Source organism: Sorex fumeus, unplaced genomic scaffold (assembly GCF_029834395.1).
Source record: "Sorex fumeus unplaced genomic scaffold, SorFum_2.1 ptg000036l, whole genome shotgun sequence".
NCBI classification, from domain to species: domain Eukaryota; kingdom Metazoa; phylum Chordata; class Mammalia; order Eulipotyphla; family Soricidae; genus Sorex; species Sorex fumeus.
The window spans coordinates 15,213,786-15,357,964 of NW_026606093.1; the positions used below are offsets into that span (position 1 = coordinate 15,213,786).

At 37.7% G+C, this 144,179-nt stretch overlaps 1 protein-coding gene and 1 non-coding gene across 3 annotated transcripts; one reads left to right on the forward strand and one right to left on the reverse strand.

Annotated features, from left to right (window-relative positions):
• Positions 1 to 12,649: 12,649 nt before the first annotated feature.
• LOC130027254 (myosin-1) lies at positions 12,650 to 80,622 on the reverse strand. Of its 2 annotated transcripts, none has more exons than XM_056117926.1 (38): positions 35,817 to 36,059; positions 35,578 to 35,721; positions 35,313 to 35,469; positions 33,893 to 33,920; positions 33,120 to 33,234; positions 32,937 to 33,029; positions 32,743 to 32,806; positions 32,028 to 32,126; positions 31,528 to 31,631; positions 31,238 to 31,376; positions 30,910 to 31,028; positions 30,670 to 30,819; positions 29,523 to 29,693; positions 28,742 to 29,059; positions 28,578 to 28,652; positions 26,795 to 26,882; positions 26,596 to 26,713; positions 26,265 to 26,388; positions 26,041 to 26,177; positions 25,690 to 25,945; positions 22,881 to 23,123; positions 22,621 to 22,797; positions 21,125 to 21,270; positions 20,956 to 21,046; positions 20,295 to 20,684; positions 19,491 to 19,617; positions 19,115 to 19,233; positions 18,745 to 18,941; positions 16,703 to 16,886; positions 16,290 to 16,455; positions 16,073 to 16,197; positions 15,379 to 15,687; positions 15,080 to 15,283; positions 14,603 to 14,728; positions 14,344 to 14,514; positions 13,963 to 14,067; positions 13,753 to 13,848; positions 12,650 to 12,864 (listed from the first exon to the last, which is right to left on the reverse strand). In XM_056117926.1, exons 1-38 carry the CDS (start codon positions 36,018 to 36,020, stop codon positions 12,712 to 12,714), a joined length of 5,832 nt encoding a protein of 1,943 aa, XP_055973901.1. In that variant the 5' UTR covers positions 36,021 to 36,059; the 3' UTR covers positions 12,650 to 12,711. The 2 variants fall into 2 exon arrangements, with proteins under 2 accessions (XP_055973901.1, XP_055973902.1); XM_056117927.1 differs by lacking the exons at positions 12,650 to 12,864; positions 13,753 to 13,848; positions 13,963 to 14,067; ... (33 more) ...; positions 35,578 to 35,721; positions 35,817 to 36,059 and adding exons at positions 43,359 to 43,552; positions 46,686 to 46,781; positions 46,899 to 47,003; ... (33 more) ...; positions 80,184 to 80,327; positions 80,419 to 80,622.
• A 12,411-nt stretch (positions 80,623 to 93,033) lies between these two features.
• Positions 93,034 to 93,293, forward strand: LOC130027293 (small Cajal body-specific RNA 13). Its single transcript, XR_008793031.1, has one exon. It is a non-coding gene; the product is annotated as a small Cajal body-specific RNA 13 (non-coding RNA).
• Positions 93,294 to 144,179: the final 50,886 nt, after the last annotated feature.

Below are 144,179 nucleotides of genomic sequence, written 5' to 3' on the forward strand. Positions count from 1 at the left end.
ATCTCTCCAGCCTCATACAATGAAATTTTGATTTAACAACTATGTTGACATTGTAATAATATGGCTTATACCCAAAAAAACTATCTAATGACTATTACTACTTGTTTCTCAACTTGTGGCTCACAATTCCCCAGGAATACTCGGGATTACTGTAAGTGATCTTTAAATCACCTACATAGAGATAATTACTTCAAGTTCCAACAAATTCTTTTTTTGAATGTAGATGCTGTATTAAATATAAACTCACTTAAAATAATTATTGTGTGATAGGTTTTTTTACCATCTAAGTTATTTCCAACTACTAATTGTACACATCCTAATATGTGAAGTTGAGATATGGCTTATTAAATGTTTAATTTTTATGGAGGGGTACTTGGAAATACTAACTTAAATCATATATGGCAATAACTGGAGTATCTTTTACAGTCAACCAGGCTCAAGCTTATTGATTTTACCAATAAGGAAAATAAAGCCCAGGAAGATCATTCAGTGTAATAGAAGTAAAAGAGGTGGTGTTGTTATCCACCTATGGTTTTCGCTGCTAATTCTACAGTGTGTGTGTGTATATATATATATATATATATATATATATATATATATATATTTGAACTGACTTGAACCAGGCAAATAGAGCCAGTGGAAAGCTTTAATTGGCACCTAGACATTTTGACCTCTATATAGACATTGATAATCTAGATTGATTTGCCATTGTTAGATGTATTAGTTGTTCTCTAATACATTCTTTTTTGTTTAAATTGAAATAGTTGGCCACATTACATGTTATACATGTTAGATGTGATCATGGTGTTCTTTCTGACATTTTAACAAGATGTGAAAGGATGCAATATTTAACTTTGATCAAATTATTTTAAAGTCAAAATTGTATTAGAAGACATTTTTACCCTAATTGTATCCTATTCTGAATATAAATACAAAATGAAAGGGAAAGTCTTAAAAACTACCAACATAGAGACCCTTTTATTCTTTAGAGTATAATATTAAATTGTTCTTACCTCTGATTACCAGATGAAGAAGGTGGCCGGCTCAAATAAGAAACTACTGTTGAAAGAAAAAAAACCAAGATAACAATTTTTTAATCAATTAATAACAAAATACTAGTATCTATGTTACGTATTTCATCCTTTGGAATGTCGGAAATAAAAATTGGCAAATACAATCATCTTCCTTAGGAGAATAGCAATTACAATAAGGAATGCAGAATTGACCAAACTATCTTCCACATATACATACCTCAATGAATTTGAGGAAGGGCAGGACAGAGGCATCTCAGCTCCACTTTTATAGCGACCATTCTGCAAACACAGCAGCCACCTCAGCTGTCCTAGTTGGGAACCTACTTGGCAAAACCTTTTTTGGCAATCTCTTTGCACAATATTCACTGACTGTAGCTGTGAATGGATATAATTAGAAATATTTTTGCCACCTATAAATAATTTGACGGAGGATGATCTAGGGTTATCTGTAGGCATTTGATAGGGATGGGGATTCAGGGCTTCTTAGGCTATTTCTTCAGCTTCGCTATTGCATCATTCATCACAGAATTCAAAGCCAGGTTCCTATTTACTCTCCTGATTACAAAACTCGTTCAACACATTAAACCTGAAGCAAAGAGTTTAAGACTGATTGATTTGTTAGCACTTAGAGTCATTAAGGAGCTGGAATAAATATCTGATCTGACACTGTTAAATGCAGTGAGTGATGGTTATTAAGGAAGAAATTCCTAGTCCAGGTATTGATGGATTGATAAATTCCTTTAAAATCTGAAAATCTAAATAAACTTGAAGAAGAAAATAGGCTCTCACTAAATTGTTGTGATGGACCAATAGGAGAGTCATCAGGGACTTAGAATAGGTATAAATCCTTCTGTTTCTTTTCTAGAGGAATTACTATGGATATATCCAGTCATATTTATTTTCACTGAGGTGGTGAAAGAGTGTTTTGTGATGGTTCATGCATGTTCTACTGCATCGTGGAAGGAGAAATAAACATGCATTCTTAATCCACGGGTAAATTCTTATCAATAGTTATATCTCTAATGAGGTGGGTGCTTCATTATTTTTATTTAATGTGTGTGAAAAGACATGGCATTCACAATATTCTCTGTGAAATGATGAGTGGAACTCATATTCCAATAGTTTTTGTAATTTTTTTCTCATGGTTTGCCATATAGCCAGTGCTGCTGAGTATGACAGGAAATCTCTTTCAGATGTGTCTCAGAGAACTGTGGTAACACTCTTATGTTATTTTAAATAAAAACACTTTATTTACTTTAAATTATAATTTTTAAAAGTATGTTTTTTTAACCTATGATTAATGTGAATGCTGATTTTATACATCCTATTGGTTTAGAAGTTATTACCATATTAACAGATTGAATATTTGGGGGTTAAATTTTCTTTTTGAACAACTGTGGAAGAAGGTCAGGATTTTCATTAAATTTGTATGAAATTTATTCACACAAGAGTAGTGACTTACCAAAATATGTTAGGCAAAAATTTCTTATTTTTTTCTAAATTAATATTTTTATCAAGTAATTTTAATTTTGAAATTTAATATCTAATATTATAAACAAAATATGTGCACTACTGTTGGGATTGAAAGATAAAAGAAGTTGTATACAAAACCATGATACATAGGCTAAATAAAATCATCATTAGTTAACAAGGATTCTGTCTAAAAGTCAGAACTCTTGTTTGTTTGCATACACATATATGTAAAAATTATATGTATTTCTTTCTTCATGTGAAGTATTATACTAAACAAAATGTCCATCTACTTTGTTAAAAACTCATATATTTTTTTCTTTTTAACAGAGAGGTACATTATGTATGTATCACAGTCTATCTATTCATCTGTTAACAGACACATACGGTTTCCAGTGTTCTTTTTTTGGGGGGGGGAGTAAATAATGTTTCAGTAAGACAGAGTTTCATTTATTGTTTTAAATTAGCATTTTCATATATTTTGGTAAACAGAGAAGTGGATTGTATTGGATTTTCATATATATCCTTTTATATTTAATTTTTTTTCTAACCACTGTGATATGTAGTTACTGGTAGGGCTTCATGGGGCCTACCCTACTGGTAGGGTTCTAACATCACACCATCTACCCAAGTGTCCACTCTCCAACCCCTCCAGGTTCTTAGTTTCCTCCATCCATCTTACCCCTATCCCTACCCATGCTGAGTCTGTGAATCAGTACTCAGATCTGTTGACAAATTCTCAGGTTTGTTGCCTTTGAGATTTTATTATTTTCTTTCCTTTTCTTTTCCTTATCTTATATTCCACAAATTAGAGAGGTTATTCTGTCTCTGACCATCTTCTTTTAGGTAGTTTCACTCAGCAGGATTTCATCCACATGGGAGAAAATTTCATGATTTTGTCTTTTCTTGTACCAAATAGTAGTCCAATGTGCATATTTACATAAATTCTTGGACACTTAAATCGTTTCCAGATTTTGGCAATTGTGAATAGTGTCACAATGAACCTAGGAGCACAGATGTCTTTTTTAAAATAGTTTCTGGGCCATTGAGGTATATACAAAGAAACAGAATTGCTGTGTCATATGGAAGCTGAATTCTTATTTTTTTCAGAAATGTATATATTGTTTTCCAAAGCAGAGGATGAGGGTTTCTTTTTACCAAATCACCTCCAACATGTGTTTTTTTAAATTTTTTCTTTTTGATGTATGACAGTCTCAGTGATATGAAGTGCTATGGCATCATTGTTTTAATTTGCATTTTCCTGATGATAAATGGTACAGAGCATTTTTAATAGACCAACTTGCCATTTTCAGACCTTCATTTTCATCTCTTCTCCCCAGTTTTTTGATGGGGTTGGGTTTTTGTTGTTATTGCTCAGTTTTACAAGTGTTTTATGTATCTTGAATAATAGTTTCACTAATTTGCAATCTCACAAGAGTGAGCAAGAGATCCCTTCTCTCCATGTCCTCTACAACACATATTTTGTTTTTTACATAATTGTCATTATCAAAGGTGTGAGGTTATATATCATTGTTGATTTTATTTGAATTTCCCTAATACTGAAAGATAATGAATGTCTTTTATATGTTCTTATTGACCTTTGGAGATACACTTGATTATCTTGATAATATGTAAATGGAAGAACGTCATTTTTGTTGAGAACCTTTGCAAAACTGTTGAACAAATACATTTAGTTTTTAATTTTTCAGTAGTTTCTTTGCTTTTCTTATTAGAGTAATTTTGGTTTCATAAAATCCCTTAGGAAGAATTCCCATTTCTTCAATATTTTGGAAGAATACTATGGGCATTACAATCTCTTTAAAAGTTCTTGTAAAACTAACTGGTGAAACCATCTGATCTAGAGATCTTCTTATAGGGGAGATTTTTAATTTGCATTTCAATTTTCTTACTTATAATCCATCTGTTCATGTTTTCTGCTTCCTATTAGTTCAGTCTTGGGAGGCAGTATGAACCTAAGATTCATTTATTTTAGCTTTTCTAAGCTTGGTGGCATAAAGTTGTTCATAGAAGTCTCTTAAAATCTTTTTTTTATTTCTGAAGGGACTATTGTAATTTTCCTCTAATCTGATTTATTTGGGTTTTCTATTTTATTTGTGAATCAATTTTCTATTTATTTGTGAATCAATTGTTTATAATATTGTTGTTTCAGGCATTCAATGTGCTAAAAACTATTCCACCACCAGTGTGACCTTCCCTCCACCAATATCTCCAGTTTCCTACTCACAGTCTTCACCCCAAGCCTATTCCCTTAGCAGGCACAAACAAATATACTTCATGTTGCTTATTATTACAAAAATAGCTAACGGAATTATAAGAAAATGCATCATTAAAAATAAATTCGTGGTAATTGATATATATCACAATGGGGTAACTAAAGTTGTTGTCTGAGGACTTACTAAGCTGGTTGGTATTGGCTGAGCCTTCAGTGTCATTGTTTTCTCTTACTGATCTTGGTGGGCTTTTACACAACTTTCCCATCAAATTTGCTGTGTCCCTATTGGACTGCCAGTATTATGAAATTTGAAGGTGTTGCATAGCTGTATAGCTGTATGTACAGCTGTATACTTCAGGAGCTGTGGAGCTGGAGGATGTTGTGTGTGGATGAGGGCTACTAGAACTATTTGGTAGGGTATACTTGTGCAGCCCCATCTGCACAAAGGGCTACAGAATTTTCAGCCCAGAGATTAATTCACCTGAGGAGATTTCGTGGCTTGATGGTTCAGTTGTAAAGCTGGGCCATATATATGTCTGAGAATGTCAGGGATGGGTGGGGGCTACAGAGCCTATTAGGAAGTGTGGAAAATAAGCCAGCTCTCATTCCCAGAAGGCCACAGAGCTTTCAACATGGAGATCATTCTACTTGGGATGATTTGATGGCTTCGTCTTATTTATTAAAAAGAAAAAATGACCTAGTTCCTGGTTTTATTGACGCTTGGTCTTGTTTTCTTGGTTTCTGTATCATTGATTTAGGCTATTTGTTGATATCTGATATTTTATTATTTCCTTTCTTCAACTCATTTTGGGATTCATTTTTTTTTCTAGTTTCTGAAGTTGTGAGTTTAGGTAATTGATTTGAGTATTTCCTTTGTTATGATGTTAACCTGTGCTGTTATGTAACTAATACTTTTGAAGGTATAGATTATTTTTTGTCACACAGGTCAGGGCTCAGAGGTTACTTCTGGCTCTGTGGTCAGGAATTACTACTAGTAGACTCTGGTGACCATGTAGGATGCTGAGAACTGAACCTGGGTCAACAGTGTGCAATGTAAATGCCCTACCCTCTGAACTATTGCTCTGGACCCTGAGGGTAGAGAGTTTGGTAATAACAAACTTCATAATTCCTCTATATTAACTATCCCAAACTAATCCCAGGGACTTATTTTCTATTTGTACAAGCATATTTATATGCACACATGTGGGAAATATATACACAAATATTTTTGTATATGCACACACATATATATGAATATGTATATACTTATACAAATGGAATCAAATTACAGCATTAGCCCAACCTTTGTCATAGTTTTATATATATATATATATATATATATATATTTGGCGGGCACACTCAGGGCTTACTCTTGGCTCTGTGGTTAGGGATCACTCCTTACATGCTTGGAGGACCATAGGTAGTGAAGGAATTGAGCCTGGATTGGCCAGCTGCAAAGCAAGCAGCCTACCTGCTACTATCACTCAGGGCCCATATATATTTTAACATCTCCTTATGTTAATATTCAATTAACTAAATATTATTTATTTATGAGATATACAATACTGAAATCCCCTGATTACATGAAATTAAAATTTTGATAACAGGGGAAGTGAAGATGATAAACTCAGTTTTTTTAAAGTAAAGTAACATTTCTTATTGTAAGTAATATGCTATGCAAAGTATTAATTAGAGCATTGAGGTAAACAGTGGTATATATTCGGTTCCATGTTTGGTATAGTAAACATAAATAGAATGACTTATAAAATTTTGAATAAAGAAACATTTGTAGAGTGATAGCACAGCGGGTAAGGCGTTTGCCTTGCATGTGACTGACCCGGGTTCGATTCCCCCACCCCTCTCAGAAAGCCCGGCAAGCTACCAGAGTATCTTGCCCGCACAGCAAAGCCTGGCAAGCTACTCATGACGTATTCAATATGCCAAAAACAGTAACAAGAAGTCTCACAATTTGTTGTGAGACATTACCCGTGCCCGCTAGAGCAAATCAATGAATAATGGGAGGACAGTGCTACAGTTGTTTATAGAAAATTGTGGGGAGTAATTAAGAGTTAAATGTGTATTTTAATTTCTACTATGATTCATGTGTATATCCTAAACTTTTCATGTATATTGCTTTATTTTTTCTCATGAAAACCAAAATTAGAATATATTATTGCTGCCATATATTGAAAAGATATACTAAAGGCTTTGTTGAATAAATTGCCCAGAATCATGTTTCTGGTTTGTGATAGAGCAAAATCTCAGCTCAGTCAGAAATACCCTCAGAGACTAGTTGTATACCTTTAATGTCTTTCAACATGGAGACTTTGTATTTAAATTATGATTTTACTCATACAATAAAAAAATAGAATTAAAAACCCTCCATCAAATTACTTACACTTTATGAAAGCTATTTTTATAGGAACATCATGTGATATTATGCAATGTTCTATTGTTAAACATGCTTACTCACCAAAAGACAGTGTCTTCAAAACCAGGAGGCCATAAATAAACTATTCCCATGACACACAGGCGGTAGGAAGTACATGATGCTAAAAGGACATATCTATGAGGAGACATATTTTCCGTGCAATGGAATATAACTATAGGTGCAAAAAGATTTTTCAGAAATTCTATATTGGCCGCATATGCATAATTTGCCCTTACACGTATTTAATAGTTTTAAGCACTCACCACTTTACCTTTCTAGGTGTGCACACTTTTCCTCTTGCTTGAATAGAGTGAATATATAACGATAAACTAAAGGTTATAATTAACTCAGAGGCACAACATTTCCTGATAAAGGTAAGTGGAAAAATAATGAGTACAGAATAATTCAAATTTTCAGTTATTCTGTGTTTTTTTTTTAGGGCTTCCCTCTAACATATATACTGATGTTTTGTAAAGCTTATCCTCTTTCCTCTCCAGTTGCTATGTGACATTTTCACTCTAAATAAAGAGTGAGAAATTGTGTTTCCTATCCATTATAATAATTAAACAATTTTAATATTAACTTTCCCTCAGTTTTGTCCCTCTTGGTCCCACTAAGCCAGTAAATGTCTGGAACAACTGCTCCGAAGGGAAGACTTTTAGGTTAAATATCATGTCTACTTAAAATTTTTGAGTTTCAGGTATAGCTCTGATGCTTTTGTTTTGTTTTTTGTTTTGGGGTCTCACCCTGTGATGTTCAGGGGTTACTCCTGGCTCTGCACTCAGGAATAACTCCGCGGGGTGCTTAGGGGACCATATGTAATGCCAAGGATAGAGCCCAGGTCAGCTGCATGCTAGGCAATTGTCCTACCTGGTTGGCCAAGCATGTACTATCTCTGCAGTCCAGCTCAGATGTTTTTTGTTGTTTGGCTTCTTTGTTTTGTTCAGGGTAATAGAGGGGAAAAAACCACTTTTATTAAAAATGGGTGAATGAAGGACAGGTATGTTTCAAAATTCTTTCATAAATACTTTGCTCAAACAACCTGGTGATTACTGTTGCCATGGTAAGGAATAGTACAGAAATACAAGAGATGCATACAGAGAGCAATTTATGCTCATTAATTCATTGAGTATTTTTAAAGCACTTTTTAGTAGAAATATCATATCTAGTTCAGAGCATAGAACTAGAATTATTATATAAATTTGGAGTCACTAGGTTCTGATGATTATGGAAGCTAAATGGATGAACTCATACATAAGAAAATGTAAAGTGAAATCAGAAGAGTCTTAAAACAAAAACTTCAGTTACATTACATTGATACTACAAAAATTCCATTGTCAGACAGAGAAATATGAGTTATTTCTTTAAAAAAAAATGGAGAAAGAAAGTTTAGAAAAAGATCTTAGGAAAATCATGAGAGGGCAGAATTTTGTAAACTACAGGGAGAAACTTATTTTTAAAAAGACAGGATTTTAGTTATATATCAGTCACATAACTGAAGGAGTAGAGAGTGTGTAATTGCAGAAAAAGTGAGAAGTATAGTGATATAATTTATAGATCAAAACCCAGATTGGACTGAATTGAAGTAAGGGAATGGAGACAGAACATTTATAAGAAATTAGTTGCAAATAAAAGATATGAGACATCAACTATAGAAAAAAACACAAAGGAGAGTTTAAGAGATGATCCAATAGACTAAATTCAATCTGTGCATCACATATGGTCCCCCAAGCCCACCAGGAGTGACCCCTGAGCATAGGATTTGGAGTAAGCACTGAGTATCACTGAGTGTGGCTGAGAAATCCCCCCCCCAAACAAAAGATCAGTATTATAGAAGAAAATGTAAATGAAATGAAAGAAAAGGAGAGTGTGCTGAATAAAATTCTAATGAGGTTTAGAGTCAGTCAGGCAGAGCCAGTAACCCTAACTTAAAGAAGAGATGTCTCCTTATTTGAAGGATACAGATGAGCTGATACTAGAAATGTGACAGTCGGGCCAGGGAGATAGCTCAAGGGGCTGGAGAGCATACTTTGCATTTAGGAGACCCTGGTTCGATCCCTGGTACTGCATGGTTCCCTGAGCACACCAAGGGATGTCTCCTGAGCAATGACAGGAAGTAATCTATGATCACTGTTAGGTGTAAAGTAAAGTAAGTAAAGTAAAGTAAAGTAAAGGCCCTCCCGTTGATCATCGATTTACTCGAGCGGGCCAAGTAACGTCTCCATTGGAGACTTTGTTGTTACTGTGTTTGGCATATCGAATACATCACGGTTTGCTTGCCAGGCTCTGCCGTGCGGGCGAGATACTCTCGGTAGCTTGCCGGGATCTCCGAGAGGGGCGGAGGAATCGAACTCGGGTCGGCCCTGTTGGCTGTGTGCAAGGCAAACGCCCTACCGCTGTGTTATCGCTCCAGCCCACTCCACTCCAGTTAGGTGTGGACAAAAAGGGAAGTGATAATAAAATAAATATGACACTATTTTCATCTGATGGAATCTGTTGTTTCTTAAAAATAAATATGAAGTCATTTTTATATGGCCAGATAGGGAAATAGATATTTGAGGATAATGGAATTTAAAGTAGAGATTATGAAGAGTGTGGACAAAAATAATATGAGTTTGTGCTTAGTTGAAAAATAAAGGTAAAATAGGAATTAAGAAATATGGAAGAAATTAAAGATAGGAATACTAGAGGTACCAAAGGACTAAAGAATTGCTATTTTGGGAACTAAGTAAGCTACAAAAAATAAGATACCTGATTTGGTGATTTTGAAGTTGTCACAGCTTCAGTGTTTTCAGTGTGATATTTTAGAAGAGGTAGTAAGGGGTGGAAGGTGACTATCAATATAATGATCATTCATCCAGTGGACACTTTAGTCTCCCAGAAATGTGGGGAAAAGTAAGAATTATGTGACAGTGTAAGAATCTTCATTGAATAAAAATTTGATAAGTAGTAATGATAAGTATGCAGTGCATCAGAATAGCAGGCATTTGCATGAAAAAAGAGACTTCTACAAGAAAATTAAGAGATGTTAGAATTGATAATTTCTAGATCAGGTCTTCTTTGACATTAATGGTCACCGCTTAAGAGAGTTTTTAAGGAAGCACTGTTTTCAGTGAAAGGCAGATTTCAACTTAATTCAAGATGTATATCAACTATTCCCAGGAACAAAATAAATCTCAAATTTTTCAGGAAGGTCAATATCAAGTGAGGCATAACTAATATCAGATCACCTATTATTTCTCTATGTTTAATGTTTGTCCATTTATCTATCCATTGCTTTCAATAAGTCAATTACTAAATAAAGTATCAATGTGAAAGAAAATAACTAAATTATATTCTTATAGAAAGCTGGTTAACATATTAAGGTCTATTAAAACTAAGTTACTTTAAATGATCACTAAAGATTTGGTATTATTAAACTGCTGATTCCAATGATCAATAGAAAGTAAGTGGAGCTGCATAATTATACAGAAGCCATCTTCCCTGGAAATTAAGACAAAGATATATGTACCTAGATGATTCAATCTGCTAAATAATGCAATTTAAATCATTTTCATTATGAATTGAATGCAATATATGAAATATTTGCTATTTTGACTTGTATCAGTCATTTAAAATGAAGATGCTGGAGCCAAAAAGATAATACAGGGCTAAGGCACGTGTCTTAAGTGCAATTTATCTTAGTGCCACCCCAGTAGTACACATAATTCCTGGAGCACCGTCCTGAGTGATCTCTGAGCACAGAGCCAGTAGTAAACCCTGGACACACCCAGGTGTGGCCAGAAAACCTAACAAACAAAAAATGAAGATGCTAGTGCTGGATAAAGAAACTCTGGTATATATACGCAATGAAATATTACTCAGCCATAAGAAAGGATAAAATCATGCAGTTTGCTGGTACATGGAGAGACCTGGAAAGTATCATGCTGAGTAAAATTAGAGGGAGAAAGACTGACACAGAATAATCTCTCTCATGTTTGTAGTTTAGAAAACATAATAGGGAAATAATGAATGCTTACAGGCAGTAAAAACACAGAACATGATAGCTGGTACTCAGTATCAAACATACCACCTGGGAGATAGGAAAGAGAAGGGTAACAACTATGTTGGAGGGAAGATGAATCAGATTGTGCTAAAAGGTGGTAAAGTATTATGTATGAACCCTATCTGCAACCACAACACAAAAACTTACGTATTTTTTTAAAAAGTGCCCATTGTAGGGGACAACTGGTGGGTGGGAGGCAAATGGGGGAGAAAGGGATTTAGGTAGACAGAAGTGGGCACCGGAGAAGGGATTGGTACTAAAACAATGTATACCTGAAACCCAATCATGAGTAACTTTGCAATTTCAGGGTGACTAATAAAATAAATAAACTGTAAAAATAAAGATGCTATTCTCAGCACATAAAAATCTGTATTAGTAATGCCAATTAAAATGATATAGTAGTTGCTATAGAAATAGATAAACAAATTAATAATGTAGTAATCAAAAGAAGAAATGAGAATGCAGCTGACTTTAAATATATTAATTTCTAATTATGTTCACCAATAATTCTATTAGAAACACTTGGAGCAAAACTTATAAAAGATATAGAAGTTTCAAAAATTATAGACATTCTATCTAATACCTGTTAACTGTTCTCATGTAAAGCAAACACTAAATGCATTGTCAATTAAAAAACTAAAAATATCATAGTCCATAGAACACAACGGATTCTAATCTCAGTGAAGTAATTCATGTAGTTATACTGGAGACTTTATATTTTTACTTTTTAGTGTCTAATCCAATTTTTAAGTATTTTTGTTTAGGTAGGTAATTAGTGCATAATTTTTTTAAAATTTAATTGTATTTATTTTTTAATTTTTTTTATTAGTGAAACACCATGAGGTACAGCTGTAGACTTACAAACTTTCATGCTTGGGTTTTCAGTTATACGATGATCGAGTACCCATCCCTCCACCGTTGCCCATTCTCCACCACCAATGATCCCAGTAGCCCTCCCACCCCCACACCCCCCTGCCTCTGTGGCAGGGCATTCCCTTTTGCTCTCTCTTTCCTTTAGGGGTGTTGTAGTTTGCAATAGAGGTATTTAGTAGCCATTGTGTTTGGTCTATATGCTTTTAATTTTAAAGAATTATTTTTACTTAGTATGGGGAGCAAGAATTTCCTATGAGGAAAATTAATTTATTAACATTAACCTGTTTTTCTAAAATCTATCTCACATTTTTCCAAATGAAGCTTACCAAATGACCTTCCCTTGCTCTTTCTCTAGATTACACCTGCATCACAAACATAAGATTGAACCTACTTATCCTATCATATCTATTCACTAACACCTTTTCCATAAATTAAATTAAAATGATAATTTCTCATTTTCTTTATGCATAAATATATAAATGGACAAAGTGGAAAGAAAAAAGGAGACTCACAAATTCTTTGCAGATAAATTTTTTATCTGCAAAAATCATTTAGTACAAAACAGAGTGACAAAGATGTTCACATTTTGTGCATTTCTTTGATCACTTTTCACCATCTGGGTGAATTACTCTTCACTTATGATTTTTGTGTGAACTTCCCGGCTCTTCACCCGTAATTTGTTGACCTGGGACTCAGCAATGTCAGCCCGTTCCTCAGCTTCCTCCAGTTCATGTTGAATCTTGCGGAACTTGGCAAGATTGACATTGGATTGTTCCTCCTGAGAATGAAGATACACATTTGAGAACAAAAGTTTCAAAATTTCTGTTTCTTAGATTGATGTCTTTTGATATCTTTTTGTTTAAAAAATTCTTGGTCCATTATCATTGCACTTAGTAAAATTGCCAATACATGAAAACATCCCAAATGATCAGCTACAGATGAATGGATCAAGAAGTTGTGGTGTATGTATACCATGAGATACTATGCAGCTCTACAAAAGAACAAATTCATGAAATTCATGGCATCATGGATGGAACTAGAGGATATCATGCTGAGTGAAGTCAGTCAGAAGGAAAGGAACATGTATAGAATTATCAATTTCTCTTGTGGGATTTAAAGAGACACACAGAGGGAGCACCAAAAGTGCATTGGCAACAAAATGGGAAAACTGACCCACACAGTTGAGTTGTGTGTGGGGGGGGAGGATGAGAGGATAGTATATAGGGGCCCTTGGTGGAGTGAAATTGGGGAAAATTGGAGGCATAGTGTATTTCATATATTTCAGACATTTGAGCCATTTTCTTGGCTCTATAATTCAAACTTCCTGCCATAATCAAGACCAATTTCTCTCTCTCTCTCTCTTTCTCTCTGTCTTTCTTGTTCTTTCTGCTTCATGGACCACATCCCCCCCTTTTTTAAATTAAAGTCCTGTGATTTACAAAGTTATTGATACTTTTATTCAAAATCTCTCCCTCTTCCTAGAGAATTCCTAGAAAATTACTACTCACCAACTTTTTGGGTTCTTCTTAATCTTAAGACATTTAATGAATTATTTTCTTTTGAACCCTCTCCATTTCACCTGTTTTTCCTTAATCCCATTACCCAAATTTACTTGGAAATACCTGCTCTGGAGGTTACCCATCCCACCCAGGTATTCTGCACTTACCGCTTCTTCAGCTTGTCTCTTGTAAGCTTTCACCTTTGCCTGTAGTTTATCCACAAGATCCTGGAGCCTGAGCACATTCTTGCGGTCTTCCTCGGTCTGAAATAATATTTTAAAGAACAAGTTTCTAGAACGTAAAGATTTCATTACATTTTGTTATATAAATATCCCTTTTCATTTTGAGGTAAATTACAAGACAGGCCATTTCCTTACTTGGTAAGTGAGTTCCTTGACTCTTCTCTCATGTTTGCGCAAAGCCTTGACAGTTTCAACATTACGCTTCTGTTCATTTTCAACCTCTCCTTCCAGTTCACGCACCTGCAGAAAGATGGACATTTTACAGATCCTAATAGTGATCAATTCTTTTAATTTATATATATATTACATTGAAAAATCATATACAAGCATCATATACTTATGTATAATATGTATGATATATATGGAATTCTTCAACATAATGCTTCTTTCACTATGTATTATAAGCAATAAAGAGCTCTTATTAATCCCAGTGTGCCCCACAACAACTAACAGTATAGGTACTCAGTGGCCAATAGGTTGGAGTAACATGAGAAACATATTAATCAAAATACTCACCCTGGCCTCCAGTTTCTGGATCTGCTTCTTCCCACCCTTCAGGGCCAGCTGCTCAGCCTCATCCAGACGGTGCTGCAGGTCCTTCACTGTCTGTTCCAGGTTCTTCTTCATACGCTCCAGGTGGGCGCTGGTGTCCTGCTCCTTCTTCAGCTCCTCAGCCATCATGGCTGCCTATTCAGCAACAATAAAGTCAGATGAGACACAGGAGATAGCATATCTAGATCCGAGTTTGAATGAGCCTGTGTTTCCCTCTGCTCACATCAGTGATGGCCTTCTTGGCTTTCTCCTCTGCATTGCGGGCTTCCTGGACAATGTCCTCCATTTCTCCCTGGATTTGGGAAATGTCTGTCTCCAGCTTCTTTTTGGTGTTGATCAGACTGGTGTTCTGGTGAAATAGAAAATTTAAAATATAAAGCAAATGAAAGCAAAACTAGGATGCTGATGTTCTAATACATTTACAAACTACTAAATTAGTTTATTGGAATCTCTATTCTGTAAAATATATGAACTGGTTCTACTTCTAAAAAATAATTAACTCAATATTATTCTTAAGCAATATAGAGTTAATTAGAAGTTACAATTCAGATAAATTAAAATTCTGTTAGTCCAAAAATATTAAATATTTAAAATTTCATCCCCCTGAAATAGTAGGAATAAATGTTCAGAAAGTACAAGATCTAGGCGAGACTTCATTTTTGTTCCTTTACATCTCCTACTATTCTGTTATTATAGTTACCTGAGTGTGCAGAAGCTGGACCCGCTCACTAGCATCCAGGAGTTCTTGTTCTGCGATTTTCCTGCTCCTTTCTGTCTGCTCCAGAGTGGCCCGCAACTCCTCAATCTCAGCCTGGAGCAGGTTGGCTCTGCGCTCTACCATGGCCAGTTGTTCCTTTAGGTCCTCCTGGCCCCGAAGAGCATCATCTAGGTGGATTTGGGTGTCCTGTGAAATAAATGGTCATTGAGACATCTTGTTCTCAGGACTGCAGTAGTACCCCCCCACCCCCACCCCCCAGACGATCTCTTGAACCCATTGACCTTGAGGATGCCCTGGGTGTTTCTGTAGTTCCTCAGGGCCTCTGCAGCCATGCGGTTCGAGTGGTTCAACTGAATTTCCATCTCATTGAGGTCTCCCTCCATTTTCTTCTTAATCCTGATGGCATCATTCCTGCTCCTGATCTCAGCATCCAGTGTGCTCTGCATAGACTCCACGACTCTGATATGATTTCTCTTCAACTGATCAATTTCCTCATCCTTCTCTGCAATTTTCCTATCAATTTCTGACTTGACTTGGTTCAGCTCAAGCTGGATGCGCAGGATCTTTCCCTCTTCGTGTTCAAGAGAGGCCTTAATCATAGCAACAATGACATTAATGAGAATTGAAGTACATTATAGGAATAGGAGCAAGCTAAGAATTAGCTATGAACTTTGTGCTACTATAACATGTAATATTCTAGGGTTACAAAAATTTCTAAAAGAAAATATTTCTACTTTTATTTCCTCAACTAGATCATGTCCTTTAGTTGAAGGCTCATATTTGCCTTTCTCTGTTGTACCGGAACTGTTCCTGACTTAAGAAATATGTCAATTTAGTGTACATTCAGTTTTCTATTTTCATCTTTAAGAAAAAACACAGAAAAATTACTTTTATTTTCTCTTAATTCAAAATTTTTTTGCATGTAGTAAACCCTAGTTTCTGGTAATTGTGTTTGATTTTACAACATAAAGTTACCTCTGCTTCTTCTAAAGCAGATTGAAGTTCCGATTTTTCTTGCTCAATTTGCTTCTTTATTTTTTCCAGCTCGTGGATACGTTTCCCTCCTTCTGCAATCTGCTCTGTGAGATCAGAAATCTCCTCTATTGGTGAAAAATATGTAAAAATTATTTTAGGGAGGGAAGACATTCATTCTGTCAGAATTTTTACTAAAGAAAAGGTAATCCAATCTCACGTTGTAAATTCTTATTTTCCCGCTTCAAGGTTTCAAGATGGTCTAAGGATTCCTCATAAGCATTCTTGATCTTGAACAGCTCTGTGCTGAGAGAGCGGGACTCCTTTTGGGAAGCTTCAAGTTCAGCATGTGTTTCTTCATATTTCTGTTTCCATTCTGCTAAGACCTAAAAGAAAGAAATTAGTGGAGAAAGTTTAGGGAGAGAAGCCATCCATAGCAACAACTATCAAACAAAGTTGATGTGATCCAGTATTGAAATAATTGCCCAGGGGAAGAGTTAGAAGCTACAAATGTCTCCTCCTACTTCCTAAAACAACTCATGGATCAGGAGCCCCTGATACCAGCTTTCATATGTTTGGAATATGCACAATGGAGATTTCAGGCTATCTTCAAATCAAATGGGCATAGATTACCTTATCAAAGTTCCTTTGTTTTTTGTCCAGGGCTGCACAAGCTGCATTTGTTCTCTCCACATCAATCATAAGATCCTCCACTTCATTCTGGAGTCGTTGCTTGGTCTTTTCCAGTGAAGCACATTTGGCATTTACAGCCTCAACGTGTTCCTCAGCATCCTGTAGACGCTGGGCTAACTTCTTCCTATAAAATTCAATAGTAACAATAGAAATATAGATGGATATCAGTAAAGGCCCTCCCGTTGATCGTCGATTTGCTCGAGCGGGCCCAGTAACGTCCCCATTGGAGACTTTGTTGTTACTGTGTTTGGCATATCGAATACTCTCGGTAGCTTACCAGGCTCTCCGAGAGGGGCGGAGGAATCGAACTCGGGTTGGCCATGTTGGCTGCTTGTAAGGCGAACGCCCTACCGCTATGCTATCGCATCAGTAGAATTTATTATTTTAAAGTGGACTTAAGAAAGTGATTTCATAGATTTCTTAATATTTTTTTTTGCTATTTAAGCTTCTTTGTTGATTGTTCTATATTAGCTCAGTCTCAGCTGACTACCAACCATATACTGAAAAGAACCCAACTTCAATATTGCTATGCCTTATTGTCTTGAAAGAAAAAAAGATAGAAAAAGAGAAAGAAAGGATTATATGTATTTATAGATTATACATACTTATTCAAGTAATTATATCCAAGATGGGTTGGAGCGATAGCACAGCGGTAGGGCATTTGCCTTGCACGCAGCCAACATGGCCGACCCGAGTTCGATTCCTCCGCCCCTCTCGGAGAGCCCGGCAAGCTACCGAGAGTATTCGATATGCCAGACACAGTAACAACAAAGTCTCCAATGGAGACGTTACTGGGCCCACTCGAGCAAATCGATGATCAACGGGAGGGGCCATTCTTCTTCTTCTTCTTCTTCTTCTTCATATCCAAGATAAATTATGCATACTTATCCAAGACAACTGTGGTTGAAATATCTGATTTATTTCTCTTTTACAAATATTAGTTTTATCAGATATTTTGTCTGGTACCCACTGAATTTTGATATCTATATGATAAAATCTGTTAACTCACTAATCTTGTATGCTATAATACCTGTTAAATACTCAAATGCTATATAACTTGCAATAAAATAAATTGTACTTGATTTTTGACTCATTTTTCCTAGATTTTTATAATCCTTTAATAAATAATGTGATTGCCTAAGACAGTATAGATTATTCTTTGAGAGATTCACCACTCAAAGTCTCTTCTAACATATTTATCAACACATTGTTATCCTTACCATATCGTGTTACATTATTCACAGAATAAATTACTTGATCTTTCTTCCTTTACTGTCTGTTAAAATACTGGGTCCCTTCCTATACTGATTTTCTTTCTTACAGTTAAGATTTGAACTTTTGATCACATTATTTCTTTAAAAAATTTTTTTTAAATTAAATCACCATGTTTTAACAGTTACGAAGTTGTTCATGATTTGGTTTCAGTCACACAATGTTCCAACAACCATCCCTTCACCAGTGTACATTTCTCACCACTGATTTTGTAGATTTCTTAATACTCAATATACTGATATCCCCAGTTTCTTTCTTAATACAGAATTCTGTTTACTTTTTAGTCTTTAACAATGTCTTTTGTTCCCCTAAGAAAGCCTCTTTTACCCCTAAAAAGAAAAAAAAAACTGACTTTAAATTAAACCTGATTATTTGTCTATTATGTCTATAACATAGGGCCAGTATTTTTCTTAGCATCTAAGAGGGAAAAAAGGGATGCAGAAGAGTATAACCTAGCTGAACTCTTCAATCAGAATGATATGTTCTCCTTTGTAAAAGTAATCATCCAGCTTACTCTTATTTACATGATTTCTCTTTTAACCTGTTAGCTTAATTTCTTTCCCTTGATACCTGGGGTTATTTGTTATTCTTGCTTAGGTTATGTTCCTACATGCCTTTTTCCTTAGTCTTTTATTGTTTGGGAAGGAATAGATACTTATTCGTCCATATATGCTCTTTGAAAGAGCATTTTTATTATGCCTAAAACATACTTGGCCTCCTCCAGCTCCTCTGTGCGCTGGATGGCATCCGTCTCATACTTGGTCCTCCACTGGGCAACCTCACTGTTGGCCTTGGACATTGCCCTCTGCAGCTCAGCCTTGGCTTCCTGCTCCTCCTCATATTGTTCCCGAAGCAGGTCACAGTCATGGCGGGAGGACTGCAGGGCATGGGCCAGGGCACTTTTGGCCTGATAGCAAAGAAATTAGCAATTTAGTTTTATATCTTTTTTAAAGTGTTATCTTTAAAATCCCTGGATATCTGTACAGGCAAGTACCCCCCCCCCCCAAAAAAAAAAAAAAGATAGTAACCTGGGGGAGGAGAGACGCAAAATAACAGCAAACAATGATCCAAAGGGATTACCTTTATCTCCTCTTCAAGCTGTCTTTTCAGTTCCTCTATTTGTTGTGTAAATGCTTGTTTTCCCCTTGAAAGCTGAGAAACTAAGGAGTCCTTTTCATCAAGCTGGCGTGAATATTCACCTATAAAAATGAAAATCCTGAACTCAACCCCACTTTGAATTAAAGTGAAATTCGCTTTAAAAATTTAAAAAGCAGAAGAACTTTGTTAATGAAAAAAGCAAAGGGAGGCAGGAAGGAAAACAAATCAGTGGTCACTAATGTGTCCATGTTACAGGTGTCTCCCAGGTAAGTAATTTGTCATTTTAAACAACTCAATTCAGAAATTTTCAGAAAACTGAGCACCAATGTAGAAATTTTCATTTAAATGGGTGACCTACCTGATTCTGTCTGCAGACGCCCTCTCTGGGCTGTCAGGTCATTGATCAACCTCTGCTGCTCCTCTTCCTTGGTCTTAAGTTCACTCACTTGGTCTTCTAGGGTGCGGCACATCTTCTCAAGGTTTCCCTGTATTCAAAATGTAATAGAGGGCTGGAGTAATAGCATAGCGGGTAGGGTGTTTGCCTTGCATGCGGCTGACCTGGAGTGCATGAGCTAGATAGGAGTAATCCCTGTACATCAACAGGTGTGACCCAAAAAGGATAAAAAAACGTGTGATAGAAGATGTCTAAAGCAAGGGTTTGTAACATAAACATTATAATGACCCATGTTTCCCATAGGAGCACAGTCATTTATTTCGAGACTAAACTATTTTTATAAGCTACTGAACTCATAGAGAGTAACAGAAAAAGTAATAAGACACCGTAAACAGGCTTCCTTTAATTTTCTTTGTGAATTTAAGTGTGTACTCAACATTTGTTTAGAAATCAATGAATTTTTTTTGCATAAGTTAAAAACAAACATCTCATCCCTCATATTTTGTATTAAAACAAATCCTCAAAAAATAAAAATAAATTAAATCCTCAAAGTATTAGAGCTTAAGTTTTGTTGGATATGGCTGTTCTCAAAAATACCTAAATATTTTGCCCTTCTCTTTTTCCTAACAGTCTCCTGATTTATAATACATAGCTTCATCTTGACAGTTACTAATGATTCTTTAAAGGGTTACTCATACTTGCATAAAATAGTACAGAGAAATAGTATAGTATATAGAAGTCTCTTAGGACTTAAAGCATGATGGGTACCTTGGCTTTGGAGACGGTCTCCATGTTGCTAGCAAGATCGTCGATTTCCATCTTCATTTCGCTCTTCTCCTTCTCCAGCTTCTGCTTGACCCTCTGCAGGTTGTCTATCTGCTCCCCGAGCTCGGCCACACTGTCTGCGTGCTTCTTCCTCAGGGTGGCTGCTGTGGCTTCATGCTGCAGGGTGGCCTCCTCCAGGTCTCTGCGCATTTTCTGGAACTCAGCCTCCCGCTTCTTGTTCATCTCAATCTGGGCTGATGTGGCCCCTCCAGCCTCTTCCAGTCGCTCGCTGATCTCCTCCAGTTCCCGGGAGAGGTCAGAGCGCTGCTTCTCTGCTTTGGCCCTGGAAGCCCTCTCTGCCTCGATTTCCTCCTCCAGCTCCTCAATGCGGGCCTAAAAATGTCAGTTCAAAGTTAATGTGAATTGGAAGCTGAAGACAGGGCAACAGGTTAAGCGCTTGTCTCCCGGCTCCCTGGAACTGGGGTTCGATCCTTGGAACCCCAAATGGTTCTCTGAGTCCCACAGAAAGTGATTCCTGAGCACAGATCCAGGAGTAAGCCCTGAATATAGTTCTGCATAGTCCCCAAATGAAACAAAAGTTAATGTGAATTTATAGAAATTCTGATTGCTGTAATGCTCAGAAAAGATAATGAATCTAGTGTACCTGTAACTCCTTGATTTTCTTTTGCAGCTGCATCCCAAGGGCCTGCTCGTCTTCAATCTTGCTTTGCAGATTGCTCATTTCAAACTCTTTCCTGTTAGAAAGAATTGTAAATAAGTCACAGAAATATGAATAGCAATTTTCCTGTGAAATTTTGACCCTTGGTACTTACTTTTTAAGCTTTTCATCAAGCTGCTGTTTGTCGTTTTCTACATCCATTGTGGATTCTTGGGCCAGTTTAAGGTCACCTTCTAGTTTCCTCTTTGCTCTTTCAAGGTCCATTCGAATTTTCTTTTCTTGTTCCAATGATCCTTCAAGCTATGTCATGAAAATAGCTTCTGTTATGTTAATACCTTTTTCCCTTATTTAATTTGTGCACATTTAATTCACATCTAATATTTCAGAATTGCTTTGATTCTCTTCACTTTTAGTTTTGTTAGAAAATTATTCTTTTTTTCCCCTGTGGATTAGACAGACTTGTCTCATCTTGTCTTTCTTGTGCATTCTTATGATATAATTGAATGCTTATATCATTTATCTAGATATTAGATAAATATCTAATTCAAGGATGTATCATTGAAAGGTGAAGTGCATATAACTTACATATATTTACATTAAATAATTCCACAGTAGGGTCCAGAGAGACAGCTCAGAGATCAAAGCACATGCCTTGCTGTAGCCATGCCTGGCTCAGTCTATAGCACCACACCTTGCACCTGGTGTTTCACCAGGAGTGATTCCTGAGTACAGAGCCAGGAGTAAATCCTGAGGACTTTCAGGTATGGCATTCGTTTATTGTAGACCAAAATACTCTAAATAGTTTATTGTAGACCAAAATACTCTACAATAAACTATTAAGATTACATTGTACCTTTTCATCTCTCTACTAAAACCCCTGTAATCTATGCCTAGCCATTATGAGATGGACACCCAACAGTTTTAAACCATGACCTCTTTCATTACTCATACATGTACAGTGAATTCTCTACAAGATATCTATCAAGTATGAAGTTAAGTCAGTATTCTACATTTCTTACTTGAAATGCCCTTTTGCCTGTAAGGTAAAGGTAAAGGTAAAGGCCCTCCCGTTGATCGTCGATTTGCTCGAGCGGGCCCAGTAACGTCTCCATTGGAGACTTTGTTGTTACTGTGTCTGGCATATCGAATACTCTCGGTAGCTTGCCGGGCTCTCCGAGAGGGGTGGAGGAATCGAACTCGGGTCGGCCATGTTGGCCGCGTGTAAGGCGAACACCCTACCGCTGTGCTATCACTCCAGCCCTTTTGCCTGTAAGTGACAACTAATGGAACATTGTTACTTCTTTGTACATATTAGGTTCCCTGCTTAAAGCATCCTTCCTCTTCTCTGTCTTCCCGTTGATTTTCACCTTACCAGCCCAACTGAAAAGTTTATCTTGGCAAACTGACTAGCCTTCCTTTCCCCTAATTCTGTTTATATATTGTGTATGTCATAACTATTGTGGGATTATTTGTTAATTTATTTTTACTTCTGGGCATTCATGTTTGTCCCTGTAGCATGGATGATAAATGATTTCCTATATGCCTTCATTGGAAGCAGTTGAAAAGCATTCAATTATATCATAAGAATGCATAGTCATTTTGCTTACTATACTACAAAGTAAAATATTATTTATGTGATATTAGACTTACGTCATCCACTTGCTGCTCCAGCTTGATTTTAGCTTTGGTCAGGGTGTTGACTTTGTCCTCTTCTGCCTGCAGGTCATCCAGGGTCTGCTGGTGGGCCTCTTGGAGGGCCTTCTTCTCCTTGGTCAGCTTTGCAATAGTCTCATCCAGACCAGCCATCTCTTCTGTAAGGTTTTTCACCTTAATAAAAAAGAAATTATCTTTTCTATAAAAGATCATATTGGATAGAACTTATGTGTTGTTTTATTGTAGCATATTTCTACCTTATTTTCTGTGGCATGTTTCTCTTTTTCCACTTTGGCCAATGTCAGCTCAAGGTCATCTATGTCTTTCTTCAGTTCTGAACATTCATCCTCCAGTTTCCTCTTCTTGGCCGTCAGTTCAGCATTGATCTCTTCCTCATCCTCAGCTCTCTCTGTCACCTCTTTGATTTTGGCCTCTAGCTGGATTTTGGTTTTGATCAGCTGGTCACATCTTTCCTCTGCATCAGCCAAGGAATCAGCTTCCTAGGCAGAGACAATAAGTCACTTTTAAATTTTAGTTCTCTGGTGATTTTTTAGATTAAATATATATTGAAATAAAACAACTAATATAGGCATATGAATCTTAAAATCTTAGGTTATTTTTGTTGGTTTTCTGTTATTTAGAAAATATTAAGGGTTACTTTTTTGTCACTAAATATTTTCCCTCACTTTGTTTAACACTGTGGTTTACAAAGCTGTTCTTGGTGATTTGTTGAAGGCATTCATATTCCAATACCACTATCACCTTTCCTTCACCATTGGCCACTATAATTTTTAAAAGAGGACTCAAAGTGTAAGATCACTATACTGTTATACTTGTCAATGGTGGAATTCAGGATACACACCTTCAAATATGGAACAATGACTATTAGAAATCGTAATCTGAAAATTTTAAGAGTTAGGAAATGTATGAAGTACTTTTCCTAGTCTCCCCCTTTTCATTATTCTCTGAAACAAGACGTTTGACTTTCGCATTAAAAGTAACTTCCCTGTTTCAGAAGAGATTAATACATTTTGTTTTTCACCAGAGACTTAGAATTTGGGACTACTAAAAGATGTGAAAGAAAATATTCTAAAAAAAATCCTTTATCTTTTTATTACTTGAATACTTATAAAAGCTCCAACAAACATGTGAAAATTCAGGAAAATATTTGTTCTTTCTTCTTGTTAATATGTATTTGACATTTTAATTTTCAGCGACATCCAGGAACCCTAATAGGCAAGAAAACTATTTTAGAAGAGTATTTACTGAAAAACAATTTAAAGGGAAGATGTGTCCTACAGTGACAGAGTAGTTGGGAACTGACAGGAGAATCTTTAAAAAATTGGGGGAATTGAACATATTAAATAAAAATCTGAGAGAAATAGTAATTGTGTTTATCATGAAAAGAAATAGGATTTCAAATATAATCTCTGTATTCATCTTATCTGGAAATATGACAGTTGGTCAAAGTCCTTGAAACTTCAAAAAATACTTAGTAATGTATAAATGAAAAAATAGTGTTGGTATATCCTGTTTTTAAGTTGACTACATTCCAACTTGGAGTGAGTAACCCTTTTGTTTTATAAGATTTCCATTTCTTTTTCCCTTTCCTTCTCTCTCTCTCTGCATATTCTCTGTCACTGTCACCGTCACTGCCCTCCCGTTGTTCATCAATTTGCTCGAGCAGGTCCAGTAACATTGTGAGACTTCTTACTGTGTTTGGCATATTGAATACATCATAGGTAGCTTGCCAGGCTTTGTCGTGCAGGCAAAATATTCTTGGTAGCTTACTGGGCTCTCCGAGAAGGGTGGAGGAATCGAACTAGGGTCGGCTGTGTTGGCCTCATGCAAGGCAAATGCCCTACCTGCTGTGCTATGGCTCCAGCCCCGCATAGTTCCTAAATAAAACATTTTGCTTTAAAAATAATGTTGAAAGAAGTCCTATAATACTGAAAGTAGGTAAGTATGCTAGGATTGAGCTCAGATACCTACTACAATTATTCCTTGATTATTGAAGGTATGATAAAGTTCTCCCAGTTTGGAAAACACTTCTAAGTAAATTACAGGGAAAGTCACAGTTCTAGCATAGGTATTTACAATGTCTATCTCTTGCGTGAAATCTATACTCCTAGTGGATTCAAGGTAGATTCCTTCCTGAATTCAAAGAACTAGAATGTAAACCTCATTGATTCTGCTGTTGAATTCAGTGATAGCAACAGATATTCTCATGTCAATAATGAGGTTACAAAAATAAATTACAGAGTTAACACTGATCAAATATTTCTTCTCAAACCTATTGATAGCCACTTGGACTTCAGAGCAATAACACCAACCATATTTCTTATTGCTTGCACATTGATATAATTACAAAAGTAATGTTCTTATACATACAATGATGTGATTTTTTCATTTAATTCATCGATTGCCTCGAGCAGGCCCCAGTAACGTCTCCTTTGTCCTAGCCCTGAGATTTTAAAAAAGGTGCCATATTCAAGGCTCTTTCAGAGTTAGGAGAATGAGACCCTTTTCATTTAATAAAGTTTTTAAAGATTACAACTAAGAGGAAAGTGGTCGGGGGTTATAGATATAGACAAAGCTTGTAACAAAGCTGGAGAGATAGCTCAAGGGTTTCCTGCATGTGAGTTTTGATCCCCTCACCCTGAGTTCCACCTAGAGCAATCCCCAAAATACGGACATAGGAGCAGCTCTCGAGAATCACTTGGTGTGCTCCCAAACAAAATAAATTGTAATATTTGTTTTATGTTGATATATTTATAACACAATATTTCCATATGTAGTATTGATAATTTCTCACTGACTACTTTTATTTGCATCCTGGCCATGTTATGCTAGGAAAAATATAGAAGAAAGGAAAAAGTGCAGTGATGTTTGTTGCTCTTATCAACAGCATGAACTTATCACAACAATTTTAAATAGTGTTGTGTATAAATAATGTTATAATTTTATACATAAATTGTGGATTAAGGAAATTAAGAATTAACCCCTTATCAAAAAGGAACATGGCACTTTGCTAGTTGATGACAATAAATGACTTCTGACACTCACAGATTGCACTTGGAGTTGCAGGTCATTTTTTTCTTGCATAAGAGCAACCATTTTTTCTTCTAGTTCTTTTCTTTTGGCTTCAGCCTTTGCAAGGTTTTCTTTGGCTTTTTCAAATTCTTCCTTCATGTTGGCCATTTCCTTTTCTGTCTCTGCACTCTTAAGGAGAGGCTTGATTTTGAAATATAATTTCATCCAGGGCCAGTGCTTCACATTCATGAAAGCACGAACATTGTACTGGATGCAGAAAATAGACTCTCTGTGATAGGAGCAGAAATAGTCAAACTCAGGTATTATTCGGGTGATAAAATGAAACATAATTAAAATTCCCAGGCAGATGGAGTTTATTTATACCTTCTCTCCACCATCTTTTGGTACTCGACTCTTGCCAAGTACCCTCTGCACATGGCCTGGGTTCGGGTGATCAGTTGGGCTAACTTTTCATCTCGCATCTCCTCTAGAAGCCCCAGAAGACCAGCTTTGAAAAAGACCTGTGTGTGGACAGAGTTGATGTTTGGAAACCTTGCATAAACTTTGAAGCACGGGGATCTTGTCAGGTAGATTTCAGGGATTATTACCTTTGTGTGTCCAAATTTATACTGGGTGTGGTCAATGTCGATGGACCCAAGGAGCTTCTCAGAAGCCTTCTTGCTGTCAATGAATTGTCCCTCAGGTATTGCACTTGCATTTAATACCTTGTATCTGTGTAAGTCAAACAAATAGAAATACCATGTGATCATAACTTTTTCTGTATATTTAAATAGTGTGAAACTTTTAGGCATGCCAATATGTAATCTGTTAGAATTGTTTCTTTTCTATTTTAGTAGAAGGTATCAAGTATTCTTCCATTGAAAAATCAAAGTAAAAAATAAGAATTTCTTAATGTGATTCACTGCAAGAAAGTCATACCTCTGCTTGAAATCTGCATAAAGGATTCTGCTTGGGAATCCTTTCCTACATATGCGAATGCCTTCCAGCACACCATTGCACCTTAGCTGGTGAAGCACAAGTTCGTGTTCCATGGCCCCTTAAAGGAAGAGTTTACATACTTTATTTCAAAATCTAAATCAAAGGCCTGGAGCTTGTAAGGACATCAAAAGCATCTTACCAGGAGTTTTGGTTTCATTGGGGATGAGACACCGTACAAAGTGGGGATGAGTGCTCCTCAGATTTGTCATCAGTTTGTTCAGATTTTCCTGTTGTGGTTCAACCATATGAATATTTGGTTTAAAATTGATATTTTAAACACGTGCATTATCATTTATATTCTCTATTCCATAATATGTGACATTAGCTTAACTCTAATGAATTGAATTAGCAAAGAGTTATTTCTTTGGAATGAGGAACTTTCACATTTCCAACAAACCCTTCTATACCTTACTTATATGCAATATAAAATTATTAGATATTAAAGTAAGCATTGAATTTCCCAGTATATGCTGAAAATGTAGTATGACATATTAAACATATAGAATTACCTCAAAAAACTAGAAATTGAGCTTCTATACAACACAGCACTATTGCTCCTGGAAATATAACCTAGAGGCTGAAAAACCCAATGCTGAACAGCCACCTGCACTTCTTTGTTCACTGTTGCACTAGTCACAATAGTAAGAATCCAGAAACAATCCAAGTGCCCAATAACAGATGACTGGAAAAATAAACTATGGTACATCTGCACAGTGGAACACTATGCTACCACTAGGAAAATAATTTATGAAATTTGTTTATGCATGGATGAATATGGAGAGTATCATGCTCAGGGAAAAGAGTCAGAGGGAGAGGAAAAGATGTAGTATGATCATACTCATTCATGGGATATAAAAAAAATCCTACAAGAACACCCAAAGACAGTAGAAATGAGGTCCAGGAAGATTGGTTCTAAAATGGAAGCCAGTCATAAGTTATGGGAGAGTACAGTTTGAATAGAGAAGATAATTTATGACAATGTTAGTTGGAAATGATCACTCTGGACAAGAACTGAGTCCTGAAAGGAGGTAAATTTATATATAATAACCTTTCAGTAACAGTATTGAAAACCATATTTTCTAAAAGGAGAAGGTAAAAACTATCTGCCATAGAAGTAGGCTAGGGGTGAGTTGGTGGGAGCAAAACTGAGGATATTGGTGGTAGGAGATATACACTAGTGAAGGGATGGCTTTGGAACATTGTATGACTGAAACCCAATCTTGAACAACTTTGTAACTGTGCATGTCACAGTAATTCTATTTTTAGAAAACGTGGAGTTTTTACTCCTACTCATTTTTCTTCTATTTGGGCCACACTGGTGATGGTCAGGGTTTCATGCTGGTTATGTGCTCAGGGATTACTCCTGGAGGAACCTGGAGATCTATATGAGATGTCAAGGACCAAATCCAGGTTGATGGCATGCAAGGCAAATGCCCTGCCCTCTGTATTATCTCTCTGACTCCTATTCATATACTTTTGCCTAAGGGTTACTAAAACAAATCAATGTGTTATTCCAGACTTCCCATTTTATTCTTTATTTGACTCTGTTTTTTCCATTTCTCTGTTATTTTTCTTTTTTGTCATAGTTACAGAATTATGATATCCTGCTGGTTCAAGAATCAAGAATATTGCTTTATCCTGTACTAATGAAAACCTCTTAATGTTATATGATATCATTCTCAGATCCCAAAAACTGAATTTTGCCCTTTGGTATTGACTTTTGTAATTCACTCTCATACGTCTTGTGTCTTTTATATACTGAAGAGTCTCTTCAAATTAACCCAAATCTAGGACTCATTGTTACCATTTCTAACTGGCCGATATCCCTGAGTTATACCTGCAAGATTATGCACCCTTTCCACACAGTAAATAAAAGTTAATATCCTGGAGTCTAATTAAAAAGAGAAAAAAGAAGTTTTTACCCTGAAAAGAGCAGACACAGTCTGGAAAGAAGAACCCTTCTTCTTAGCTCCTTTTTTCCCACCACCGCCACCAGACTCTAAGGAAAGAGAAAAGACACAGGTATGACAGTAAGACTTTCTTCATGTGTTTTTATACACAACACAAAAACTGTATTCCAACAAACTCTACCTGCTTCAGCAGCTGCTGCTGCCCCAGAGAAAAGGTAAGCCAAAGTTTTCATTGGAGACTTCTGGTACAGCCCAAGCACAGTCTCATTCAGGGGGTCCTTGTTCTTGTCCAGCCAGCCAGCAATGTTGTAGTCCACTGTGCCAGCATAGTGCACCAGGGAGAAGTGGGCCTCGGCCTTGCCTTTGGCAGGCTTGGGCTTCTGGAAGTTGTTGGACTTGCCCAGGTGCTGCTCATACAGCTTGTTCTTGAAGGAGGTGTCTGTGGCCTTGGGGAACATGCACTCCTCTTCCAGGATGGAGAAGATGCCCATTGGCTGGAAGCAGGGAAAGTAACAGATGCTATTTAAAATTTTCCTGTTTGTCAAAATAATATATAATATTACTGTTCTATCTGAGTAAATTCATCTAATATCAATAGTCAATGAAAATTATTTCTTCAGTCATTATATTAACACATATTTATCTAACACAGATATTAGCACATAGAGTACCTATCTAGATCTAGGTGTTATGACTCAGATATGATGAAAGATAAAATTAATAAAGGGTGTGCTCTTGTGGAATCAATGGAGGTGTGCTCTTGTGGAATAAATGAAGGTGTGTGCTTGTGGCATTAATAAAGGTGTGCTCTTGTGGAATTTGTGTCTGAATGTGTGTGGGTGTGTGTGTAACTGTCTAGCTGTGTGATCTGTGATCAAAAAAGAAAAAAGAGAAAGAAACAAAGAAGTGAAGGGAGGGAGAATAAAGGGAGGGATAGGGGAGGAAGGGAAAAACAACCTTCTCAATGAGCTCAATGCAGGCAGCCAGGTCCATGCCAAAGTCAATGAACTCCCACTCGATGCCTTCCTTCTTGTACTCCTCCTGCTCCAGCACGAACATGTGGTGGTTGAAAAACTGTTGCAGTTTCTCATTGGTGAAGTTGATGCACAGCTGCTCCAGGCTGTTGAACTAAATAGATAACACAAAATAATCACTATCTTATAATAAAAACTTTGAAAAGAACTTTGCTTCTATTCCACACAATTTCAAATTTTTATATGGTTAATAATATATTGATACCTTACAAGAACAAGAATAATTTAAAAATAATGAAAGAAGATTTTCTTGGGTATTAAATTAAATGCCTTCATCCTGCCGGCAGGAGATTCCCTTTTACTCTTATAGTTTTTGCCACTTCCAGTGAAGAAGCATCACCAAACTTAGAAGTAATAAGAATAAACATGCTCTGGATAATGCTTTGATATGCAGTAAAACAATTAATTCATTTTTACAATATTTATCTTTGTGGCTAGAAGTTACTTAGTGATTTATCTATGATTGTTACATCTGAACAATTGAGGTCTGTGTGTTGCCATTATCAATAGAAAAAATTAATAGCTAATATTTATTAAACATTTTACACATTATAGATGAGTTTCTATTTATTTTTAATTTTGTTTCTTTTCTCTTTATCTGGACATGTCAGGACAGTAGAAATCATAAAATATGTTTTGACTATCTTCCCAGTGTCATCTTTGCTGTCAGTGTTGTTCTCGTCACCTTTCTTATCATGAGTGTGTGTGTTGGGGGGAGGTGACTAGGTGCTTTGGAATTGTTCTTTGGGATTTAAATTTCTAAGTTTTTATGTGGAAAAAATACCCAAAGTAAGTTTGTGTAGTCTAGATGTTTTACTTATAGTTCCTAGTTGAATTAGCTTAATAATGAATTATACGCTATTCTTATTATCCAAATTTAGTTAGCTAGGAATTTTAGACAGAGGAGGAGTTTAGTCTTGGTGTGTCTCATCCCACATTTTATGCCTTTTCACAAACTTTTTCTTTATCTATGTTTCTGTTTAGTTTGCAGGGCTATTTTCATAGACTTTTACAATATCTATGGCATCATACTTTCAAATGTTTCTTCTGCAAAGTCTTTGCTAACTTACATCAAAGATCTCAAAGCCTGCGATGTCCAGGACTCCAATGAAGTACTGCCTGGGCTGCTTGGTGTCCAGCTGCTGGTTGATGCGGGTGACCATCCACAGGAACATCTTCTCATACATGGCTTTGGCCAGAGCACCCACAGAGTTGTACACCTTCAAGGACAGGATGATTTTTGATGGTCATGTATGTGTATTGGCATTAAAAGTCTGAGATGTGTGTGGTCATTGAGGTGCTGCACTTACCTGCTGCACAGTCTGGCCTTTGGTGACATACTCGTTGCCGACCTTGACCCTGGGGTAGCAGAGAGCTTTGAGCAGGTCAGCAGAGTTCAGACTCTGGAGATAGGCTGCTTTGTCAGCAACTGAAATGACATACATAATTTATATATTCACAATGACCTGCTTGGGCCACATAATTTATAAGGCAGAGTAATAACATCTAAAAACTCTACATCTGATTGGGTAATTTGTACATGTCTGTAAGAAGCTCTGCCATAGTGGAGAGTTAATCTTGGGCTGGAATCCCCCTGCATTTTATCTAATTCAGTTTGGGTGTGCTTTTATCTGGTACCTTCAGTGCCATCTGGCTCAGCCTGCTCCTCACGCTGCTTCTGCTTGAATTTCATGTTTCCATAGTGCATCACAGCCCCTGTGAGCTTATAGATGGATACTCTCTCATCAGATGTAAATCCCAGGATGTCAATGGCACTCTATTTGGAGTGATAAGAGACAAAATTTAAAATGTAACACATTAGCTCTTGAGGAGAATTTATATTATACCCTTAACCACACTTATTGTGAGTTGTTAATGTCGTTATGATATTTAAAAGAGTTTTTTAAAAAAGGCCCATTATTACTTACATCTGTGGCCATCAACTCTTCTTGGTCATCAATGCTGGGGACTGTAATCTCTCCTTGACTGACAAAGGCATAGTCATAAGGGTTGGTGGTGATCAGAAGCATTTCTGAAAACAGAATTCAGGATGCATGTTTTATATTAAATTAATTTAGTAAAATATTTAAAGCTTATAGCTTATAAGTGTAGGCTCATTTTTTAAAAAAATAGAGGCTATATCCAGAAGAGCTTGGGGAGCCCAGTTCCAGAACCAGAAATGTTTGGCCTGGCCTGGTGTTGCAGGCCTATTGGATTAGCACTAGGGCCTGGTGATGCAGTGCTGTTTAACCCAAGTGGACTTGGAATTCAACAGGGCCTCATTCAGTGGTTTTCTGGGGACTCCAGGTCTACTCTGTCAGTGCTAGGGGCTGGGCGTGTGGTGCTAGGGATCAACTCAGAACCCTGAATATGCTAGACATGTACTCCATCACTTAAATTATTCCCCCATCCTTAAACTGTGTCTTACCAATTAGATCTGGCTTCTTGTTGGACATTATCTGATAAAAGATATGATAGCTTCTTTCTGCCTTCAGCTGGAAAGTAACTCTAGACTTCTCCAGAAGATCTACAATGGAAAACGTACACTGAATTTGGTTGGCAGGAGTTTCTGAGGTGATTTTGGAATTGGAGGTCATTACTAAATCTCATTGAATCCTTGAGATTTTGACTCATTGTTCCAATGAAGTACCACAAATGTCTCTACAAACACAATTGATTTTGATCATTATTACCTTTAAAGGTAACCAATTGCCCCTGGTCCAGTACATATTCATTTTTTGAAAGAGAAGATCATTAGCATTTAAATATAATTACTTTTTATTAACCTCTCCACAAAGATCTCTTCTCTATTTAAAAGAGAGTGGTACTAAGAACAACTTTTATCAAAGCTAAAAAAATCACATATAGTCATTTTCCCAAATGATAATCTTATAAAATTTTAAAAATTCATTCTAAGACACTAAAATGTTTCATAAAGACACAATGGAAATTCCTATAGAACCATATCATGATTGAAGTCAACAAACTCCACTATGGACCATGGGTAAAACTAACACGTTTCATGGAAATACTTGGTAATAGATTGGTGTTTTATTGACTTTAGGATCAGCTGAAGTTGAAAAATTTTCCTTTAAACTATAATTCTTCATTTATAGATTCTATTTATGGGTCCTATAACTCACATGTTTCAATATCAGCAGATGCCAGTTTTCCTGTGGTACCAAAGTGGATTCGGATGAATTTACCCTTGCAAATAAAAAAAATCATGTTATACACAAAAATTGGAGCGCATAAGAAAGATAAGATTGAAATCCTAACCCAGTATGCTTTCTCTGACATGTGTGGACAAAGCCCTTGTGTTACCAAAAACACTTACAAAGCGAGAGGAGTTGTCATTCCTCACAGTCTTGGCATTGCCAAAGGCCTCCAACAGAGGGTTGGCACTGATGATTTGATCTTCCAGAGTCCCCTGCAAAGACAAGATCAATCATCACATCTGGGCTCCAGACTGCTCAAGAACTCTGATAGACATAATTCTGAATTGTGCCTCCAGACTCACCTGCATTTTGCCAGAAGGAGCCTCTTCCTTCTTCTTATCCCCAGTGACTGCAATTGTTGCAAAGTACTGGATGACACGCTTGGTGTTCACAGTCTTCCCTGCACCAGATTCTCCACTGCACGGTAATGAAAAAATATATGTGTTAAATTAAGTTACATCATAAATGAAACCACTTCTACTATCAGCACTTTTCACCTTATGCATTTATCTTTATTGATCTCTGCAGGACTTCCTAGATCTTTCTTTTTATCCTGCCGATAGCTCACATATCTCTGCTGCTTTGCACTGGCAAGAAGTACTCATTCATTGTTCATATAATATGTATATCTTGGCTGTCTAAAATATTCCAGAGTGTCTCCTAGGTGCTGAGGTCTGGCGCGGAGGGCTTCAATAAAGTCCCTACTCAAAAACCATGATAAATTCATCAGAGAAGAATAGTCTTTGGAAAAACAATTGACTTCTTTAGCTCTCTGAGACAAAAGACATACCCCAAATTCCTTTAAAGAAATGGACAGACACATCAAATTAAACTTAAAAAGATCCCCAAATGGCTCTATTGCCAGAAGACACAATATACGTCCCATTGCTCGGTCAGGGTTTTTACCACACCAGGAGGAGATGTTTTGTATCACTTAACTCCAGAATAGTTCTGTGTAACTTTAAACATTTTTTATAGTTCTGTGTAATTTTAAAATTACAATGAGAATTTCTATTTACATTTTAATTGTCATTTTCTTAGTGAGAATAAAATTCCTCAGAATAGCAATACGTACGTGATTAAGATAGACTGATTTTCCCGATCTAGAAGAAAAACAATAGATAATCAGCTTCTGAAAGAGTTATACAAACAAAACTTTCTGTAAGAAAACTGAAACCCAAGCACGAAAGTTTATAAGTCTACAACTGTACCTTACGGTGTTTCACTAATAAAAAAAAAGGACAAAAAAAGAAAACTGACAGGATATTTTATTTATTTATTTTATATCAGCCACATTGGATATGCCACCAAGATGACATGAAGTGCTTGAGATCAAACTCAAGAATTTTTATATATGCTAGGCATGTGCTATGGCACTTATAGTATCTCCCAAGTCCCCAAGTGTCATTTAAAATTGTATTTTAAAATACGTTCTTGTAAAAGTATATGTGGTACAGTGTATTTTTTAAAGCTGGAGAAGAGAAAAAACAATTTTGTCTTGTTTTAAATTCTTTAAAGATACTACAGAAGGCATGTTCTTCAAATTTAAATTAAACAACAATATTTTCTAAACAGCAATTTGTCTATGTATCTAAATAAATATTAGATACTTGTATTATATACTATATCTAGATATAATTTTCACATTATGATTTTGAGATACAAGAATAATATGACTAAAATGTATGATATGCTAAAGACTTGAAATATAGTAAAATAACAGGTCAAATGGTGCTAATAAAGCTATAATTGTTTTTTTTTTAATGTGTGTGTGGGTGGCTTCTCTTAACAATCATGTGCCATGAAAAAGCAGTAGAGCATCAGGAGTCATTTCAAAAGAAAACCTTACTTTTGAATAGAGTTTGGCTGTGAGGATTTGGCTTTTAAATAAATCAAATGGTCTGGAGAAGAAACAATTCTTTGTTCCATGTCTACAAACAGCAACCTTAACTCTAATCAATCAACCTTCTCAAAAGTGCCAATGGACCAAAGGATTTGGATGTATTCAACAAGAATAAAATCCTTTAAGAGAGCTTGGGAAGAATATTCATTGAAGATAGTCCCCAGTATCATCTTTATCAAATAAATAAAATAATTCTAGATGGTATCTTATAACTTAAAAAGAAAAGTCATTCCTAAGGGTATCCAATCAACAAAAAGACTTAGGCATTTAAAAGGACTGAACCTCCCTTTCATTTTTATCCACACATGTGGATTCAGTTGTTATTTAATCTTTACCTTGCTAGTTAAATGTGTTTTTAAATCATGTGCTTTTGTGTAGGAGACTAAATAATATTAGGGATGGAACAAACATGGTTTGGTAGAAAAGTGGGTTTTAGTTTCAGCTTTATCAATTTGTATTTCTCTGTGATTTAGTCACCTCTTCCAAACAACCAAAGTATAAGATTAAATTATTTCTTGAAGTCTTTTCAGCTTTGTTGTAAATAGAAAAAAAAATATTTGCATGTAAACAGTTGAACTGTTGAACTACTCACCAGTCAGCATGAACTGATAGGCGTTGTCAGAGATGGAGAAGATGTGGGGCGGGGCCTCCTGACGCTTTTTGCCTCTGTAGGCAGCCACCACCTCTGCATTATACACTGGCAACCACTTATAGGGGTTGACGGTGACACAGAACAAGCCTGAGTAGGTCTACACCGCAAAGAAGGAGAAAATAATATAATTGTTTCATGGGGCTTTAAAGGTCTGCTTTCCAACAATATTAACTACCCCAGGAGAAGGCCATGACAATAAACTCACGTAGATCATCCAGGCTGCATAACGCTCTTTGAGGTTGTACAGCACAGCGGGTTCATGCAAGTGAGTCATCATGGCCATGTCCTCAATCTTGTCATATTTCGGAGGGTTCATGGGATAGACTTGGTCATCTTTCACTGTCACCGTCTGTCAAGTCAAATAAAAGAGGCCATGCCAAAAGATAAGTGTCAGCTAACCTAACACAAAACAAGGCACAATTTCACTTCAGATGTTTTACTCACAGTTCCACCTTCAGTCTTGACTGTCACTTTCCCAGATTCTCTGCTCTGCACGGTAGCTTTCACAAAGGACTCCTTAGCGTCCACCACAAAGACTGATGATTTGGCATCAAAGGGCTTGTTCTGGGCCTCAATGCGCTCCTTTTCAGACTTCCGGAGGTAAGGAGCGGCCTCCCCAAAAACAGCCATCTCCGCGTCGGAACTCATGGCTGCAGGTTATTGATGGCAGCCTGGTCAAAGGTCTTGCTGAAAGAAGAGATATAATAGAAAATCAGAAATTCAAGGACCGGAGAGGTAGTGACGTTGGTAGGATGCTTGCCTTGCACATGAGCACCTGGGTTTGATCCCCGACACCACATATGTTCCCTATGCCTTGCCAGGAGTGATCTCTGAGCACCACTGGATGTGGCTCAAAAACTTTAAAATAAATTAAATAAAATGAAGGGATTCAGAAATTTGGTCATCATATTTAATAAACCAAAATGCTCTTTATTCCCTGACCAGTCAAGCACTTAGCATTGTGTTGAATATGACCACTTCCCTGGCTTGGCTGGGAGTGAAATGTCAGTCTCTCTTTCAGTGCCATTGCTGACAGATACTTAATCATGAACTTGGAAAGAGAATGTTGTCTCTGGCTCAACTACTGTGTAATATTGTAGCTGCTCTTTCATTGTTTTTTTTTTTCAGTTATTTTATATATCATTGACTTGCATAAAGTAAAAAGGTAAGCAATCAGGGTTTCTCCAAATTTTCACATGCAATTTTCGTCTTCAAACTAAATTATAAATACCTTGCAGGCAGAGACCTCTTTTCCCTCTGAAACATCCTTTACACTTTTGTGGGAGAGGGGGGCACACCTAGTAGTGCTCGGGGATCACTCCTGCCATACTCAGGAAACCATACACAGTGCCAGGGACTGAATATGCACCTTAACAATCTGTACCATCTAGAGATGGTAACTAATTCTTATTAATTAACTAATTAATAAGGAATTCTTAGGATTCATGATGGATAAAGGGAGGGGTTCAAAGATAGTTTGTGAATTAATCAGTTATAAAAATGTTGCTAAAATTCTTGAAACCATCTTGTATTTTGTCCAACTTTTTCATATAGAATTGACATCTGCAAAGATTGTAAAAGTGGAAGTGTGGACAGTTTTTTGTTGTTGTTGTTAAAAATTACTTGTCAATTTCTCTTGTTTCTACATCATGATTTTTACAAACTTGGTTTCTTCACTTGTTTTTAATATTTCTCAAGGATATATTATGAAATGTGATTTACTTATGTTTTCTTCATTAAAAGTTTTCATAAAAATTACACAGAAGTGTTCAAGACTTTTTATTTTTAATTTGATTTTATTAACCAACTCAATATTATGATATTTAATCTATTTTATTAAAGATATATTGCCAAGATACCTGTAATAAAAGTACATAAATAAACTTTTATACATTTTCCAATTCAAGTTGGAATAGAGTTCAGATAAAAGAATTAAAATTTCTTTTCCTTTAGAAAATTTTTGCAACAATATTTCATGTTAATTTTTTAATTTCTATTTTACATGATGTGAAATAGAATGTAGATTTATGCCATTTTTTAAGGTAAGAATCTAAACCATTGCATTTATCCATTCACACAGCATCTTAAGTATTTTTATATTTATAGTGTTTAGTAAAATTTGTAGCATAGGAAATTTACATTTTCTTTATCAATGAACAACACTTTGAATGGCTGTATTACATATTGTAATTCAGTTAGTTAAAAGACTTTCTGAACATTCTAAGAAAAAAAATTATGTTTGAAAGGTTATAAATTAGTGAGAACCAGTTTTACAAGTGGACTTCAGATTTTTTTCAAGGAAACATAATCATCCATGAAATTGAATTTCTTATATGTTATAACCCCTACAACTCTCTCCAGACCACTGCAGATTTCTTGAACCATGTGAGAATGAGAAAACAAAAATCAATCTTACCTTGGTGATGCAACCTCAAAGCAGATTAGAACTGTTAAAAAAAATAAGAGCAAATTTCTTTTGATTAAAATCTAACAATGCCAGTCCAGCATATTTCTTAGCTGATAACAAGGAAGTAACTAAATCATCTATAATTGCTACAGAGTAAGTTGGTGTTTCCCTGGAAAGAAGTACTCAGGGGCAGTGGGAGCCAGGATGTAGGAAGAAGTGTGGGTGGCCAGACATCCCTCACTGTCCCTCAGACAGAGCCCTGTCCCCACATACACTTACCTTGAAGCTTTATGAGGAAAGACAAGTCATACTCATTCCTAGTGTTCTTTTATAGGATCAGAGATGGAAAACACGTAGCCTCCTCCTCTTTCTTAAAACATATTTGGCAAAACATGTTTTTGGCAATGAATGTATCCAAGCATAATTCCCTTCATATTAAAGATGTTTGGATATAATTAGAAATATTTCCTCTCACATTGGGTTAAGTATATGAATCAATCTCCTATAAATAATTTGAGTTGTAGGCAATCTGAAAGTGATCTGCCTTTGGAATAATGTAAGGTGTTGTCTCAAAGACAGCTATGTTCTGGAATCCCTGGACTTTGTTGCCCTCTGTTCTTCTGTTTCACTGAGTTGCCTGTGTGAAATCTTTTCAACTGCCTGCATAATTGGAGATACTATACCAGGGAGAGAAGTTTCTGTTCTTTTAACAGAGTATTATGTTATAAAAAGATTCTTAGTTTATACCAAGATAGCATAGTTTCATTTTAGGTTTATTGTATTTTTTCAAGGATGCTTAGAAGTTTAATTTTAAAATTCATCTCATGAATATTTACCAAACATAGACTTTTGTTTTCCTCCAGTGTCAAGTCATGCTACTCACACTAAAACTTGGATTGCCTCACTGAATTGAGATGCCCTGCTTCTTTGATTAAAAGAAAATGCAAGCTGGTGTAAAATCCAGTTTGCTCTAGAAAATTAACATGGGGAAGTATAAGAAATCATAGGGAATTGGGGAGTTTTCAAAGTATACAGACCTATGATTGTTCTTGAACCAACTACCCTTAATATATATTTTACATTTCTTTACAAGCAATACTTGACTATTATTTTATACTTCAATTTTTAATTTTTTAATTTTTAAAAATTTTATTAAAACATCGTGGTTTTTAAAGTTATTAATGGTTAAGTTTCAGACAATGTTACAACATTGATCCTGTGTCCAGTGGCAATGTCCCTTCACCAGTGGCTCTAAGTTTTAAAAAAAATGTTTTCTTGACTGTGTCACCTTACATATTTTTATTAAGATATAAGTTCAATAAAATAAAAATGATTGCAAAATAGAGACATGATAAAAATTTATCCTCAGTCCCTGACCAATACTGTTATAAAAAGATTCTTAGGAAGAAACAGTATTTAAAAAATATACTCAGTATGATTGAACAAAAATTTTTTGACAATTTTTGTATGTTCTCTGCACATACTTTTAATAGGCAAAAAGTAAGTATAGCAGTCTGTCACTAATACCAAATTATGATGCATGTAAACCTTTACACTTGATTTTGGAACAAAATAAAACAGCCAGATCAAGGGAGATTCTATATCCTCTTTTACAAACATTGTGACAACAGGCATCCTAATAACCCGCTGAAATGTTTCCATTAGAGCTCTCTCCCAGTAATATTTATTTCTTATTTTTTAATTTTGTGATTGATGGCCACATCCAATTCTTACTCAGTGCTCGAGTGTTGTTTCTGGCATTCCTTAGGGACCATAACTTATTTGAGATCAAACCTGAATTTCTTACATGCAAACCACACACTCCAGTCCTTTGAGTCATCTTCCCAGCCCTCCCAGAGGCATTCAGACCAATACCCGTACTTATTATTTGACCTTTCCTTTGTACTTCCCAGGAAGGTTATATTTTTTACATTTTTGCATTTCAATAAAATTCAGTTTTAAAAATTATTAATCCTTGGTCAAAGAGATAGTAGAGATAATACAGGATGTAAACTGCTTGCCTCGTGCATGACTTACCTAAATTTGATCACTGGTACCAAGCATGGTCTCCCAAGCATCTCCAGGTGTGATCCCTTATCTGAGTGTGGCACACAGATAAGCGGAGAATAAAAAATGTCTTGATCCTCAAGAAAAGTTAAGTAATATAGCTTGCTTTATACCTGTTTTGTTTGGGGGGTGTTGAACTCATCAAAATGTTGAGTATCACACTCATCAAAGTGCTAAATGTGCATTTAACCTGCTTGGGAATGAATTATTTTACTTATGTCCTTAATAATTCACTTTAATTATTTACATGATTATAGAGGATATCATAAGTTATGAAATTAGACTGATAGTTTGTTGATATTACATTATAAAGTATAGAAAAATATTCTCTTTGCTCCAAACTTTATGGTCACCGATAGCTATCAAAGGGAGAAGGGCTACACCTTATCCTTCTTTTCTTCCTTCCTCCTTTCCCTTCCTTCCTTCCTTCCTTCCTTCCTTCCTTCCTTCCTTCCTTCCTTCCTTCCTTCCTTCTCTCCATTTGTTTATCTTTGCTTCCACTTGCTTGAGCAGTGGTGTTTTATCTTTGAAGATGCCTTTAGCTTCAATGCCATGAAGGTTTATACTCACATTTTCCTCCATGTATATTATGGATTCAGGTTTGATGTAGAGGTCTTTAATCCATTTTGATCTGACTTTCTTGGCTGGCATTAGAAAGAAGTCTGAGTTCTATTTTTCTTTTTCTTTTCTTTTCTTTTTTTTTTTTTTGCATTTAGCTGCTCAGTTTTCCCAGCACCACTTGTTGATGAAGTTTTACTTGCTCCACTTTATATTTCTTGTTTCTTCATCAAAGATTATCTAATCATATCTTTGAGGGTCGGTGTTAAAATGTTCTACTCTGTTCCATTGATATGTGAGTCTGCCTTTATTCCAGTACCATGCTGTTTTAATTACTATTGCTTTGTAGTGCAGTTTGAAGTAGGGGAAGTTGATACCTCCCACCTTCTTTCCTCCAAGGATTGCTTTAGCTATTAGCGAGATTTTGTTGTTCCATATGAATTTCAGGAGTGTTTGATCTATTCCTTTGAAAAATGTCATAGGAATCCTTATAGGGACCGCATTGAATCTATATAATACTTTGGGGACCATTGTCATTTTGACAACATTAATCTTCCTAACCCATGAGCAGGGGATGTGTTTTCATTTTCTCATATCATCTTATTTCTTGATGTAGGGTTTTGTAGTTTTATTTGTATAGCTCCTTCACCTCTTTAGTTAAACTGATTCCGAGGTACTTGACTTTTTGAGGCATAAATTGTGAAAGGAATTGTTTTTCTAAAATCTCTCTCTTTTCTTTCACTATGTGTGTACAGAAAAATCATGGACTTCTAAGTATTGATTTTGTTACTTGTCACTCTACTATACAAATATACTGTTTCTAGGAGCTTTTTTGTGAGGTCTTTGGATTGTCTAAGTGTACTGTCATATCATCTGCAAATAGTGAGAGCTTGATTTCTTTCCTATATGGATAGCCTTGATATAATTTTCTTCCCTAACTGCTATGGCAAGTACTTCCTGTACTATATTGAATAGAAGTGGTGACAGTGGGCAACCTTGTCCTGTCCCTGATCTTAGAGGGAAGGCTTTTATTTTTTTCCCCCATTGAGAATAATGCTTGCTGTGGACCTATGATAGATGGTTTTGACTATATTGAGGAAAGTTCCTTCGAATCCCATTTTGTTTTTTATCATAAATGGATTTTACAAATAATTTTATTACATCTATTGGTATAATCATATGGTTTTTTATTTTTTATTTTGATTAACATGGTGTATTATGTTGATTGACTTTTAAATATTAAATTATCCTTGCATCCTCTGGATGAATCCTACTTGGTCATGGTGTATGATCTTTTTGATAACTTGTTTGATTCTATTTACTAGCGTTTTTTGAGTATCTTTGCATCTGTGTTCATAAGGGATACTTGTCTCTATTTTTTCTTTTTTTGCATTATTTCTGTCTCTTTTGGATGTCAGGGTGATATTTTCCTCATAGAAACTATTTGGGAGTATTTGTTTCTTTAATTTCCTGTAAAAATTTGAGTAGGACTGGCAGTAGGTCCTTTTAAATGTTTGGAAGAATTCACTAGTGAATCCATCTGGACCTGTGTTTTTGTTTTTGGGAAGATTTTTAATTACCATTTCAACTTCCTCAATGGTTGATTTGATATGTCCAGGTATTCCAAAAATTCTTGGTTCAGCTTGGGGAGGTTATAGGAATCCAGGAATTCATCCATTTCTTCAAGGTTCTCTTGTGCTGCAAAGATTTTCAAGTAATCTTTGATGATCTAATGGATTTCTGTAGTTTCTGTTGTTATGCCCCCTTTGCATTTCTGAACCGGTTTATTAGAGAACTCTCTCTCTCTCTCTCTCTCTCTCTCTCTCTCTCTCTCTCTCTCTTTCTCTCTCTGTTTCTTTGTAAGTCTCACTAGTGGTTTATTGATTTTGTTTATTTTCTCAAAGAACTGGCTCTTGGTTTCATTGATATTTTGCGCTGAATTTTGGAATTTTGGCTCATTGATTTTTGCTTTAAGTTTTATTATTTGCTTCCTCCTGTCTGGTTTGAACTTCTTTTGTTGGTCACATTCCAAGATTTTGTCACATGATTTTGTCACAAGATTTTGACATGTTAGGATGTCTTTGTATATGTAGGATGAATCACAGAGTGGTTAAGAAATGCATGTCCATAGAGCGAAACAGAGTGCTGTGCTCTTCATGGCAGGTTCCGGGTTAGGAGGTACCTGTTAGACGAAAATTTCCCCCAGGGTCTATAGATGTCCTGCTTCTCACCTCACTCTTTTATGTTACATCCATATGTAACTACACAGTGTATTGTTATTAATGATAAAAGTTTTATGTGTTGATAAAAATGCATTATATTTTTTAAGCTTAATCACAGTTACACGAAAGAATTAGTGACCTAATTAAAAAGAATCACTTCAACCTGAACCCCCTGCATGAGACTCTAGTCAGTCTATATTTTGCATGTCCTAGAAAATTAGATTCCTGTAAGAGAACACAAGAACTTTACTAAACCCTCCTACATTTTGTTATTAGGGAAAAGCTGAAAGAAATAACTGCCATATTTACTGCCTGATAACCAACAACTATTAAATGGGGTTTTTTTTGGCCTTTGGAGCCACATCTGGTTAAGCTCAAGGTTTCTTCCTGGATCTCTGCTTGGGGATCACTTCTGGAAGTGCTCAGGGACCATATTGGGTATAAGGATGTAATGTAGGTCAGCTGCATGCAATGCAAGATCCTTATCCACTGTGCTATCTCTTCAGTCCCACATAGAAATATAATCTTAAAGTATTACTATGGACTTAAAATGAAAGCAAATACATTAACATTTATTAATTTGGGGTTAAATGGCATTATTTGATAGCTTTATAATTATTCAAACTTTGTCAACAATTCAGGAGAGAAATGCCAACGCTAGTCTAAAAGCATCCATACTCTTTATTTTCTTTTCAGGAAGCAAGAACAGGTGATAATTACAGATAATTTATATTCTGTGCTCTCTTCAGTCATCCCCTAGCATCAGAAGTGGATCATTATTCACTTATGATTTTCGTATGAACCTCCCGACTCTTCACTCGCAATTTGTTGACCTGGGATTCAGCAATGTCAGCCCGTTCCTCAGCCTCCTCCAGCTCATGCTGGATCTTACGGAATTTAGATAGATTTGTATTGGATTGTTCCTCCTGAGAATAAAAATGGAATTATAATGAATTAGTACTGTGTCTATTCTAGATTACACAGGCCTAATAGAATAAAAAACTTGGCATATTTGGAGAATAGAAAACTTACAGAAAAACATTATTAACTTACGTCCTCCTGCCTTGTCTTTATTATTAAAATTAGTATTTATTTGTAAATTAGTAACTTCATAAACAATTATATATAATTTTTAAACCCAAAATATTAAATTATGTGTCCACAAATTCAGAAACAAAAAAATGTAAAAGAAGGCATAAAATACTAAAGTGATGTTTATTAATGGTTGCCATAGGAGGATGATTGTTTGATTAAAAATGAATTTCTTAATAGTTGTTTTAAATTTGAATGAATTTTATCTTTTTTTTACATTTTAAAGCAAACATAATTTTTTCTCCATCGTATTGTAATGATTGTATGTAATGACTCGAGGGACAAAGTTGCTAATATTAAGTGATCCTTATATTATTGTATATAAATCTCATTAAGTCCTTGATAAAGTAAAGCATTTAGTGACTTAATATTTTATCTTTAACATAATCATGAATGAACCTATCCTTCATTTTTTCTCCTGTTTTAGTGTGAGAATTAAGATGATTTAGAAAGTTTTTCATCATTTCACATCCCTTAAAATGGTTTATAGAACCCAAGATACAATTTCTTATTTCTTGGAATTATTTATAATGCCCAAATGTTTTTTGAAATTTTAAAGCTATATATGCATCTAAGTACAAGTTAAGAAGCAATTCTGTAACAATTATTAAAACAATTTAGCAATACATATTATTCTAATAAAATTACCCATTTCTTTAGAAATTCCATTTTTTTCTAATGGTGATAGGAGATGAACAGACAGTTCCCCAACAAAGGCATAAGATGGCCAATCTACATATGAATAAGTAGCTCTCATTGTCACTTATGATTAAGAAAATGCAAATCAAAGTGATGACTAGATATCATTGTACAACAGTGACAATAAAATATATATATATATATATATATATAAGAAATAGTCAATGTTGATGGGGTTTTGTGAGAAAGATATATCATTCACTGTTGGTGGGAATGTCATCTGCTATGGACTCTGTGGAAAGTAATATGGTGCTCCTTAAAAAATATATACAACTTGAATTCCTGCTTGACCCACTTCTTAGTAAAAAATCTTACTCCAAAAAATTAAAAACATTAATTTGAAACAGTATGTGCACATCTGTGTCTACTGAAGCACTTTTTACAAAAATCAAGACATGAAAACTACCCATATGTTTAATTGCAGATGAATGGATAGAGTTTTAGTATATATACACATCGGAATATTACGCCAATATAAGAAAGAACAAAATCACAATTTTCCATGGCACGAACAGAACTAGAAAATTTAGTGCTGACTTAAATCAGTTAGAAGAAAAGGAGTTGATTCAGAGTTATCTCTCTCATGTTTGGAATTTAAAGATGCACCGTTCAGGAGCAACATAGGCCAAGGGATGCAGAAATGAAGAGTTGTGTGGAGAACCAAGTGTGTGTGTGTGTGTGTGTGTGTGTGTGTGTGTGGTGGGTGGGTGGGAAGGAGTGATTCTTGAATGGAAGGGTCTCTGCAACTCAGATAGAGAGAGATGGATGGATACTCTGCTAGTGGGCATGGTGTTATAATGATCAATAAAATTACCAATATGAGAAATCACAGAGTCTCAATTTTTTAAAATTCTTTTTTGGACATATATTTGAGTTTACATGAAAAATAGCCTCTCTGTAAATGGTTTATCTCCTTTCTCAAGTGTTTATTTTCCTTGATTAAGTTCATTCTAAGTAAATTTATTAATTCTCAAAAATATTATCAGACATAACTGAAGTAATAAAAATAAAAAAAAACAGGGGGGAGAAGAATAGCAAAGTAGGTAGAGAGCTTGCATTTGCATGCGGTCAACCCAGGTACCACATGTGGTCCTGTGAGACCCCAGAAATTATCCCTGAGCACAGAGCCAGGGGTAAATCATGGACATCAACATCTGTGATTAAGAAAAAGTATACTCTAATCTCAATTTATACCTCTATCTTTAATAGTATTTTTCACTTTATATATTTATATGTTGGCTGCATGCAAGGCAAACGCCCTACCGCTGTGCTATCGCTCTAGCCTGGCTGGAGCGATAGCACAGCGGGTAGGGTGTTCGCCTTACAAGCGGCCAACATGGCTGACCCGAGTTCGATTCCTCCGCCCCTCTCGGAGAGCCCGGCAAGCTACCGAGAGTATTCGATATGCCAGACACAGTAACAACAAAGTCTCCAATGGAGACGTTACTGGGCCCGCTCGAGCAAATCGACGATCAACGGGAGGGCCTTTTACCTTTATATTTATATGTAATGAAAATATAATTGTCCTTTAAAGACAGCTTTGACTTTATTCTATGGGTTTGTAAATTTAGCATCTTCCTGAATTGATTTTGTCATTAGTAATGATTTAGTAATAGAATTATTTTATTTCCAATTTTTAACCCAAATTTATTTATGAAATTTAGTAATATGAAAAATTTTGTTCATATTTCTTCTTCACTTTACAATTTCCTCACACAGTGGCTATAAAAATGTAGCTGTCAAAGAGATAGCCCAATGGGTGCTCCAAAATTTTTAAAAAGTGGCCTGTTTCCCCCCTCTTCTTTTCTTTCTTATTTTTGCTCTCTTTCTCTCTTTCTTTCTTTCTTTCTTTCTTTCTTTCTTTCTTTCTTTCTTTCTTTCTTTCTGTCTGTCTCTTTTTTTCTTTCTTTCCTTCTTTCTTTCCTGGGGAGGTTAGAGGGATGTGTTTTGTTTTTGTTTTATTTTGTCTTTCTTTTGTTTGATGGTGTCAGGGATTGAAACCAAGTTCTCACACTTCAGAGGCACTTGCTCTACTCCTCAGACCTGTGATTTTCTATTTTTTAAGGTTTCTTTGTGCATTAAAATTTTACTTTAAAATAAACTGATTATTATCATAAATAATAAGAAATGGGTACACACATTTACAGACAAACATTTCGGTACAGACATTTACCTATAAACTAAGAGCTCCTTACCAGAAGGAATAGTAAATATAATTAATAATTAGCTAGTCTTTCTAACAGAACTTTCAATATTACATATACTTACAGCCTCCTCAGCTTGTCTTTTGTAAGACTTCACTTTAGCCTGAAGCTTATCTACCAGATCCTGAAGTCTGAGGATATTTTTCCGGTCTTCTTCAGTCTGAAAGATCATAAAAACCATAAGCCTTATTTTGAAAGCATGTGACTATTACATTACTTCATATGAGGGATTCACATAAAGATGAAATATTTAGTCAAACAAAAATGATTTCTGTACCTGGTAAGTGAGTTCCTTCACTCTCCTCTCATGTTTTCGAAGACCTTTGACAGCTTCAGCATTACGCTTTTGCTCACTTTCAACCTCACCTTCCAGCTCACGTACCTGCAAATTAAACCACGCAGGGTCTCAGCACATCAGTGGTATAGTGATGTGGTAGACTGACACATCTGACTACAGAGTCAACAAGACTGACATATAAGATCCAAACTACAAAACCAAACTGCCTGTCAAGGTCACAACTGTGACATGGGAGGAGGGAACTTGAGAACGTTGGTGGAGGGAAGGTGACATTAGGAGTGATTTTGGTGTTCAAACATTGCCTAAAACTCAATTGTGAATCACTCTGTAAATCATAGTACCTTAATACATTGATAAAACAAAAGCAACAACAAGAGAAGAATTTTGATCTTATGAGCCATTGAGAATCAATAAAAATAGATACTGAACCACTCACTCTGGCCTCCAGTTTCTGGATCTGCTTCTTCCCACCCTTCAGGGCCAGCTGCTCAGCCTCATCCAGACGGAGTTGCAGGTCCTTCACTGTCTGCTCCATGTTCTTCTTCATCCGTTCCAGGTGGGCGCTGGTGTCCTGCTCCTTCTTCAGCTCCTCAGCCATCATGGCTGCCTAAATAGCAAAAAAAAACCAAAAACATATATATATATATATATATATATATATATAATATATATATATGTATCAAATGAGATACAGAGGATAGCACATCAAATATCAAAAATTAATTGTTTCTGTGTTTTCCTCTGCTCACATCAGTGATGGCCTTCTTGGCTTTCTCCTCTGCATTGCGGGCTTCTTGGACAATGTCCTCCATTTCTCCTTGAATTTGGGAAATGTCTGTCTCCAGCTTCTTCTTGGTGTTGATCAGGCTAGTGTTCTGTTTAAAAAGTTACAAAATTCTTAATGTTACCAAAGTATTGACTTTTTTTAAAAATTTTGCTTTTTGGGGGATCTCTGGAGTTCTGCATAGGGGCCACAAGGGAGACCATGTGATACAGGGAAATAAAATAGTGGGTTCATCCATGGTCACATTGTGCTCTGGCACTTAGACCTATCTTTTCAATCCCCATTAAAAATTTAGGTGAATATTTATAATGTAAATGTTCTTTGATGTTGTTAAGTAAAACTAAATCAAATAACAATATTATAGAAGATTGACTACTTTAAATGTATAGATCATAATAGGCCAAAGAGTTCACCTGCTCTTTGCCAATCACACCATTCAGTGGGACAAATTGTTCTAAGTAGTCTACATTTATCTACATATACACAAATAAATATAAATATTAAAGAACCACATAAATATTAACACCAAACAATGGCAAGCTTAGATATTCTAGATAATGAGTTACTAATAATTTGTAAACATCTAATATAAATGGGTAAATTTCTGTTTGCCACAGCATCTTGGAGGGGTTCCTCTTCATATCAAAAAAAAAGTTTAACAAAAATGAAATATTTATCATAAATATTTATGGAAAAAAGAATAAAATATGGGTGTCTTATAAAAAAGGCTTATATTTTCTGGTACATACAGCATTTATTGAAGATGAATTCTTTGTGTTAAAACTCACCTGGGTGTGCAGAAGCTGGACCCGCTCACTAGCATCCAGGAGTTCTTGTTCTGCGATTTTCCTGCTCCTTTCTGTCTGCTCCAGAGTGGCCCGCAACTCCTCAATCTCAGCCTGGAGCAGATTGGCTCTGCGCTCTACCATGGCCAGTTGTTCCTTTAGGTCCTCCTGGCCCCGAAGAGCATCATCTAGGTGGATTTGGGTGTCCTGTGAAATAAATGGTCATTGAGACATCTTGTTCTCAGGACTGCAGTAGCCCCCTCCCTCGGAGACAGGCTCTTGAACCCATTGACCTTGAGGATGCCCTGGGTGTTTCTGTAGTTCCTCAGGGCCTCTGCAGCCATGCGGTTCGAGTGGTTCAACTGAATTTCCATCTCATTGAGGTCTCCCTCCATTTTCTTCTTAATCCTGATGGCATCATTCCTGCTCCTGATCTCAGCATCCAGTGTGCTCTGCATAGACTCCACGACTCTGATATGATTTCTCTTCATCTGATCAATTTCCTCATCCTTCTCCGCAATTTTCCTATCAATTTCTGACTTGACTTGATTCAACTCGAGCTGGATGCGCAGGATCTTTCCCTCTTCATGTTCGAGAGAGGCCTTAATCACAGCAAGGGGTGATATTAATGATGAATAGAAGCATTAGAAAGTACTTTCACACACTCACCTTCTGATAATTTTGTGCTATTTGCCTTTTCATAGAGTCTATGTGTATGCCACACAGCCTAGTAGATGCCTGATTTTACTCTTTTAAGGTGCATAATTTGACCTTTACCTCTGCTTCCTCTAAAGCGGTCTGAAGTTCAGACTTTTCTTGTTCCACTTGTTTCTTTATTTTCTCCAGTTCATGGATCCGTTTCCCTCCTTCTGCAATCTGTTCTGTGAGGTCCGAAATCTCCTCTGGGTAAAAGAGAGATAAAGATTTATGAGACAGATGACATAAGAGAAAGATTACTCCAAGTCATTATTAGTGAAAGTGAAATAGACTCACGCTGCAAGTTTTTGTTTTCTCGTTTCAACGTTTCTAGATGATCCAAGGATTCCTCATAGGCATTTTTCATCTTGAACAGCTCAGTTCCCAGAGAACGGGCCTCCTTCTGAGAGGCCTCAAGTTCAGCATGGGTTTCCTCATACTTCTGTTTCCATTCTGCAAGGATCTGAAAATTCAGGACCTTTACCAACTTTAAATGACAGGGGAAAGTGTCAAGGAGTAGAGACTCCTGTAGAAATTACCTTGTCAAAGTTCCTTTGTTTTTTGTCCAGGGCTGCACAGGCCGCGTTTGTTCTCTCCACATCCAGCATGAGATCCTCCACTTCATTCTGAAGCCTCTGCTTGGTTTTCTCTAGGGAAGCGCATTTGGCGTTCACAGCTTCTACATGCTCCTCAGCGGCTTGTAGACGCTGGGCCAACTTCTTCCTAAAAAAAATATATGTTTATAAAGATAAGTGTTGAAAAACAGTAGTTCTAAATTATTGTCACACTGAGAAGTATTAGAAATTTATATTTAAAATACTGTCATTCATCAATTTATTCAACAAACTCTGGTGAGGTTTTTCTTTTTTTTATGAAGTAGACTAACCAGGCCCGACCCTGCTTAGCTTCCGAGATCAGACAAGATCGGGTGCTTTCAGGGTGGTATGGCCGTAGACACTAGCACAGTAGTGAATATGACAAGAAAGAAATCTATACCTCAGGAAGCTTATAATAAAGTGAACAGGAAAAGCAATTAACAGGTAAGGGACCAAGAAATAGTACAGTGATAGAGTACCAACCTAGCATAAGCATAACCCGGTTTAATTGTTAGTACCACATTTTCCCCTAAGCACATGGGGTGCAGCTTTGAAGGTATCCAGGGCACTTCCAGATATGGTTCTGGAGGCCTTCAGGACTACCACAGGTGGACTGGTAACCCCAGAACCACAGAGCCCAAGAAGTGAGCTCCCTAGGCTCTTACAGTGAATCAGTGGCCTAGTTGGCCAAGAATTGCCAATAGAATACCCAGACTTCTGGGAGCTCCCTGGGAAGTCCCCCTAAAAATATAACAATAAAATTCACAACATAGTACATACATGTGTAATGTCACTGTCATTGTCCTCCCATTGTTCATCGATTTGCTCGAGTGGGCCCAGTAACATTGTGAAAATTGTTACTGTGTTTGGCATATCGAATACATCACGGGTAGCTTGCCAGGCTTTGCTGCGCTGGCAAGATACTCTCGGTAGCTTGCCAGGCTCTCAAGAGGGTGGAGGAATTGAACTCGGGTTGGCCATGTTGGCTGCATGCAAGGCAAACGCCCTACTCGCTGTGCTATCGCTCCAGCCCGTGTGTGTAATGCAGGAAAACAAAATAGATGGGAGAAGGCAATTATTCTACATATTAAGGAAAGGCAATGTGATGGAGGAGATCACATTTAAGCCAACATCTGAAAAAAATCAGAGCAAGCTCTAGGGAGATTGGGAGGAGAGTGGCACTGGTAAGCCAAATTCCCTGAGGCAGCTTTTAATTTGCTTGACATACAGCAATATGACCTGACCGTCTCTAGAGATTTGTTATTCTTTTTTCCCCCTTTTTTTCTTTTGGGCCACTCCGAGCTGTGACAGGCTTTTTCCTGACTGTGGTCAGGGAATAATTACTCCTGGCATTGCTCAGGAACCATATGTGGTACTGGCGACAGAACCGGGGTCCACTGCATGCAACACAAACACTTTACCTGCTACAGTATCTTTCTCCCCATTCTGTGCTCTCTTACTTATATTTTTAGGTTAGATTTTAGGGCAGGGATCATGTTTGATTTATTTAGTTTTTATTTTCAGGGCCTGAGAGTGCTTGACAAGCAGGAGCTGACAAACATTTGAGCAAATTCCTTGAATCTTCAAAGATGTTTGGATTTTCCACACATTCTCTCACATCAACACCTACTTGGCCTCCTCCAGCTCTTCTGTGCGCTGGATGGCATCTGTCTCATACTTTGTCCTCCACTGGGCAACCTCACTGTTGGCCTTGGACAGTGCTCTCTGCAGCTCAGCCTTGGATTCTTGCTCCTCCTCATACTGTTCCCTCAGCAGGTCGCAGTCATGGCGGGAGGACTGCAGGGCATGGGCCAGGGCATTCTTGGCCTGTGACAATGTAATTTAATATTAAATTTTTAAGTTTCAACTTTTAATAGGTGGTGTAACTGGCTCCATTTTTAGGGTCAGAAAAAAATGTCATGATATTAATTACCTTTGTCTCCTCTTCAAGTTGCCTCTTTATTTCTTCAATCTGCTGAGTAAACGCTTGTTTGCCCCTTGATAACTGAGACACCAAAGCCTCTTTCTCATCTAGCTGACGTGAAAATTCACCTGATAGATAGAGGAATCATTGATTATACTGAAGGAAAAATTATACAAATATAATTAGAAATAAATTTAAAAGTTTTAAGCCCTCTAATAAGGTTGAGTTCTCTATTCACATCTTTGCTGAATGTCAACTATTTACATTTTTATGATAAAATTGGGATATGAAACTGAGTAAATGAATTTTGTTTAAATTCTTTAATTTTTTTCATAGCTAATTATTTTATATTTCATGACGTGAAACCCTGGTGATAACTGTCAAAAAGGACACTAAATGTCTAATTATGCATAGTCCTTATTTTAAACAACATTTTAGGAATCTAACTTGTCACTCTGTATATCAAAATTGTATTGACTGTATAAATTTAAAGAAAAAAACACAAGATGTTTGTGGTGGAACAGAAACTGGATGCAGGCCAAATACTCCCTCAGTATGGCCACATACTCAAGGCATTTCAGAAGCAGCTTAATTCAGTCCTAGTGAAATCTTTGTCTCCAATGTTGTCCCCAAATGACCCTGCAAGCAGGTTGAGTCTGAGCTCTTCAGTTATTCCCATGTGTGCTCAGATGCCTTTCTTAGGCACTGACACCACCAAGTCAGTTGTTTTCACATCATCTTCCATCTCAGAAACCATGGGAGAGAGGCAGTTACCGGATTCAGTTTGTAAGCGTCCCCTCTGGGTTGTCAGGTCATTTATCAGTCGCTGCTGCTCTTCTTCTTTTGATTTTAGTTCACTCACTTGGTCCTCCAGAGTGCGGCACATTTTTTCTAGGTTACCCTGTGAGAGAATAAAAAATTAAATTAAAACTTTTAGATATAAAATTTCTGTTGCTACAATTTGTTATAAAACAGAAATATATTTTGACATAAACCAACATTTTTAGGTAATCTGATATACACAATAGCAGGGACTGGAGCGATAGCACACCGGGTAGGGCATTTGCCTTGCACACAACTGACCCGGGTTCGATTCTCCCGTCCCTGCAGAGAGCCCAGCAAGCTACCGAGAGTATCCTGCTCGCACAGCAGAGCCTGGCAAGATCCTGTGGCTTATTCCATATGCCAAAAACAGTAACAACAAGTCTCACAATGGAGACATTACTGGTGCACGCTCGAGCAAATTGATGAACAACAGGAGGACAATGCTAGATTGCTGATGTACACATTTTTATCTATTCTAGAATTGTTGTCATAAGTGGAATATATAAATTGGGAAAAAGTTTGGTTAGTATAATACCAAGATTTAAAGAGTAAAAGTATAATACCAAGATTTAAAGAGTATATTTAAATATAAGATTTTGTAAGAATATAAGATTTTGTGAGAATTGCATAGTATGGTATATAAATATTTTTTATGTAAAATGAAATTTTGCTTATTACATAATTGAAAATATTTTAGATTTGTGTTATCCAATGGGAGACCATAAGAGTATAAATAGGCTAGGTTTTAAAGCTGTTTATATTGCTAGTATGATGAGGGTTAACTTCTTTGAATTTTAGTTTCTTCATATGTTATAAAGAAATAACACTCTTTCCAATATACTTCTGGCTAAATTCCCAAAATCTGCAAAAAAAATAATAGTAGTGTGCAAAATTCTCTGAGAGGACCACGAATAAAGTATGATTGCTTCTGTGAGTAACACGATTCCCAGAGTTTATAATACCTTAGCTTTAGAGATGGTGTCTACGTTACTAGCAAGATCATCGATTTCCATCTTCATTTCACTCTTCTCCTTCTCCAGCTTCTGCTTGACCCTCTGCAGGTTGTCTATCTGCTCCCCGAGCTCGGCCACACTGTCTGCGTGCTTCTTCCTCAGGGTGGCTGCCGTGGCTTCATGCTGCAGGGTGGCCTCCTCCAGGTCTCTGCGCATTTTCTGGAACTCAGCCTCCCGCTTCTTGTTCATCTCAATCTGGGCTGATGTGGCCCCTCCAGCCTCTTCCAGTCGCTCGCTGATCTCCTCCAGTTCCCGGGAGAGGTCAGAGCGCTGCTTCTCTGCTTTGGCCCTGGAAGCCCTCTCTGCCTCAGTTTCCTCCTCCAACTCTTCTATGCGGGCCTGAGAGTGGTGAAAAGTACAAACTTAAGTTCTTCATAATTGTGACTATTTGAGCAAGACATAAAAATATGGACTGACCTGCAACTCTTTGATTTTCTTCTGCAGCTGAATGCCAAGGGCCTGTTCATCTTCAATCTTGCTTTGCAGATTGCCAATTTCAAATTCTTTCCTTTTTAAAAGTAGGAAAAAAACACAATGAAATCCATATTTACCATTGAAAAAATCCTATGGACAATTATTTTATACTTACTTTTTGAGCCTTTCATCAAATTGCTGCTTTTCATTTTCAATGTCCATTATGGACTCTTGGGCCAACTTGAGATCACCCTCAAGTTTCCTCTTAGCCCTTTCTAGGTCCATGCGAAGTTTCTTTTCTTGCTCCAACGACCCTTCAAGCTAAGTGTGATATTATCATCAAAAGGGGATAATTATCTTAATTTACAAGAAAAAGATTTTTTGACAACACTACACGTACATCATCTACTTGCTGCTCTAACTTGATTTTAGCTTTGGTCAGGGTGTTGACCTTGTCCTCTTCTGCCTGAAGGTCATCCAGGGTCTGCTGGTGGGCCTCTTGGAGGGCCTTTTTCTCCTTGGTCAGTTTTGCAATGGTTTCATCTAGACCTGCCATCTCTTCCGTAAGATTTTTCACCTTAAAAGGTAAAAATACATTGTGTTCCACATTCTACCTTTTGTCAATTTGATTCTATATTTATACTCCATAATGATAATAAAACATACTGAAGTAATAAAATATATAGGAGGTAACTTAGGTGAACTGTTCTGTAATATTAGTTTTAGAGATGTCTTTGGGAATTTGATCTCAATGATAAGGAAATGAAAGCAAAATTTAAAAATTTAGACAACATCAAATTTTAAAAAACCTTTTAATCATTAGTAGAATAAAATGACAATATACTAAAAAAGATACTCGTGGAACAAGATACCACATACCTGATAAAGGTTTACTATCCATTATACATATAAAACTTATGAAACTCAACAATAGAAGACAGCACAATTGAAAATAAATTGAGTTTTTGAATAGACAATTCTCCAAAGAAGATACACAGATGACCAAAAGGTACATGAAAATAGACTCAACATTACTCATTTTTAAAGAAATACAAATCAAAACTCCAATAGAAATCACTCTAAAAGTAAGGGAAACTCACATTAAAAAATTACAAGTTTTTGTGAAAATCTGGAGTAAGGGAAACCCTCATGCACTATCCATTTGAATGAACGCTGATTTTGGACAATGGTATGGCATTTTTTCATGAAGTTAAAAATAGAACTACTACATAATGTAATAATCATACTACAAGGTAGCTTGTGTGACATTATTAACTCAGAAACATATCTACCAAAAGTTTATTGCAGCGTTATTTACAATAGCTAACCTATGAAAAGGACAAAAGTGTCCACTGAATGATGATTAGATAAAGAAGAAATGTTTTGAGGCCTGGAAGATGATTCAAATGGTTGTAGTACATGCCTTACATAAGGAAACCTGAAATTCAATATCCAGCTCTGCTTGGTGCCCTAAGCTTCACTGGGAGTGACTCTCAAGCCTGAGTTGGGGGTAGATCCCAAACCATGAGGTATTATCCACAAAGCAAATAAATAAAAATATAAGATGTGTTATATATTCATGACAGCCTACAATTTAGCTATCCTCCCATTGTTCATCGATTTGCTCGAGCGGGCCCAGTAACGTCTCCATTGTGAGACGTGTTACTGTGTTTGGCATATCGAATACGTCTCGGGGAGCTTGCCAGGCTCTGCCGAGTGAACGAAATACTCTCGGTAGCTTGCCGGGCTCTCCAAGAGGGGCGGAAGAATCGAAACTGACTTGGCCAGGCTGGAGGCTTGCAAGGCAAACGCCCTACCGCTGTGCTATTAAAAAAATAAAAGAAGAAGAAAAGAACGGGTGACTAGGTATGTATAGCATCAACTCAACCCAAATCTCTGAAGGTTTTGTGAGGCTTGGAAACAGGATTTTTAAAGCATGCCGGCTGGTTCCAACCAACATCAGGGTGGAGAGCCACGGGTACCCCCAGCTCCAGAGAAAGGGAACTGGAACTGTGATCCACACAGCCAGTGCAGACATCGAGTCTGAGCCCCAGTGCGTGGGAGCGCCCGCGGCCTCACTATTATTTAGCTATACGAAGATAAAATTCTGATATACACACAAAACAGAAGGGGCTTGAAAATGTTACGTTAAATGAAATAAGAACTAATCAAATGACAAAACACAATAAGAACCAGTGAATATTTTCAGCAAAATCGAAATTGTCAGGTGCAGGTGGTCATGGGATGGACAAAAGGTAGAAGGGAGAGTGGCAGTGTTTTCTTATCTTTTATTTTTTAAAAATAATGAACTACAAACTATGAAATAATGAGCTGTAAATTTCCAGGTATATGTCATGGAAATACATGTGGGAATATCATATGTTACATGTTATACCTTATTCTCTGTAGCGTGTTTCTCCTTTTCCACCTTGGCCAGTGTCAGCTCAAGGTCATCTATGTCTTTCTTCAGTTCTGAACATTCATCCTCCAGCTTCCTCTTCTTGGCCGTCAGTTCAGCATTGATCTCTTCCTCATCCTCAGCTCTCTCTGTCACCTCTTTGATTTTGGCCTCTAGCTGGATTTTGGTTTTGATCAGCTGGTCACATCTTTCTTCTGCATCAGCCAAGCCTTCAGCTTCCTTGAGGTGGAAATAGAAATTGGTATAAAATAATGAAATATCTTACAGTGATAATATTGGAAATGTTGTTAAACTTTTATGAACCACTGTGTGCAAACCAGAATATATTATATTTACTCATAAAATTCATAAGGTAGTGTCTTTTTTATAGAAAAGAATATTCTGTGACAGTTTAGAAAGCCCATTTCCAAAAGAAAGCAGTAAAGCAAAAGTTGGGAAGAATTTGGTTTGACAGCTATGAATTTATTGAGCAAAAAGGACCAGGAGGGGAGAAGGCATCTCACCAAAATAAATTCAAGATGCAATAGATACTGAACTATTTCTTTTTATTTTTTGTTTTTAGGCCAAACCTGAATGTGCTTAGGTCTTACTCCTAGCTCTGTACTAAGGAATCACTCTGGTCCAGCTTGGGATTCCAGGGATTGAACCCAGGTTGGCCATGTACAGCGCAAATGCACCACCTCCTATGCTCTGCCCCGCAAAGTATTTCTTCAATAGTATGATCCTGATGTAAGGCTTGAGATTCAAGTTTAAGCAGAAAGTAATCAATAAAGTTCCATCAAGCTTCTATAAGTGTTTTCAGTAAAGAAAGTTGGGGTACACAGTTTTAACTTGACATACCTTTGTTTCACTGTGACTTCCTTGATAACCACCCTAGCTGACCTGTACAGACTTGTCTTAATTAAAGCTTTAAGCTAATGTCTGAAGCTATGTGAGCAAGTTAGCATTTTTAGTCTCTTCCATATACACAGCAGGCATACATGTTATTAAAATTACTTTTAACTTGCTAATCTTTCTAATCTTAAAAAAAAGGTTGGGTGAACAGAAAATGAGAAACTTATACATGCATAGACATAATATATGCTATATGAGCAAATTGGTACATGACAGATTCTAAGGCATTCTCTGGGAACAATGGAAGATAATTTTATATATATTTAAAGGAGTGGGACAGAAAAGCAGCTCTCTTTTTCTCTCTGTAATATAGAGGAAGGAATTATTACATGACTCAAACATAACAGAAAATACCAAGTTTAACAGAAAAAAATATATGATTTTGTGTTGTACTAGAATTACACTAAACCAATTCAATTAATCCCAAGAAAAATGCAATCTTATATATTACATTTTAGAGTTAAAGGAAGCAGTTCTAAAATTATAAATCCAAGAATGAGCAATGATCAGAATGAACAGAAGACAAGAAAATTGGGAGCAGGCAGAAAATTTTGGAGCTTCTGAGGAAGTCCAGAAGTGACATGAGTCACTATTATGAGCATATTGGAAAGAGTAAAACTATAGTCCAATGAAATTTTCTATATAGTACTGCCATTTTTCAGCTGTGTATGCCATGATTTTATACCAACCAACATCTAGAATTTCAAGGAAGTTTTAGAGGAAAAAAGTCACTCTCCATACCATCGTCCCTTAATATTTTCTTTGCTATAGTTTTAGTTGGGAAAGTTATGTTCAAAGTCAAAGTGATTTCGAATCTATAAGCTGATAAAATTTTTCAGAATGGAAGACATTTCTAGACAAGTCTACTTCATTATCCTGTTCTTGGTTTGGTAGTTTATTGGGTAATCAAGTAATATGTTAATTTTATTAGTATCATCACCTACACTTGCGGTAAGTGTCTCCCATACTAGACTACCCAACTGATTGATATCAATGGTCAAAATTCTAGCAATTATACCCTTATTAGTGATACCCAGGATGATGTCATTTCTTACAGACTGAACTTGAAGCTGCAAGTCATTTTTCTCTTTTAACAGTGACACCATCTTTTCTTCTAGTTCCTTCCTTTTTGCCTCTGACTTGGCAAGCTCATCTTTTGTTTTCTGAAATTCTTCCTTCATGTTGGCCATTTCTTTCTCAGTTTCTGCACTTTTGAGCAGAGGCTTAATTTTGAAGAACAGTTTCATCCAGGGCCAGTGCTTGACATTCATGAACGCACGAACATTATACTGGATACAGAAGATAGATTCCCTTGAATTCAAATGATGGAATTAGATATGGTATGGAATATGAAATGAAAGTTTTTTTGGTGTTAGTTGCTAGAGTTTATGTTCCTATTATATTTTTCACCTGATTTCAAAACACATATGAAAACAATATACCTGGGGAGTAATGGTCACCCATTTAGCTACATCAGTGTATGTCAAAGTAAATGTTATAAGAATAATTTGATTTATTTTTAATAATACTGATTCCTGAACCTTATCCACATAGAACAATGTTAATATTTGAGGTGGGACCCCAAAAGTTAAATTTTAAACAAAATAGCACAGCGGGTAGGGCGTTCGCCTTACACGCGGCCAACATGGCCGACCCGAGTTCGATTCCTCCGCCCCTCTCGGAGAGCCCAGCAAGCTACCGAGAGTATTTGATATGCCAGACACAGTAACAACAAAGTCTCCAATGGAGACGTTACTGGGCCCGCTCGAGCAAATCGACGATCAACGGGAGGGCCTTTACCTTTACCTTAAACAAATTTATAAGAGATGTTAATGATGCAAGTCCAAGCACCACTCCTTAGGATTTAATGATTTACATTAATGCTTTACAAACTTTGCTGTGCCAACTAAGAGTGGGCATAGGATAAAAGGACCCATTACAAACCAGGATTTATTTGAAATTTTCTGTTTTATATTTTAATATTGTGTAAAATCTGCATGGTGGTATTTAACAGCTTAACATTAATTTTGATCTACATTATTTTATTAGATTAACTCATGTAGATAACTAACTGCCTAAATATACATACATATGGACATAGATATATGTATGGAGACATGTAGAGAGGGATGAAAACTTATGAACAAATTTATTTTTAAGCATAGCATTATAGAAAATACGGTTCAAAATTGCTTATTCTAAGTTATTTATGTACATTTTTTGAGGGTTGAGACCACACCTGGCTCTGAGTGCAGAGATACCTACTGGTGAACTCAGGATAGAATCTAGTTGGGTGCATGCAAGGCAAATGCCCTTCCTGCTATCTCAATGGTTCCAGTATTTGCAGATAGATAGATAGATAGATAGATAGATAGATGACAGCTAGATAGATAGATAGACAGACAGATAGATAGATGTACAATTGCCAATTTATAGTGCATTCCTCAGGGGCTAGAGTGATAATACAGCGGATAAGTATGACAAGGTTTGATCCCTGGTATCCCATGTATTTCCCCAAGCACTGCCAGGAGGGATTCTTGAGTGCAGAGCCAGGAGTATGTCTGTGCATCCCAGATGTGGGTCAAAAACAAAAATTCAGTAAATAATAATAAAATAAAATGCATTTCTCACTATGAGTCCTGTTCATGTACATTCTGAAATTTAAGATATCTATTTCTTAGATGCCTCAGACTCTTAAATTACTAAAATTTTTATACCTATATAACATTGTGTTAACTTAGAGAAACAACTATTTTGCAGACTTTGATGTTTAAAAATCATAATGTAGAAATTATTAAATATGTTATTTGTGTATTTTGTATAAAACCATGGTTGAAAATATATGGAATTAAGTATCTTATATTAATAAACAAAACAAATTCTTATTAGAACTGGGTGCTAGAAAAAGTTTTCCTTACTGTGGAAACATATAAGAACATGTTTCCTCTTAGTAAATAAAAGCTACCTGCATTTAAGCCTACTTTAAATTTCATGATTTTATACCTTCTTTCCACCATTTTCTGGTACTCCAGTCTTGCCAAGTACCCTCTGCACATGGCCTGGGTTCGGGTGATCAGTTGGGCTAACTTTTCATCTCGCATCTCCTCTAGAAGCCCCAGAAGACCAGCTTTGAAAAAGACCTGTGTGTGAACAGAGTTAATGTTTGGAAACTTTGCATAAACTTTGAAGCACAGGAATCTTGTCAGGTAGATGTTAGGGATTATTACCTTTGTGTGTCCAAATTTATACTGGGTATGGTCAATGTCGATGGACCCAAGGAGCTTCTCAGAAGCCTTCTTGCTGTCAATGAATTGTCCCTCAGGTATTGCACTTGCATTTAATACCTTGTATCTGTTAAAAAACAAAGTTTTGTAAAACTCAGTTTGAAGCTATTAATAATAGACAATAATATGTTAGTAATTAGCTCAAGCGGGCCCAGTAATGTCTCCATTTTGAGACTTGTTGGTATTGTGTTTGGCATATTGAATATATATGCCAAGATACTCTTGGTAGCTTTCCGGGCTCTCTGAGAGGGAGGGAGGAACCGAACCCGGCTCAGATGGGCAGGCTGCGCGCAAGACAAATGCCCTACTGCTGTGCTATGTTAGTAATAGTAATATTGATAGTATATTAGTCGAACTTATTGCTATTATAATAATATCCTTCTTGTTGAATTATATAGCAACACATAGAGAAAATAGCAACATAGTATAAGTAATAAATAGTAATTTATTACTCATTTATATCATTTACTACATCAACATATTAGTAGCATTAAATAATATAAATATATTAAATGACAAATATTTATTGACCCACAAAAAATATACTTTCCAAATATGGTTTTTGTCCATGGACTCTGTACAGGATTTTGTATAAATGGAATGTCATTTTAGTATTGTCTATTCTTACTACATTTTACTTCCTGCATAGTTGCTTACAACTTTCTGTCTCCTTAGACTTAATAAAAAAAAAGGCAAAGGTAAAGGTCCTCCCGTTGATCATCGATTTGCTCGAGCAGGCCCACTAACGTCTCTATTGGAGACTTTGTTGTTACTGTGTTTGGCATATCGAATACGTCACGAGGAGCTTGCCAGGCTCTGCCGTGTGGGCGAGATACTCTTGGTAGCTTGCCAGGCTCTCCAAGACTTAATAAAGTCTATATAATATATAATATAATCTTTTACACATTTTTTAATATTCAGTTCAGTGATTTTCAACATCTTTATTCCTCCAGACTGGTAAAAAATAAGAAAGACACTTTGATTATTTTCAGAAAGCTATGCACAAATTAAAATATTTATAATATTTTTATGTGCCAGTTATTATAAAATTAAACTTTTATCCAAGCACTCCCTATTGTATTAAGCATCAGTAACCTCATCATGGACTAGCACTAGTCCTGGGACAGGCAACTGAAAACCACTGGTGTCACCAAGAAAATGCGGTACATTGTATTTGCTAGATGTGTTTTCTTTTTAAGATCCTTTGACCAAGAATAGTAATCCTGTTATTGAAGAATCTGGTAGATGATGCCAATCAAGCAGCTGCAGTGAGCTGGAAGACTTTTCCTCAACTAAGATAACCACAGGAGCACCAAGGAGAGGGGCCTCCAGCAGTTTTACAAGTGCTCCAGAAGTAGAACTCTAACCAGGGACTGGCACCAACGTGGAGGTTTTCCCCCAGAGATACAGAGGCTATGGGGACCATGACCACGAAAGCAGTGACCACTCACATGACCAAAGTTAATTTAACCTTTCATAGTGCTTTGGACTCATATCTCAATCTCCATTACCTAATTCTTATGAGAACAGCCTGACTATTCCAAACACATTACACCAAGAGTCCACTAGCCTATTCCAATCAAAATAATCCCCAAACTCACCAAAATAATGGTTAACACAAAAACCTGATTAACATCATGTAAAAGAACATGCTCCCTGAAGTTGAACTAGAGGCCCCACATAACTCACATGGAAGCACAAGAGGAAGTTAATCTTGAATGGGTAGAAGGAGACCAACATCAATCAAGCTTATCCAGAATCCTCCCTCGCTACAAGAGGATGACACTGGTAGTAAATTGGAGGGATCTGCCTCCATATTACTACAGCAATATGAAGAAATAGCATAAATCCCCTTAATAGGAGTGGATGAAGAAAAGAGCCAGGAAGCCTCAACAGGGAATACCCCCAAATACAAATACAATCTCTCCAATAAAAAATTAGAGATGAAATGTTGAGGATGTTCAATGAGCTCAAATAAATGGTGGAATGGTCATCCAGTAAATTGAAGGAGGACATGAAACAAACAGTGGAACAGACAACCAATAAAATACTGAAAGACATAAGAGCAGAAATAAGAAAGCTGCAAACAGATGTGTCACTAATAAAGGATTCGATAGATGAAATTAAAAACTCAGTGGGTGCCCTCAATAGTAGAATGACAACAGCCAAAGATAGAATCAGTGAGCTTGAAGATAAGCTGCAGAAAACATACAGGGAACAGCATGTAATGGAAAAGGACCTCAAATAACTCAAGGGCAAATAAGAGACCTAGGGGATGAATTAAAGAGGAACAACATAAGAATCACCGAAGTACCAGAAGGACAGAGAAGCAACCCCAAGTGGTAACAGTTAAAGATATCATTGCTGAGAAGTACCCAGAGCTGAAGAATGCAGGCATCCAGATCCAAGAAACCCAAAGGATACCAGCTAAAGCAGACCTTAATAAAAATTTCCAAGACATATCATAATCAGAACAACAAATACCACTGATAGAGACACAATACTGCAAGCAGCAAGGTCAAAGAAGGAAATCACATATGAAGGGGCATCCCTTAGGTTTACAGCAGACTTATCAGAGAAAAGCATCTAGTCCAAAGACAGTGGTGAAATATAGTGAAAAAAATTCAATGAAATTAATGTCTCACAAAGAATACTTTATCTGGCTAGACTGCCACTCATACTTGAGGGAACAATACAATATTCCATGAATAAACAACAGATCGGGAAATTCATAGACTCAAATCCAACCTTAAAAGAAAGACTGAAGGGGCAAGTGTAAGACAAAACAAAGCTCACAAGTACAACAAACCTGTACAGAAAGATGGCACAAACTTTCTGATAATAATCTCTCTCAAAGTCAATGGTCTAAATGCACCAATTGAGAGACACAGAGTAGCAAAACGGATTAAAAAACTGGATCTAACATTTGGCTGCCTACAAGAAATACATATGAACAGTTAGAGCAAACACATATTTAAAGTCAAAGGATGTAAAACAATTCTTCTAGAAAACTATTCCCTAAAAATAACTGGAGTGGCCATACAAGTATTTGAAAACATAGATTTCAGGCTGAAAAAGATTAGAAGGGATAGTGGAGGAATTTTTTAATAATCAAGGAATATGTGCATCAGGAAGAAATTACACTACTAAACATATATGCACCCAATGAGGGGTCAGAAAAATACTTAAAACAACTGCTAATAGGCTTCAAGGATGACACTGGTAGCTACAAAATAATAGTCAGAGACTTCAACACAGCCTTATCACCTGTTGATAGAACAACAAGACTAAAACTCAGCAAGGAAGTACTGGCTTTGAAGGAAGAAATGGAAGAGAGAGGACTAATAGATGTATACAGGGCTTTTCATTCCCCCCAAACTCAATACACATTCTTTTCCAGTGCACATGGAACATTTTCTAAGATAGACCGCATTCTGGGTAACAAAATATACCTGAATAGAATCAGGAAGATAGAAATCATGTCAACTCTCTTTTCAGACCCTGATGCACTGAAGATAGAAGTTAGTCACACAGAGACAAATTCTCTCATTTGAGAATCAGATCAAACACCTGGAAATTAAACCACACAGTGCTGAAAAAAACAGTGGGTCAGAGAGGAAATCAAAGAAGAAATCAAAAGATTTTTGGAAAAAATGAGAATAATGACATGAGCAACCAGAATTTGTGGGACACAGCTAAAGCAGTATTAAGGGAAACATTTGGAACTCTGCAAGCCTTTATCAGAAAGAAATAAAGGACCCATATAAATAACTTGACTTCACAGTTTAGGATCTTAGAAAATGACAACAAAAGGAGCCAAACAGGCAGAAAGAAATAAATAATAAAACTTAGAGCAGAAATCAATGAGCTGGATTTCCAGGAAACAACCTAAAAGGTCAATAAAACCAAGAACTCATTTTTGGAAAAATTAAACAAGATTGATAAACCACTAACAAAACTCACAAAGAGAGAGAGAGAGAGAGAGAAAGAGAGAGAGAGAACCCTAATAAACTGAATCAGAGATGAAAAGGGGATCACAACAGAATCCAAATAAATGCAAAAGTTCAGCAGAGACTGCTTTGAAAGTCTGTATGCCATGAAACAAAAGAACCTAAAAGAAGTGGATAATTTCCTGGATTCCTATAACCTCCCAAGGCTGAGTCAAGAAGATTTGAAATGACTGAATAGACCAACAACTATCAAGGAAATTGAAACAGTAATCAAATGTCTTTCCCAAAACTAAGCCCAGGTCCAGATAAATTCACTAATGAATTCTTTCAAACATTTAAAGAGAACCTACTGCCCGTCCATTTCAAGCTTTTCCAGGATGTTGAAGAAACAGAAAGTCTCCCAGTTTCTATGAGGCACATATCACCCTAAATCACCCTAATACCAAAAGCAGGCAGAGACACCACGCAAAAAGAAAATTACAGGCCAGTATCCCTGATGAACACAGATGCAAAAATCCTCAACACAATATTAGCAAATAGAATTCGATGACTTATCAAAAAGATCATACACCATGGCCAAGTGGGATTCATCCCAGGGATACAAGTATGGGACAACATTTACAAGTTAATCAACACAATCCATCATATTAATAAAAGAAAAGATTAAAACCATATGACCATATGACCATATCAATAGATGCAGAGAAACAGCAACAGTTTATTATGAACTCTCTGCCAATGAGAATTGGAGGAACTTTCTTCAATATAGTCAAAACCATCTACCAAAAGCCCATACCAAGCATTATTCTCAGTGGGGAAAAACTAAAAACCTGCTATCTAAGATAAGGGACAAGACACGGATGCCTAATCTTGCCACTTCTATTCAATATAGTGTACTTCAATGTGGTAGTACTTGCCATAGAAGTTATGGAAGAAAAATATATTAAGGCCATTCAGATATGAAAGGAAGAAATCAAACTCTCACTATTTGCAGATGACATGACACTATACTTACAGAACCCTACAGCTTCTACCAATAAGCTCATAGAAACAATAGACTTGTATAGTAATGTCGCTACATCAACAATACCTAAAAGTCCATGACTTTCCTATAGGCAAGTAATGAAATAGAAGAAAGTGATATAAAAAAACAATTCCATTCAAAATCATGCCTCAGAAAATCAAGTACCTAGAAATCAGGAGGTAAAGGACCTGTACAAAGAAAACTACAAAACGTTACTTCAAGAAATGAAAAAGGACATGAGAAAATGGAAACATATATTCTGCTCATGGATTGTTACAATTAACATTGTAAAAATGGCAATATTCCCTAAAGTATTATACAGATTCAATGTGATCCCTACCTTTAGCCATGGAATTTTTCAAAGAAATTTATCAAACACTGCTGAAAATCATATGGAACTGTAAGTCCCAACAAATAGCTCAAGTCATTCTTGAAGGGAAAAAAAGATAGGAGGCAACATCTTCCCCACTCTCAAACTGTACTACAGAGTGGTAATAATTAAAACAACATAGTATTGCAATAAAAAAAGATCCACAGACCAGTGGAATAGGGTTGAATATCCTTACATGCACCCTGAAATATATGATCATTTAATCTTTCATAAGTGAGCAAGAAATATGAATTGGAGCAAGGAAAGCCTCTTTAACAAGTGCTGCTGGCAAAACTGGACAGCTACATGCTAAAAAAACGAAGCTCAGACCTCTATCTAACACCATTCACAGAAGTCAGATCAAAATAGATTGAAGACCTCACCATCTGACAAAATCCATAAGGTACATTGAAGAAAATGTTGGCAAAACCCCTCCATGATATCGAAGGAAGGAAGTAATTTTAAAAGATGAAATGCCACTGACCAAGAAAGTGGAAGCAAAGATAAACAAATGGGACTATCTTAAACTAAGAAACTTCTTCACCTCAAAAGAAACAGTGATCAGAATACAAAGACAGCCTATAAAATGGGAAAGGATATTCGCCCTATACCCTTCTGATAAGAGGTTAATATCAAAGATATACAGCACACTGGTTGAACTCTACAATAAAAAAAAATATCCAATCCCATAAGGGAAAGGGGTGATGAAATGAACAGAAACTTTCTCAAAAAAGAAATTTGGATGGAAAAAAGACACATGAATAAATGCTCTCATCACTAATCATCAGGGACATGCAGATAAAAATAACAATGAGATACCATCTCACACCACAGAGACTGGCACACATCCAAAAGAACAAGAGAAACCAGAGTTTGCATGGATGTGGGGAGAAAGGGACTCTCCTTCATTGTTGGTGGGAATTCCAACTGGTATAGCATTTTTGCAAAACAATATGGTCATTTCTCCAAAAACTAAAAATTGAGCTCCCATTTGATCCAACATACCACTTCTTGAAATATGCTCTGGGGGCCCAAAAAACACAGCAGAAACAACATCTGCACTCCTATGTTCATTGCAGTATGACTATTCACCAAGACAGCAACTGGAAATAACCTGAGTACCCCCAAACAGACAAATCAATTTTTAAAAAAGCATGGCACATCTACACAGTGGAGTACTACGTATTTTTCCTAACAAGGAAAAATGAAATCATAAAATTTTCCTATAAATGGATGGACATGGAGAGTATAATGCTGAGTGAAATGAGCCAAATGGAGAAGGACAGATATGGAATTACTGCACTCATTTGTGTTATGATATATATATATATGTGTATATATATATATATATATGAAGACTAATATCCATGGCCAGGGAAAACAGTGGCTAGGAGGACTGGTCTGCTGTTGGAACTAACCACAAGTGTTTGTAGGGCTGAGGGTAGGTCAGATAGAGAAGCGACCAATATGACAATAATAGCAGGGAATGATCACACTGGACAAGATCTGAGTCTTAAAAGTAGGTAAAGGAATATTCCTGATAACATTTCACTATCAATATTGCAAATCACAATGCCCAAAAGAAAAGAGAGAGACAGAGAGAGAGAGAAAGAGAAAGAAGTAAAGCACCTGCCATAGGGGGTTGGGGTAGGTGGCAATGAGATGGGTCCTGGGTGAACTGGTGCTGGAAAATGTACACTGGTGGAGGTATGAATATTGGAATACTGTTTGACTGAAATCTAACCATGAACCTCTTTGTAAGGGTCTATCTCACAGTGATTCAATAAAAAAAGAAGAAAAGATAAGCAAAACATCTGCTAATATTGTATACCTAAAACAAGGCAATAGTAATTGGTTTCCATTTTATGTTTGGAGTTCACATTTTTTTTTACAATTGTGTATATTCCAGTTAAGATTAAAATATTGCCACACAGTGACAAACAAATCTGGTAGATTAATAACTTATTTTTGAGGTATTGATAATACTTTGCTGATTGTGAATATTAAATTAGATCATTCAAATAATTAAGCACTCAAAAATGGAACCTTTCATAATTGTCAAGAATAGTGTATACACTTAAGTACTAAACCAGAAACTTGTCAAGAATCAAAGAAAAGTTCACAAAGCACTTGGAACTGGTAGACATATTTTAAAGGTGCTCTGAGACATAATTTTCAAGCTCCTATGAAAATTTTAAAATATTAGTTAGAATCATATATTTTCAGTGAATTGTTTGGTTTGGGATTAATGCCGAAGTTTTAGTCTAATCTTGAGGAAAGACAAACCTCTGCTTGAAATCTGCATAGAGGATTCTGCTTGGGAATCCCTTCCTGCAGATACGGATCCCTTCCAGCACACCGTTACACCTCAGCTGGTGCAGGACAAGTTCATGCTCCATGGCCCCTAAAAGCACATATATTTTACTATAACTTTGTAAAATAGGGTACAACAGTCATTCTTCGTACTTTCACTCCAGAGAACTTCTTACCAGGAGTTTTAGTTTCATTGGGGATAATACACCGCACGAAATGAGGGTGGGTACTCCTGAGGTTGGTCATTAGCTTGTTCAAATTCTCCTGTAAAATTAAAACAATGTCTGTTATAGATGATGTGGAGGATTTTATTATGTCTATAAATATCATTGTGTAAGATAGAATTGAATAACCAGTTTTGGCCATTTTGCCTTTAAAGTAATAACTTTGAATGCTTCTAAAAGGCAGTTTTATCCGTAGCTATTCAATTCTCTTCTTCAATTTGTAGGAGCAATTTGGCATAAACTTAGGTTCACTGTATGGAACCACACTCCTTTCTACCCCAGTTCTTGTACACCACAGAAATTCACAAGACCATGGTAAGTGATCTATCCCACATATTTTTCACTAAATTACATTGTTATACATTAAGGAAGTGAAACCTGCACCAAATTTTTTTCTCAGAAACATAACTTCCTCTTTCTGAGTCATGATTTTTTATATGATTAAACTAGATTATGCACGGAAGAATATTATATTTTAGATTTTTTCAAAAATTTTAATTGAAGAACTGTGACTGACAAATTTATTGTTAGTTGACTTTTAGGCAAAAAAATATTTTAACACCAATCTCACCCTCAGTGTCAACTTCCTTCCCCCAGTGTCCATATATTCCATCCTCCTCAGCCTACTGACCTCCGCCCACATCTCCTGCCTTGACAGGAACATTGCAAAGTTCATATGAAATATTCTTCATTGTTAAACTTGGCATTAAAAATGAGCTAGTGATTTTGGAGTGATTTAAATTTCCTCTCTTCAAAGCTAGACCAAAGGAGTCAGATAATTACAGTCCTTTTCTAAATAAGGTATAGATATAAGATCCTGTTTTTTTTTTAAAAAAAAAATCAAATTTCCAAAGTAACTGAAAAGTGCACAAAGCATCTTCCTTACTCTGAAAAGGGCAGACACTGTCTGGAAAGAAGAACCCTTCTTCTTAGCGCCTTTCTTAGCAGTCCCGCCGCTACTTGCCTCTGAGGGAAAAAAACAAATCATTTAAATATGGTTTTGAGTCAAAAGGCTCATTTGGAATTTTCATTGTTATCAAGCTGAGCATTTCTGCTCAGTCTCAAAGACAATGATGCTCTCTCTATCTTTGAGACTGAATAACTCTTAGCTATAAGGTAAATTTACATGCACTTTCTGTGATTTTTTTCTCTAATATATTAAGTATCAACTTTCTGGTGAATTGGAGGAAGAGTTACTTTTGAAATCATCTACAGAATCTAATAAGGGTGGCAAAAATTTACCAGTGTTTGACTTTATTCTCTCTAGATTCCCAAGAACCAAAAGGTGTGGAAGAATAAGGAGGGAATTATGGAACTAAGATTTGATAACTCTATTTGCAGTAGGTTCTTTCAGTGTTCTTTGGGATGCACCACAATGTATAAATAAAACTCATATCACAATCAAGATATGGGGAACAATGAATCTAGTGCTGCAACTTTCCTGCCAGGACTATGAAGTAACTGGAACCAGTTCATAAGTAAGAAAAAAATTTAATTTCTTGACCAATACCTGCTTCAGCTGTTTGAGCCCCAGAGAAGAGGTAAGCAAGAGTCTTCATTGAAGACTTCTGGTACAGTCCAACAACGGTCTCATTCAAGGGGTCCTTGTTCTTGTCAAGCCAACCAGTAATGTTGTAGTCCACTGTGCCAGCATAGTGTACAAGCGAGAAGTGGGCCTCGGCCTTGCCTTTAACTACCTTGGGCTTCTGGAAATTGCTGGACTTTCCAAGATGCTGCTCATACAGTTTGTTTTTGAAGGAGGTGTCTGTGGCCTTGGGGAACATGCACTCCTCTTCCAGGATGGAGAAGATGCCCATAGGCTGAAAAGAGAACCACAACACAAAATTGCAATTCTTTTTCAATGTATGTGTATTATAATTAAAATAAGATAAAAAATTTTATGTCACAAAACCTGGTTTCTAAAATGTAAAACAGACCTTCTCAATGAGCTCAATGCAGGCAGCCAGGTCCATGCCAAAGTCAATGAACTCCCACTCGATGCCTTCCTTCTTGTACTCCTCCTGCTCCAGCACGAACATGTGGTGGTTGAAAAACTGTTGCAGTTTCTCATTGGTGAAGTTGATGCACAGCTGCTCCAGGCTGTTGAACTGAGAAATGGATTCAACAATTTTTCCCTTTAGCTCATCAAACATTTTTAAACATAGAGCTTTTTAATTAAAAATATATATTGAATAGCCTTTAGGTTATAGAGGTCCAAATCATTGGAACCTGTGATGCTGTCTTTGCTGTCATTTTACACAAAATCCTAAATTATTAATACTATTTCCCTAAATTTCCTCAGATATTTTTATGAGTTTCTGTGTAATCATCCCATATTTATTCCCAATGTGTCCTACATTTCCTATTGATTCATTTAAAAGTGAATTTGGAACTTGTTAGAAGTTAGCTGGAAAAAGTATCCGGTATCGTTATCATAGACAGTATTTCAAGTGAACAGTAATTATCCTGCTTGTTCTGCAGCATAAAATGAAAAAAATGAAGAGCAAGTATCATGTGCAATATTTTAAAATGTCAAAATGTTCACAGTAACTACATATTAGCATTCCCTTTGTTTTTCATATTTTTGTAGTTATTAAGTTTTGCTTCTATAATTGGAAAGAAAAAAAAACAAACAAAAAGATAACATCATATGAACTTTTACCCCTTGAAATCACATCAGTGAGAGCTAATGCAGGCTTTTAAAACACCACTCACTTGTACTAAACTCTTTTGTCTTACCTAACTATTGCTAGATAATTTCTCCACCATGTATTCTAAATGGGCTGGAGCGATAGCACAGCGGGTAGGGCTTTTGCCTTGCACGAGACCAACCGGGATTTGATTCCTCTGCCCTTCTTGGAGTACCCAGCAAGCTACAGAGAGTACCTTGCCACATGGCAAAGCCTGACAAGCTACTCGTGGCATATTCTATATGCCAAAAACAGTAACAACAAGTCTCACAATTTGTTGTGAGTCATTACTGGTGCCCCCTTGAGCAAATTGATGAGCAACAGGAGGACAAGTGCTACAGTGCAGTGCAATATTCTAAGTGTAGTGTATGTTGCACACTTTTCCTTTGATAATTTTTTAAACTTTATTTTTCATTGAGGTGTTTATTCCTCTCCCTCCCAAGTGAATTTTTGTTCTGTTTTGGAGCCACACCCATTGGTGCTCAGGGCTTTTTCCTGCTTCGCCGCTCAAGTGTCACTCCTGGGAGGACTCAGGGGACAATATGAGATCCCAGAGACAGAAGCCAGGTCAGCAGCATGCGAGGCAAGTGTTCTACATCATATACTATTTCCCTGCAATACCTCCCTCCCCCACCCCCGTGAGTTTTCTTTTAAGAGAATTTTTTAAATTTTGTTTTTATATGATATGGTTACATTAAAGTTAATGTCTACAGTTCTCATGTACAAAGTTACTGTACTGTCATCTCCATCACTTTCCTTGCTTCACTTCTAGTCCACTTTTTTTCCCTTTCCCTATATCCTCTTCCAAGCATCCATCAAGCTAATTATAAACCTCCTTTGGAGTTTAACCTAGTTGCCTTTACCTTATCAAGTTAAAGTTCTGAATAAGTGCAGCATTTCTCATGAAACTACAATAAACGATTGATATCTATGCAATCACTCCATTAGTCTAGATTTTTGGAAATTGTAAATAGAGGTTACTATAATCTCGCAATTCTTTTTGTTATTTCCATTGCCTTACTCTAAAATCATGGCTTAACCAGCTACCACTCACATCAAAGATCTCAAAGCCTGCGATGTCCAAGACCCCAATGAAGTATTGTCTGGGCTGCTTGGTGTCCAGCTGCTGGTTGATACGGGTGACCATCCACAGGAACATCTTCTCATACAAGGCTTTGGCCAGAGCACCCACGGAGTTGGTCACCTTAAAGGACAAAGGTACATCTCTTGATTTTAGTAGAGGAATGTAAAAATAATTATGTCACTAGCAGAAAATTCGAATTATGTGCCTACCTGCTCCACAGTTTGACCTTTAGTGACGTACTCGTTGCCGACCTTGACCCTGGGGTAGCAGAGGGCTTTGAGCAGGTCAGCAGAGTTCAGGCTCTGGAGATAGGCAGCCTTGTCAGCAACTGAAAGGAAGAAAAATTACAATGTTGTTGTGACCTAAAACAACCCACTTAAAAAATATTGTTACAGGTATTTTCTACAATGCTTTCTGAATGCCCTTTTGGATATTTTTGCCCATTTTTTTTCAGAGAGTTCAAGATGTTTAAGGTAAAGGTAAAGGCCCTCCCCTTGATCGTCGATTTGCTCGAGCGGGCCCAGTAACGTCTCCATTGGAGACTTTGTTGTTACTGTGTCTGGCATATCGAATACTCTCGGTAGCTTGCCGGGCTCTCCGAGAGGGGCGGAGGAATCGAACTTGGGTCGGCCATGTTGACCGCTTGTAAGGCGAACGCCCTACCCGCTGTGCTATCGCTCCAGCAATTCAAAAAACTTCAGAAATTACAGAAACCATCTATTAAACATATATGTGTATATACTTCACATAGTATATTATCTAGATGTACTTTGAAACTTGATTCTTAAAAAATAAATGTTTTCTTAGGAAAATATAAGGATAACAAGGTAAAAAATGATATTCAATGAATAACTCAGTAGATACCTTCAGTGCCATCTGGCTCTGCTTGTTCTTCTCGCTGCTTTTGCTTGAATTTCATGTTCCCATAATGCATCACAGCCCCCGTGAGCTTGTAAATGGAGACTTTTTCATCATTACTAAAACCCAAAATATCAATGGCACTCTGCAAACATAATTAAGAGAATAACCATTAGATTATGAGTCACACACTATTATTAATTCCTATTCCCATTCCTAATTTGTTGATTAAGCAGCAAACTATCAGTAATAATAGGGTGCCAAGGACTACTGAAATTTTATACATTGATCCCTGGTCAAGCAAAAGCTCTTATAGAGCACTAGAATTAAAGATGCATACCCTCCGAAGATTCAGAATACAGTCCTAAATTTAAGGAAACTGTTGCTTTAATACACAGTATAATATAAAGCAAGAAAACTACAAAAATCAGTTGTACATTCAGAGATAATAGATCTGTGTGTGACTCCCAAGGGGCACATCCTAATCTTGTCAGTTAACTCCAGATGGAATATCAATACTCATCCTTGATCAGCTTATGCCCTTTCCATAAGCAAATGAATTTTTATACGGAGGCAGCACTGCTCTGACCCAACATAATTTAAATTTTCTTATGTTTAACTTACATCAGTTGCCATCAATTCTTCTTGATCATTAATGCTGGCCACACTGATCTCTCCTTGACTAATGAAAGGGTAATCATATGGGTTGGTAGTAATCAGAAGCATTTCTAAGAACATGATACAGAGGAGAGGTAACCAAATTGACTCCATTCATTAAAATAAGAGATAAACATTTTGATATTTCACATATTGTAAAAGGTTGTACCTGTATGCATAATCAATAGAATGTTAACTATTTTAAAAATCCAGAAATAGACACTAAAAAAGGAATGAGTAGCTATGTTTATTGCTAGAATATGCAACTATTATAAAAAAAATGTGGTATTACATTTATTGTCAAGGAAAAATGATATAATCCTGTTATGTTATTAAGTTAATGCTTAATATTGTTTTTTTGGTCATTTAACCATGATTTTAATTATCTGTATGTATGTCTGTCTTATTTATAAAAAGATATATGTACAGAAAATAACTAAAATAATATTTATCGAGGTACCCATACAGATTATTTAATAGTGGCAAGATTTGTAAGAGCTATTTTTTTTTCTAATTTAATTTAATTTGTTTATTAATTTCAGTTTTTTTTTTTTGGTAATCAGTGGCCATTTATTGAAGTTTCACAGCATTAGTAAAAGAGAAATCATCGAGGGTTGGGGGTACTAATTACACATAGGTGTAACACTGTATCACAGTCATCCCATTGTTTATTGATTTACTTGAGCGGGTGCCAGTAACGTCTCCATTTGTCCCAGCCCTGAGTGTTTATGTTTTTTTTTTATCATTTTTTTAAAAAAAAATGATAAAAAAAAGTAAGAGCTATTTTAAGTCTTCATTTTGTTTCTAAGTTTTTCTAATGTACATTTTGGGAGGGAGTTGAAGCGATAGCACAGTGCATAGGGCATTTGCCTTGCACGCAGCTGGTGCAGATTTGATTTCTTTGTCCCTCTCGGAGAGCCCAGAAAACTACCTAGAGTATCCCGCCTGCATGGCAGAGCCTGGCAAGCTACCCGTGACGTGATGAACAAGGGGAGGACAGTGCTACAGTGCTATCAATAGAACTATGTCATAAAGTAGAAGTTGAAACATGCATTAATAGAGAATATTACAGGGATCCTATAAAAATAATAACATTCTTACCAATTAACTCTGGTTTCTTATTTGATGTGATCTGATAAAAAATATGATAGCTCCTTTCAGCCTTAAGCTGAAAAGTAACTCTAGATTTCTCTAATAGATCTGAAATAAGATAAATAAAAAACAAGGAAATGTAAAAGTTCATGGAACATAAATTTACGTTTTGTCAATTTATAAGTCACAGAACCAGAACTCATTAAGGGTATTTGTGCACTTACATGTTTCAATATCAGCAGAAGCCAGTTTTCCTGTAGCTCCAAAATGGATTCTGATAAACTTTCCCTGGAAAGAAAAGTTGACATAAAAAATCATTTCTATTATTTTAGAACATGTTTGTTTTAAAATCATATAAATTATTTTATAATGTGTATTTAAAGCTCTTGAATGCTGATGCATTAATATTGAATCAGATAACATAATAAAAATATATATCTTCTATATTGTAGATAAAATAATATTATTTTTATCTTTAAAAATCTGGAATACTAGTAGGGAGATAACTCAAAGAAATAGAGCACACACCTGGTATGTGCTGCTCCCCAAGTTTGATCCCTAGCAATGCATGTTTCCCAGAAACACAATTGCATGAATGCATATAGGTAATGAGAGATAGACTCCTTTTGATGGAATTTGAAACTGTACTTTTATATATTTGGAGAAAAGAATATGATGCAGTATAATGTGAGTGAAAACATATTCAAACATATTCAAACATGTCTTAAAGTTTCATCAGCTAAGGGTGTCTAAGAGACTCACAAAGCGAGAGGAGTTGTCATTCCTCACAGTCTTGGCATTGCCAAAGGCCTCCAAGAGGGGGTTGGCACTGATGATTTGATCTTCAAGGGTCCCCTGGAAAGATGAGAGCATGTGGAGCTTATGAATTTCTTACATCAGATCCATATAGAGCTTTGATTCTGACTATGGGAATCACACTCACCTGCATTTTGCCAGAAGGAGCTTCTTCCTTTTTCTTTTCCCCAGTAACTGCAATTGTTGCAAAGTACTGGATGACACGCTTGGTGTTCACAGTCTTCCCTGCACCAGATTCTCCACTGTCAATAAAAAATAATTTAGATGACAGCAAAAACAGAATCTTTCATAATCATAAGAAGAAAATATGAAATCTACTTACGTAATAAGGATTGACTGATTCTCCCGATCTACAAAATAGATATTACAGGCATTCAATACCGTTTTCTTGCATATTTTTAATGGTAAGTAAAATAAAACCTTTAAATGAGTAGTTTACAAGTTTAGTTTATTTTTCATCGGTACTAGGACTTGTGGGCTGGAGCGATAGCACAGTGGGTAGGGTGTTTGCCTTGCATGCGGCCAACTTGGCCAACCTGAGTTCAATTCCTCCACCCCTCTCAGAGAGTCCGGCAAGCTACCGAGAATATCTCACCAGCACAGTGAAGCCTGGCAAGCTACCCGTGACTTATTCGATATGCCAAACACAGTAACAACAAGTCTCACAATGGAGACGTTACTGGGCCCACTCTAGCAAAGCGATGAACAATGGGAGGACAGTGCTACTAGGACTTGTGCTACAGTGCTACTAGGACTTGTGAACCCTGGGCCCACAACCTTTTTCAATACCCTTGATACTCTCCCTATACTTTTCCCCAACGTTAACATATAAGCATACCAAAATATTAGATTTTTTCTTTTAATTCTCTGCCATTAAACAAACATCAAAAGCAAGCATCAATGTTCAGCTGGATTTAGATGACAACTTTTGTTAGTGACAGATCTATTATAGGTAAAAGAATTAATGAGAAGTAGGCATTGCTTAACACTAATAAGATATTTAGAGTATGAGACAGAATACATTGATAGATTTAGGAGTAAACATGGCATTTTAGGGATGAAATTCCATTTTTATTTATTATAGCATCCTTAATATAAAGAGATTAGTCATTGGTCATAATTTATGGTATTGAAGATAAAGCTAAAGAGATAAATTTTACTTTTATGGCTTTTTTTTCGGTTTTTCTTTTTTTTTAATTTTTATTAGTGAAACACCATGAGGTGCGGTTGTAGACTTACAAATTTTGTGCTTGGGTTTCAGTTATACAATGATCGAATACCCATTCCTCCACCAGTGCCCATTCCCCACCTCCAATGCTCCCACTATACCTCCCATTCACACACCACCCCACCATCCCACCCCACCCCTGTGGCAGGGCATTCCCTTTTGTTCTCTCTCTCCTCTCCTTTTGGGTGCTGTGGTTTGCAAAAGAGGCATTGAGTGGCAATTGTGTTCAGTTTATTGTCTAATTTCAGCATGTATCTCTCATCTTGGGAGGATCCTCCCAATACCCTTTACTTGGTGCTCCCCTCTCTATCTGAGCTGCCTTCTCCCCTAGCATGTGTGGCTGGCCTCCAAGCCATAGAGTGAACCTACCTCCTGGTACTTATTGGCTATTCTTGGAAGTTAGTCTCCCAATTTGTTACTTTATATTCCCCAGATGAATTCAATATTTCTATGTCTGACTCATTTTGCTTAGCATGATACTTTCCATGTAGTACCACTTGTATGTAAATTTCATGACTTCATCTTTTCTAGCAGCTGCATAGTACTCCATTGCGTAGATGTACCAAAGTTTCTTTAACCAGTCATCTGTTTTCAGGCACTCGGGTTTTTTCCAGATTTTGGCGATTGTGAATAGTGCAGCAATGAACATAGAAGTGCAGATGTCATTTTGACTGTACTTTTTTGCCTCTTCAAGATATATACCCAGGAGTGGTATTGCTAGGTCAAATGGGAGCTCAATTTCTAATCTTTTGAGAATTGTCCATACTGTTTTCCAAAAGGGCTGAATCAGTCGGCATTCCCACCAGCAGCGAAGGAGAGTTTTTCTGGCTTTTTGACACTTTATAATGAACGCACTTTGTAAGAGTGCATATGTATAAGTGTGCATGTTATACATACATGCAGTTTTTTTGCTTTTATTCAGACTAATTTAGTTTCTAAAGCATTCAAAAGGAAATGCTCTAATTATGTCCAATCTGTTGGCTTTTTAAAGCTTAAGAGACATTAACTCTCTACCAGTTTCAGTTGCAAGTTTTCTTTTCCATTTTCTCTTTTATAGACCTTTTTCCTCCCAAATATATCAGCCTAAACTAGAGGTTCTTAGTCTCTATTTCTTATGACTCATCTGTATAAATGTGCCCATATACAGCACTGAACTCACCAGTCAGCATGAACTGATAGGCGTTGTCAGAGATGGAGAAGATGTGGGGCGGGGCCTCCTGGCGCTTTTTGCCTCTGTAGGCAGCCACCACCTCAGGGTTATACACCGGCAGCCACTTGTAGGGGTTGACGGTGACACAGAAGAGGCCCGAGTAGGTCTAGGCAGAGGAATAAGACCAATTACTCAAACTCTTCCCTAGTTTTTGTGCAATTCACATATTAAATAAATTTTAGCCAAAAGAAGTGTGGTAAGTCATTTGTATTTCTTGAAGGGTTAAGCATAAAAACTACATGGAGGGTTTAAGATCCTTAGGGAAGAGATAACAATTTAAATTTCTTACTGTTTCTTTTGGATTTACCCCGGTGATTTTTGCATAGTAGCAGCTCTGAAAGTTATTATGTATTTTTAATGTAAAGTATGGGACATTTTTACTATTTATTAAGAAATATGTATGTCTTTTATAGCATTGCTATAATTTACATTAAGGAAAACACACACACACACACACACACACACACATATATATATGTATATATTTTGCTTTTTGAGTCACACCTGGCGATGCACAAGGGTTACTCCTGGCTCTGCACTTAGGAGTTACTCCTAGCAGTGCTCAGGGGACATATAGGATGCTGGGAATCAAACCTGGGTCGGTCGCATGTAAGGCAAGCACCCTACCTGCTGTGGTATTGCTTCAGCCCCCAAGGAAAATATATATTTGGACACAACCTAATTGCTCAGCAATATCAGAATAGTTTGGTGAACTAAAAATCAATCTTTTTAAGACAATATAAAAATCAACATTTAAATTAGTAAATATGAGCATGGGCTGGAGCGATAGCACAGCAGTAGGGCGTTTGCCTTGCACGCAGCCAACATGGCCGACCCGAGTTCGAGTCCTCCGCCCATCTCGGTGAGCCTGGCCAGCTACCGAGAGTATCTCTGCTGCATGGCAAAGCCTGGCAAGCTACCCATGATGTATTTGATATGCCAAACACAGTAACAATTGTCACATTGGAGACATTACTGGGCATGCTCGAGCAAATTGATGAACAATGGGAGGACAGTGACAGTGAGCATATGCAGTAATATTTGCGAACTACTTGAAAACTAATATTGTCATAATATAGGTAAAACACAAAGTTATATTTTCATATGGTTACCAAAGGAAGACTTCCAAAACCTTTTTTTGTTTTGTTTTTATAAGAGAGGGCAAAGGTTGGGAACACTCACTGTGCCATAAGTCACTTATGATAGTGGTTGGGGTACCACACAGTGCAACGATTGAACTTGGAATTCCCACATGTAAAATACGTGCTTATCCCTTTTCACTATCTACCCAGCATAGTTTCCAAAATCTTTGACAACCAGTCTAGAATAAATATCATAATTAACCAAAAAGTGTGCTTATCTTACATACCAAATTCACCTGTATAGATGTTGTCCAGCTAAATATAAGCCCTAGATAAATGACAAAATATCATTGTGACTGTTGATCCAATTATAAAATGTCTACTAGATGTGCATTGTGTGCTGGGTCGCCTCAAGACCTTAAGAACAACATAAATGAGATAATGTTCTTAGAGAATTCCCAGTGTGCATAAAGACGAGCATATAAATGAATCATGGCGGGAGACATTGCCAGCATTTTTTAAAAAGCAGAAACAATAGGACATAATAACTTTTCTAGAAGCAGTTGAAAAAATTCCATTAAGGAGATGGCATTACAAGTGAAATTTCCACACAAATATAGATATCTATTTTGGTGGAGTGAAATTTTATCTTTATAAACATTTCAAGGTGTTAAAATATAAGCTTCTCTTCTCCTGTAGATGATTAGGCTGCTGAAAGTGGAGTAAATGCATATAAACGTAGCTATATTTAAGCAGAAACTGCTTCATTGTTTGTTCAAGGGATATTCTTCTGACCCAGTGCATGGGATCACGGGGATAGTGGTCTGGCCCTAGCTCGGATGAGAAACAAAGGATGAGGTGCCTTACAATAACAATAAGTGAGTCTTTTCACTAGTTATACTATTAGTGAAAGTAAAATGGGTGATGGGTTGCAACCTCTCTGTACCACAGTATTAAAAATGAGTTGAAACATCCATGGTGATGAAGATACAGGGGCGGGGGTGGTGGGTTAGGAGTGCTGCAGGTACTCACGTAGATCATCCAGGCTGCATAACGCTCTTTGAGGTTGTACAGCACAGCGGGTTCATGCAAGTGAGTCATCATGGCCATGTCCTCAATCTTGTCATATTTCGGAGGGTTCATGGGGAACACTTGGTCATCTTTCACTGTCACCGTCTGGTAAACAGGAAAGATAACTATTTATGTTGGTCGAGAGACCAAACAAAAATAAAAATAATGTGTGGTGGTCACTTGAGTCTCTACTCACCGCTCCCCCTTCAGTCTTCACGGTCACTTTTCCTGATTCTCTGCTCTGAACAGTCCCTTTTACAAAAGATTCCTTGGCATCCACCACGAAGACAGATGTCTTGGCATCAAAGGGCCTGTTCTGGGCCTCAATGCGCTCCTTTTCAGACTTTCGGAGGTAAGGAGCAGCCTCCCCAAAAACAGCCATCTCTGCATCAGAGCTCATGGCTGCTGATTCAGAGGTCCTAGAGAAAATGGAGCATTTTAGAGCTGTGATTATGGATTGTCTTGTACATCATTAAATATCAATATCGATGTTATGCCATGACCCTACTCAGAAATTCTACAGCACATCAAGATTATTTATTTAAAAACAAGTTATAGTCGCAACTACATGGGAATCACTCAGTATGTAAAACTAAAAATTTTGTATGCAATATGTTCTTTCATCCTCTAAAACAGGTGCATTATAATAAAAGGGCCGATTTGTAGTCTCACAATACTGATGTCCACCTTGGGTAAGGTAACAGACCTTTTAGAGCCCCAGTGTCTCATTTTTTAGAATATGAATGACAATATCTGCTTTTTGTTAATTCACATCCCATGAGATATAATCAAGATACTTTGAAAAAAGTTAAATGATGATAGGGAAAGCAATTTTAAACAGTTCAAGCTACAAACTACAATTTAGATATAAAATATCATTTATTTAAATATCACAAAAATTGATCTCTCACCATAAAGTGTAATGAAATTTTGTTTTCCTCCTTTAGGTGTTGAGACAGAAGTGCTTGAGTTCAGTAGTTTGAGAGATTACCATTTTGTTTACCTATTATTGGCTTTAAGTTAATTTAGTTACAGGAGTTTTTAAAATATATTTCTTTGCAAACCAAATATAGCTGATCTGTACTGATATATTAATTGAGGATAAAATTCTTTGTAATAGTATCTCTTTTTTCTATATTAAAAGACTTTCTTTGCTATTCCTTCTTATGTTTCCCTCTGAAGGAAGCAGGCTCCATTTTATGTTATCTGTAGGTTGTCAGTGGTATCAGTAAAAAGGTTCACTACTCCTGTCACTATAAGATCAAATTACTTTCAACTCGCTTTAATCAGCTGCCCATCAATCTCTCTTTCTCTCTCTCTCTCTCTCTCTCTCTCTCTCTCTCTCTCTCTCTTTCTCTTTCTCTAAATGTAGAGGTAAAAATGGTAATACCTTTTGCTATAGATCTAACAAAAGTTCCAGTGTATTGTTTTTATGCAAACAGTGTAAGATCATATTTTGCAAGATATTAAATTTCAATCAAGAATTTTCCCAGGTATTTCATTTCATATTTATTAGAAATCATATTAACCAAATGAACTCCTAGTATTAATATACATTTTAATCAAATTTGATGATTTTTTATCAATCATATTAACCAAATGAACTCCTAGTATTAATATACATTTTAATCAAATTTGATGATTTTTTATCAAGGGAATATTAGTGGGTATTTTTTCCTAAAGAATCAAAATAATAATCTATCAACAATACTTTTTGAGATGTCACTCCATCAGTGATTTAGTCATAAGTGAAGAATCATGCATTATTATAAGGAAAGAACTCCCTGTCTCCTTCTAACAGTTTTCCAAAAGCACAGTAGTTAAGATATTTTCTGAGACAAGCATTTTTTTAAAGGTTGCTAAGTAACACAAATCTCTATCCCAGGGACTCTTACATTCTCCTCGAGATTGCTTAATCCAAATCTTACCTTGTTACCAAGTGAGAAGTTGCAGCCTATAAACAGGACAGTTCTGGAAAAAAAGAAGAGAGGTACTTGATTTATTATTTCATAAACAAAACAGTACCATTTGTATTGTTACTTATTATTATAAGCAAAAGACATCAAAGTCAGGGGTGTAAGACATGCCTTGTCAGAAGGAGCAGTACCAGAGATAGAGTCCTGCAGTGTACACAGGGCAGCGCGGCCACTGTTCTCTAAGTCCTGTCTCCTTCCTACTTACCTTGGAGCTTTTTAAAGCAGGACGAGTCAGTCTCATTCCAAGGGCTCTTTTATATGGATAGCTATGGAAACAATGCAGCGGCCTCTTCTTTCTTAAGTCAAAAGGAATTGTTTGGCAAAAAAGTCTTGGCAATCCTGCATCCCTGCATAATTCTCATTCATATTAAGAATGGTTGGATATAATTAGAAATATTTTTCAATTGAGTATGTGAATAAATCTCCTATGGATAATTTGAGAAGATGATCTGAAAGGAAGGTCCAAAGTGGTGGATAAAGACAGTGACTGAGCAGCCAGAATATGTGGCTTCTCTCATAAAATTTTTTCTGGCCTTAATGAGCATGATATTTTGACTAGCCCTGTAGCACTTTTTATATTTAATGTAGTAAATAATATTAATAAAACAAATACTTAGTTTAATATTGTGATGGTTAATGCTTACTTATTCATCCTTCTTTCCAGCTGTACAAAATTAAGAGCTGTATGTCTAATATTTTTTATGGTTTTAAGGATAACCAATTCTGTTTTTTTTCTTTAGCCCAAATTGTTCTTTAACACATCTCATTTATTATATGCCTACTTATTTGATTTTATTGCAATAAAAAGAATGAATTTCTTTAGGTGTAAAATATGCTTTGAGGAAGTACTTCCCAACATTTCTCATAAAAGAAATGAGAAAAAAGATTTTAAAAAAAAGAAAAAAATGTATAAGTATAGTTAGAGTAAAATTCCTGATAATTATTATTATGGGGAAATTTTGTACTTGAAAGTACAAAATGTGTAACTGAAAGTGATTTAAATATGAAATTATAGAGAGTGTGGTGCCGCTAACAGGTCAACCTGTACCTTCAGGAAGAGTGCATCAGCAGCCTGATGGTGACTTCTGGCTTCCTGATACCCCAAAATTGCTGCTGTGCCTTTGGCCAGACCCCAACAACTTGGAACCAAGTTTATTAAGAAACTAAACAACCAAAAGTTAAGTATCTGGGATCCATGCCCACAAACCACCTCTGACTCAGCTATAAAAACTCATTTATTGGCCTTGTTTCAGACACCCGTAGATAAATCTCCAAAGAGATAAAAAGCCACAGTTTATCTTGGACCCTCACATCAGTGATAAAACTAGGATTAATCGGGGGGGAGGGGCAGGTTGGCCTATGCCTACCCAAGCCGAGACCCCAGCAGCCACTTGCTTCCACAATCCAAAATGCTGCCATACCCCCGGTCTGACTCCATCATTTTAGGAAGGACTTTACCAAGATATAATCTGCTGAAAATTCTGGTATGTGGGTTTTGTGACGGAAATACCCAGACTGTCTCAGAGTTGTGGTGGGCTACCTCCCCCTGCTTCCTGATACAGAAACACTGGCAGTCGCCCCCACGAACCAACTCCAGCTCCACCCTGTAAGCTCTATTACCAGACTTGCTTCAGAGACCCATAAATAAATCTTGAAAAAGATCAAAAGCCGCAGGTAAGCTCGGACCCGCACTGGTTTTACCCTGGCTGAACAGACCAGAGTAAATTGGAGGGGTGCAGGTTGACCTGTGCCTGCCCATGCAAAGCCCCTGGCAGCTGCTTGCTTCCACAATCCAAAATCGCTGTCACACACCCAGCCTGACTCCACTGTCTCAGGACGAACCTCACCAAGATGTAATCTGCTAAAAAGTTTGGTATGAGGATTTTGTGACGGAAAACTCCAGGCTTTCTTGGGATTGGGATGGGCTACCTTTTCTCACCTCCCTGTACTTCTGGAAGCCTTGGGAGTCACATCCATACCCCAAGCTTCCACCCAGTTGAAAAATTACTCCAGCCTTACCATCCCGATAAAAATACCAAATGCCCTGAACAAACACCATGACCTCTTAGCACCGTATTGCAAACCAAAATGCATTAAAGGAAAAGGAGAGAAAGAGAGAGCTAGAGGAAAGTGCCTCCAATAGATGGAGGCTGGTTGTAGGGAGAGTGGGTTTGGGGGGATGGTGGTGGGGAAACAGGGAACATTGATGGTGGGAAATGTAGACTGGTAGAGGATGGGTGCTGGATCATTGTATGACTGAAACACAATTATAAATAGCTTTGTAATGGTCTATCTCATGGATCACTTGATCACTTGACATCCTGTTGCTCATCATTTGCTTGAGCAGGCACCAGTAACATCTCCATTTGTCCCTGTCACGTGCTGGTGTAGCCCAATGGCGTCTGCTCGTTCTAGGAACATGAAGAGCCTCAAGAAGTCTGACCATCTCGTAGGTGGGAAGCCACGCAATCTTTTGACATCCTGTGGAATCCTGTTGGGAATGGCTCTAGTCCAGAAGTCATCTCCAAATCTCATTACGTGCCCAGTCCATCTGATTTTCGACACCTTGGCAAACGAGACAGCATCCCTGATGCTTGACCATCAACGGAGGTCGGAATTCCAGATTCTTTCTCATTTGAGCGAAGTGTGATTCACCGAGCATAGCCCTTTCGATTCTTCTTTGGGAGACCCAAATAGCGTTCTCATTCTGTTTTCATAGGGCTCAGCTCTCTGAGGTGTATGTTAATGCAGGAAGAACAGTGGAATCGAAGAGATGTGCTCAGAGCCAGAGATTTTTCATCCTCTTAACTATTTCTTCAAGGCTCTTGAAGGTGTTCCAAGCCACTCTCTTCCTCCTGCACAATTTAGGTGCCAGGTCATTCATCATGTTGACTTCTTGATCTTAGTACACATAACTGTTGCATTCAGAGATGTTCATTCTGTTGAGAGCAAATGGAACATGAGGAATGAGACCATTTCTCATAAACATTGTCTTCATGAAATTCAGCTGTAGTCTGACCTTTCCACACTCACGGTCAAAGGCGGCCAGCATTTGGGCTGCTTGGCTGATGTTTGGTGTTATTAGAATGATGTCATCAGCAAAGCCGAGGTGGTGTAATTGCCGGTCGGTCATCTATCTTCACTCCCATTCCTTCCCATTCCAGTCATCACATGACATTCTCGAGGGTGGCAGTGAAAAGTTTCGGTGAAATGGTATCACCTTGCTGAACCCCTCTCTTGATATGGATGATCACTTCTTTGTAGAATGGTGAGATCCTGGTAGTGAATCCGTAATACAGCTCACGGAGGATCCTGATGTATTGAGTTTGACTTCCCTGTTTGGCTAGGGCTTCAATGACTGCTTCTGTCTCAACAGAATCAAAGGCCTTCTTTAAATAAATGAATATTACACAGAGTGGCATCTTGAACTCCCGAGAAACCTCAATGAGCTTGGTTGTCATGTGGATATGGTCGATTGTGCTGAATTCTTTTTGGAAACCAGCTTGCTCGCATGGTTATCCTTCATCTAGTATTCTGCCAATCCTATTCAGGATGACTCGAGTAAACAGCTTGTAGATGACAGACAATAGGCAGATCAGGCAATAGTTGTCAATGTCGTGGATCTCTCCCTTCTTGTACAGTAGTACAGTCCTGCTGGTTTTCCATTAGGATGGAACCATTCATTAAGACAGGTAGCATGTGAAGAGCCGAAACAGTGTATTGATGAGTACCGATGGCACATTCTTCAGGTGTTTGGGCTTGACCTTGTCTGGTACAGGTGCTATTCACTTCTTTACTGATGAAATGGCATATTGGATTTCATGTATGATTGCCCCACCAAATTTGATAGGGATCAAATACGGTTTGAACCATGAGAACACCTGCAATGGCGATTAGAGGCCGTTCTATAAGTCTTTATCCTTCTCAGAGAGCCTGGCAAGCTACTGAGAGTGTCCCGCCCACATGGCAGAGCCTGGCAAGATATCTGTGGTGTATTCGATATACCAAAACCAGTAAATCTCATGGATGTCCAATTTTAAAAATTAAAAAAAGTAATGTGGAGTTAATGCCCAATTCAATCAGCTTCATCAATGGCTGAATAAATAGCAGTACTTCTACATTATAAATAAATAAATTATACATATTTTTTAACAAATATCAAAGTTTTTAAAAAAATATACCAGGCTTTTGCTTTCATTTGCAAATGTAATGCTGAAATATATAGGATGCTAATATATTTTGAATTTTATAAATTTTTAATATTAAATTTTTTAAAAGAGGATGAAACACCAACTTTCCAAAAGTTCAAATGTGAAAGAATCACCTTGAAGATGGAGTAAGAACCATTAGTCATGAGTGTACAGGAAATCCTAATAAACTCAAAGTTCAAAATTTGAAGCTATTACTTTCAGCTTCTTCCAGCACCCCTTCTAGCATTCCAGCTTTGGTTAGCTGCACTGTGGACTGCATGACCAATTTTAGGCATCCAAAAACAGCAAATCACATATATCTAGCAGTCTCTTACCTATAGCTGACAGAATCATGCTTCTGATGGCTGCTTAAGTGAATGCCAACATTGGTTCCAAGGTTAATGCCACTATTGTTCCTGCCTCCTTCAGGGGCTGTGGTCACCTTAGACCACCTTCTGGGAAACTCTTGGATAGACTTTTCACAGTTGATATTACCCCCAAGGTTCTGTTCTCCCATCACACCAGTCAGTCACTAGTCGACTAAAAGAATCATCATTTCATGGAGCACCTGCTTGCTTTTTGGTACTGTGACATACTGGTTCTGAGCTCATTTTTAAACATTTTTTTAAAAAATTGTTGAATGCACGTATTCTTGTCTAAAACTTTTAAAAGTGAGTGCTGATTGCCAAAAGAATATTATTGAAAAAGTGAAGGAACTTAATATATTAAATTGAAATAGAGCCATAGCCATAAGTGAAAGATACAAGAGATTAAACCTTGAAGATTTGAGATCCAAGACATAAGCTTTCCAGGGCCTTGTCTCTTGTCTTGTAGATCCATCAACTTGAATGCTGATGTTTTACCCCTCCTGAGAATTTGTTGTTTTTCTGACCAGTAATCAAAATATATAAAGCCCCACTAGAAGAAATCTATATTTCCAGATTTATAATCATAGAATTTCTTAGTAATTTTATAAAGAAAATGGCTAGTAAGATGCCTATGAAAGTGCTTGTAATTGGATGTTATTGAGGAAGATCATTCCATTTGATATTTTCATTTATTAAATGGCAACAATTGCAGATTGAGCTTTCAAATATGTTGTTCTATTTTCACTTGAAATAGAGGTGGAAAAAATATTTTTTTGTGATCTCTCCTGGATAGGATTGTTTAGGAAATTTCTAGAACCTGCGCTATAATAAAATATAACTCCAAAAGGCTTAGCATCTATAAAATATCCTATTAAGAATTTATGAGAAAGGGGGCTGGAGCAATAGCACAGTGGGTAGGGCATTGGCCTTGCATGCAAACGACCGGGGTTCAATTCCCAGCATCCCATATGGTCACCTGAGCACTGCCAGGAGTAATTCCTGAGTGCATGAACCAGGAACAACCCCTGTACATCACTAGTTGTGACCCAAAAAGCCAAAAAAAAGTGTTTATGAGAAAGAAAGGTCAGTCATCCTTGATGCCAAATACACAAAAGCGCCTCAAGCACAAAGCATATAATCTGCATATAATTTTGATAATGTTCATGAAGAAATTTGGGAAAACCAAAACAAAAAGGTGTATGAATTGTTTGCATAATCAGAATGGGACTAAAATAAAATTTGCGTGTGTCTCCACTTTACATGTCTAATATATGTAAAGTTTCTATTCATTCTAGAATTGCTGTCACTCTTTAAGATCAACTAGTAAGATGTGAGCTAATAAATTGCAACACTTAGCAATGATGCTCCTAGTTCTTTGCTACCCTATTCTCTCAGTTGCCTCGAAATTATCACACTGAAGTAAAAATTTCATAATGAAGATAGTGTCTGGATGAGAGAAAGAAAAATCTATGTAAAAATGATATCTGATATGGTCCTTGAATGAAATAATGAATTTGGTATAAGAATGCAAACAGGGATTAGATAGCATATGGGTTTAAGGACTTGACTGCAAGTAGTTGACTCCAGTTCCACCCATGCACTAGCTGGGTGTGGATGAAGGAAGACAGGAAGGAAGAAAGGAAGTAAGGAAGGAAGGAAGGAAGGAAGGAAGGAAGGAAGGAAGGAAGGAAGGAGGGAGGGAGGGAGGGAGGGAGGGAGGGAGGGAGGGAGGGAGGGGGAGGGAGGGAGGAAGGAAGGAGGGAGGGAGGGAGGGAGGGAGGGAGGAAGGAAGGAAGGAAGGAAGGAAGGGAAGAAGTGAGGGAAGAAGGGAAGGATAAAGGAAGGGAGGAAGGGAGGAAGGAAAGAAAGGAGGAAGGGAAGAAGGGATGGAAGAAGGGAGGGAGGGAGGATGGAAGTGAAGAAGGGAAGAAGGGAGGGAGGAAGGAAGGAAGGAAGGAAGGAAGGGTAGGAGGAAGGGAAGGACGGAGGGAGGAAGGAAGGAAGGGAGAAAGGAAGGGAGAAAGGAAGGATGGAAGGGATGAAGGGAGGAATGAAGGGAGGGAGGAAGGGAGAAAGGAAGGATGGAAGGGATGAAGGGAGGAATAAAGGGAGGGAGGAAGGGAGGAAGGAAGGAAGGAAGGAAGGAAGGAAGGAAGGAAGGAAGGAAGGAAGAAAGGGAGGGAGGGAAGGAATGAGGGAGGGGGAGCAAAGTTGTGAAGAGAGAAATTTTTAAGAGAAGGAGGGAACTATCTTATCTTGCTCGCATCTAACACATGAATGAAGGAGAAGTCAAAGAAAGCAGATTGCTATCAGAAGTGTCAGAAACTGTTTCGCAGTTTACTTATTAAGAATAAAATTTCCTGCCCAAAAATTGTAAATGAGGCTGATCTGACAACTTCTAGCTGTAGATTTTTTCCTTTGTTCAAAGATAATTGAGTCCTTCCTTTCTTTTTTACCACTTATATTTTTTAACATTGTGAAGCTATTTTTAAATTTTGCTTTAATCACTGGAATTCTTAATGATATTAATGATGAATTCAGTGCTTTTTGCTATTATTGGCATCTATAGTCTCAGATCAGCTTCTCCGTGGTAGAATTTATCTTGTGCCACTTTAGGCCATATGTAATGACACTGATAAGAAAGAGATAATCTCACTCACACATAGTCTAAGATTAAATCTACCCCTTTGTTTGAGAACATTTACTTTTGTTTTCTTGAATGATATTTTAAAGGCTATTTTCAGAACTAAAATAGAAAGTGTTCAATTATCCCAATCTAGTTTTTTCTTATCTTAATTGTAAAAATGGATTATTTTTTAAAATCTCAGTCTATCCTGCCAAAATCATTCCCTTAAAACATATCCCAATAAAGAACACCAGTTGGAGTTGGGAGTTCTCCTGGTCAAAGAACAAAAGTTTTTATTCTTTCTGTACATTTAAAGAAGATCCAAATATGGATTAGTTTCCACATAATCTTTTCTTTCACCTTGTGCTTTTGGCTTGTTCCATTCAAGCAATTGGTCTAGCAGATAGGCTTTGGTTTTCATCAACATGGCTGTGCTTCAATACTGAGGAGTATTTTTAGGTCTCCAGGAAGCAGGCTTTTTTCATTTGAAGAATGGACGGCAATGTCATCCAAAGTACTATGCAGAAACTAGGACTTAGCATGATATGAGAAGCATACTTCTAAGGAACACAGCCAAAAGCCAAGCTTTGAGGAACCAAATGCCCAGTTGTTGCCGTGGTCAGTTGCTGCAAGAGGCCAGTTGTCGCTCTGGTCTACCTGGAGAGGCCAGTAAAAATTTGAGTGAATTTTTGGTTGCTGTATGGGAAATTCAAACCTTAAATTTTATATTTTTCCCTTTAAGGAAAACAAAAATAATGTATGAAATGCTCCACATATGTAATATTCTTTTCTATTTAATTTTTCATTTAAAGAGTCATGACTCTTCTTTCAAAATTACTGAAATTGTTGATAGATGAGTTTTAGACATACAATGTTCTAACACCAGTCCCACCACCTGTGTCAAATTTCCTCCCCCAAGCTCCCTCTACCCCCATCACATTTCTGTTTGGTTGTTGTTATTTACATCTTATATTTTCAGTGTTGTTTAGTCAATGCTTTGGATATATAGCTATGTCACTCTTACACATCACCAGTGAACCTGAGGCCCTGAGTGTGTTCACCCATTACTTCCCTTTCTCAAATTCTTCCCTTCCTCTCTCTATTTCCTTACTTTTCTGTGCTTGTTCTCCCTATACTCTGGAGTCAAGGGTAATCTTGGTTTTTTCATTTCTACATTACATATGCCATATTCTTATGGAAAAATGTTAGTTGACAATTTTGAATATCCTGTAAGTAAACAATTTGTGATGAAATAATAAATTGAAGGTCAAATGCCTGTGTATACATCAAGTGGGTCCTTCTGGTTATAGGTTAGATCAGTGTCTTTCCTGGATGCTTCAGATTCATCATGGGGTATCTGGGTGTTTGGAAAGATCCTCATTGTTCAAGTCTTATTAGATAAAAATATTCTAAAGTGCTTCTCTTGGAGAGCCCTGCAAACTACGAAGAGTTTCTCTCCCACACCGCAAAGCCTGGCAAGCTACCTGTGACGTATTCGATATGCCAAACACAGTAACAAGAAGTATCACAATGGAGACATAATTGGGCCCACTCAAGCAAATCGATGAACAACAGGAGGACAGTACTACAGTGCTACAGTGTCCAGGAAAACCAGTAAATTAAGTGAATATAAGAATTGAAGTAGGAAAAGTCTTCAGTTGAACTGTGTGGTACTGATTGAGGTACTCAGAAACTGCGCCAAGGTTTTTGAATATCAAGATCTGTTTGTCCAAGACTAATTTTCACCATCTTTGGTACAAGCCTTTGGGGAGTTCTTTTAAATGTACCATAGACAGCTTTAATAAAAATTTGCCCTTTGGATGATTAGTCCAGCACAACTGATGACAAAGGGAATTTGTGTCTACATCAGATTGGGATGTGCTGAATGCTAATCTGTTCCCTCAAGAGTGACATGATAAAAAATCTTAGCTGAAACCTAGTTTTATTGTATTAAATTTTGTACTTCCTTATTTAGTCCTTGGACTCTTTCTCATTTTGTACTTGCACTGCATTACCAAATATAGGACTGACACAATTATATCTATCTCTAAGCCTTAGTTTTATATGTGTCTTATTGTCTGTATTTTCAGGCTATGTTACTGCCACCTGAAAGTATGTTTAAAATGCTCACTTGGGGGTACTGAGATCAAGGCAATCAGAATCTCTACAGGCAGAATCTCTATGGATTAAAATAATCCATATTTTAATTAGTTTTTCATGTAATTCTTACAATGGTTTGTGAAGCCTTGATATTAGTGATCTGTTGAAAATTATGAATTTTCCCTTCAGTTTAAGGCCCCACCAATTTATCAAAGCCTAATTCATTCAATCCTTAATTCTCAATTGTTGTCTTATACATGTTCAATTTCATAATATTGCCCCATGACTTGCTCAAGACTGTCTCTACCTGTTTTTGTGTTTAAATCCTTCTCAGAATTTTGTTTTTAAGTGAAATGTGTAAAATTTCAAAAGAAACTAAGTTATGCTTAAATATAGTTATAAAAAAAATTTTCCGATCAGAGCTCCTGCAGCTGAAAACCTCCAGAACACAACTGCCGCCATGCTCATGACCACTCTCCACAGGCTCCAGGAGCCTTATCCAAGAGGGAATCTGCAGAAAAACCCAGGTATGAGGGACCCATGACTGAACTCTCCAAGCTTGCTTGGAGTGGGAATGGGCCTCCTCCCCGCATCTCCCAAGTTTACCAGTAACCTGGCAGTCAAACCCACAAACTGCCCCCAACCCCATATAACGTTATCAATAGCCGTGACCCAGAGACTCAGAAATAAAGCTCTCAGAAGAGAGCAACAGAGGCCTCGCCCATAAGACCTGCTGTATAATCCTATTCTAAATTTTAGAATTCCAGGAGCAACCTCTCATACTCTACACCACTGATGTAGCAAGAGTAGTACACAACATTTGATTGGGTTTAACAAATTATGTTAGTAATCTCCCATATAAAGGCTTAATGAATCCAGGATGAAATACAACAATCTTCACACACTTTCTTTTAAGGAAACATTATTGAACCATTTTTAGCAGTTTATTCACAACAAGCAATACAAAATTAATTGTTTTGTTCTGCTTTGGGGAACACTATTTGGGATTTGGGTGGAAACATTTGAAATATGGGAAGGTGCAATGGTGGTGGTATTGGTGTTTGAATCATGATCACGATATCACAATCATCCTGTTGTTCATCGAATCCTCTTCAAGCCCTTTTGGACTGATGCTTTTCTTTTCTCTGTTAGCTTGTTTCTTACAATAGAATGTAAATTTCAAGAAATTCATTTTCCACATCTAACCAGCAATTGAAGTATTTTGGGAGCATATAAAATGATATAAGAAGCAATAAATAACTCTAGGATTGAAATATCAATGAAGAAAATGCAAAGTTAAATATATGAGTTAGCATGTTTTAGGTGTGAGAGCCCATAGTTATGTCTTTACTTTCATGTGCTCTGCTAAATAGCCATTCTCAGCATTCACATACATCTGGGAGGTTCAATCTTTGTTCCGGAATTTATTTCTGTGTAACCTTGACCACGTTGGTTTGATGGATCCTGATACTTTTTGAATTGCAACATTAGAAGACTAAAAGACACCATGCTGATGTGTTACTTAGCAAAAGGCATGATAAAATATTTTGAATTCTGCACTCTGGGAGCCATACAGGGTTGGTGGTACCCTAGTTCACCTTCCAGAGTTCCAGAAAGAGTATTTTCCAGAAGAAGCTGAAGCATAACTGCCTCAATCGCAGCAATTTGTGTGCCGCTTTCTTCCATATTTCTTGACCACCGATGATGGTGAGTAAACCATGTACTTACCTATCAGTAATAGAAGCTCTGCAATTGGGATACTGGTTAATAGACAGGTTGGTTTCTGTTGGACACTAAGAATTGCTACTAATACACACACACACACACACACACACACATACACACACACACTTCAGTTTTCTCTCCTTTAACAGAACTTTTTGGATTTAAATTCCTAGTTAGAAATTATATTTGAAGGGAGTGGAGATATAGTACATTGAAAAGTACATTTGCCTTGCACATAGCTGACTGACACCTGGTATTATTTATGATCCACCAAAATGCACCAAGAGTCACCCCTAAGCACAGAGACATCACCCCAAATACCTATGGTCAGTCACTGACCATCTCCAGGTGTGTCCAAACAATAAAAAAAAACAAAAAATGAAAACAATAACAAGTTGTATTTAACAACAACAACTACAGATATCCTTAGCTATCTTACTAGAAACTTTGAAGGGATGGGAGCTATTGATTCATGGAATGTTCAAATAGTCACCACATATTGTTGGAAGGGCTAGAGCGATAGCACAGTGGTAAGGCGTTTGCCTTGCACTCAGCCAACATGGCTGACCCAAGTTCGATTCCTCCACCCCTCTCGGAGAGCCCGGCAAGCTACCGAAAGTATCTCGCCCGCACAGCAGAGCCTGGCAAGCTACCCGTGATGTATTCGATATGCCAACAAATTGATGAACAATGGGAGCACAGTGATCTAGTGATATTGTAGGAAGACCAAGACTAGTACATAAGATTTAAGATACATTTATAGTTACTTTGTATTGTACTATTAGAAGTTTAGTATATTTTCATTATTGTTGCTGTTTTATTTGTTTTGGAGGGAAGAGGCATACCCAAAGTTTTCAGGGCTTACTCCAGGTTCTGCTCAGGATTCATTCGTATGAAGTGCAGGGAACAAAGCAAAGTCAGACATGTGCAAGGTAAACAAACTACCAGTTGTACTGTTGCACTGGTGTCCAGAAGTTTAAATTTGAACCTCCCTTTAAGGTAACAAAAGGCATTTCCTGCAATATTTTCTATTTTATATGAAGTTTCCAATATTATTTCAGATTTACAAAATTAAACTTGGTAGAAGTTTGCAAGTTTCATGGGTTTTTGTATATAGCAATCATATTTAACAATTATTAAAGACATAAAACATAATATAAAGCAGCAAAGCATCTATACATCACTTGTTCCACTTTAGAAGATTACATGAGATAAATGAAAGGTCCCTATGCTAGAATAAATTCCTAAGACTATGTTTCTTAGTCAAAACTTGTAGAATTATAAAGCTGATTTATAAAATGCATTAAAAAAAACCTTTTTCTTCAAAAAAATCCCCAAACTGAAAAAGTCAAGCATTTACATCATTTCTAATAGTACATTTTCTTGGCAATGATATGTACCACTGAAAATTTACCATTGAGGATTCTCCCATCACTTCATCTGATAAGTGTCATTTTGACAAAGAAAATGAGGAGGGAGGGAGAGGACAAAATATCAAGACCTGTAATTGATCATGTTAAAGGTAAAGGTAAAGGTAAAGGCCCTCCCGTTGATCGTCGATTTGCCCAGTAACGTCTCTATTGGAGACTTTGTTATTACTGTGTCTGGCATATCGAATACTCTTGATAGCTTGCCGGGCTCTCCGAGAGGGATCGAACTCGGGTCGGCCATGTTGGCCGCTTGTAAGGCGAACGCCCTACCCACTGTGCTAATGCTCCAGCCCATTTGCATAAGAACATAAGTGAGTCAATTCATCATCTGATACAATTTTATTTGCACAAGGGCATATATGATTTGATTGGTCAGTTTCACAAATCTTCACCTACATAGAACATAACCAATCAGAGAGCAGAAATAACTAGGAAATGGGAATGTGGAATATATATAAGCTCAGGTTTCTGTAGAGTTGAATAAAATTGGGTTTACTATCTTGGATGTGGAGGTTGCCATTGAACTTTTACCTATGAACTGTAAATAAAGAGCTGTAAAATTAAGTATATATGTTAATATTGCATATTAAGTATATATTTTTTCCAAGGAATGTGGACTGGCAATCTTGGAACAATAGCATTTATATTACAATTTGTATCATATTCTAATTTGTATAAAGCAGCATTAGTTCACTTATACTGATAAACTATAAACTGATAATTTTACTCAGTAACCTTTGAAAATAAAATTTCCATTACTTCCAAATATAGTTACAATATAGGTAAGCAATTTGCTTGAGCGGGCCCAGTAACGTCTCCATTGGAGACTTTGTTGTTACTGTGTCTGGCATATCGAATACTCTCGGTAGCTTGCCGGGCTCTCCGAGAGGGGCAGAGGAATCGAACTCAGGTCGGCCATGTTGGCCGCTTGTAAGGCGAACACCCTACCCGCTGTCCTCTCGGAGAGCCCGGCAAGCTACCGAGAGTATTCGATATGCCAGACACAGTAACGACAAAGTCTCCAATGGAGGCGTTACTGGGCCCGCTCGAGCAAATTGACGATCAACGGGAGGGCCATAGTTAAGCAATATTAAAAACTTTAAAGTTAGGAACACAGATGAAGGAATTACCTCCTTACTGTAGTTAGCAGTGTACTTTATAACTTGAAAAAAATTTTGAGGGGCAAAGTATAGTACAGTAGGTAGGTCACTTGAGTTTCACACACAGATCTGGGTCTAATTCCAGCACCATCTGTGGTCACCCAAGCCTGAGTGCAGTGTTTTCTGAGTGCAGAGCCAGGAGTAAACACTACACTCTGCCACATATGAACCCAAAATAACAACAAAAAGATAATGGGAAAACTTTAAAACCCAAAGAACTTGATCTAAAGAATCTTTTGGGCTAAAGAGTTAAAGTCAAAAGTTAAGACTTCTGACTTGCATGTGGCTATCCCAAGTCTATATTCAGTACTACTTGCTCATCCGACCACCACCAGTAGTTAACCTTCAGCACAGAGCTGGATAAGGTCACCAAGTGCGACCCAAACACACGCTGTTGGGTCACTGTTGATCTGTTAAAACATTTTTTAATTCTATCATTATTTTAAACATCAATAATCATAATGAAAAGTGTATGTCATATTTATGTATTGATTAGAGTAGTACTTTTAGTCATGTTTTTAAACTACTGTTTTTATTGGTGAAATGAAAGGGATCTGGAAAAGTAAAGTACCTTGAACAAAAACATCAGCCATATGCCCCTTGATATTGGACTTAATAATGTCCTTGAGGATTTGACTTCAACAAGAAAGTTAGATAAAAGAAAAAATAGACATGTGGACTTATCAAACTAAAATCCTTCTACACAATGAAAAAAATCATCAAAACAAAACATGTCTTACTGAATCTATATTTGTAAATTGTATATCCTATAAGGAGCTAATATCCAGATATAGAACTATAACTCGATGTTAAAATGAACAAAGGAGCTAAGGAGAAAAATTTTCTCAAAGAAGACATACAATATTCAATAGTCATACGAAAATATTATCACTTGATCACTTGACATCCCAGTACTCATTGATTCGCTCGAGCAGGCACCAGTAACGTCTCCATTCATCCCTGTTGCGTGCTAATGTAGCCCAGTGGCATCTGCTCTTTCTAGGAAAATGAAGAGCCTCAAACCGATCATTCAGGGTCTTGACGAAGAAGTCTGACCATCATCATAGGTGGGCTGCCACATGATCTTTTGACATCCTGTGAAATCCATTATCATCAAGAAAATATTATAATCATCATTTATTTTCAGGGAAATGCAAATCAAAATATGGAATATTATCTTCAGACTCATGAAAATGACTGATACATAAAAGACAAGAAACAGCAAGTGCTGGTGATGCTGTGGAGTCAAGGGTACCCTCCTATACAATTTATAAATATAGAAACTAAGGATTGAAATGCCATATGATCCAATGATTCCACTTTTGGTTATTTATCCAGAGAATGCAAAAACTGTCATTTAAAAATATATGTGAATTCTCATGATCACTGCAGCATTATTTATAATAACAGACATGTAAACAAAATAGGGGGTACTAAGGATAAAAATATGTTATATATATTTACCGCCCAGAGAAATATCTCATTAAATATAAGATGAGATTTTGCCATTTGCAACAACATGTGACCTTGATTATACTACGTGATGTACGACAGAGAATGACAAACATCGTAAGATTTAACTAATAGGTAGAAGATAAATAAAGCAAATACAAAGAAGCAAAACAGAAACAGTTAAAAAACACAATTATGTTTATTATAATGTGAGGGGTTTTGAAGAACAAGTAAAGCAGGTAAAAATATCAATTGGTGGAAAGAAACTTGAATTTGGGTGATGAACAGAATGTAGTAATAAAATGCCAAATTGCAAAACTATTTACTATGAGTTTACATAAACTTATAAATCAATATTACTTCAATATATTTAGAAGATGTACAGTTTCATGTATTTTTCTAAAGAAGCTGTAAAGGTACCTCTGGTATCTTCTGTGGGGTGTACCTTCTGATGTGATACATCACCTATGTGTAGGCAACTATATAAAATGGTCATGAAACCTTATGTAAGGATTGGCAGATCTTGATACTCCTTAAACTTTTGGTTTGCTGTCTATATTCAACATTAATAATCTATGTCTGCTTTAAGAATCGAAACATAGGCTAGAAAGGGACCCTCCTCCACTGCTGGTGGGAATGCCAACTGGTCCAGCCCTTTTGGAAAACAGTATGGACAAGTCTCAAAAAATTATAAATTGAGCTTCCATTTGATCCAGCAATACCACTCCTGGAAATATATCTCAGAGAGGCAAAAAAGTATAGTTGACGTGACATCTGCACTTGTTTGTTCATTGCAGCACTCTTTACAATGGCCAGAATCTGAAAAAAAAACTGACTGACCAAGAACAGATGACTGGTTAAAGAAACTGTGGTACATCTACACAATGGAGTACTATGTAGCTATTAGAAAAGATGAAGTCATGAAATTTACATACATGTGGTACTACATGGAAAGTATCATGTTAAGCAAAATGAGTCAGAAAGAGAGGGACAGACATAAAAAAGATTGGATTCATCTGGGGAACATAAAGTAACAAAATAGGCGACTAACACCCAAGAATATCTGAAATAAGTACCAGGAGGTTCACTCCATGGCTTGGAGGCCAGCCACACATGCTAGGGGAAAAGGCAGCTCAGATAGAGAAGGGAACACCAAATAATATGTGTTGGGAGTATCCTCCCAGGATGGGAGCAGCATGCTGAAAGTAGACTATAGACCAAACATGATTGCCACTCATTGCCTCTTTTGCAAACCACAGCACCCAAAATGAGAGAACAAAAGGGAATGCCCTGCCACAGAGGCAGGGTGGGATGAGGGGGAAGAAGGTGGGGAGAGATACTAGGATCAGTGGTGGTGGAAAATGGGCACTGATGGGGGGATGGGTACTCAGACATTGTATAGCTGAAACCCATGCACAAAAATTTTGGTCAGAGATAAGTCTCCAACTGTACCTTATGGTGTTTTACTAATCGACACAAAAATATCCAAATATGTGAACAGTTAATCTATGGCAAAGAAACTGGGTGTATGAAGTAAAGAAAGTCTATTAAACAAATGGTTTTGGAAAAAAGTTATAGCAACTTGTAAAAATGAAACTGGATAAAATGAAACTGAAATGAAATATCACAATATATGCAAAATTAATTCAAAGTGGATCAAAATACAGATTATGTCTATAAATTTAAAGATTAGGTTGGAAATCATGAAAAAACATATAAGTAGAATCCTCCAGGATATGGGAATCAAAAGGTCTTCAGAGACCTGCTCCATTGACAAAGATAACACAAATAATCAAGTGTGACTATATTAAATTGAAAATTTTCTACATGGCAAAAGAAACTTGAGCTAAATCAAAGAAATTCAACTTACTGAAAGAACATAGTCACACATAATGTCACAGGTGGAGAAATAATATTCAAGAATCTATAAGGCCATGGTGGTGGAAAATGGGCACTGGTGAAGGGATGGGTATTTGATCATTGTATGACCGAAACCCAAGCACAAAGATTTGTAAATCTACAAATGTACCCCATGGTGCTTCACTAATAAAAAAAAAGAAAAAAAAGAATCTATAAAGCACTCACAAGGTTAACAACAACAACAAAAGTTCTAATAATCATATAAAATGGGAGATGAATAGGCACTTCCATTAAGAAGACATATGGCATCTAGGAAGAAAACATATTTAAAAATGCGCTCATTATCACTTGGTATAAGAAAAACACAAGTAGCCCAGGTATTTGGGATTAGTGACAGCAAACTCCATGCCTCAAGGGATAGAGGATTGGCCCATCCTTCACATCTTCCCACCTCTATGGGACCCTGGAGGTCATGCCCACAAACTGCCTCTGGCTGCTATTTAGCTACTTAATAGCCATGATCCAGAAACACACACAAAAAATCTCAGAACAGAGTAGGTCACTGCAGAGATTTCTCCAGACCCTGATTATCTAAAATTTTATAATTTGAGGAGCGTGCAGCCATGCAGGAGCATGCAAGACATCTTATGCTATTCATAACAAGCAATCCAAAATAAATTCTCTAGCATCTGCCTTTTCGGCAGGTTAGAGTGATGGTGGGAAAATTCAAACTAATTCTGATGAGATGGGAGATGCATGCTGAAAGTAGACTATAGACCAAAAATGATTGCCACTCAATGCCTCTTTTGCAAACCACAACACCCAAAATAAGAGAGAGAGAAAAAAAAGTAATGCCCTGCCACAGAGGCAGGGTGGGGTGGGGGGGATGGGGGAGTGGGAGGGATATAGGATCATTGATGGTGGAGAATGGGCACTGGTAGAGGGATGGGTACTCAACCATTGTATAACTGAAACCTAAGCACAATTTTTTTAGAGTTGTAGACTTACAAATTTTTGTGCATGGGTTTCAATTATACAATGATCAAATATCCATCCCTCCATCAGTGCCCATTTCCCATCACCACTGATCCCAGTATCCCTCCCACCCCACATCCCCCCATCCCACCCTATCTCTGTGGAGGGCATTCCCTTTTGTTCTCTCTCTCCTTTTGGATGTTGTGATTTGCAAAAGAAGCAATGAGTGGCAATCATGTTTGGTCTATAGTCTACTTTCAGCATGCTTCTCCCATCCTAGGAGGATCCTCCCAACACACTTTATTTGGTGCTCCCTCCTCTATCTGAGCTCCCTTTTCCCCTAGCATGTGTGGCTGGCCTCCAAGCCACGGAGCAAAATTCCTGGTACTAATCTCGGCCATTCTTGGGTGTTAGTCTCCTATTTTGTTACTCTATGTTCCCCAGATGAATGCAATCTTTTCATGTCTATCCCTCTCTTTTTGACTCATTTTGCTTAACATGATACTTTCCATGTAGTGCCACTTGTGTGTAAATTTCATGACTTCATCTTTTCTAACAGCTACATAGTATTCCATTGTGTAAATGGTAAATGTACCAAAGTTCCTTTAACCAGTCAACTGTTCTTGGACACTCAGGTATTTTCCAGATTCTGGCTATTGCAAAGAGTGCTGCAATGAACTTGTAAACAAGTGCAGATGTCACTTCGACTATACTTTTTTGCCTCTCTGGGATATATTCCCAGGAGTGGTATTGCTGGATCAAATGGGAGCTGAATTTCTAATTTTTTGAGAATCGTCCAACTGTTTTCCAAAAGGGCTGAACCAGTTGGTATTTCCACCAGCAGCGAAGGAGGGTCCCTTTCTTACCGCATTCGTGCCAGCACCGGTTGCTTTTGTTCTTGTGGATGTGGGCCAGTCTCTGTGGTGTGAAACGATATCTCATTGTGGTTTTGATCTGCATCTCCCTGATGATTAATGATGTGGAGCATTTTCTCATGTACCTTTTAGCCATTCAGATTTCTTCTTTGAGAAAGTTTCTATTCATTTCATCGCCCCATTTTTTGATGGGGTTGGATGTTTTCTTCTTGTGGATTTCAACCAGTATTTTGTATATCCTTGATATCAACCCCTTGTCAGATGTGTATTCGGCAAATATCCTTTCCCATTCTGTAGACTGTCTTTGTATTTTGGTCACTGTTTCTTTTGAAGTGCAGAAGCTTCTTAGTTTAAGACAGTCCCATTTGTCTATCTCTGTTTTCACTTGCTTGGCCAGTGGCATGACATCTTTGAAAATACCATTAGCTTCAATGTCATGGAGGGTTTTACCAACATTTTCTTCAATGTACCGTATGGATTCCGGTCTGATGTTGAGGTCTTTAGACCACTTTGATCTTACTTTTGTACATGGCATTAGGTAGAGATCTCGAGCCAACTTTTTTGCATGTAGCTGTCCAGTTTTGCCAGCACAATTTGTTAAAGAGGCTTTCCTTGCTCCTCTTCACATTTCTTGCCCCCTTATCAAAGATTACATGGTCGTATGCTTGGGGGGAGATGTCAGTATATTCAACCCTGTTCCATTGGTCTACAGCTCTTCCTTTGTTCCAGTACCATGCTGTTTTAATTATTACTGCTTTGTGTAGAGTTTGAAGTTAGGGAGGTTGATTCCTCCCATTTCCTTTTTCCCCAGAATTGCTTTAGCTATTCGTGGGGGCTTATTGTTCCATATAAATTTCAGGAGTGTTTGCTCCATTTCTTTGAAGAATGTCATGGGTATCCTAATAGGGATCACATTGAATTTGTACAGTGCTTTGGGAAGTATTGCAATTTTGACAATGTTAATTCTCCCAATTCATGAACAGGGGATATTTTTCCATTTCCTCGTGTCCCCTTTTATTTCCTGAAGTAGCGTTTTGTAGTATTCTTTGTACAGGTCCTTTACTTTCTTAGTTAAGCTGATTCCTAGGTACTTGATATTCTGGGGCACAATTGTGAACAGGATTGTTTTCTTCATGACATTTCTTTTCTTTCACTATTTGCATATAGGAAAGCCATGGATTGTTGGGTATTGGTTTTATAGCCTGCAACTTTACTATACAAGTCTTTTGTTTCTAGGAGTTTCTTGGTAGAGGTTTTAGGGTTCTTTAAATATAGTATCATATCATCTGTGAATAGTGAGAGCTTAATTTCTTCCTTTCCTACCTAGGTGCCCTTAATATCTTTTTCTTGCCTGATAGCTACTGCAAGTACTTCCAGTACAATATTGAACAGCAGTGGAGAGAGTGGACATCCTTGTCTTGTCCCTGATCTTAGGGGGAAGACTATCAATTTTTCTCCATTGAAGATGATGCTTGCTGTAGGCTTGTGGTAGATGGCTTTTAACTATATTGAGGAAAGTCCCTTCTATCTCCATTTTGGTGAGGGTTTTCATCATAAACGGGTGCTGGATCTTGTCAAATGCTTTCTCTGCATCTATTGATATGATCTTATGATTTTTATCTTTTCTTTTGTTGATATGATGGATTATGTTGATTGATTTCTGAGTGTTAAACCATCCTTGCATCCCCAGGATGAATCCCACTTGGTCATGGTGTATAATCTTTTTGATGAGTAGTTGAATTCTATTTACTAGTATTTTGTTGAGAATCTTCGCATCCATGTTCATCAGGGATATAGGCCTGTAGTTTTCTTTTCTTGTGGTGTCTTTGTTTCCTTTTGGTATTAGAGAGATATGGGCTTCATAGAAACTGTTTGGGAGAGTTTCTTTTTTTCAATTTCCTGGAAAATCTTGAGAAGGACTGTCAGTAGGTCCTCTGTAAATGTTTGGAAAAATTCGCTAGTGAATCCATCTGGACCTGGGCTTTTGTTTTTGGGAAGACTTTTGATTACAGTTTCAATTTCCTTGATGATAATAAGTTTATTCAGGTACTCTAGGTCTTCTTGATTCAACTTTGGGAGATGATAGGAATCCAGAAATTTATCCATTTCTTCTAGGTTCTCTTGTTTCGTGGCATACAGACTTTCAAAGTAGTCTCTGATGATCTTTTGGATTTCTTTGGTTTCTGTTGTGATATCCCCCTTCTCGTTTCTAATTCGGGTTATTAGGATTCTCTCTCTTTGTTTCTTTGTGAGTGTTGCTAGTGGTTTTTCTATCTTGTTTATTTTCTCGAAGGACCAGCTCTTGGTTTCATTGATCTTTCACATTGTTTCTTTTGTTTCCATGTCATTGATTTCTGCTCTAAGTTTTATGATCTCTTTCCTTCTGCCTGATTCGGGCTCTTTCTATTGATCCTTTTCTAAGGTCTTGAACTGTGAAGTCAAGTTGTTTATGTGCATCCTTTCTTCCGTCCTGAGAAATGCTTGCAGAGCTATAAATTTTCCCCTTAATATGGCTTTCGCTGCATCCCATAAGTTCTGGTATAAGCACAAAACTTTTGAAGTCTACAACTGTACCTCATGGTGTTTCACTAATAAAAAATTTTTAAAATATAATTCTGTGAGACTGGTATCAAAGTAATGAATGTAATACATTATTGTGAACAACTTAATGAAAATAAATTAATAAAAGAAAAACATATCAAAATTAAAATGAAGTATTCATTTACATAAATGGAAACAAAAAAAACAAAAAAAAACTGAAAATAATTAATGCTGGCAGATATATGATGAAACAGAAACCATCATTACAACTGGGGAAATTTCACTTGTTCTAGCTTCTGTGGCAAAAAATATAGAAATTTCTCATAAAAGTGGAAATGGAACTCCCATTTGACCTAGCTATCCCACTCCTAGCTATCTACCCCCAAAACATAAAAATATTAATTTAATAAGATATGTGTAGACCTGTAATAAGTGAAGTTCTAAAATATTAAGTATATTAGGATGTGGAAATTATCTAAACAACATATAAATGCGTTAAAATATGTAATAACTCTACATAATGGCAGATTATGCAGCCACCACAAAAAATAGTCATGCAGGTCACTATTTGGATGGAAGTGGAGGATAACATTTTGAGTGAAATAAGCCATAGGATAGACAAATACAGAATGATATAAAAATTAAAATTAAAAAGAAATCAACTAAAAGTTGCCTATAGAGATTTATAAATGGCAAGACACTATATAGAAAATTGCATTTATATATATGTGCACGTTTTTGTATATAATTATTACATAATGTTTATTACATAAATAACATAAATCATTACAAATTATTAATGCTGCTTATGTTCTTTAGTGGCTTGCTTTTATAAATACCACAGGAAATGAAAAATAAATTTTACTGGATCCATATCTAAGCTATACACTCTCTAAACTGGATCATTCAATAACCAAGGATCAGACATTATTTTCAGTTAGAAGTGCCTGTTTCCCCCAGTGTCTGGTGACCCAGGGATCACATCCATAAACCACACCCTGCCTGCACAAGATAATCTCATCAGTCACCCTCCAGAACTCATGGCTGCTCCTTCCAGATGAGAGTATAAAACCATGCCATCCCATAACCATGCCACTGGACTCTGCACCAGGCTGTTTTCACTCAGGGCGCCCCAGAATGGGGCGGGTGAGAGCCCTCCCTGCCCCAAGGGACCCAGTCCCGACAATCGACCTCCACTACTCAACTGCCACCATGCTCCAGGCAACTTTCCAGATGGTGTGGCCACTTTATGGTTGTGTGCCACATTATAAGACACTCCCTACCCATTTTCCATAATTACCACACCATATTTGATGAGGTTCAGACAACAGGCAACAAATCATAGCAAAAATATATAAATATATAGCTCTCAAAGAGCCTGGCAAGCTACCAAGTGTATCCCACCCACATAGGCAGAGCCTGGCAAGTTCTCCATGGTGTATTTGATATGCCAAAAACAGTAACGACAAAAGGTCTCATTCCCCTGATCCTGAAAGAGCCTCCAATCGTTGGGAAAAGACGAGTAAGAAGAGGCTGCTAAAATTTCAGGGCTGGGAGGAGTAGAAATGTTACTGGCGCCTGCTCGAGTAAATTGATGAACAATGGGATGACAGTGATACGGTGAATACATACTGCTTTATATATACAGTATATATTGTGTATATATATTTATATATAATATAAATATATAAATCAAAGAGCTAAAGAATGCAATAACTAAATATAGGTGAGTCTTGGCATTTGTAAGTGCTTGGATTCTTTCTCCAACAGTTCTAGGTATAATTCTAGCTGGGGGTGGGGAGGGACTTTAGAAAATGCATGAGTTGATCTTGAAAATACAATAAGTTCAACAGCAGCCTGAACAAACCTGAAAACTGAATGAGCAGTTAAGCATCTCAAAACCTAACAAAAGGAAAAAGAATTTTCAAAGACAAGATAACACAAAATATTTATAGGACATCAAGTGAAACAACATCTACAATATACAGTATCCAGAAGAATGAAAGAGGTAAATTCAGAAAGCAAAAACTTTAAGGAATGTTAACAGTGATAGAGATCACTCCAACTGGAGAAAAAAAAGTTCAGGGTTCCCTAGATGCATCATGTAATTTGGGGAGAAGATGGGGAGAGGGGGTTGTGGGGGGGGACAAATGTAGAGAGATAGACAGACAGAGAGACAGAAAGAGACACAGAGAGATGGCATCTTCAAGAAGGGAGTCTATCTCTCCCCTCTACCCAGCTCAAGCCATCCTGGGGAAGTCTAGGGCTGATGAGATTTGGCTAGGGCTGATATTCATTTCACCTGTTTGGTATAGACCTTATTGGTCCCATGAGGCAGTTGTCAAATCACACCTGGTTCAATCTGTTCTGCATGGACAATTATCCCTGCCACCCAATTTCTTGGAGAACCATGAACTCAAACTGACCAAGAAACTGCTCTTTGCAGGAAAGAAAAGTCAGTCATAAATCCTATCTATCTCTTTCCAGGACCATTTATAGTACCTCACAGAAAAGAATTTCAGGAGGACAATAATTGTGAATTAATCATGAACTAAATAAGTTTATATTTTGTTTTATAAAATGAAAGGAGAGATACAGAGACTGAGAGAGAGATATACATGGTCAAGAGAGAACATGTGCTTCTCCAGAGTAGAAAAAATGTGAAGTACACAATCCAAGTAGAGACATAGACAATTTTTGCAGCATGTGAATAGGTCCTGAAGTAAGGCAATACACATCTCAGAATGTGGGCAAATGTGCACCCTTTGTTCAGTCAAGTAAGTTTGTGAAAAGTTTTTCCAAACTACCCCTGCCACAGGCCAGTTCCTAGGATGATTGACAAGAGAGCGAACATAGAGTTTCTGATGGTCTTATTTTATATTTAGAGTGTGGCATTTGTCCCAGCAGTGCAATCTCTCCTCCTAGAGAGCCCAACCATTCTGCATGTCTGGAGTTCTGCATGTTACAGGTGTCCTAGTCTCCTCAGTCGGATCCTATATCTCAAAGGCTTCCATCTTTGTACTGGTTTACACTCCAGACAGTGTTTATCTCAATATTCATTATCAGCGCCCTCTGCCCCCTTCTCTCTATCTGCAACAAGGGAACTTCTCCAAACTGGGGAAGCGAATATTCAGATCCAGGAAGCTCACATATTTCAGACAAAATAAATTCAAAAGTATATACATCAAGTCTCATTACAATTAAAATCAAAGACATAGAAAATCCTAGAAGTGGCAAGTGAAAACCCTCAAGTCACATATGAGACAACAGTTGTCATTGCAGTAAGGACTCATGTAATAGGAGAAGGCAGCCACAATAGAGAGTGTCACTAGAGTAAAAAGAATGTCTCTTTTGGTCATGCTCATCATTGTATTTAGAACATGGAAATACAATGATTCACTTAACCTGGGCTTGCAATCTTCAAACTAACTCTGCACATTCTTAAAGGTAAATGGAGTATTTTGAAGTGAACAAAGGATTAAATAGTTTTCAGGTAATTTACAAACATTCACTTTTGATATGCACTTTGCTTAAACTTGATCTACTTAAAAACATGCTTGCATGTGAGATCATTTCTTTTCCTTCTCCCTTTCACAATTGTCCCTTTGTGCCAATCTTACCCATTCTGACTCTCGCTATGACTTAATGACATATTTAAAAATCCACTGGAGCACTCTAGGAAGGTAGATCTAAAATTTTGCTATTGACTAAGCCTTCTTTAAACAAGATTTTATGAGTTCTGTCTCATACAAATAAATATCTGTTAATAGTGAAACATGGATGGAAGATGCCACAATAGCAAAACATGGATGGAAGGTGCCACAATACTCGATTTGCAACCTAGCCCTGCCTATCCTCACCACCTTCTCCCCATTGAGGACCTGTGCCAGGATCCCCAGAAACCTCAGCCATCAAACATTCTCAAGATCTCCCCCCAGTCCAGCATCTGAAGAGCTGCAGTCTCAGTCATAATGATAGGAATCCACTTGCACTACACAGACAAGGAGTTGTAATGGAGGACAAAGGAATAATGGGGGAATGCTTACTAAATTGAAGAAAGCAATAGAGGAGAGTTCCAACAAGGGCGAAGAAATCCTAAGAAAAGAGCAAACAAAAGTTGTTAATCTGAATAGTATAATAGGAAAATAACAACAACAACAACAAAAACCACAATAGGAGCTGGAACAGAGTGAAGGCACAGTAGGTAGGGCACTTACCTGGTAAGTGATTGACCTGGGTTCAATCCCTAGTATGCCATATGGTCCCATGAGCCCCAACAGGAGTGATTCCTGAGTGCAGAGCTGGGAGAAACCCCTGAGGACTGCCAAATGTGGCCCAAAGCATACAAACAAAAACCACAAAAAAAAAGGTAATTAGAATGATGCAAACAGAGTCATAAATCAGTGAACTAAAAGAAAAGATGAATAAAATCAGCAAAAAAAAAGAACAAAACTAGGGAAAAATGGAATTTAAAAAGAAGAAAACATCAGAGAAATATGGGGCAGCCTGAAAAGAAATAACATCCAAATGATAGGGGACCCAGAAAGAAAATAAAAATTAAAAGAGAGAAGGGGAGAAGCTTTGGTGAAAACAATTAAACAGGAGAAAAAAACCTAGACTTCCATATCTTAGTATTTCCAGGAGTACCAATCATAATAATGCTAAAGAAAAAAAGACAAAAATATGTAGCAATTAAGTTAATAAGAACCAGAGAGAGTGACACTATCCTCAGAGCTGGAAGCGAAGCCCAAAAAATTATCTATAAGGAAACCCTCATAACAGAACTTTTGTGAAAACCCTACAGGCTAAAAGTGAATTGTATCATATATCCAACACATTAAGTGGAATAGGCACCTAAACAAAAATACTTCATCCCCTAGGTTTCAAATTTGACGTTGTAATACAAAACTTGACTAGCAAACAGCAGCTAAAGAAGCTCTTGGTTACTAAACAATGCATCACAACAATATGCACTAAAGAGTTTTATATAAAAGGGTAAAGAAGAAAAGGGTTAACTGTAACAACATCCAAAACCTATATAAAAAAGATGACATTAAGTTTTCTTATTTTAATAATTAATAATTATTAAAATGCCAGTGATCTGAATTCACCAAGCAAAAGACACAGTGACAAGACAAATCAGGAAACTGAAACCAATCACCTTCTGCTTAGAAAACACACACCTAAACTACCATATAAACTCAGGTGCAAAGAAAAAGGCTAGAATATAATCATACAGGCAAATAGTAGGCTAAAATAGAAGGGCATGGCCATATTAATCCACAAAATGTATTTAATTCTAAGAAGTTTAATAAAAGAGCAGAGTAGGACAATGAGAAATCACAACCCCCCTCCCACCCACCCAATTTAAACATCAGGGTTGAGGCAGTACCCTGAGTAAAATTAGTGTAGGGAATGGAGAGTACAAACATGCAACTAAGCAGAAAAGATCCTGGGGAGTTTGACCAAGGTGCTGATCCCTACATGATCCCCCGGATAAAGAAGTATCATCATAGAGAACATTCCAGGACAATACCAAAGGCACACCAGATAACATCTCAGGTATGAGAAAAGAAACTATATAAGCATTTATAACTATAGGTTAATAACAGAGAAACATAAAATATAAGAAAAAATAAGAAAAATTGGAAATTCATTGAATCTAGCCAAAAATTATATTTGGGTTATTCAGGCCCTCTGTATTGCAGCTGGTGCCTCTAACCAGAACTACTATTTGTTCAAATAGCATTGCCCTTGGTTAGCAGATCATGATAATTTTGTCACAAAAATCTGGAAAAGAATAGGGTGGGCATTAAAAGCAGGACATACCCAAATGGAATGTTTTCCCCCTGCCCCACCACGAAGTTATACTGATTTGGTCCATAGTAGCAATGATTTTGCTCTTCATCGACAGTCCAGTCTGGGATGAAATTAGAACCAGAGAACAATGAAAGCATCCAGAGAAATAAGAATGGGACCATAAGACTCAGTGTTCCAATGATGGTGAATGATAGATACTGTCAAACTCAGAAAGGACTGAAATAGTCACCTAATAACAGAAAGTGACCATTTTTCTGAATGACCATAAATTTGATGAAGAGTGAATATTTTTTGTGATACTCCCAAATGGGCCCACACATTTTCCCTTCCCCTTAACAGATTTGAACAGGCCACAGGAGGACACACAGAGGCAAATTAAGAGCCAGGAAGTAGCTGAGACATTAGTTTTTCACTGTCAGTAGAAAATGCAAAGGAGATCTGCTTCAAGATGTTATGGTTATGCTATTATTTAAACTGTTTACTTTTACTCGTTTAAACAATGCTTCCTTTTGACCTATATTCTGTAGCAAGTGTAAATCATATGTTAATTGCCTCCCTCAGAGATAGGAGAGCTGAAAATGATCTCACTATTTTAGGAGCACAGTGAGATAGTTGTGATTTAACTTGCTGGCTTGGCTTGCTTTCCTAAGAAGCATATTGGGACCAGAGTGTGAAGGTCAAATGCACTAGGTAGTCTCAATCAGCCACAGGGCTCAATTTGCCCTGGAGGCAGCCGTCTCTATTCAACTACCCTCCTGCCATTCTTAAAGAAACAAAAAAATTGTTGGAATTAATTGGTCAATTATGTGTGTATGTATGTATGTCCTCCTCTATATTTGTATTCATTCATCTGTGTGTATGTATGTATAATGAATCTTGAAATGTTAAAATCATATTGGCATCAGAAGTAAAATCTCCAAATACAAACCTTGCTCACCCCTTTCTGTTTGAACTTCTTTAAATCAAGAAGGGAGGTATTGGAATGCCCACTTCCTTTCCCAGTAACCAAAACAAAACAAAATTAATGCCTTAAATACTATACCACTTACTTTAAAACTTTTGAACTTTGATTCTCAAGGACTCAGCTGCACAAAAACATGCACAATCAACCTATAATTTCACAAAAATTCACTGGGTTTTTTGTTTGTTTGTTTTTGGACCCCACCTGAATTTTCTCAAGACTTACTCCAGACTTTGTGTTCAAGGCACCCTCTTGACAGCGATAGGGGGCTATAGGTAGTGCTGGGAATCAAACCTGGGTTGAGATGTGCAAGCAAAATGCTCTACCCAGTGAACTATCTTTCTAGTCCCCACAGGTGTTTTTTTAACTTAGTGGAAGGCACCCAGTAAGGACCAGGGGAATGAATAATGTAGAGAATGAGGATATGCTTATGTCTTAATAGGAAAATAACTGATGTGACTCCCAACAAGATGAGTAAAACCCTGCCTTCTCTCCCCTTGAAGAAACAAATTTGTTTAGTTGTTTCACACTAAATAGCTATCTACCCTTCCACCCAGCCTGTATTAAGTTCAAGGAGAGAGATGGGTCCCTTTTGAGGCACAAAAATTACTGGAAGTAGGGTACTTAATTTCATCTACAGAGGCCTTGAAAAACATGCAGAACTGATACTCAAAAATCAAAAAGATCTTAACATCCTAGAGCATCTACTTTTAGCCATGATATCTATAATCATCCATAATTCTCTGCCATTACTGGTAGTATTATACATATATAACCTATTCACCTCAACAGAAAGCTAACATTTGTACTGGGCTCTCTTCATTAACTACTCTTGTTTGATTTAGTAATCCGGATTATTGCAAGATATCACTCAAGATTGTCAACTCAAAATCCCATTAGATAAGCAAATTGTGACCCAACTAGAAGCACTGAATAGGGGTCATATACCTGGCCAAAGTTAAGATGTTTCTATATACTGATCTATACTTTCTGTAACTCTACTTCAGTGTGTATTACTGCAGGCCCTTATAATTAACAAATTACCATGGCATGAAGTAGAAAAACAAGCATGATATTCAACTTAAATTTGTTCAAAACAATTGCCATCTTGATCTTTTATTATATCAACAAACAATTAACATCCAACAAGAAATGAAGAAGCATGAGACATTTCATGGAATTTGTGGAGTCTCGATCCCATGAAACTTACACATTAGGATACCATAAAGACATGGATTTTTGTAGGAACTGTAAGGTTTACTCAGAAAAGAATGGCAGCAGGCAGATGAAATTGTGACATTCCCAGAATCAGAGATCATCTTGCCCCTAGAAGGAAGACAGGACTTATTGCCTATGGTTTCACTGGTCTGTGTTCCATTTTCTCACCCAAGACAACTTAAAAATCCCACTTAATCTCTCCCAGGGCATGGCTCTACCGCAGCCTTACCCAAGGTTTATAGAGTTCCATCTGGGAGTGCACTCCAATATGCTTCTCCTATTTGATTTACTTGTCTCTGTCTTTTGTCTGTGCCAGCTAGGACCTGTGATCTATCAGGCATTGGAAAAATAATCCTCTTATTGGTAGTTTGTTGTAGCACCAATAACGAATACCAGGTCGAGAGTGCCATCACCTAAAAGAACCACTCCCAGAAACCAACATGATCTTCAACTGCTGAAAAGTACACCATGAAAAGTGAGCACACCACTGACAATATTAATTTGCCTTTAAAAAACAATAGAGCCATAAAGGCAGACTGGGGCAGGGATGGGGGGAGGGAGGGGTGATGGTGGAGGGAAACTGGGGTCATTGGTGGTGGGAAATGGACACTGGTAGAGGGATGGAAGTTGGATCAATGTATGAATGAAACCTGATTGTGAACAGCTTTGTAACTATGTAATTCATCGTGAATCAATTAAAAAAATAAAATAAAAACACCTGCCCCAATGTCCCACCCACTGCAACAAAACCCCACATATTGCTAAAACAATCCTTGGGGAAAAGAAGATGGGAAACATCACCTTCTCCAACTTCAAACTGTACTACAAAGCAGTAGTAATTAAAACAGCTTGGTACTGGAATAAAGACAGACCCACAGATCAATGGAACAGAATTGAATTTCCTGACATTGACCTTCAAATACATGATCGTTTAATCTTTGATTTTAAAAAATCGAGAAATATGAAGTGGGTCAAGGAAAGCCTCTTCAACAAGTGGTGCTAAGAAAACTGGGCAGCTAAATGGAAAAAAAAAACACGCCAAAAACTCAAACCTCTGTCTAACGCCAGGCACAAAAGTCAGATCAAAATGAATTTACAACCTTGATATCAGACCTGAATCCATAAGGTACATAAAGTAAAATGTGAGCAGGACCCTCCACAACATTGAAGCTAAAGGCATCTTTAAAGATGAAACAACACTGACCAAACAAGTGGAAGCTAAGATAAACAAATGAGACAGCATTAAACTAAAAAGCTTCTGCATCTCAAAAGAAGCAGTGACCAACATACAACGACAGCCCACAGGGTTGATATCCAAGATATATAAGGCACTGGTAAAGTTTTACAAGAAAAATAATACTTCTAACCCCATTTTAAAAATGGGGAGAAGAAATGAACAGAAACTTTCTCAAAGAAGAAACAAATGGCCAAAAGACACGTGAAGAAATGCTCCACGTCACTAATCATCAGGAAGACACAAATCAAAACAACAAGGAGATATCATCTCACACTATAAAGACTGGCACACATCAAAGAGAACAAGATCAACCAGTGCTGGTATAAATGGGGAGAAAGGAACTCTCCTTCATTATTGGTAGGAATGCTGACTGGTTCAGCCTTTTTGTAAAATAATATGGGCATTCCTCAAAAAGCTATAAATTTAACTTCTATATGACCCAGCAATATCTCTTCTGGGAATGTATCCCAGGACCCCCAAAACACAGCAGAAATGCTATCTGCACTTCTATGTTCATTGCAGCAATATTCACAATTGCCAGAATCTAGAAACAATCTGAGTGCCCAAGAACAGAAAACTCTTTAAAGAAACCATGATACATCTACACAATGGAATACTATGCAACTGTTAGGAAAAATGGAGTTATGAAATTTGCTTATAAATGGATGGACATGAAGAATATCATGAGAGAAATTATTCAGAAGGAGAGGGATAGAGAATAATTGCACTTATTTGTGGGATATAAAAAGAACAACGTAATATGACACAAAAACCCAAGAACAGTAGAAACAAGGGACAGAAGCATTGGTCCGGGATTGGAAGCCTACCTAAAATGCTGGAGAAGTAGGCAAGTTGGGATAAAGAAAGGACCACAATGACAAAGATAGTTGAAAATGATCACTCTGTATAAGAACTGTGAACTTAAAACAGGTAAAGGAACAAACATGATAACCTCTCAGTACCTGTATTGCAAACCATAATGCCCCAAAAGGGGGAGGATGGGGGAGAGTCAGAGACAGAGACAGAGAACAGAGAGAAAGAAGGAAAGTGTCTGCCATATAAACAGGCTGTGGAAAGGGTGGTGGGAGGAAAACTGGGGACATTGGTGGTGGGGAGTGTACACTGATGGAGAGATGGGTGATGGAACTCTGTATGACTAAAATCCAACCATTATCAGCTTTGTACCTCTGTATCTCATGGTAATCAAAAAAATAAATAAATAAAAATTTTAAATAAATGCATAAAATTCAAACAACAACAACAAAGACAACAACAAAAGGGTGTGTAGGAAATCATTTCTTTATAAAAACCTCAGGTCATGGTCAGATTGGATTTCAGTTTCCTAGACAAAATAAGTTTAGACAATGAAGATTGGAAAGCTTCAGCCTAGCAGAAAACTTCCTTTTTAGGCAGAACAGATTACCATAATTTCATAGCTGCACTTTGGAGGTATTTGCTGATTCTTATCACCCTATGGCTACAGCTGTGTATATTGAAGCTTTGTTTTTAACATGGGCTGGAGCAATAGCATAGCGGTAGGACATTTGCCTTTCATGCAGCTGGCTTGGCTGACCTGGGTTTGATTCCTCTGCCCCTCTCAGAGAGCCCGGCAAGCTACCGAGAGTATCTCGCCTACATGGCAAAGCCTGGCAAGCTACCCGTGACATATTCAATATGCCAAACACAGTAACAAGTCTCACAATGGAGACATTACTGGGCCCCCTCAAGCAAATCAATGAACAATGGGAGGACCATGCTGCCATGTTACCATTTTTAACATATAATGTTAATTTGTAAACAATTTTCAGGAACTAGGGAGAAATAGATATAGAACTAATAAAAAGTTTAGGCAGCTGCTTGGTAGAAGCTGTTTGGGTAACTCTGCTTCTTGAAATGCCATTGCATTTGACTCTTTCACACTTTGCGAACAGCTCTGTCAAAGAGAGTCAAACGTACTGTTCCTGACAGAATATTTTGGCAGTGGTAGGCTGTAATCAACATTATTTAATGATAAAAGGAAAGTTAACACTCTTTAATATATATGTGCCAAATGAAGGATCATCAGAATACATAAAACAACTCCTAGCAAACCTGAAGGAAAGTACCAACAGCAAAACAATAGCGCATGATATTTTTAATAGCACAGTCTTGCCTTTGGATAGATCGCTGGACAGATAATCATTATGAAAAGTTGGCCTCAACCACAACACCCAAAAGGAGAGAGAGAACAAAAGGAAATGCCCTGCCACAGAGGCAGGGTGGGATGGGGAGGATGGGGGGTAGGAGGGATACTGGGATCCGTGGTGGTGGAAAATGGGCACTGCTGCAGAGATGGGTATTTGATCATTGTACAATTGAAACCCAAGCACAAAAATTTGTAAGTCTACAATGTACCTCATGGTGTTTCACTAATAAAAATTTTAAAAAATAAATAAATAAGAAAAGGTTGCCTCAAAGTATGCAATCAAAGATATGGAATAGAAAATTCTCTATATGGATCACCCTCACCAAAAAGCTAAGTACATACAGTTCTCTACAGAGTGCATGGATCATTCTCAAGGATTGACCACATGCTAGCCACATGCTAGGACACATAAGAAGTCTCCATAAAAATCAAGAAAATAGGGGCTGGAATGATAGCACAGCGGGTAGGGCATTTGCCTTACACGCGGCCAACCGAGGTTCAATTCCCAGCATCCACCGAGCACCGCCAGGAGAAATTCCTGAATGCATGAGCCAGGAGTTACCCCTATGAATCACCAGGTGTGACCCCAAAAGAAAAAAATCAAGAAAATAGCAATAAAATCAAGTACCATTCAGATCATAGCAGTCTAAGTTGGAAATTAACCACAGAGAGGACTAGAGAGACACAGGAGTGCAAGGGAACAAGGTACTTGCCTTGCTTCCTGTGGTCAACCCAGTTCAACTCCTGACAAATCCAATGTTCTCTTGAGATCATTAGGGGACTCTTCTGAGCACAGAACCAGGAATAGCTCCTGAGCATCATTGGTTGTGGCCCAGGAACTATAATTTTATACAGAAAAGTCACAGACAACAAAATCAATACAAAAATTCTATTGCATTCTTAGTTGATACTTAGATGATATTCTTAAATAAGGTTCTATATTTTTATTTTAAAAAGTACTCCATTAATAATTATATTAATAATTCAGTAAAATTTAAAAAAGAATTATATTAAAATTGAATATCTAAGAATTAAGGAAGGAAGTGAAATACTTATTAAGTACAAATTGTAAATCACTTTTGAAAGGAAAAAAGATATAAGGACCTGGATAAAAAAATTAAAACTGTGAAAATTACTTTCTTACCAAAGATAATTACAGATCCAATGCAATCAAAATTCTCTCAAAATTCCCATAACAGTTTCTAAGGACAGGACAAATTCTTCTAACATTCGTGTGGAACCATACTACTTTTAAAATAACCAAAACAGTCCTTAGAGAGGAGGAGGAGTATCCCCAAACTTTAATATTTTCTAAAAAGCTACAGTGATTAAAACTGGAACAAATATTGACTCTCAGATCAATGAAATAGAGTTGAGAACCCAGAGATATTCAAATATATGAGTAGTTCATTTACAGCAAGGAGCCTAGAAACATGTAATAGAGCAACAATAGCCTCTTCAATCAGTGCTGGGGAAAACTGGATAGTCACATTCAAAAAAAAAAAGAGGGAAAGAAAGTAAGAAATTAGACCTTTGCACCATTGATAAGGGTTAAGTCAAAATACCTTGATATCAAATCTAGTACTGTAATTTATATTGAAGAAAATGTACTCTCCAAGAGCTTGACTTTCCAAAAGCAGCATTCTCCAAGAGTCTGATCTCACTGGAGTCTTCAAGGATATGACCTGTATCACTGTCATCCCGTTGTTCATTGATTTCCTCGAGCAGGCACCAGTAACGTCTCCATTCAGCCTAGCACTGAGATTTTAGTAAGTGCCGCATTGGAGGCTCTTTCAGGATCAGGGGAATTAGACCCATCATTGTTACTGGGTTTTGGCATATCAAATACACCACGGGGAGCTTGCCAGACTCTGTCATGTGGGCAGGATCCTCTCAGTAGCCTACTGGGTTCTCTGAGAGGGAGAACGAGACAACAAGACCAAGCTTCCGGGAGCCTGGTTTTATAGTCTCTGGGCCTTGGCCGTTGATGAGATTTCATGGTTCCGGTGGCAGTTGGTGGGTGTAGCGCCTAGCTACTGGAAGAGATCTGGGTGGAGGAGACCCAGTCCCAATCCAAGTAGACCTGGAGATCTCAGCCCTGGGTCCCGCAGACCTGGGTTCCTCTGCCTGTTTCTTCATGCGCGAGGCTCATCCAAGAGTGTGGAGAGTGATCTTTAGCATGACTGTGGCTGGGGCTCTGCTCGGGGCAAGGAGGGAAACTCAACCCGCACCCCTCCAAGGGACCCTGGTGAGGATAGCCAGGCATGGGGGCAGGAGTCTTTGCATTGTTCTCTTCCAGGAGCTTGGTTTTATAGTCTCTGGGTCTTGGCCCTCGATGGGATTACACGGCACTGGGGGCAGTTAGTGGGTGTAACGCCTAGCTACTGGAAGATGGGGGATCTGAGTGGAGGAGGCATAGTCCTGATATGAGCAGGCTTGGAGATCTCAGCCCCAGATCTTAAACCATGCTTAAGACCATTCTCCACACACTTAGACGAGCCTCACACATGAAGAATATGATCTGTTGGCAAAAAAAAAAAAAGCAAAAATAAACTACAGGACTTATGAGACTAAAAAGCTTGAGGCCTAAAATAAAAAGACACATTTTAGTAATTGTTAAAAAAAAGTTACACATCACACATAAAACAAGGGGCTAATAGCCAAGTTATATAAAGTACTTCAAAATCCAACAACAAATGACCCCATCCAAAAATAGGGGAAGAAATGAACAATTCTTCAAAAGCGACTTGAAGATGTCCAGTGGGCATATGAAAAAATAGTTCATTATTACTAATTATCAGGAAATGCCAGTCAAAATGACTATCAAGTATCACACCTGTGAGAATGCCTTGTATTAAAAGGGTTGGAAATACTAGATGGCAGTGGACAAAAAGGAACTCTTATTTACTCTCAGTCTCACAGCTGCTTGAGTCTCTTTGGGAAAGGATTTTCAGACTTCTCAAAAACTTACAAATGGAGCTTCCTTTAGATCCTGTAATTTTGTCCTGAACATCTACCCGACCCTTGACAAACACAAAGGATATATATACACCTGTGCTTATCACATTATTTACAATAGCCAAGATCTAAAAACAACACAAGATAAACTTATAAAGAAATTGTGATATTGTTCTTTCTTTGAGCTGCATAGTATTCCATGCACAGCGGGTAGGGCGTTTGCCTTGCACGCAGCCAACATGGCTGACCCGAGTTCGATTCCTCCGCCCCTCTCGGAGAGCCCAGCAAGCTACCGAGAGTATTTGATATGCCAGACACAGTAACAACAAAATCTCCAATGGAGACGTTACTGGGCCCGCTCGAGCAAATCGATGATCAACGGGAGGGCCTTTTTATGTGTGTGTATATATATATATATATATATATATATATATATATATGGAGAGAGAGAGAGCACAACTTCTTAATACACTCATCTGTAGTTGGGCGTTTGTGCTGTTTCCATATTTTAGCTATTTTACTATGTGCAGCAATAAATATGATGTGCATGTATTCTTCCAAGTTAATGTTTTTGTTTTTTGTGCATAGATGCCAAGAAGTGGTGTCACTGGATCATATGGTAGTTCCACTTCTATTTTTTTGATAGATATTCATGTTTTCATGTTTTCCACATAGGCTGAACCATAAAACATTTTCAACAACTGTGGATGAAGGGTTCCTTCCTCACAAAAAATGCACCAACACTGGTTGCTTCAAGATTTCTGGATATGTGCCAGACTCAGTGGCATGAGAACGATATACAATCACACAGTTTGCAACAACATGGATGGAACTAGAGATCATCATGCTAACTGAAGTCAGAAAAGAAGAGGTGCAAAATGATCCCTCTCATATGTGGGACTTAAATATACACAGCAAGGTAGCAACAGAGGTCCAAAGGCAACATAATGGGAGAACTGACGCACACAATGAATTGAAAGGGAGACATTTGGGGATACTTGAGTGAGGGAGGGAGTACACTGATGATGGGGTGGTGTTGGAATTATGCGCATGAGAAACCATCATTAATAACATTTGAAATCACAGAATCTCCATAAAATAAAAAGGAAATTATGGTATATATACAAAAGGGAATACCACTAGCTCTGAGTAAAAATGAAATTATGCAGTTTGCTACAACTTGGATGGAAATAGTAGAACTCATGCTTAGTACAGTGAATCAGGAAGAGAAAGATAAACATCAAATGATCGCTCATTTGCAGACTATAAACAGTGAAGTGCAGGATTGAAAGAAACTTTATCATTTCCCATTATCAATAATTTCCAACTATCAGAGTGGGATAAAATCAATATAATTGTAATCTAAGGATGCCGAGGTAGGAGGACCTAGGGGAAGACATCTTGGAATAATGGTGGAGGGATCCAGGGAGAACATAGTGTAAGTATAAAAAAAATAGTAGTGCTTCTTTAAGGAAGGAAGGAAGGAAGGAAGGAAGGAAGGAAGGAAGGAAGGAAGGAAGGAAGGCAGGCAGGCAGGCGGGAGGGAGGGGAGGAAGGAGGAAGGAAGGAAGGAAGGAAGGAAGGAAGGAAGGAAGGAAGGAAGGAAGGAAGGAAGGAAGGGAGGGAGGGAGGGAGGGAGGGAGGAAGGGAGGAAGGGGCTACGAAAAGGAGAGAAGATAGAGGGTAGGAGAGGTGGGGAGAAGAGAGGGAGGGGAGGAGAAGGGAGGGGAGGAGAAGGGAGGGGAGGAGAAGGGAGGAGAGGGGAGGAGGTGGGGGGGTGTAGCGGGGGGGGGGGGGGGGGGAGGAGGGAAACAAAAGGAGGTTGGAGATGGGAAATTCCCTTCTTGGGCCTGTCTAGAATATACCCACACATAAGCTAGAAACTGTGAGAAGTGGACAAAATGAATTGGTTGTTTAAAAGGCAAAAAGTATATAAAGAAAAAGAAGACATTTAAAAGCTAAGAGTCAACACAAGTGTGTGTGTGCGTGTGTGTGTGTGCGCGCGCGCGCCTGCGTGCCCTTCCGCGTGCGCATGCTTGAGTGTTTCTTCAATAGGGGGCCTATACGTTTGTTTTGAAGCAGAACAAACAACCAGTATTGAAATAGGATCAAGAGCTCTGGAAATACACTGGAAAAAGAGGAAAGAAAGGTGATCTAGTCGGTGGATGTGGGAGTGTCTTCATAAATAGAGCATGGCAACTGATTCTTAAATAACAAGCTACATCTGCTTCTTGGACGGACAGGCACAGGTGATACTGCTGAGTAAAGTCTCTTGGGGATTTCCCTGTTCACAGGGAAGTATTTTTCTGCTTGGTATAGCAACAATCTATCCCAGTTACCTGAGAACCATCCAACAGTTTCAGCTAGAAAAGAAATTCATTCTTGAGATCTAAAGTCCACTATGATGAAAATAATTAGTAATACTGTATGAAATACTTGTAAGTTGCTGAAAGTAGATTTATTTTGTTTTTAAAGCACATTGAAGAAAAATTTAGCATATAGCAGCTTGATAAATTTTAAAAAACTGAACATTCAACATCAAGGTCAAAAATGGACTATCAATAATATCTAACAGTCCCCTTTTTACATTCAACATGAAAATGTTGAAACTTAATTCCATTAAACCACGTGGCTACCAAAACAAAATTTTATAATCCCTCTTTGAATTAACACGAAATAACATCATTTTCTGTGCCTATTCCAGCTGCTGCTGATTTTGGGAAAGGTTGGGAGTGTTTAGAAGTATATGTAATGCTGGTTCAATCCAAGGGGATTGCACCCAAGTCGTTGGATGGCCTTCAAGATTCAAGGCCTGTGCCCAACCACTGAAGTCACATACCTAGAACCTCAATTGCAATTTTAGAAGAATTTTTAACTTTGCTATTAACTTCAGTACTGAAAAACTCTATTTATAGGAGTACTTTGCTCCCAAAAAGGATATTTAGAAAATTAAATCTTTATAGCAGTAAGTTTTAGCTCTTGGCAGAATATGTCAAATGATCTGGAAAATAGGTGAGCAGTAGAAGAAGTGAGCATTAAGTGATGAATGAACAAAGAAATAAAATGTTAAATGCAAAATAAGAGTAAAAAAGTTTACCTTAGCCGTTTAAGATGTTACCTTATAAACAAAATATAAATTATGTATGACTCTTAATGTTTTAAAGTTTTCACTTTGTAAAAGTAAACTGTGATTAAAGAAATTAGACTGCTTTTTATGTAATTTTTTGTAATAATGTCAAATCTAGTCATTAGTAGCTAATTTTATGTCTTTGTAGTTCAATATGGTCATTTTTATTATTTTAATTCTTTCCTTTTTAATCATCACTGTATCACTGTCCTCCCATTGTTCATCATATGTCTATGAATATTTTGATAAACCTCTATTTTAAATCCTATATCTAATCAACATAGGTATACTCATGTAAATTAAGCCAGGAGTCTGGGAGTATGGATATAGTATATGTATTTTAAACCAGCAATGGTCAAACTTCTGCTTTATATTACATTTTTTTCTGAGGTGTGGTGAAGAATCACCTGAAAATTGGAATGGAAAAGTATAGGGTTAATCGGGAAAATATAGGGGGCTAAGAGTTCAGGGCAGTTGCTTCTGCTTAAGTTGTTTATCAAAGCCCGGGTCCAGATGGACGGACAGAAGTCGAGGGGACCCTGTTGGAATGCCCAGTGTCCTTAATCTGGCTCACCTTCTGGGATTGAAGGAACCAGAGAGCGGGTGCCAGGGACTTGCTACTCTCAGGTGATTCAGCACTTTCCTGTCTTTCTCCCTTTCCTACAACTGGGCATTGATTCCTGGGGACATACTTTTATAGACACATTTATTCATCAGTTATTGCTCTCATCATAGACAATTAGCACACTACTTATCAGGAAAAAAGAACAAATATTGGTATTTGTCTCACTTTAAACAATTGCCAAAGAAGTCTGTTTAATAACCATTTTTTGTTATTACTTCTAATATCTTTCTAGACAGAAAATGTAAGAACTGTAAGAACATTGGCATAAGCTCTATCTCCTAAGCAATTTTAAGTTTACAATATATTTATTTTAACTATAGAAACATAGTAGGTCTCCAGAAGTCACACATATTTCATAGTTGATAAGATGTACTTATTAAACAGCAACAACCTATGTTTCCCTCCCCTCAGCTCCTGATACTGTCTATTTTGCTTTTGCTTTTACATGTGTGATTATTTAAAACTTTTTCATGAAGTTGACCTCAGGAAGTGTGTTCTGGTGCATACAAGTAGCCCTGTGCTTTCACCTATTCAGGATTAGCTTCTATTAAAAAACAACCAGTGGTGGTGAGGTGACTTTGTACACCAAAGAAATGTAAATGTGAACATCATTGTAAATATATCGCATTAACTATAATAAATTAAAACAAAATAAAAAATTAAAAACTGTCAAGAATAGTTTAAATATATTTTTCTTTGTTATTTTCCAATGTGTTTTAAAGTCAACACTCTTGATCTCAGATAAAAAAAAAACCCTCAGTTTAAGAAATGCATATTGAAAAAAAGAAAGAAATGCATATTGCAAATTATAAAGAAAATGTTTTTATTGGGGGGCTTTCTGCCTTCATTTAAATTTCCATTTGCAGTCATTGAAATATAATGAATGGTCTTTAACATTTCATCATTTTCTGTCTAAAAAGATATTAGAAATGCTGCATTTCAAGGAAGTCAGTTTGTGCCCACAGTAGCAGTGAGGTTGTATCAGTAGTCTACGCAGTAGAAATGGGAATTTGGAAGCTCTGAATTGTAGGTTAATGACATGTTGAGGTCAAGAAGGTTACAAGTATATTTTCTGTCAATGGAACAGTGTGAGAGTGACTAGTGATAGGAGATCAAGTAGAATGCAGAGGGAGGAGTTAAGGCAGCAGACAGGAAAAATGAGGAGGCCTTGGGAGTCCAGGGCTTGCATAGACTTTAGAGATGAAGACACTGATGATGCTTGGGTAAGACTTGGGAAGTGAGGGGAGCTGAAGAGAGCCAGGCAGAAAGAAATTCAAAAGTTAAAGTAGACAAAAGATAGTCCCCAGAGTATAAGAGAAGGGGACCTTCTGATATCGTTGTAATGAAAGGAGAGTTGAGACCCAAGGCACCAGAATTGATAGAAAAGAGGCAAGAGAGCAGCTATAATAGTTTCAGGGAAACCCACCAGCATTCTACCTGCCTGTAGAAGTAGGGCCTTGAAATAGCTCCCCTGAAAAGTTAGCATGTCTTGAAAAGTAATTGGATACAGAGCATCTGTCAGTTACTGAGCCTTGGGAAAGGCAAGAAGAGCTTGGTTTCCTGACTTGTGAATAAACTTTTACTCTCCTAAGAAAATTTAAGGGACTCTGTCTCTATTTGTCTAAGTGACAGAACTGAAGGCATGGTCCTGCTCCAAAGCAAAGTGAGTGATTTTTTTTTTGATCACCTTATAGGGATGTTTTATTTGTCAACTGTTCCTGAAATAGTTCATAAGAATATTAGTATTGTTTATTTTGCTAACAATGAGTAAAAACGATATTAGCCAAACCATCTTAACAGCGCTAAATGTGTCTTGTGCAGAGATTTTATTCTTTAATCAATACATCAAAATGCAAGTCTTTGTGAAGGACAAGACATTCCAGCTGCAGTGACCCCATTGATATTCCTAAAATGATAAAATAGGTTTACAAATGAAAAAAACCTGAGTTTAAGAAATATATATTGCTAATAATGAAAGTAAATGTCTTTATTTCTTCTGGGGCTTTTCAGTGTCCAGGCATGACCAGAATATAGAAGTGCTAAGTAGAGTGCTATCCTTAGGAGGCTCAGGATTGACCTGGTGAAAGACGATTTGTGTTGAAAGACAAACCATGTTCATCTGGAACTTGTACATTCGAGCTAGAGATACACTTGTCACTTAATAACCTTGAATTAAACAGGGTAATGACTCCGCCCAAAATAGGTTCACTTCATTTGCTGAGTGGGTTGGATTAAATTATCTTTCTGGTCTGATACTGTTCAAGTTTTCCATGGTCTATAAATCTGTCTGTGACAAGGGATTCTCAACTTCTTTTGGTGCTAATATAAACTGAGGCAATACTCTTATAAGGATAATTTAGGAATATGTATATCAATATTTATAATGCTTAATTCCTATAGCCAAGCAGTTCTTTCACTAGAAATTTGACTTGTAAACTTAGTTGTGAAGATATGCCAATATATTTACAAAATAATCATTGTGTCAATGTTTATAATTTTAAAAATGAAAATCAATATATCCCCCAAAAGAAAAGTGAATGAATATATTATGAATACCCATTCAATAAAATACTGTTCAATATTTTAAATTATGAGCATTCATCTAATATCTGTTTCTTCCTCAACGAAAGAATTTTTTTGTCTTTTTTCCCCTGCAGCATTTAAAACTTACAGAAAAACATAAGTGCTAGTAAAAATTTTTAAATGACTAAAGTAAATAGGAGTAAGATTTAAAATTTAATTTAAAAGCTTTTGGGCATCATAAATGCACAAAGAGCACTCTAAATTTTTCCCTGGCATTTCATGACTGCATTCTTACTTTGTTCCAACTGGAGTGGCAGATATCATGAATATTTTACAACACTCTGCCTTTGAAGACTTGTTGGTTTTGTTTTGTAGGATAAAACTTAACACATATATTGGATGCCATCTTCTTGGATGGTAGAGGTGGAGCCACGGTTCTTATTTAGAACACTCCACACACAGTGCTCATGGCTGCAGAAGACTTTAACTCTGCTTGAAAACTAAATGAGGGTGGAATTGTCAACTGCTCTATTGAAAATATTTTACTTGATTCCTTCTTAATTTCAACACAGTCTTAGCAAAGCTTATTCTTTTGATGAGGCAAATGTTTCAAAAAAATGTATTTACAACGACCACATTTTTATATCATAGAATATAAAGATATATTGTCCTTAGTGAAAAGGAAAAATTTTTAAGCATTCTCTTTTAGAATTAATGGTGTTAGACATTTAAAAATCATAATTTTAATTAAAAATAAAATTCAAAATTTAACGGGTTAAAGCATTTTAATTGTTTGTAAAGCACAGTTTTATCCCTCCTTGCTATCATATTTCTTTCTCTCATGTTCATTTTTATTTTCCAATCTGTACATCTCAATAAATCATCTGGGATATATATACTCACAGAAATTTGACAATTTTTAGCTTCATGTTCCCAAGTCCTATATAGAAAACAAAATCACAATCTATGGATTAAAAATGCTTGCAATAATCTCATGGTGATTCAAAAATAAAAAGTAAGGTACATGCTAATGAAAAAAGATACATTGTTAAAGAAAATAACACTGTTGCTCATTTACTTTTGCATGTTAGTGAGAGTATTTGTGTCAAAGAACTGATGAAAAATATGGAAACGACATCACAAAACTTAAGATGCTGGGTGCTGGATTAACAAATAACTGCGTCAATACCCTTGTTGCTGTAGATAAGCCAAGACTTGGTAGCTTGGCTTAGTCACTGCAATGCTTCTTACTCTTGTGTAGTCCAATTAGCTTAGAAGAGTAGAGTGTTAAGATTGATATTAATAGGATTTTCAGAAGGTGATATTGAAGATACTAGGTGCTTCATTGCCTATGATTAGCTACTTGCTTATTTCATTTCTATGAATGAGTAAAATGAAGTAATAATGTGAAGAAATGTATTAGAAATATAAACTTTATAATTTCACCTTGGAGTTTTTAAAAAAAAACTTATGGCTTTCAGACCTTTGTTATTATTTTAGTAGAATTTTTTTAAAGCTTAGACTTACAGAAAGCAGAAAAGTATACAGAGTTCTAATACATAGCATATCAGTTTTCTCTGTTAACATTCTACATTATTAGGCACATTATTACAATTAGAAAGACAATATTGATGTACTGTTAATTTATTCACATTTCTTCCATTTTAATCTACCTACTATTTTAGGATCACACAACAGTATTGCCTAAACTATTACCACCCTTGAAGTTGGTGGCCCCCACAGGTGCTTCTGGGAGGTGGAGAGGAGAGAGATGGTCCTGATCTACCGCCGCCACTCCAGGACTGACTGGGAAGAGCAGGACTGATGAATTCTGACATGAGCCCCTACAGGGCATTAGCCAGAGCCCCCGCCAGCCCCACCAGGTGGCCGAAAGCCACACCCAGTGTCCACTTGTTCTCAGCACTGGAGTTGATCTTCACCACCCGATTTCCCAGGGAGCCAGGAACTCAGGCTGTAGTGAGGATTTGCTCTTGGCAGGAAAGGAAAACCAGTCCTAGGCCTTACCCAAGGTTTCCAGGTACATTGTCCTGTCTTACAGAAAAGAATTTCAAAACCATACGAGCAGTGAGGTAAAAACAGATTTTATTTGGAGGTTTTGAGAAAGGCGGGGAGAGGGAGAGCAAAGGCAGAGAGAGAGAGAGAGAGAGAGAGAGAGAGAGAGAGTGTGCTCAAGTGACAACAACAAGGGCTACTCCAGAGGTAGAGAGAGCCCAGTACGCATCTCAAGAGGGGAGGTGTGGGCAACACATGTGCTCGGGCACCGCATGTTCTCAGCCACGGGAACACAAACAGCACATAGGCTCAGCAGCATATGCGTCTCCTTCCTTGTTCCAGGTGTCTTTTATAGGGTTTCTCCAACCTGACCCGATGTGCGGCTTATACCTAAGTCAAAGTCCATTGCTAGGGCAGTTTCCCAGCAGGTAGAGTTGGGAGTGGTCCATGGTCCTCTTTAAAATTCCTTTCCTTTGTTCCCGCTGGAGCTTCTCTCAAAGCGGGGTGCATCCTGTTCTAGGTCTATTGCCAGGTGGCAGGTGAAAGTCTTATTAGGCCTGAGCTCACAAGGTGGGCTCTTTGCAGCAGCGTTGGGCTGTTTGTTTTATTACATCCTAGGAATTCCATTGATCTGGGCCCTTCCCTACCTACTTGCCTACATCATATTTGACTTGTCTTTGGGTGGTAATAATTTCTCAGATTTTCCTTACTTTTTATAGTCTTGACAAATTTAAGGAGTACTACTTAACTAGTAAAATAATGTGCCGCTATTGTCAAATATTTCTTTCATGACTATGTTGAGGTTTGGGGATTTAGATCACAGAAGTAATGTGCCATATTTATGTTACTGTGGGAAGTCCACATTCAAGAAGTATTATATTCCCTCTCTTCAAGTTCAAAATGTCTATACACATTACTTGAATTCTTCTACATGGAAAATGTGTTATTCATCCCCTATTAATTTAATCTATTGGTTATATCCCTGGATTCATAAATATTTATTTGATATATTGTTTATAGCCCAATCTAATTTTGTTGCTCAATTTTCTTAACTTTGGCCATTAAAAGTTATTTTTGTTGACTCAGTGTCCTTTATAGTGTATGCATCTTTCATTTGACATTCCTTTTAGTTTATTGTAAAAAATATTTGACATCTCTTTGATTACAGTTGTTAAATGTCAAAGATAAAATCAGAACAGGAACTACCCCTCCCCATGAAAATAGGTAGCGATTAGTCAGGAGGGCCAGTGTCATTATGGCAAACCAGCATTGATTGCAAAATTCCAAGAATGTAGTTGCAGAATACAGGTTAAAACTGTATTAGCTGTGAAAACAGACTGTCTTAACCACTCCACTTGCTTCTGCCCGCATGTTTCACATTGTTAGGAATGTGTCAATTGTGAAAAACCACCAGGTATATCTTGTGCTGTTAATCTGTAACAGTATATAATGTAATTGAAAGTAGGGCTTGGGATTCCTAGTCCCTTGGGCTTGTGAGCCCACAGTGCGGTGCTTTGTGAGATTAAAGATGCTTCACTTTCTGATTCCTGTGTGTCAGTGTATTTGTCCTGAGTGTCAGGAGACTCAGCAAAGCCAGAGGCAACAACAATTTCTATTCTACGTATACAAACCAAGAACTTCAGTGCTAGAAAGATAGTATACTATAGAGACCTAGCACCACATCCCCTATTCTCACAACCACCAGATGTGCTGTGGTTCTAGAAGGCCCTAACACCACTGGGCAACAGAGAGTCTCCAAATTCAAGGCCTGAATAACTCTCAGACCATAGCAGTAATGGCCTGCTTGTTAGGCTGAAAACTGAGTGACCTCTGATCCCTTAGCACCACTGTGGAGATTCCCCCAAATAAAAATAAAAAGTAAATACAATTTGCTCCATCACCTATCACATGTTCCTACTCATATGCCTACATATATCTCTTAAGGCTATGAGGTGTATGTTTGACAAATATGAGTATTCTTGTTCTATAGAAAATTGCAATCTCTGTTTATAGATTAAAACATTCATGTAACACACAAATTATTTACAACAAGCAGCACCATATCATTTTTAGTAATTTAAATATTTACATTTTAATATTAGTAATATTTAAACTTTGTGTCAGACATACAAAAAAGGATGCATAGAATATGTTGTGGATGGTTCAAATAACAATATAGAGACAATCAAAGTTTTCCTCACCTAGGGTCATAGTCTTTCAAAATGCACAGGAGCTCTGCAAGATGACTCAGTAGCAGGATTGGTACCTGGTTCATTGACCCAGTGAAATTTTTCACTGTTCATCAATTTGATGTTCTTTAGAAAAAGGACCTTTTTAAGATTTGTTTTGAGAACACACACCTGTGCTGAGGCTTTACTTCTAGTTCTGTGCTCAGAGATTACTGCAGGCAGTGCTCAGGGGATCATATATGATGCCAGAATCAAACTGGGATCAGCCATGTGCAAGACCAAACCATAAACCCAGTATTATCTCTCTAACATGACAAGCACCTTTTTTATTCAGGTAAAATATATACTTGATAATTATTGATCTAACAATCACTCTATTACTTTTCAATGATTAAAACATTGACCTTTTTCTAGATCTTGAAATACCCAAGGATTTCTATCAAATTGCATAATGAAGTAGCACTGCACTGTGGCACTGTCCTCCCGTCGTTCATCGATTTGCTCGAGCGGGCACCAGTAACGTCTCACAACAGAATGTGAGACTTGTTGTTACTGTTTTTGACATATTGAATAAGTCACGGGTAGCTTTCCAGGCTTTGGCATAATGAAGTAAGTAATATAAATAATTTTCAAATTCTAGATATTAAGACCAGTGGAATTAAAAACAAATAGAGATAATTCAAACAAAGGTCATACTTAGAACTACACCCTGGCTCTGAAACTACTCAAAGATGGTCCACAGGCCAGCTGTATCAGAGTCAGCTGGAGTTTGTGAGAAATGCAGAATCTTTGACCCAACCTCAAGTTGATGATTGAGAATCAACTGCATTTAAGGAATTTTCAAGATGATTCATACGCATAGTAAAGCTACTTTCTAGATCTGAGGTAAAGCCTCTGTTAGAGTTGTTGAACTGGTACCTTCAACTCCTTTATGAAGAATGACAGACAGTGACTATCCAACTAGCCTCCATAACCCCTCAATGTGTTGCCTAACTTTTATATTTAGTACAGAGTCATGTTTTCCCTAACTCCATTTTTTGCAAACTAGCATATGTTAAGAACAAGGGCTAGAATATTTACAACCTGTGGCCACAGGGTAACAAACAGTCTGAGAAGTACCTTTAATGTGTCATTTTGAAGGTTTGATAATCTCTTGTTATACACTACTTGGCCCTTTCCCACTTGGCTGAACCTTTACAGCCGCATTCACTAAAGGAGGCTAAATTTGTTTTACCAACCTAATCTTGGGCTTTTTATTAGTGAGACAATTTCACACACTGAGTCCAGGATGCATCGTACCCAGCTGACATAGAGAACAGAAGATCATTTCCAAGTTTCAGGGTCTAGTTTCCCAGAATAGCTTTATGTTATAATATACTGCTTCTTATTTACATGCAAAAAATATTTTCCTTATATTATTGGTGAGTTTCTAGGTCTTTTTAACCCTTGTAATTAGTCATTCAGTGTAGTTCTGAAATAAAAGCTGTAATGTAAAATGCAGTCTTTTCTTTGTTCTTATTCAGCACTAGTCCTGAAGGAGATGAAAAGATCAACAGTCAATTAAATTGAAGATTACAACAAATGACCTCAAGTTAACTTCATTCGTTGCCAAAGTGTCAGCTTTGAGTTTTAAAAAAAGTATAGTTGAAGTGACATCTGCACTTGTTTGTTCATAGCAGCACTGTTTACAATAGCTAGAATCTGGATAAAACCTAAACGCCCGAGAACAGATGACTGGTTAAAGAAATTGTAGTACATCTACACAGTGGAGTACTATGCAGCTGTTAGAAAAGATGAAGTCATAAAATTTACATACAAGTGGTACTACATGGAAAGTATCATGCTAAGTGAAATGAGTCAGAAAAAAAATGGACAGACATAGAAAGATTGCATTCATCTGGGGAACATAAAGTAACAAAATGGGAGACTAACACCCAAGAATAGCTGAGATAAGTACCAGGAAGTTCACTTCAGGGCTTGGAGGTCAGACGCACTCACTAGGGGAAAAGGCAGCTCAGGTAGAGAAGGAAGCACCAAATACAGGGTGTTGGGAGGATCCTCCCAGGATAGGAGATGCATGCTGAAAGTAGACTATAGACCAAACATGACTGCCACTCAATGCCTCTTTTGCAAATCACAGCACCCAAAAGGAGAGAGAGAACAAAAGGGAAAGCCCTGCCACGAAAGCAGGGTGGGATGGGAGGCATGGGGGGTGGGAGGGATACTGGGATCATTGGTGGTGGAGAATGGGCACTGGTGGAGAGATGGGTACTCAATCATTGTATAACTGAAACCCAAGCACAAAAATTTGTAAGTCTATAACTGTACCTCATGGTGTTTCACTAATAAAAATTTTTAAAAAATAATAAGGAAACAGTGGACGACAACAAAATAAAAGGATTGGGATGGTAAAAAAAATCAAGAAAAATTAAAAGTACCCAGTTGAATGAGAGAAAAAAATTTACACAATTTATCAGATAAAATACTGATATTCATGATAGAGTAAGCATAAAACTCAACAACAAAAATCCAATATCCCAGTTAAAAACAAACAAAAACAGGGAAAGAAGGCGAACAGACATTTTTTCAAAGAAGACATAAGATGACTAGGCAGCATATTTAAAAATGCTCAATGTCACGTATTAGGGGAATGAGAATCAAAACAACAATGAGATATAGTAAATAACAAAAAGTTTTAAAAAATCACCAGTGTTGGGAATATTACTGAAAAGGTATCCTTATTCACTTCTGGTGGGATTGTCTGGTTCAGTCTCTATGGAAAACACTATGGAGATTTCTCAAAAACATCAGACTAGAACTCTCCTACAATCCAGTGATATTACTTCTTTGTATCCACTCCTGAAACACACACACCAAATTTATTTTTAAGAAAAGACCAAAAAAATTTAAAGTAATCATACACACCTATGTTTATTGTAGCATTTAGTACAATAGCCAAAATATGAAAACAACCTAGATATCAAATTATGGATCAATAAATTATTGTATATTTACACAGTAGAATATCATGCAGCTTTAAGAAATGATGAAAACATGCAATTGCCTATGCAAGGATGAAGATAAAAATGATGTCAACCTTAAAGAAAGAAACATATATAGAATTCTCTCTCTCATATACTAGATATAAAGATATACAGTAAGGAATAACAAATGGCCATAGCAGGAGAAATGCAGAGCAGGTCACGGTCACGGTCCTCCCGTTGTTCATCGATTTGCTCGAGCGGGCCCAGTAACGTCTCCATCGTGAGACTTGTTGTTACTGTGTTTGGCATATTGAATACGTCATGGGTAGCTTTCCAGGCTCTGCCGTGCGGGCAAGATACTCTTGGTAGCTTGCCAGGCTCTCTGAGAGGGACGGAGGGATGGAACTCGGGTCGGCCATGTTGGCCGCTTGTAAGGCAAACGCCCTACCATAGAGCAGGTCAAGAGAAATTAATTTATGTTAGGGTGGAGGAAGGAATTTTTGGGACAAGTGAAGGAAAGTGGGCAAAAATCCATCATTAACAATACTATGAGAGTAGATGAGTAGCACTGTAGCACTGTCCTCCCGTTGTTCATTGTTTTGCTCGAGAGGGCCCTGTAACATCTCCATTGGAGACTTTTGTTGTTACTGTGTTAGGCATATCGAATACATCATGGGTAGCTTGCCAGGCTCTGCTGTGCGGGCGAGATACTCTCGGCAGCTTGCCGGGCTCTCCGAGAGGGGTGGAGGAATTGAACTCAGGTCGGCCATGTTGACTGCGTGCAAGGCAAACACCCTACCGCTGTGCTATCACGGCAGAGCCTGGCAAGCTACCTGTGACATATTCAAGATGCCAAACACAGAAACAACAAAGTCTCAGATGGAGACATTACTAGGCTCCCTCGAGCAAATTGATGAACAATGGGAGGACCGTGATCGGACCATGAACAATACTATAAATCACAAAAAAATCATTAAAATCAAATTAAATTAATTTCTGATTCAATTTTTTTCTTGTCAAAAATGTGAACCATTGAACTTTAAAGCAAAATAGATTTTATAAATTTTAACACATTGTTTTTTAATTCAAAAATGATTTACAAGGCTGTTTATAATAGAATTTTAGTAATACAATATTCCTGACTCTAACTCCACCACCAGTGACCCCCACTCCTCCATCAGTGATCCCAATTTCCCTCCATCTGGTCTTCTTTGCAGGCACACATTTTATTTTTTTATTGAATCACCATGAGCTACAGTTACAAAACTTTCATGTTTGAGTTTCAGTCATACGAAAATCAAATACCTGCCCCTCAACCAGTGTACGTTTTCCAACACCAATGTCCCCAGTATCTCCCCCCCACACACACACACACACACATTCCACTCTTCTCCCTGCCTCTATGGCAGACACTTCCCCTCAGACTCTCTCTCTACTTTTGGGCATTATGATTTGCAATACAGATAGTGAGATGCCATCATGTTTGGTCCTTTATCTACTTTCATCATATATCTCCCATCCCAAGAGATCCCTCTAACCATCATTGACTTAGTGATCCCTTTTCTCTCCCAGCTGCCTTCTCCCCCAGCTCATAAGACAGGCTTCCTACCATGAAGCAATCTTTCTGGCCCTTGTCTATACTGTCCTTAGGTGTTAGTCTCATATTATATTTTGTATTAAATGAGTGCAGTGAGTCTATGTCTGTCTCTCTCTTTCTGACCCATTTCGCTTAGCATGATACTCTTCATATGATCCACTTATAAGCAAATTTCATGACTTCATCTTTCCTAACACCTGCATAGTATTCCATTGTGTAGATTGTCAAAGTTTCATTAACCAGTCATCTGTTCTCAGGCACTCAGTTTGTTTCCAGATTCTGGCTATTGTGAACAGTGCTGCAATGAATATACAGGTGCAGATGTCATTACTACTGTGTTTCATTGCACCTTCGGAAAATAATCCAGAAGTGGTATTGCTGGGACAAATGGGAGCTCAATATCTAGTTTTTTGAGAGATTGTTTTTCAGACAGTCTGGAACAGTTGGCATTACCACCAACAGTGAAGGAGAATCCCTTTCTCACCACATCCATGACAACACCAGTTATTTTTTGTTCTTTTTGATGTTTGTCTGTGGTGTGAGAAAATATCTTATTGTTGTTTTGATTTTCATCTCACTGATGAGTAGTAATGAAGAGCATTTTTTAAGTGCCTTTTGATCATTTGAATATTTTCTTTGAGAAAGCATCTGTTCACTTAATTGCCCCATTTTCTAATGGGATTGAGTGTTTTCTTTCTGCCGAGTTCAACCAGTATATTGTCTACCTTTGATATTTACCCCTTATCAGAAGGGTACTGGGTGAATATCCTTTCCCATTCCATATGCTGTCTTTGTATCCTGATCACTGTTTCTTTTGAGGTACAAAAGCTTCTTAGTTTAAGATAGTCCCATTTGTTTATCTTTGCTTCCTCTTACTTGGTCAGTGGCGTTTCATCTTTGAAGATACCTATAGCTTCAATATCGTGGAGGGTTTTGCTGACCTTTTCTTCAATGGACCTCATGGATTCTGGTCTGATGTTGAGGTTGTTAATCCATTTTGATCTGACTTTTGTGCTAGGTGTTAAGTAGAGGTCTGAGCCCAATTTTTTACATGTAGCTGTCCAGTTTTGCCAGCACCATTTGTTAAAGAGGGTTTCCTTGCTCCACTTTATATTTCTTGCTCCCTTATCAAAGATTAGATGATCATATATTTGAGGGTGTGTATAAGGATATTCAACCCTATTACATTGATCTGTGGATCTGTCTTTGTTCCAATAACATGTTGTTTTAATTATTAATACTTTGTAGTACAGTTTGAGAGTGGGGAAGGTGATGCCTCCCGTATTTTTTCCCCAAAATTGCTTGAGCTAGTGGGGGCTTGCTGTTCCATATGAATTTTAGGAGTGTTTGATCAATTTCTTGAAGAATATAATGGATATCCTTATAGGAATCTCATTGAATCTGAAATTCTTTGACTAGTACTGCCATGTTAATTCTCCCGTTCCATGAGCAGGGGATGTGTTTCCATTTCCTCTGACCTCTTTTATTTCTTGAAGTAGGGTTTGTAGTTTTCTGTGTATAGGTCCTTCACTTCCTCATTTAAGCTATTCCGAGGTATTTGATTTTCTCTGGCATGACTGTGAACTTGATCACTTGACATCCTGTTACTCATCGATTTGCTCGAGCTGGCGCCAGTAACATCTCCATATGTCCCTGTCACGTGCTAGTGTAGCCCAATGGCATCTTCTGGCTCCAGGAACACGAAGAGCCTCAAACCAATCATTCAGGGTCTTGACGAAGAAGTCTGACCATCTCATAGGTTGGCAGCCACGTGATCTTTTGACGTCCTGTGGAATCCAGTTGGTAATAGCTCTAATCAGTGACTGTCTCTAAATTGCATTACTTGTCCAGCCTCTCTGATTTCGACACCTTGGCAAATGAGATAGTAACCCTTATTCTTGATCGTCAATGGAGGTCAGAACTCTGGATTCTTTCTCTCACTTGAGTGAAAGCATAGCTCTTTTGATTCCTCTTTTTGGGAGACCTGAATAGAGTTCTCATCCTGTTTTCGTAGAACTTAGGTCTCTGAGACTTATGTTAATGCAGAAATAACAGTGGAATCGAAGAGATGTAGCCAAAGCCAGAGGTTCTTCGTTCTCTTAGCTATTTCTTCAACACTCTTAAAGGCATTCCAAGCTGCTCTCTTCTTCCTGCGCAACTCAGGTGCCAGGTCATTCGTCATGTTGACTTCTCGACCTAGGTACACATAACTGTTGCATTCGGAGATGTTCATTCTGTTGAGAGTGAATGAAACATCAGGAATGAGACCGTTTCTCATAAACATTATCTTCATGACATTCAGCATTAGTCTTACCTTTCCACTCACGATCAAAGTCGGCCAGCATTTGGGCCACTTGACTAATGTTTGGTGTTATTAGAACGATGCCATCAGCAAAGCAGAGGTGGTATAGTTGCCAACTGTCTATCTTCACTCCCATTCCTTCCCATTCACGTCATCCCATGATGTTCTCGAGGGTGGCACTGAAGAGTTTCGGTGAAATGGTATCACCCTGCCAAACCCCTCTCCTTACATAGAGGTTCATTTTCTTGTAGAATGGTGAGATCCTGGTAGTGAATCCGTAATACAGCTCATGGAGGATCCTGATGTATTGAGTTTGTCTGCCCTGTTTGGCTAGGGCTTCCATGACCACTTCCTGCTTCAACAAAATCAAAGGCCTTCTTTAAATCAATGAACATTAGACAGAGCAGCATCTTGAACTCCCAAGAAACCTCAATGAGCTTGGTTATTGTGTGGATATGGTCTATTGTGCTGAATCCTTTTCGGAACCCGGCTTGCTCGCATGATTATCCTTCATCTAGTGTTTTGCCAATACTATTCAGGATGACTCGAGTGAACAGTTTATAGACGACAGACATAGGCAAATTGGGCGATAGTTGCCAATGATGTGGATGTCTCCCTTCCTGTACAGTAGTACAGTCCTGCTGGTTTTCCATTGGGATGGAACCTTACATTCAGACAGGTAGCATGTGAAGAGCTGAGCCAGTGTATTGATGAGTACTGACAGCAGGTTCTTTAGGTGTTCGGGTCTGACTTTGTCTGGGCCGGGTGCTACTCGCTTCTTTACTGATGAAACGGCGTGTCAGATTTTAGAAGGGAGAACATTGGGAACGACATATCCATCCTGTGGAATTTGGTATGTGGGCAGGTGGACGTGGCTATCCAAGAGATCCGAGTAGAAGTCATGGATAATTTTCTCCATTGCCCTTCTGGAAGATGTGATAGATCCATCAGGACATCAGAGGGCAGTCATCTTGGTCTTGTAGTTGGCGAAGGACAGTTCCCTGATGGATGCATCCAATGCCAGCATATGTGCATTGAAAGTACAGTCATTTTTGTCCTTCATTTTGGACATTTGATAGCACAGTGGTAGGGTGTTTGCCTTGCGCACAGACAACCCAGCCAAGCCAGATTCGATTCTTCCGCCCTTCTCGGAGAGTCCGGCAAGCTACTGAGAGTATATTCAATATGCCAAACACAGTAAAAACAAGTCTTAAAATGGAGACATTACTGGGCCCGCTCAAGCAAATCGATGAACAACGGGAGAACAGTGTCTTTAGTGGATTTTGGCAGTCTAGTTCAGCCTTGAGATTTTATCAGTCTCTCCTTCCACATCCTTCTTAATGCTGCCGTATTGGTTGCTCTTTCAGGGTCAGGGGAATGAGACCCATTGTATTCACTGGTTTGGGCAAATTGAATATGCAACAGATAGCTTATCAGGCTCTGCCGTGCAGGCAAGATACTCTCGGTAGCTTGCCAGTCTCTTCAGGAGGGATAGAAGGCTTTTAGGGCGGCCTCTAATTGCCCTTGCAGGTGTTCCCATGGTTCAAACCATATTTGAACCCCAACAAATATGGTGCAGTAATCTTGGAAGATGGGTATTAGGTGTCTTATGATGTGTCCAGAAAAGTGGCCTGGAGCTTGGCGGTGGCTGGGTAGTGGAGGTAGTGGAGGTAGTGGAGGTCTGTTGATGAGGCATTTATCTGGCACTAGTAGGGTGGGTCTTCTGGATGTAATCTCTGGGTCGCTGGAGATTGGTGGGAGCAGGCAGAGGATCTCTGTTCCCAGGTCCCGCTGAGCCTGGAGTCCAAGGTTTCAGAGTTCCACTTACCTGGTTCTGTGGGGCTTCACTCAGTCTCGGCCTGAGCATTCAGAAAGCGGCCTGGAGTGTGACAGCAGCTGGGTAGTGGAGGTAGTGGAGGTAGTGACTGTGAACAGGATAGTTTTTTTGGTGTCACTTTCTTCTCTCTCATTATTTGTATATAGGAAAGCCATGGACTTTTTGGTATTGATTTTTATAGCCTGCGGCTTTACTATACAAGTCTATTGTTTCTAAGAGCTTTTGGAGCTCTTAGAAACAATAGTTGCCTATGTTGTGGATGTCTTCGTTCTTGTACAGTAGTACAGTCCTGCTGGTTTTCCATTGGGATGGAACCTTGCATTCAGACAGGTAGTGTGTGTTTTTCATTGAGTTGCTCGAGTGGGCCCAGTAACGTCTCCATTTTGAGACTTGTTACTCACAAAATCACAAATCATCCTGTTATTCGTCGATTGCCTCGAGCAGGCCCCAGTAACGTCTCCTTCCTCCTAGCCCTGAGATTATATTAAAGGCTCTTTAGGAGAATGAGACCCATCATTGTTACTGGTATTTGGCATATTGGGTACCCCACAGGGAGTTTGCCAGACTCTGCCATGTGGGCAGGCTACATTTGGTAGCATGCCAGCGGCCGTGCGGTTCCGGGAGCTGGTTTTTATAGTCTCTGAGTCTTGGCCGCTGATGGGATTACACGGCACCAGGGGGCCAGTTGGTAGGTGTGACCCCCGCCTACTGGAATTTGGAGGATCTGGGTGGAGGATGCTCGGCCCCGATCTGAGTAAGCTTGGAGATCTCGGCCCCGGAACCGCGTGGCTTTGTCCCTCTGCCAGTACCTTCATTTGTGCGGAGAGTGGTCTCAGCATGGTGGTGGCTGGTCCTGGAGGTCTTTGGCTGTTGGAGCCCTGGTTGGGGCGGGGAGGAAAGCTCAACCCGCTCCCCTCCAAGGGGCCCGGCGAGGACAGCCAGGCGCGGGGGCAGGAGACTGCACTGTTCTCTTCCGGGAGCTGGTTTTTATAGTCTCTGAGTCTTGGCCGCTGATGGGATTACACGGCGCCAGGGGGCCAGTTGGTAGGTGTGACCCCCGCCTACTGGAATTTGGAGGATCTGGGTGGAGGATACTCGGCCCCGATCCGAGTAGGCTTGGAGATCTCGGCCCTGGAACCCACGTGACTTTGTCCCTCTGCCAGTACTTGTTACTGTGTTTGGCATATTGAATATACTCTCGGTAGCTTGCCAGACTCTTCGAGAGTGGTGGAGGAATCAAACTCGGCTTGGCCGGACTGTCTGCACGGTGGCACTGTCTTGGGGATGGCTTTACTATACAAGTCTATTGTTTCTAATAGCTTCTTGGTAGAGGCTTTAGGGTTCTCTATTCTCAATGGGTTAATGCTTGCGGTGGGTTTGTGGTAGATGGCTTTGGATATATTGAGGAAATTTCCTTTAATTTCCATTTTGATGAGAGTTTTTATCATAAACGATTTCTGTGTCTTGTCAAATGCTACCTCTGCATCTATTGATATTATCATATGGTTTTTATCTTTTCCTTTATTAATATAATGTATTATGTTGATTGACTTGCAAGTGTTGTACCATACTTGCATTCCTGGGATGAATCCCATTTAACCATGGTGTCAAGTGATTTATCCTTTTGAAAAATCACTGGATTCTGTTTGCTAGTATTTTGTTGAGGATATATACATCTTTGTTCATCAGGAATATTGGCCTATAATTTTCTTTTTTGTGTGGTGTCTCGGTCTGCTTTGGGTATTAGGATGATAGGTGCCTCATAGAAACTGGGAAAATTTCTGTTTCTTTAACCTCCTGGAAAATCTTGAAAAGGACTGGAAATAGGTCCTCTTTAAATATTTCAAAGAATTCAGTTGGATCTAGACTTTTGTTTTTGGGAAGACTTTTTCTTACTTTTTCAATTTCCTTGATAGTGACAGGTCTATTCAGGTAATCCAGATCTTCTTGGTTCAGCCTTGGGAGGTTACAGGAATCCAGGAATTTATCCATTTCTTCTTTGTTCTCTTGTTTCATGGCATATAGACTTTCAAAATAATCTCTTGTAATCTTTTGCATTTTTTAATCTGTTTTGATGTCCCCCTTTTCATTTCTGATTCAGTTTAGAGGGTTCTTTCTCTCTTTGTGAGTCTTGATAGTGGTTTATCAATTTTGTTTATTTTTTCAAAGAACTAGCTCTTGGTGTCATTGATCTTTCAAATTTTTTTGGGATTTCCATGTCAGTCAGGTATATTTTGTTCCCCAGATCATGGTCTATCTTGGTAAATGTTCCATGTACACTGGAAAAGAAGAATGTGTATGGAGTTTTTGGAGGGATGAAAAGCCCTGAATAAATCTATTAGTCCTCTATCTTCCAATTCTTCCTTCAAAGCCAATAATTCCTTGCTGAGTTTTAGTCTTGTTGATCTATCCAGAGGTGATAAAGTGGTGTTGAAGTCTCTGACTATTATTTTGTTGCTACCAATGTCCTTCTTGAAGTCTGTTAGCAGTTGTTTTAAGTATTTTGCTGGGCCCTTATTGGGTATCTATATGTTTAGAAGTATAATTTCTTCCTGATGCACATATTCCTGGATTTATTAAAAATGGCTGTCACTGTCCCTTCTAATCTTTTTCAGCCTTAAATATATGTTCTCAGATACTCGTATGGCCACCCCGGTTTTTTTTAAGGGAGTTGTTTGCTTGAAGGATTGTTTTCCACCCTTTGACTTTGAGTCTGTGTTTTCTCTGACTGTTACGATGTATTTCTTGTAGGCAAAAAAATATTGGATTCAGTTTTTTAATTCATTTTGCCATTCTGTGTCCCTGAATTGGTGCATTTAGACCATTGACATTGAGAGAGATTATTGTCAGGGGGTTTTGTGCCATCTTTCTGTACAGGTTTGTTGTGCTTGTAAGGGTTTCTCTTGCCTTACAGTAGCCCCTTTAGTTCTTCTTCTTTTTTTTATTTATTTATTGAATCACTGTGGGAAAGGTTACAAAGCTTTCAGGTTTATGTCTCAGTCATGCAAATGTCAAACACATTTCCCTTTACCAGTACTTATTTTTTACCATGAAGAACCCCAATAAAACCCCACCCCCCACCCCTCCCCGTCCCTGTGAGGCAGATGAATTCTAGTTAACACTCTATCTGCTTTGATTAGATTCATTGTTTCAATAAAAGATTCACCACTATTATTTAGAGTTTACCCCCCCCCCAAATCAGACATGCTGAAAAAGCATTGTGAAGTGATTTGCTTTCTACAGCTGGGTTCAAGAATTAAATGTTGGTTTTGGATTTCTGCTATTTTACCTATTGACCCTGGAAGTATTTCTACTGAAAGTCAGATAGTTAAGAAATTGGTTTCTGTGTTCTGGAGTCGTGGCCGTGCTGGAGAGCCGCTCGCGGGGGGCAACCGGTGGCCTCGGTAGGGCGTGAAGGGCGGACCGAAACGCCCCCCTTCCCATGAGGTTTTAGTCGCCCCCACACTCCCGGCTCATACCTGCTGTCCACAAGGCTCCCATGTGGCCGCCATCTTTCTTTCCAGAGAAGAGAGGGCGAATGGGGCAACACCCTTTCCCCTCCGGCAGACTTGATGGCCTGGATCAACGCATAGTCCGTTCACTTTTCTGCTCCAAGCTGCTGGGTTCTGCATTAAGTCCTTGTGCTTCTGGGGCCGTGGCTGTGCTGGAGAGCCGCTCGTGGGGGGCAACTGGTGACCTCGGTAGGGCATGAAGGACGGACCGGAACGCCCCCCTTCCCATGAGGTTTTAGTCGCCCCCACACCCCCAGCTCATACCTGCTGTCCACAAGGCTCCCATGTGGCCGCCATCCTTCTTTCCAGAGAAGAGAGGGCGAATGGGGCAACACCCTTTCCCCTCTGGGCAGAAATGATTGCCTGGATTAACGCATAGTCCTTTCACTTTTCTGCTCCAAGCTGCTGGGTTCTGCATTAAGTCCTTGTGTTTCTGGGGCTGTGGCCGTGCTCCAAACTTAACTCTGATTTTCAGGGAGAAAGATTGGGTGGTTTACTTCTCATTGATCACTTTGTATATAGAGAGATGTCGTGCAGCCGCATAAGCGGCCGCACGGTTTTGAGAAAAAGTCCTCGTTCCTCATACTCGAGCTGTGTTTGTAGAGGCTTCTGGTCACCGGGGTTCCATCTGGGGGAGGCGGGATGCGGCACCTACTCCATCTGGAACTTGCCGGTGATCTCGGCTCTTTTTGGAACCTGTTTTTTTTTTTTTCCCCCTCCGGGATCTGTGGTTCCCGCACCCTCCATGTGGTCCTTCTCTTAAGCTGAACGCTTCAAAGATGGCGCTGGGGGGCGGGCTGTGGGCGTGACTTCCGGAATCAGAGGTTACCTGGGAGGTGTAGTCCGGCAGATTTGAGAAAAAGTCCTCGTTCCCGCATACTCGAGCTGTGTTTGTAGAGGCTTCTGGTCACCGGGGTTCCATCTGGGGGAGGCGGGATGCGGCACCTACTCCATCTGGAACTTGCCGGTGATCTCGGCTCTTTTTGGAACCTGGTTTTTTTTTTTTTCCTCCGGGATCTGTGGTTCCCGCACCCTCCATATGGTCCTTCTCTTAAGCTGAACGCTTCTAGTTCTTCTTTTAAGGTTGGTTTTGATTCTACAAAGTTCCTGAGCTGTTATTTATTCATGAAATAGTGTATCGTTCATTCAGGTCTGAGTGAGAGATTGGCCACATAAAGTATTCTTGGTGAGGCATTCATTTCATTGAGTCTTTTCACTATATCCCACCACTGTTTTCAAGCTTGGACGGTTTCCTCTGGTAAGTTGGCTGTAAATTTAAGGGGTGCTCCTTTGTATGTGATTTCCTTCTTTGACCTTTCTGCTTACAGTATTGTGTCTCTATCTGTGATATTTGTTATTCTGATTATGATAATATTTGGAGTCTTTTTTATTAGGGTCTCTTTTAGCTGCTACCCTTCAGGCTTTTTGAATCTGGATGCCTGCATTCTCCAGTTCTGAGAACTTCTCAGCAATGATATCTTTTACTGTGGCTACTTCACTGGGGTTGCCTTCCTGTCCTTCTGGCACTTTGATGATTCTTATGTTGTTCCTCTTGATAAAAGATCTTATCCCCTAGGTCTCATTTGCCCTTGAGTTATTTGAGATCCTTTTCCGTTACATGTTGTTCCCTGAATGTTTTCTGGAGATCATCTTCAAGTTCACTGATTCTGTCTTCAGCTCTTGTCATTTTACTGTTGAGGGCACCCACTGAATTTTTAATTTCATTCACCAAATTCTTTATTAGTGACACTACTGTTTGTAGCTTTCTTATTTCTGCTCTCATGTCTTCCTGCATTTTATTGGTTGTCCGTTCCACTGTTTCTTTCATATCCTCCTTTAATTTCCTGGATGTCTGTTCCACCCTTTCTTTGATCTCATTGAACATCCCCAATATTTCATCACTGAATTCTTTATTAGAGAGATTGCATTTATGGGTATTCCCTGTTGAGGCTTCTGGGCTCTTTTTTTCATCCACTCCTCATTGTGGGTATTTGTGCTAATTCCTCATGTTGCTGTACTAGTATGCAAATGGATCCCTCCTGTTCACTATCAGTGTCCCCTTCTCGCTGCGAGGGAGTATTCTGAATGGGCTCAGTCAGTGTTGCTCTCCTTCAAGAATACTAATTTCCTCTTTGTTGCTCCTCTGAGACTTATGTAGGACTGCTAATTCAGCTTAAGGGGATGTGTTCTTTTACATTAGGCTTGTTCAGATTCTTGTGTTATCCATTATTTTGGTGAGTTTGGGGAGAATTTTGATTGGAATAAGGTAGTGGAGAATTGGCCTAATGAGTTTGAGATAGCCAGGATGTCCTCTTAAGAATTAGGTAATAGAGGTTGAGATATGAGTCCAAAGCACTGGGAAAGGGGAAAGTAGCTGAAGCTGTCCCGGAGACCAAGCCCCCAACAGCCGCTGTACCTGTGGGGGAGGGGCGGCATTGCTTCTGCTTCTGGTCCTGGATTACAGTTCTATTTCTGGTGCTCCTCCAAAACTGTAGGGATCCCCTCTGGCCTAGGTGCTCATAGGGGCACCTTGGTTGAGGAGGAGAGGGTCTAGCTCCCTTTGTCTGCTCAGCTTGCTGCCCCGGAGCAAGCACACTTTTTAAATTTACTTACTGTAGTTGTAGTTTGGGTCCAGGCTTAAAGTAGTTTGTTTTTTGATATAGATAGATAGATAGATAGATAGATAGATAGATAGATAGATAGACAGACAGACAGATAGATACCTCACCTCTATTTCCAATCAAGTCCAAGGCTTCTGACCTTTGCCTCTCATACCTTGAAACAACTTCTTGTCTTTCCCCTCCATTTTTCTATTTTCTTGGCATGTTTCTTAATCTAAAGCCATTGTTATGTCCACCTGTGTTACTTTTCATTCCATAGACATTTTATTCTATATGATAAACATTTTAACAAAATATTACAGCAAAAAAAGCCCACAACAACTTTTATTTCCCTCCTTGGTCTCTCAGCCTCCACAAAATCTATAAAGTAATTATTTTCTAAGAGGGAAGAACTGTGCCATGTAGGATGTTTAGGGACAACTCTGAACTTCCCCCACTACAGACCAGTGCACCTCTCCTCCCCTGAGATGCAACAACCAAAATATGCATGTAGATATTGCATGATTGCTCACAGTTGAGAAGCATTTCTCTATATTAATAAAAATATTCAACAAAAAGGTAATATCTAGGGGCTGGAGCAATAGCACAGCGGGTAGGGTGTTTGCCTTGCACGCAGCCAACCCTGGTTCGATTCCCAGCACCCCATATGGTCCCCTGAGCACCGCCAGGGGTAATTCTTGAGCGCAGAGCCAGGACTAACCCCTGTGCATTGCCGGGTGTGACCCAAAAAGCAAAAAAAAGGTAATATCTATTTTGAGGAGTTGAGATCATAGCCACAATGGATCAGCATATGAGGTTTCTTGAAAATGCCAGAAAAATCCAAAAGGCTAAACTTTGAGAAGTCACTTAGTAGATTTATGTTATGTTATGTTATGTTATCTGATAAAGTCAAGAATATATATGCTAGTCTACCATTGACATGTAATCAAATTCATATAGTATAATTTTTACGATATTTTTCTTTAGGCAC

What these genes read in the sequence shown, in the direction of transcription:
- LOC130027254 (XM_056117926.1), bottom strand. Translation starts at nt 36,020, where the DNA reads ATGAGTTCCGACGCGGAGATGGCTGTTTTTGGGGAGGCCGCTCCTTAC. An exon ending in TATGCAGATTTCAAGCAGAG is followed by an intron (nt 26,389 to 26,595) that starts GTATGACTTTCT and finishes TGACTTACACAG; the next exon opens with ATACAAGGTATTAAATGCAA. An exon ending in TGGAGCAGCAAGTGGATGAC is followed by an intron (nt 21,271 to 22,620) that starts GTAAGTCTAATA and finishes TTCATGACATAG; the next exon opens with CTTGAAGGATCATTGGAACA.